At 45.4% G+C, this 144,179-nt stretch overlaps 4 protein-coding genes and 1 pseudogene across 4 annotated transcripts; 2 read left to right on the top strand and 3 right to left on the bottom strand.

Moving 5' to 3' along the window:
• Window positions 1-16,028: 16,028 nt before the first annotated feature.
• Window positions 16,029-17,240, bottom strand: LOC146197689 (uncharacterized; annotated as a pseudogene).
• A 13,881-nt stretch (window positions 17,241-31,121) lies between these two features.
• On the top strand, window positions 31,122-33,852 carry LOC146197688 (ras-like protein family member 10B). The gene is made up of 2 exons (XM_084596507.1): window positions 31,122-31,319; window positions 32,354-33,852. Exons 1-2 carry the CDS (start codon window positions 31,155-31,157, stop codon window positions 32,774-32,776), a joined length of 588 nt encoding a protein of 195 aa, XP_084452633.1. The 5' UTR covers window positions 31,122-31,154; the 3' UTR covers window positions 32,777-33,852.
• A 19,843-nt stretch (window positions 33,853-53,695) lies between these two features.
• Window positions 53,696-56,062, bottom strand: LOC146197687 (solute carrier family 35 member G1-like). The gene is made up of 2 exons (XM_084597228.1): window positions 54,677-56,062; window positions 53,696-53,845 (listed from the first exon to the last, which is right to left on the bottom strand). Exons 1-2 carry the CDS (start codon window positions 56,060-56,062, stop codon window positions 53,696-53,698), a joined length of 1,536 nt encoding a protein of 511 aa, XP_084453354.1.
• A 9,146-nt stretch (window positions 56,063-65,208) lies between these two features.
• On the top strand, window positions 65,209-89,941 carry LOC146197686 (scoloptoxin SSD14-like). The gene is made up of 12 exons (XM_084596505.1): window positions 65,209-65,319; window positions 67,808-68,146; window positions 70,317-70,439; window positions 73,085-73,182; window positions 73,871-74,060; window positions 75,289-75,452; window positions 78,133-78,337; window positions 79,514-79,589; window positions 82,811-83,004; window positions 84,435-84,672; window positions 88,409-88,522; window positions 89,289-89,941. Exons 1-12 carry the CDS (start codon window positions 65,291-65,293, stop codon window positions 89,433-89,435), a joined length of 1,917 nt encoding a protein of 638 aa, XP_084452631.1. The 5' UTR covers window positions 65,209-65,290; the 3' UTR covers window positions 89,436-89,941.
• A 3,121-nt stretch (window positions 89,942-93,062) lies between these two features.
• Window positions 93,063-128,916, bottom strand: LOC146197685 (uncharacterized). Its single transcript, XM_084597227.1, has 7 exons — window positions 128,687-128,916; window positions 127,467-127,638; window positions 110,063-110,202; window positions 108,174-108,312; window positions 104,586-104,741; window positions 93,794-93,925; window positions 93,063-93,354 (listed from the first exon to the last, which is right to left on the bottom strand). The coding sequence occupies exons 1-7, from the start codon at window positions 128,896-128,898 to the stop codon at window positions 93,157-93,159; spliced, it is 1,149 nt and encodes a 382-aa protein (XP_084453353.1). The 5' UTR covers window positions 128,899-128,916; the 3' UTR covers window positions 93,063-93,156.
• Window positions 128,917-144,179: the final 15,263 nt, after the last annotated feature.

The raw sequence follows: 144,179 nt of genomic DNA, 5'->3' as shown, positions 1-144,179 counted from the left end.
TCGCGCCACAGCCGGGCACATTTTCTTCCTTGCGTGCCTCTAAGAAAAGCACCCACGAAAATAATAATCAGTAATCAGATATATTTGAACGAGCAATGAATTTATGTCGAAAAATTGACGCGTCTAGCTTGCTCTCAGCAATCCCCACGAGCCTTGTATGAACGGTAAAGAGCAAAGCAATGGCTTAACACGGCGAAAATATAGAGAATCACTTGCGCAGAATAATTTCTCGCTGATTCGCGTTAATTATACTGCTTCAAAGCTAATCTGATGCCTAAAGTGATGCTAAAGGACAAGCGGATATATTTGGACGTCCTGTTCTCTTCTTCCACAGAACAAGCGGCAACGCACTTCTGTGCGGAGATTTTAACTATTCAGAAGTTAGCCTGTGAAAATGCCAGTTAAAGTATGCACTCCGGGCAGTAACAAAAAAAAAAGAAAAAAAAGAAAAGGAGCATATGCGTCTACTCAGACTAAGCAACACTTTTTGGAACTCTATAGGCACCCTGCATGCACCCGCTAGGCTCCGCCACCGTAGAGTTTACTTTCAGCGTCCCACGCTGCCAGTTCCTCGTCCTTGTCATGAATGCTACCTCTGCGTCTTCTCAGGGACGTTGTCTGCTAGCGGTGTGCGGCTGATTGTAGAGGCGGGATTTGGGGCTGTTGGGTTGAACATTTATTTCGAGGCGCAAACATCAAGAAAACACGAAGCATTTTGAAGCAGGCCATGTACACGACGTGAAAGAAATAATTTCGTGTGATGAGGTCCAAGTAACAGCCTGGTGCGTTGCGCAGACAAGCATCAGTGCGCGATTGCAAATTGTCTAATTAAATATGAGAAATATCTTTATCTGCTGGCTTTAAGCATGCTGACTGTTTCACTGCTAGCTTTATGCAATGTACCAACCGGCCCGAATTACCGCTACAATTTTACAACTTAAAGTGATTCCTGTGATAGCGTCCGGAAGAATCACTTGCACTTGCGCTTTTGAAGGCTGCGATGAAAATACTTGGGTCGTAGGACGGGGGCCCTTCTCCGTTCTCTTTTGTATTTTCCATGAAATTGCTGCTGCACATCTTGGATTTCGCCGAAGGTACCCAATCCGTGCCATCTTCGCTGCAGAGGTAAACATAGAAACAAATAAGCAGCATAATCTGCTACGAGCATGCAATGAACGATCTACGGCGCCTTCATCCAACGTCAGGTACGTGGAGCATGCACGGCAGGTGCCAAGAAACGTCTCTTTACATCATTTTCAGACTTCAACATGTGCCTACTCTTACAGCACGATCCGTGTAAAAGCACGGGCTTAAACTTACCTTTTGTTGCGATTAAGGCAGATCCAACGCCGCCGTTGTTCCGTCTCCCGTTGCTGCATTGGGAAGCCGTAAAATTTTGTTCCAGCAGGCGAATTCATGTATTGCTGCATCCTACAACACAGCAGTATTTCAGGCAGTTTTTATGCGGCATTTCTGATCGAGAGAGAGGCGCAGAGCTAGTTCGTGACGACGCGCACAGCACGGCACAGCGCTGCAGGCGCCGTCGTCTGCTTTAGCCTTCATGACAGGGAGTTGTGCGCATGTCGCTCCGGAGTTAGATGCGTAGGTTGCCTATAGGCCGTCTTTTAAAGGTTGCAAGCTTATTCGCCCCCCCCCCCCCCTCCCCCTCCTTGAAAAGCGGAAAAGTGTGAAACTTGCGCCTAACCACTGACATGTGGCAGGCTATTGAGCAGGATAGATTTTAGTGCTTTTGTGTAGGCTTTGAAATGTTTTTTTTTCTGTACTGGATGCCAGAATACAGCATCTGATATTGGCGGTGGAGGGAATTTCTTACGGCTAGGACATAGGTTTCTAGTCGTATATGTGGACGGGAGGGCCGGGCGTGATGTGAGACTGTGAAGGATCCGCCCACTGATTAAACGCTAGAGCTAGGTTTTATATAGGGTGATTTAAAAAAAAAGCATTTACAGATAAAAAAAAAGAAGCGCTGATAGTGTCGTGAATGCCACCTTCACAGAATGTATATTCGGCTCGGCGGACACAAGGTAAGAACATAGCGGTCAAAGTTTTTTAATTACTTTGCTTTATGCTACATATTGCAATTGCAATTTTAAAGCCTGAAGATTCAAAGCTAATACAATTTTCAGCATATCTCTAAGTGCAGCAGATATTGAGGTATTCGCGATTGAATTTTCAGCCTTTTCGGATCCGTTTCGAAAACAACGCTCATAGTGCGCCGGAAATCCCGCCCACGATACTACGTAAGAGATTGAGAAAGTGATGACACCGACGGCACCAAGGCTATAGCCGCGACTGCGGCAGGCAGGCGCTCGAGAAGAGCGCATAGTCGCACGCGCTTTTTTAAAATTAATATTATTGGCATTTAACTTGGTGGCACGTTTCCTGCCGTCAGCCGCTTCGAAAGAGCAGTACGGTGATAACTCGCAAAGCTTCCCTTTCAGCACTGGCTCGGGCACGAAAAGACTGGTTCACCACCCGCGCAGAATGCAACGCACTCTCACATCGCATGTCGTCGTGTGTATCAATTTCTATCTGCGTTCAAAAGCTTTTGCACGTCCTACTCGCTTTAACTACGTTAAGACCCTGTCACTTTTCTGTCCCGCAAACAAGGCGACAAGTTAGAAGGATATCCTGCTACCTCTTTTTCTCGGGCAAATTTATTTCCGTATAAGCTGCTTAGATCACACAGGATCTTCCCCTGATCTCCTCTCAAGCCGATGATTCCACTGTTTGTCCATCTTGTCATCGCCACATACACCACAGAGCTATAGGGCTCCTTGTCGGTGTCTATGCAATTTCTATGGCGGACTGAAATTGATCGACCGGGCGCAAAGGCAAACGTTGTCGAAGCCGGCTGCGCGTTTTTCCACTCGTGTACGCGTGTTTGCTCGGCGCCGACCTGCCTCTCTTAAGCGACAGCCATTCCCTCTTCTTCTCATCCGGAGGCTTTGCATACGGAGTTAGCTGGGACAAGAACGGCGGCACGAACTTGCTCGCAACGCGTGGTACAAAAGGAGACGGGATCGATATACATGCATATTTGCGTCTGGCAGGCTCTGCGGCGCCCATGCTCGGTCGAATTCGCCCGCACAGACAAGTTCATCTGTCATATTGTTCGGGGCTGCAGCTCTCCGCTTGGCTGATTGGTTTTGCTTGTTGACCGCTAAATCTGCACAAAATATTATTAAACCGTAACACCATTGAGTCTAGTGCCTTGAGTGAAAAGTGAAACGATGACAACGACCCAGTAAAACAAAAATATAAAAGAGGTGCAGGTGATCACAAGATATGCTGCGAAAAATTTACGTTACCAGTTTTGCTTGTATGCATTTCGCTTTTGGAAATATTGACCGCCTTTTCGTTGCACCTTTACATTTGATTCCACCTTCTGGTTTTGGTGCTTGTTGGGCTTCTCATGACGGTTGGAAGTCGGTGCAGGTGAAACTATTTTTCCGTTAAAGGAGTGTGCTTTGTAGGGGTCGCCTGCTAGACCCCGAGAATGCCCAGATTGTGCTCCGATTTGCGCACGCATGCACGCTAGCGAAGACGTAAAGACCACCTCTTTTTCGCCGAAAGAGAAATAGACGCGGGATGTAAGTGCTCGATGTATGAAGTTTTTCCTTACGATATAAGGCTGCGAACTATTTATCTGGAAAGTGAGCTTCACAGAAGTTGAAACTTGACCACGGTTGCCTTTCTGGTAATGATGGCGGTTCACAGTTAGCACAGCTGATCATAAGAATCCTCATTATAATCTACCCAACCACTTCCGTTGCGGAACACAGGCTCACCGCACTGATTTCCAGTGAACAACGGGACAGTGTGATTGGAGAACATCCGAAACACTATTCACATCACGCGTCACGATCGAACAGGAGACCTAATGTGCTTTACGCAAACTGAGGGCATGCTGTCGTTCACTGAAGGAAGAAAGCGATCGACTGTATAGTTTTTTTCTGTTTTGCTGACATGCGAGCAAAACTGACATTATTTTACGCGCCCCCTTCACACGATCCCGACAAAAGGTGTCAGCGTTGACGCGGTTTAGATTGACAATCTGTGTAGCACCCATTTTCTCGCAGCTTGGTGCGGCCCTTTGTGCGAGCTCCTTTTATCCATCGTGGCCCGTCTATTGGACGCGCCGTCCGAGACGGGTACAAAAGCGGAATTGGTTTTCTTTCTTCGGCTGCCTTTGAGCGTCGCTGCTGGCGCATGTTTTGTTGAGATTCGGTGCGCGCCAACAAAAATGCAGTTTGACGTTCCATTCAATGCTATTTGCGCGGCGTTGGGGCTGTGGTTCAGTCAGAAGAAGCACCAGATCGAATCGTATTCCTGCAAGTGGAGATAACTGGAAACGTTTGCTTTGAAATTCTTTTTTTATTGACTTAGAGCGGTTCAAGGATAAGGCGATGTGTTCCATGTTTTCAGTAAAGCTCAGTGCAACGTTTACCCCTTTGCGCATGCAAGGTTTCACGAACAAGTTTCCTGCGACATGCAGATGATCCTTTTTTTTTTTTATCGAATTTCGTGCTTATACCCCCAGTTAATATATGACACATATATATAACACTTGGAGGCGCTCCGAACAAGAGTCAGAATGCAGAGTATAAAGGATAGGAACACACAATCGCAGGCGGCAACTTGTTATTCCCACCGTTTCATTAATTTCGTCGTCTACCCCTAACCATCCGTTTTATTACGACGCTTTTTCTCTTCCACCTCTTTTCCTTCCCACATTCTCTCCCACACAATGCCGCACAAGTAAAAATCTCGGACACCGTAAAGTGGCACAGCTGGCCCCCTGCGTCGTCCGCCGAGTCCCTCCACTCTCGGAGAGTGCTTTTCAATTAAGGAATGACGGCTATTTGAGGAGACGAATCGATCCTTCAAGATGGCGCCGAGTGAAGCTTCTCTGACTACCGCCGCCGCCTGCACCCAATAGTCCTGCTGCTTCAGCCTTCACACACTGCTGCTGTCTAGATCGCTTGGTGATTTCATTTACTTGTTTCCTTACTTCATTGATTTATTTCGGTCTCCTTTTGATTCTTGTTCTCCTTCGTCCTTTTTAGCGTGGTTTCTTTTCTGTTCGCTCGTTGCCGCTTAGACAAATGTATGCGTTTATGCTTTTTTTCACTGCGGGGTAAGAAATGCTGGATACTGCGTACGGTGAGGCAAATAATAAGTTCCTTGAGCGATAGCTTATACAGCTCGTTTGCCCGAAAAGTCATTGCCGTAGTAAGTAGTAGTATAGGCACTGTGGGTCAAAAAAATCGGGGGTTGTGTAAAAGAAAAATCATATTATGGTAATCTTTTGTTCTAGTGATTGGTGATTGATAGATGTGGGATAGGTGATGAGGATTTAATGAAATCATTGTTATTAATTGATGAAATAAAGAAATGAAAAAATAAAAAGGTAGCAGAAAGGGGGTTCTAAGGGGTCAAAACACTCATAATGAAAAGCTGATGTTCATGAGGCTGATTGCAGGGTGAAGGCTTCATCCATATTCCTCTAATTAACCCAGTCCTATGCTAGCTGCATCCACTTGACCCCTGCGAACTTCACCTCATCCGCCCACCTAACTTTCTGCCGCCCCCTGCTACGCTTTCCTTTCTTGGAATTCAGTTTGCTACCCTAAGCGACCATCGGTTATCCTCTCTTCGTACTACATGTCCTGCCCATGTCCATTTCTTCTTCGTGACTTCCACTAGAATGTCAGTAACTTGAGTTAATAATTCGAAAGCATTACTTCGCTATGTTCACAGATTTCTGATCGCAGACCGCGTCCGCAGAACGCGTCCGCAAAATCGTGTCCACAGCAGTTGTGAGTAATTAAGAAGTGGTAAGGTTAATAAGTGATGTCAATCGATAGCGGGCGACGTAATGTTGTTTCAAAAATAATTAGACCAATAAGTTAATTAGGTAATTAATTCGAGCAAAGCACGCAAAATCGTGTCCGCAGCAGTTGTAATTGAGAAGCGGTAGAGGTTAATGAGTGGTGTCAATCGATAGAGAGTGACGTAATGTTGTGTACAAAAATAATTAGGCCATTTAAGTAATTAATTAGAGGACAAAATGTAAATGTAAAGGCGAAAATGGTCTCATTAGCCAATGGCTTGGCGCCCCATTTGAATGTATCAACTAGTAAAATAGTTAATTAAATCAGTAAATTAAGAAGACGTCAATGACGTGACGTCATGCAGCCTAAAGTTGAGCCAAAAAAGGGCATAGGAAGGGATTGGCGCACAATTTGAAAGTACCAAAGACTAAAGTAGTTAATTAAGGCAGTCAATTAGGGTGATGTGACGTCTCGCAACCGGAAGTAGAGCCGAAAAAGGGCATAGGAAGGAATTGGCGTGCAATTTAAAAGTACCAAAGACTAAAATGGGTAAACAAAAAGTGAAGTAAGCAACTAAAAGCAACCAGAAGCAACCAACAGCAGCGTCCATGATTTCGCATTACTTTAGTGCAGATTCTGCAGTGGTCTTTAATTTTTCTCTGACCCACTCTGCAGGTTTCCTATCTCTTAATGTTACCCCTACCATTTTTTGTTCCATAGCCCTCTGCGTTGTTCTTTTTTGAGTTTGAATTCAGTGGTGCAAAAATCCATAGATACAGTTGTGCCTGCACCAAATGGACATTTTTCTGCCGCCAAAATAAAAGGATTGTAAGAAGAATCAATTATTACTGAGAGCAAAAAGTCAGATGGCATTGCAGTTAGTCTTCCATTAATAAATTCTAAATGGCTGGAGTTAATCTGTGGATAATTACTGCATCGAACTGATCGCGAGTTGTAGTTCATCGGATAGTTAGACGCAATTTATGTCGTCTTACACACTCATTATCCCATCTTCAATGCATTTACCTTATTGTGTGTCGGCAACAATGTTTCGGTCTTCTAAGATGGCATGGCTTTTCCTTGGTCTAATAACGCAATAAAGCAATATATATATATATATATATATATATATATATATATATATATATATATATATATATATATATATATATATATATATATATATATATATATATATATTGATACTAGGCAGATGTAAGGGCAGTAATGATGAAGTTCACGCTGATAAGTGCAGACATGCGTTCTCGCCTGGCTTGGTTAATTTTGAGCGAGTATTTTACATAAATACTTCCAGTTCGCGCTTCTTGCAGCCATGAATGAATGCCCACCTACTTGTCCACTTTCTGCTCTTCTGTGCCATACGACGGATGGCTCACAGACAAATCAATGAGGAGCACCGCTTCCGGGGAAAACAGCTGCAGTTTTCGAGGTTACAGCGTCCAGCCCACCCTCTTGCACTTTAAAACAGAAAAAAAGGACACAGAAAATCATAGGCCAGACTGTTTGTGGTACGAGCAGACATGTCTGCTCTGTTGACTTTATTGTCGGCTTGGGGAAGTCCAGAGGTAGCGGGATGCTTGAGCAAACCCTATTTTCACTAATTACGCTTTGGGTGCCCGCCTCTTGACTTGCGTAGGCGTAATTATGACGTGTGGAGATGGATCTGCCACGGAAAACGTGCGCATATGCCTGTCGCGACGGGTCATATTTGTCTTTGGACTTTCATCTATCTCAGCGCTCCTGTTTCGCATATTTTTTCTTCTGCGCAAAAATAAGGGTACCTACAGTTAGCAAAATGCGAGCGTTTTAAAGAAATAACGCGTGCACCGAAAAGACAAATAATGTATATGCGATTTTGTAGGCTGGAGTTTAACTGGGCAGACTGGAGCGTTTAGGCATTCAGCCGCAGTAATTATTAGGTACCTTAAAAGCTTGTTGAGAGAAGAAATAGAAGATGGACTGGAAGGTGGTCAAGGAGAGGAGGAGCAGGAAAAAACTTTATTAAATAAATGTAAACACTCCCAGGAGGACCTCTTAGTCCAGGAGCCCTCTGGCTGTTCCTTCTAGCTTAGCCCGCTCGACCAGCAGTAACTGATCTGCAGGTTGCGTGGCTAGAAGGGTAGCCTCCCAGGAGGAGGGGATGGGGTGTTTGACGGGAGGAACGCGGATGGGATGTGGACATTCCCATAAGTAATGGTAGAGGGTGGGTGGGGTGGCGTTGCATGTGGTGCAGTATGGTGGGAAGTCCGTGGGGTGAAATATGTGGGCAAATTGAGGAGATGGAAACGAATGTGTTTGGAGTTGTCGCCAGTACGTGCTGTCGATGTGAGAAAGCATGTGATGTGGTGGCGGGTACGTGGCACGGCAACGACGCTAGTAGTGAACAATTGTAGTGTAGTCAAGAGGTTCGATGGTGGTGTATAATGAAGGTTTGGGGAGGACATCCACCGGCGCCCGGAAGCTTAGTTCTCGGGCAAATGCATGAGTGCGCTCATTTCCGAGGATGTCCTCATGCCCAGGAACCCATGTGATGGTGATGGTATCGGGAGGGGTAGGTAGAGTAGATAATATTTTAGCAGATGAATGTGGGAGGGTTCCTCGCAGTAGATATCTGTATGCTGTTTGGGAGTCTGTGCATATTGTGGTGTGCTGAGTCTGCAACTGACTGATGTGTGCAATTGCCAGTGTAATAGCCAGGCATTCGGCCTCAGCGATGCTAGTGCAGTGGATGGAGGCGGCATTGAAAGTTGAGCGGCGAAAGTCCGTGAATACAGCAGTGCAGATGTGAGGAATGTCCGGATTGTGTGAAGCATCCGTGTAGATGATGTCTTGGCGTGTAGAGTACTGTTTGGAAAAATATGAGGCACGGGCTGCGCGACGACCTTTGTGGTGTTCGGGATCCATATTTCGTGGGAGGGGTTTGAGCACGAGGAGGCTCCGCAGATGCGGAGGGATGGCTATATGAGTATGAGGTGAGGGATCAGGGGTATTGTAGCCCATTGAGCGCAAGAGATGAGTGCCTGTAGATGTTGTGCGGAGTCGACGTTGTTGGCTGGAGAGGTGCGCCTCTATGATCTCCTCAACATTGTTATGAATGCCTAATTGAAGGAGCCGAATCGTACTGGTATGACGAGGTAAATGGAGGGCAGCTTTAACGGCTGAGCGGTGTAGGACGTTAAGTTTATTGAGTTGGGTTTTGGTGATGTGATAGTAGGGGAGGTGGTAAGCTAAGCGACTAACGATAAGGGCGTCTACGAGTCTTAAAGTGTCTTTTTCCTTGAGGCCATGATTACGGCTTGAAATGCGACGAATGAGATGTGTTATCTGGTTGATTTGGCGCTGCAGGAGGTGTATGGTGTAGGTGGCTCTAGTGTTCTGTTGAATGTGGAGACCCAGCAGTCGGAGGCGTGGTACTTTGGGAATCGGAGCGTTGTCAAGGAGTACGGTGATGGTTGGGGCACGTGGGGAAGGCTTGATGACTAGGAGCTCAGATTTCTGCGGTGCACATGCAAGACCTATAGCCTATGTATATGTGTGGATGGCATCTGTAGCGAATTGCAAAGTTTGTTCAACTTGGCCAGGGCAACCCTTAGTAGTTCATAGTGTGATGTCGTCTGTATATATTGCGTGCTGAAGGTCAGGTATAGTTTCGAGTATCCGGGCTAAGGGAGTTAGGGCGATGTTAAAGAGGATGGGTGAGAGGACTGAGCCCTGCGGTGTGCCTCGGTTGGGTAAATAGATGGTCGGGGAGGTGTAGGACCCTAGTGTGATATGAGCCGTGCGTTTGGTTACGAATGCCTCAACGTAGCGCCAGATGCGTAGCCCGCAGTTAGTTGTGGCAAGGGTAGACAGAATGTGGTCATGGCTCACGTTGTCAAATGCCTTTTGTATATCAAGTGCAAGTATGGCCCGTGTGGCATGTTTATGGAGGGTACTGTTTAGGATGGTCTCTTTCAAGTGCAGTAGAATGTCGTGGGTGCAGAGATGTGGGCGGAAGCCGAATTGAGAGTGAGCAAAAAAACCGGTAGATTCGAGTTCAGGTTGAAGCCGTCTAAGGATTACGTGTTCATAGAGTTTGCCAAGACAACTTGTGAGAGAAATGGGGCGTAGGTTGTCTAAGGAAAGGGGTTTTCCGGGCTTAGGAATGAAGTTAATTGCAGCGTGTTTCCAAGAGGCTGGTAAAGTACCCTCCCTCCAATGTTGGTTGTAGTAAGCTGTGAGTTGAGAAAGAGATGTATCATCAAGGTTTCGAAGGAGTTTGTATGTAATTTGGTCGGGCCCGGGTGCGGTGCTACGAGTGATGTGGGCGAGGGTGGACCGTACCTCCGCAGTGGTTATGTCCTCATCTAGCCTTGGGTTAGGTGGGGGAGAGGATGGGGGCGTGGAAGAAGGTGCGAGGGGGGGGGGCGAAATGTATCGCTGTGTGAGGTATTGAAGGATGTCTGTGCCTTCTTGTGCTGTATGTGAATGAGGCGGTGCGTGTTGATAGCTGTCTGTTTGGTGGCTGTGGGGTCGAGCAAGGTTCGGAGATTATTCGAAGTTTTTCGCGTGCCTAAAGTACCCTGAAGGCAATTGCAGAGGTTTCGCCAGTTAGAGTTTGCCAGATTGGCTGCATACTCTATGGCCTCAGTGGTAATATTGTTACGATACGGCAAGCCGATGAAAACAGGAGAACAGAGGAGAGAGAGATGGTCGATGACAGTGAGATGACGTTAAATGAAAATGTTGCCGGGCCTAGCGCGAGCGCTCCTGTCCGCGCCACTGCCCACTTTTTCTTCCTTGATGTTGTCCGTAACAATATGTGCGATTCGGAGGCGGAGTTTTCTGTTGTGTCGTTGTCTTTTCCATCTCCTAACGAGGCTTCGCCTTGCCTCCCAGAGATGCAGAAGATGAGGATCGATTTGAGGTGCTTGCGGAGTGATTTTGATGTCTTTAGTGGTGCGTTTGAGTGCAGACTGGAGCTTATCTACCCAGGCGTCCAGTGGGAGATTGCTGTCCTCGGAAGTCACTACCGCTAATTGCTCACGAAATTCTTTCGAATTAGTGAGATGCTGGCTCTTGGATGTGAACTGTTTTGCGTCATATTGCACTTGAGTTTGGACAATATAATGGTCGCTGCCCAGTGTGTCTGGTAGTACGTTGTAGAAAATGGGAGAGCGAATGTTGGTCAGAGTAATGTCTGGGGTGGTGTCTCTGGCGGTGCTAGTGCCGATTCGGGTAGGGGCGTTGGGGTCCGTGATGAGGATGAGAGAGTGTTGCATAAACGCGTTGTACAGACGTGTGCCCTTGGGAGTGTTTAAGGTATCCCCAGGCTGTGTGTTCAGCGTTGAAATCACCTACTATCAGTGTATGTAAACCAGATATGCGTTTGATGTCGGCCAGAAATGTGAGGAAGCCGTGTCCTTTGGCTCGGGGTGGGTCGTAAACGTTCGTTATGAAAAGGCTGGGGGCATCTGGTGAAGGCGGCAGTATTTCAGTGAGCGTATGCTCAATTACTTGATTACTGAGTGTATGGTCTATGGCCGTGAGAGTGGTTTTGACGAGAATTGCAGTGCGTGCAGATAGGGAGGTGGTATTGTATCCGGTCAAAGTGGGCGAGCAGCCTGTTTCCTGAATGGCTATGACATCCGGAGTAGTTGCGTGGTTCTGAATGTAGAGTTGTAGGGATGCCCTTTTTCGTCTGAAGCTACGGCAGTTCCATTGCCAAACTGTGATGCCCGAGGCTGCAGACCGACGCGTCTTCTTATTGTGTGCCATTTTCGCTGTGCGTGTTCCGTGCATGGCCCATACTTAGTTCGCGCGCGGATCTTGTCCGAGAGTTCATTGAAAATAGAGCATGACACGTGTCCCGCATGGTGATTTGATGGGCGACCGGCGGCAGCACAAGGGGCACACTTAACGTTGGGATCCCGGATGGAACTCGGGCAAGCTGCCACCAAGGCATGCGGCCCCGCACAACGGGTGCAACGCGCCTTCGAAGGGTCATTCCTTAGCTTACACTTTTTCAAAGCGTGCCCATACTGTGCACAAAATGTCACAGAGGTACATGCAGGTCCTCGCACACCTCGACGGAAGTCCACCCTATGATTACTCGACGTGCCTTGCAGAGACGGGCAAAAGCGAAGGGGGGGGGGGGGGGGGGTCTGTTTCAATGACGTGAACGAACTCTCCGGAGCGTTTTAGAAAAGATAGCCTGACCTTGCAGGAAGAGGGGTCCAGATGAAGAGTCGGGTTGCGATAGTTGAGTGCAGAGATAAGCTTCTCCGGCCTGATATCGGGGTCAACCCCAGTCAGTCGAACGTGCGGGTTCCGCTGCTTGGAGATCTGACGTTGACGGAGGTCCGCGTGGCCTCGATCCGCGAGATGGCAGACTTGAGGCGATTGAGATAGGCGCCGAGGGGACGCGGTATCACAATGCGCTCTGATCTCGCACAACCAACAGGGACTTTCCCGTTTAGCATAGCAATAGAAATTTGGCCGTTGCAGGCGGATTTCGATTCCACGACCTCATAATGAGCCGCGAAACGACGTAACTACGGAGTGAGACCTTCGACTGCTCCTCACTGACTCAATCGTCGACAAGATTCAGAAACTCGCTACTGACGCCGGTGGTGCCTCATGACGACATGCAGGCTTTACAGGGAGCTGGATTTTATCCGGAAAAGGAGTGAATAATCAACGGCCGGCAACTGGCTCTGAATGCTGGAGACGGCTCTTGAAATCGAGAGTGGCAGCTTTTCTTTTGATATGCGGCTGCTGCCAGCACCGCTCGAGCGCCTTTTACGAATAATCTCTTGGGGCTTAGTGGCTTCCCTATATGACTTCATTCAATAATACATTTGTGAAAAAGAGTTTGTTTTAATTTGGCGAGTGCTTTTTTTTTCGTGTTTTGGCGTCGGGACCCAATGGAAAAAGACGGCGGAAAATTTGTGCAGCTCTGTCGAACAGGGCAGCCTGCAAGGTAATGAACCTGGATCCTACAAGCAACAATTATTGCAAAAAAAAAGCAGACCATGAAGATCAAGCAGATCACGCATTTTGATACGGCGCGTCTGCAGCGGGTGTGGTGCACTAAATGAAAATGATTCTTTTCCTATCGTCCAGGCCGTAAAATTGAGGAGAATAATATACCAAGCCCCGTATTGTAACTCTCTACGGGTCGACATGGAGCGCTTCAACGTTCTCTTACCTACAGCTGTGAAGGCGGCTCATCTTCTGTCTTCAGTTCAGTTCAGTTTATTGCCTTAAGGACCCCCGTGGGGGTATTACATAAGGGGTGGATTATACAAAAATAAAATAAGTACAATGGTTGCCATGTGGGTTCAACATACAATATGATCTGTTAGTGCTTTGGAAAAGTTGGATGGGCAGGTGATAGCGGCGATGCTGTGGGAAAGGCCGTTCCAATGTAATGCTGCTCGGGGGAAGAAGGAGGCAGCGAACGTGGTCGTATGGGTCCGAGGCCAGGCAACTTGAAGAATGTGACCAGTGCGATGCGATATGCGAGCTGGTGATGTGATATAGCCTGCGTAACCGTGGGTGCTGTAAAAAAACTTATGAAACAGGTTTAGGCTGGCAATGCGGCGACGAATAACAAGGGTTGATACGGCGGATTCTGCTTTTAAAGACGACACGCTGACTTGGTATGAATAGGTATTGTGGATGAATCTAGTGGCACGGTTCTGGACGGATTCGAGGGCATTTATGAGGTATATTTGATGTGGATTCCATATGGGGGATGCATATTTTAGTTTCGGTCTGATTAGCGACTGGTAAGCCAGGAGTTTAACTTGTTTGTTGGGGAGCGTGACGTAAGTGGCGTAAGTGGCACACACACGAAGAAGTGTGTGTGCGCCAAGATAAATCATGAGATAGCGTGACTCCTAAGTACTTAATTGAGTTAACTGCTTCTATTGGGATTTGCGCTATATTGTACGAAAAAATAAATGGTTTAGTGCGACGGGTGAAGGATACAATCTTGCATTTCTGAGGGTTAAGTGTCATCATCCACAGGTCGCTCCATTTCTGAACGTTAGTTAGGTCAGTCTGGAGGGCTTCTTGGTGGGAAGAGTTATTAATAGTACGATAAATGACGCAATCATCTGCGAACATACGAATGTGACATGATAAGTGAAGGGGCAAGTCATTAATGTATATTAAGAATAATAACGGTCCGAGCACTGATCCTTGGGGGACGCCTGAGGTTGCTGGAATGTAATCAGAAAATTCGTTATTAACTATGACTAATTGGATTCGATTTGTTAAAAATTCCTTAATCCAGTTTAGAATGCTAGGGTGAATATTTAGGTAAGAGAGCTTAAGTAGTAATCTCTGGTGTGGTACTTTGTCAAAGGCTTTTGCGTAATCTAAAAAAATAGCATCAATCTGTTGGTTGCAGTCAAGGTTGGCATGTAAGTCATGAACAAATGTAGCCAGTTGTGTCTCACAGGAAAGGTTTTTACGGAAGCCATGTTGTGATGAATGAAAGAAATTGTTGGAATCGAGAAAGTTCATGACTTGAGAATAAATTACATGCTCCATGATTTTACAAGGAATGCTTGTTAGGGAAATGGGTCGATAATTTAAGGGCGAGTTTTTGTTACCGGACTTGAAGATTGGGATGACCTTTCCCACTTTCCAGTCATGCGGTATGTTACCTGAAGAGGGAGACTGAGAGTACAATAGTGATAAGTGGGCCGCGGAAATGTGCTTAGTATTTTTCAGAAATTTCGAGTTAATTTCATCGATCCCGGCTGATGACGTTAGCTTGATGTTTTCGATACGAGATGATATACCATCTGCGAAGAAAGAAACTGGATCCATGGTTGACGCTGTGAAGGAACTTATGAAGGCGTTAGCAGGTAAATCACACTCTTTCGCAAAAACAGTTGAAAAGGCTCTATTGAAAATGTCAGCACATTCACAATCGCTGATGGTTTGACCCATATCGTTAGTAAGAATAATTGTACATGTATCCTTCGGGTTTACTACGTGCCATAATTTTTTAGGGTTGTGTATTAGCATTTTTGGCAAGTCAGAGTGGAAAAAGGTGTGTTTTGCGTTGCGGATAGCAGCAAGGTAATCAGCTTCGGCAGTGTAGTACTTTTCCCATGATGCTTGGCTTGGGTTCCGCTTTGCTGCCCGATAGTGACGCTTTTTCTTGTTTTCCAGGCGTTTCAGGGCCGTAGTAAACCACAGTTTTTGCTGGTTAGCACGGAAACTAGCTACCGGAATGTACTTGTTTGTTAGTTCGTGAACTTTGTCCCTGAAAATCGTCCAATTTTCGTTAAGAGACTTTGTGTGGAAATCGGTTTCATAAGTTGTAAAAAAAGCAGTTAGTTCTTCATTTATTGCTTGAGAATCACCTCTTTCATAAAGACGAATTGTTTTCCTGGAAACTTGACGAAGCATGGGTGTAAAACTGAAGGTAGCATGAATGACTTTATGATCACTTATTTCCCTTAGGTATGTAATACTTGTTGCGCTATCAGGGCTGTTGGTTAATATCAGATCTAGAGTGTTGGCGGAATTCTGCGCAATGCGCGTTGGCTCTAATATTAGCTGGGTAAGGTTGAAGTTAAGACAGACCGCGACAAAATTTTTTGCTTCTGAAGAATTTGTCATGGAGGTGTAGTTACGCCAGTCAATAGTGGGAAAATTGAAATCACCAAAAAGAACAATATCTGCGTTAGGATAAGACGATGTCAGTTCACTCAGCACATTGTTTAGTTTGTAGGAAAAGTCCGGATCATTTTGCGGTGGCCTGTAACAGATTCCTACCAGCACAGTTCAGGGGGCAGCGTGGCAGAGCAGCCATAGCAGTTCTAAGTTAGAATCTACATTGATTAAGGATGCTGAAAACTGCTGATGTACGGCTATGAGCACGCCACCGCCACGGGCTATTTCCCGGTCTTTACGGTAAACTTTAAAGTTGGGCAGCGCAGCTAAAATTTCGGTATCACTGATATTGTCTGTTAACCACGTTTCTGTAAGAATGAGAAGGGTGCTGTTGGTTGATAAGACAAGACTAGATACGATTTCCCGTTTCGGTAAAAAGCTTCGTATGTTAGTAAATACTGCAGATAAGGTAAGATTAGTTCGGGGGGTGTGCTGTCGGGGAGTTGCTTTAGAGCGAGCAGAGTGTGATTGCTATGGCACTTCTTTTACCGTTTCCGTCAAGTCGTCGAATATATACTGCTTGGGGCCTATGTACAGTGATTTAAAGCGCAGTGCGTACTTATCAGAAGTTTCTTTCGCGAAACGTAGTAAATGTTTGCGTGCCTCACGGAATGTGAAAAGTCTTCTCCTATGCTGTAGTCGGTGTCTTTTAGTTTCCGGGCGTTTTTTAGGATGGATTCTTTTGTCTTATGGAAAGTGAATTTAACGATAATGGGTCGACATCGTTCACTTGAGTGACGGCCAAGACGATGTGCTCTTTCTATTTCTTTTGGGTCTATGGTGATGTCCAAATTTTCACTGCAAAGGCGGGTGACCAGTTCTTCAGACTCAGAGGACGTTTCCTTTGAGCTAGTATCAGGTAAGCCATAAAATAGCAGGTTGTTACGGCGCGACCGGTTTTCGGCATCGTCTACTCTGGATTTGAGGTTACTGATTTGGCTCGCCGACGTGGCGGCATCAGTCTTAATGGATTCAACTTCTGTTTTAAGTGATGCGAGGTCCTGATAGTGGGTTTCTAATTCGGTAATGCGCTTACTTAATTCGGTGATCGATTTGTCTGTCGCTACTAACCTGCTGCTGAGGTCTTTTACTTCGCTGATTAACGTGCTTTGGCCCGATGTTAGTTTCTGTAGTTCTGCAAGTATGGCGGCAGTGTCAGGACCAGGGTTAGTTTCTATGTCACCGGATTGCATAAGCAACAAATGGACAACAGCAAAGCATTCAACGACAATACAAGTACAACACTGCGGGCTCGGCAGCTGAATTAAGAAGTAGTTGCTCGATTTCTTTGCAAAAAGAGAGTATGATTTTCTAACCTGCATGGCGAAGACAAGAGGGTTACTCGTCCGCGCAGTGGCACAGCTGCCGAGCCCACAAGGCGCCGCGGTCCACGGGCGATCTTTTATAGGTGGCGAAAAACATGATGTCTGCGGCGATTGTATTTCCCACGACGAACGGATGGTCCCAGAGCCAGGTGGTGGCGAAATCCAGGTAAACGTGACGTCAGCCGCTGTTACGGAATTGGTATCAGTTCATGACTGCCGTAGTGATGACGATAACGTGGCCGCACGTCAACGCAGGCAGCAGCCAGAACAGGCAACAGCACATGTGTGAACACAGGAAGGAGCACCTGCATGGCGAAGACAAGAGGGTTACTCGTCCGCGCAGTGGCACAGCTGCCGAGCCCACAAGGCGCCGCGGTCCACGAGCGATCTTTTATAGGTGGCAAAAAACATGATGTCTGCGGCGATTGTATTTCCCACGACGAACGGATGGTCCCAGAGCCAGGTGGTGGCGAAATCCAGGTAAACGTGACGTCAGCCGCTGTTACGGAATTGGTATCAGCTTCATGACTGCCTTAGTGATGACGCTAACGTGGCCGCACGTCAACGCAGGCAGCAGCCAGAACAGGCAACAGCACATGTGTGAACACAGGAAGGAGCACCTGCATGGCGAAGACAAGAGGGTTACTCGTCCGCGCAGTGGCACAGCTGCCGAGCCCGCACATTTACCCGAAGGCAACTGCAGCAATGTGAACGCAATTCGATGGAGCCACTGATCGAAGCACAGAATGTTTCACATGCGGCCGTTACCCGGCCATTGTGAACGGAAGAGAAATAGGCAAAAATAAAATCGGCGTTGAATGGCTGTGAACTCGAGCAGGGCGCAAGGGACCAGCACTGCAATCGCGATACAACAGCTGCTCCACAAGTACGTCTGACCGTTTTGCCTCCTTCGAAACGCAGCCGCCGGCGGTCGGGTTCGAGCGCGGGTACTACCAAGGGCATAGAAGAGAAATGCGAGCTTCATGTGCTGCGGTGTAAAAGACGAGTTCGTGCTAGTGTGTGGAAGAGGAAGTTTGCGTTCCTTTGATTGCATTACTGTTGGTAGTGTGTGCCTGTGTTGTGTTTTTTCTATTCGTATAGTCTTCGTTGTGCGGCTGTTCCGTGTATCATGCACCAACTAGCTCCACAAGCTGTTATTCTGTAACTTATATTCTTGTTAGGTAAAGCACCATACGACGTAATTCCGTCAAACCAGAGAGGAGCCTCATGCTGAGTGAGGCGGTCTCTCATGCGTAATTGGTCTGATTGAGCCAAAGTATTAGACACACAAGTCTCGTGTCACAGACGCGTTACTCAAATTCTACAAAATAGTCAACAAATGCCCCTATTTATGCTTTAAGTATAAATATGCATGATAACTAAATATTAGGAAGTTAATTATTGTGTATATCCAAATACTGATGACAATTTTTGCGTACGTGTGGCCGCGCATATCCTGCGTACAAAAACAACTTCGTGTAGGGCTTTGTATTTGTTCTAAAATTACGAGTGCCATATATTGATCACACTTTATATATTTTCCCAGCAGTTGGCGGCTGGAGGTAATGGATGAGATTAGGACGTTTGCGGGGATGAAGTAGAAGAAAACGGCATAGGACTAGGTTAAATGGACGTGTATTTAGAGACTTTTTCAGTGCTGTGGGTACAGTCTGACTGATGCCAATTTGACCAGCGCCCCTCCCTTCACTGTAACTCTCCTCAGCAGTGATGTGTCGTTCCTTTTCCGAGATGCCTGCAGATACGCGCAATGGGCCGCCGCCAGGATAGCTGGAGCGGGAGGAACGCTCTTCCATTCCAGAAGGACGAACCGCGGAGAAAGCAAAACCAACACAGGGGGCAACAACCAAAACAACAGGCCGGGAATGCGCCTCTTGTTGCCTCCCAGCCGCTCTTTCTTGTCGTCGTCCCTCTTCGTCACGCCTTATGGCTCGTTTGTCTGCCCTAGATATACTTACTTCCTGTTCGTTGTGTCATATATTTTGTCTTCTACTTTGCCACGCTTGTTTTTCCACGGGGACTGACGCTGCCGCCAGACTTCGCCCACCGCCCGGCGATCAATCGCTCGTATACCGTAACGGGAGCACATTTTTCGCGTTCTCTCACGACGACGGTCGCCGTTATGAACCCCGCCTCGCCCCCCCCCCCCCCCCCCCCCTTTCGAACTCCGGCGGGGACTCTTCCCACGTGCGCGCTTACTACAACGCTCGATGCAAGCAAGAAGCTGCCTGAGTGGAAGGAAGACATTCTTCGCGAGTCTGGGCTCGCATGCGTGGCCCCTTGGCGCGGCGGCAGCGGTGGCGGCGACGAGTGTAGGATTTATGGAAACGGAAGCCATTCCAGCTTCCGCCCGAGTCACTTCAGCGCATTAAAAAAAAAAAAAAAAAAAAACAAAAAAAAAAAAGAAAGGAGAGCAACAAATATCCTGCTCGAATTCATTCGGATAGAATTGCTCAAGTTCGCTTCACGTTGTGTGCTTGTGGAACATGCGATCACTCGCCTGTTTTTGTGCATTCTTTTTCTCTTTGTTATTCGAGCCAATATTCTGACGGGGAGGCTCTGACGAGGATAGGGGCGGTTGGGAACCGGTTGTCCGATCTCCGCCGTTGGCAGACTTCTGTAGCCACGACTGCCCCATTCCTAGAAACCGCTGTGTATACGGTGTTTCCATACAGCGAAGACCCTGCATGCAGGACAGTTCCAAGAATCGCGTAGGCTACGGGTTTCACTGACACGTTCGCCCTGTTCGAAAGAAAGAAGCGATTATTTTGCGGCTGAGAGTGACCTTCCATTCGCAAAGCGGTTGGCTCCTACACTACTACAGCCGCAGGGCTTAGATCGCGCGGGTGTGACTGAGAGACATCGGGAGAAATGGCGTGAATTAGCTGCGAAAAAGCGATAAAGGGGAAGTTTACTTGTCGCTCAAAATAGGCAATCTTAATGGGAAAAGTGGACGAGGGTTTTGGGAAAATTTTATGAGGAAGACATATTTAAGAGTATTGGGGCATGCTTGCTTGAAATCGTGCCGGTCCACATGATAGGCGTTTCGTATCTTCAGATCCTCTGCTGCACTAGTTGACGCCATTTAGGGATGGAGTGAGGTTGGCATCCCCGCGCCTAAAGGTGGGAGGTCCATTTGACTATATTCAGAAAGTTTTGTCGGTAATAAATGTCTGCTGCTTTTATTTGCTACAAATTTACTCTGCATTGCCTTACTAGCTCTCATCCTTCGCTACCACCTTTGTGTTCTCCAGTTATGGTGTCAGTGTATTTTAGTTTATCGGCTATTATGCATGCATGGCCTCAAACGTAGTCCGTGATACTACCATGCGCTTTTTCTTGTAATTTTCAGAAGCCCAAATTTAATCTAAAATCAACAATCGCTTCCTTTTTTTTTTTTTCATATGTTCGCATCATGTGTCTGTTACAATTTAGAATATCTGCTGGCAGTTTGTTTGTATGTTTATTTATTATCAACATTCGCTTGCTCACTCTCAGCACGACGTATCCAGTAAATAAGCATCAAAGTAAAAGGCGAACTCCATCCAAACAAGAGGCATCCGGCTAAGCACCACTATAAATTGATGTATGGTCATAATGTACGTGGGCAATGAGGCTAGGCATCAACCACTCTCATACAAACCAGGTAGGTATAAAAGCATGAATGATGCCGTGGGGAGGAAAAGACGCCATAAGTCGTAGAAACAACCAAGTGAACGATGGAGGCATTTGCCGCATTTCCCCTTATCTTAGCTAACAATGCTAATCAAATGATTTGTCGTGTGAGTGCAACTCCGTTCAATTCTTGCTTAGTAAAAATAAGTACTGCAGCTTTTCCTGGGATCGTGGTTACTTGTACGGCAACAAAATACACATTTTTTGTGAGGAAGGAGATTTACACCCCGCTTAACGCAGACCTCATTCTCGTGACGTCAAGACTAAGAAGAACTCCATGACCACTATTTTGAAGTTATGGTTTAGCCTGGCTTCTAAGATCTGCGTAAAAAAAAAAGGAAAAAATACGGTGATTTCGACGCGGCTCCATCCACTTACGAAATCACGCGGTCCGAGAGTCGTAATTCATTCTCTGGCCTTTTGTTCATTATGAACGCTATACATGTCCATTTAGAGTATAAAGTCAGTATCTTTTTAGTGTCGCCGCTTAATACTTTTATTTTTCTTAGCACACAAGCGGCTGCATTTACAAGGTCCGTTTTCAATAAATGCCGGGTTTTATTTATCCAAGGATCCTGGGTCCCCCTGTAGATTACCAGTGTAGGGGAAATAGTGTTGGCGTCTTTCGTAATCCTCATGATCCGGTTCAAGTGCGCGCGGACGAGCCGCTTAGTGTTATCGCCCGGCGGTTACGACGGCTGCGATCTTAGGTAATGCATGCATTGCCACAAGTGAACAGGCAAATCATATATCCAGCGGCAATTGCAGCACTGGACGCCAGGGTAGAAAGTAGTTCTGGAAAAATAGGCAAATAAAGAGGAGGGGGCATGAGTCGTGATTCGGCCTTGCGCAGAGCACCAGCAGCTTCACGACGTCGTAATCGTTGCCAAGAGCAGTAAAAGAAAGTGCCAGCCTTTTGCCGCAATTGATAGCCAGTGTGAGCAGAGATGAGGAGGGAAAGGAGATTAGAAGGCAAAAGGGGAGGCCGCGAACTCGGTGACACTCCAGTTGTTCGGGCCATTTTCTTTGTTCTCTTCGTTTTTTCTCTTTTTCCGCATCTTTCGTTCCCTTTATTTTCCTGTGTACTGTTAGGATATACGCCGGCGGGAAATTGGAGCTAAGGGTGGACCTCTTTGTTGAGATGGCCTCGTTCACTGCGGATTCGCACCGAAGAGTTGTTAAACGCACGTCGTCTCGAGTCAGAGGACTGCCGCTTCTTGAGAAGAAGGCAACAGAAGAGAAGAAACGTAGCTTGGAGGAAAATTGATGCAGCCCGCTGTCCGCAGCTAGAGGGAGAGAAGGAAAACAAGAAATAAACATGGTAAAATAACCCCCCCAAAAAAAGAGATTAAAGTCGCGTGCTCTTGCGACAGCTTTGCCTGTAAAATGGAGAGACTCGACGACCTCGGGAATGCAAGCCATTGGATCCAGCTCCGAGCAATTCTTAGCTTGAGTCTTTTGCAAGTGGTGCTCCGCACCAGTGTTTGTTATGTCAACAGTACTTTCAAAATTGTATCAGTATGTTGCTATCGATCATCATCATCATCATCATCATCATCATCATCATCATCATCATCATCTCAGCCTGATTATACCCACTGCAGGGCGAAGGCCTCTCCCATATTTCTCCACTTAACCCGGTTCTGTGCTAGCTGCATCCACTTGACCCCTGCGAACTTCTTAATCTTATCCGCCCACCTAACTTTCTGCCGCCCCCTGCTACGCTTTGCTTCCCTTGGAATCTAGTTTGTTACCCTCAGCGACCATCGGTTATCCTCTCTTCGCACTACATGTCCTGCCCATGTCCATTTCTTCTTCTTAATTTCTACTAGAATATCGGTAACTTGAGTTATTTCTCTGACCCACTCTGCACGCTTTTTATCTCTTAATGTTACCCCTACCATTTTTCGTTCCATAGCCCTCTGGGTTGTCCTCAACTTAAGTAGAACTCTCTTGGTTAGCCTCCACGTTTCAGCCCCATAGGTGAGTACACGCAAGATGCAACTGTTGTATACTTTCCTCTTGAGTGATACCGATAAGCTGCTAGTCATAATCTGCGAGTGCTATCGATCGTAATTGCATTTTATTTCTTCGACACATGTTGCCTGTGCTATAATGAAGAGGCCACTTGTTCCGAGAACTAGTAAGTAGCTCAGTCGATTGCGTCTGATGGGACGAAATGTGAATTGCAAGCCTGGTGGTAGGCGGCCATCATAACAAGGAATGTAAGCCATGCATCATTACGCATCTTTTATTCACGCACCATCCCTTCTTCGTAAAGCGAAGCTGTAAAAAAAAAAGATGTATTGCCGTTAAAATGTGCTATTTTAGGTGCTATCGGCATTACCATCGAATTTTGAAATAAAAAAAAAACGGAAAAAATATAAGGTATTTTGGCCATGACTATGGTCTGGGTCAATGAACGGAAACTCTAGTTCGCTCGTCGAGTGTAAAAATGACAGTTTCACCAAAATTGCTACAGATCGCAATTAACACATTATTGTATACCATAATGTATCTTCTCCTCGTTTCTTGGCTTATGCACATACCGGGCGACAAGGTACTATACGTCAAGCTTTAAGCGTAAGGGGGCTCACAAAATCAGCTACACCGGCTGATTTACTGTGACACGAGGTCACCAAAATGAGCTAGCTTGGCCATCGTGTGTTGGCGATGCTCATCAAAAGGGGGAACCCATGCGACAGCCGGCATCCTGGTTTCTATAGCGGCTCTAGGCAGGCATTGTACCCAAGCAACTGCAAATGCTGTATGCTGAGCAAAACTTCTGGGCTCCTCCGCTTAAAAAGAGAGTAAATGAGGGTAAGAACAAAAAAAAAATGAAAGAAACATAATTGTGCAAGAAGTTCTTTCTGGAACATACGGGCTGCTTGGGAACGTGTTTTGGTTTTACATTGCAGGTCATATTTCAGAAAAGCTTCATCTGCAGAAGACCTTAGAACAGCTAAAACGAAAGAAAACTCACGAAGAAGGAGCGCCTGTGCGAGGGCGACTAAGACAATATTGATAGGAAGAAGGAAATGATCGCTGCTGGAAAAAGTTAGGAGAAGCAAGTAGGAAGGTATACATGGGCAAAGTCTGCAAAGGAGATGGGCTTCATTGAGATAAGGAGTTATAACAGTTATAAGAGGGTTACCTAGAGCTCTCTTAATTGGTGAACATTTATATAGCGTAAACTCAGATTAAGAAGAGGAATCATTTTGAGAAGAAAACTGACCAAACATGTGATGGGGCTAGCGGTCACATTATGCATTAGCCGACCTGTCCAGCGGCAGAAGATATACCGGGCCCACCTCAAAGGAAAAGCCATGGGAGGGACCCTAGACTGAGAGCCCCTTTGGCGCTAATAAAGGTTTGCTTTTGTCATGATGCCTTTCCATTTATTTACTCTTTCATATTTTATCTGTTTCTTTATTCTTCTCTTAACGCTTTGGCATTAGACATCCCATCTTATAAGGACAGAACACTGGAATTTAGGTCTCAATTTTCTTTTTTTCAGCGAAATAGAAAGATTGATGTCTAAAATGTTCGATTCCATAACGGTTTTGGTAGAAACGCCGTAGAAAAGTTTTACCGATAATTTTTCGATCAGTGCATGCGCCCGTTTTTATGTAGCTGATGCACGAAACCATGATCAGCGACCGCGATGACGACTGGTGGTTCGCAAAAACGACGTACCGAAAACAAATATAAATTTCCCTCGCAAAACAGCAATTGGACATTTTTTGATTATTCGGGGATTCAGAAACGCTCCTAAAAGTCCTAACCTTCCACAAGGAGCCCTCCATGCTGCCTAAACGTATGGCGTCCCCAGAAGGCAAATGCGTATTCCAGAAGCTTCTTTTCGCGTTCCCTGCCAAAGGAGCGCCTCAGAAAAGGTGGCCGAGCCGAAAACAGTGCTGATTTCAAGATTATGTGCAAAAATTTCTAGCGCAAACTGCTAGCGTTGTTAATTTTATAGTTCTATCGATACATCTGGTCATAAATTCTATCTGTTTGGTTAAGCGTTTAAAAATGACAAAAATGTTGTATTTGCGGCCACATTGCCATCGTCGCCGCGCGTCGCCGCGCGTCGCTGCATTTTGTTGATTTCTTTCGTGATTTTTTTTTTTTTTTTACGCAAGCTTAGCATACGGCATATTGACATGCGGCAATCTTTGTCTTCCCTCTCATCAACATCTATTTGCCAGTATCCGGATTTCAAGTCCACGGAAGAGAAATATTTCGCGGAGCAGAGACGATCCAGAGCATCGTCGATGCGTGGTAGGGGATAGACGTCTTTCTTCCTAACTTTGTTTAGCCGGTGTTAATTCACACAAAACCTCAGCGTACCATCCTTTTTCTTCACAAGAACGACAGGTGCAGCTCATGGACTCCGAGAGAGCTGGATGACATCGTCGCGAGGCATCTCTTTCACTTGGCGGGTGATAGCGGCGCGTTCAGTCGGAGACATTCGGTAAGGTGGCTGTCTGAGAGGTGGCATGGTGTCATCCGTAATAATGCGATGCTTGGCGAGATCGGTTCTGCCAACACGTGAAGAGTTGGAGAAGGTCGCCTGACAGTGCTGGAGGAGCTCGTTCACTTGGCGATTCTGCAGTTGAGAAAGCGCAGGGTTAATATCGAAGTGTAAATCGGTGCTAGGCCTCTCTATCTCGATCAATGGCAGCGTCGCAAGTCCAGAGGCTTTTCGAACATGCGTGATACCACAAATATGGGCCAATACAGTTCCAGTGCTTAAATGCTGGTGCTCACCGCCAAAATTTATGAGTAGGACATCTGCTTTGCCGTCTTCGAAGCGAACGACTCTTCTGGCTACAAGACTGCGTTCGAAAAGCAATTAAGGTCTGCTAGCTCTCCACGACACCTGCAAAGTTTCGCAGTGTCTTCGCAGCCACAGGCGTCATCACACTGGAACGGGGCGGAATAGTGACGTGATCATCATTGATGTGCAGTGCTGTCGGTCGCTCTGAAGCACTGTGTATTGCGTTCCCAGTCGATAAGGTCACTGACTTAGTCTGCAGGTCGATAACGGCTCCATTCTCTGCTAGAAATCCATGCCAAGGATGACGTCGCGGGAACACTGGACAAGGACGGCGAAGGTTGCTAAGTACGTTTCTTCTTGCACTGTTACCCTAGAAGTGCAGGTACCGGTCGGCGTTATCAAGTGGCCTCCGGCAGTACGAATTTGTGAGCCTGTCCAGGGTGTAGTCACCTTTTTCAGAGTGGCGGCGAAGGGCCCACTCATCACAGAATAATCGGCGCCGGTATCTACGAGCGCTGTCACGTCGGTTCCATCCACTGAAATGTTCAGGTCGGCGGTTACGGCCTTGGTGTTGCCGGAACGTCGCGGGGTCCGGTCACGGCTGCGGTATGATACTAGCTGATTTCGTGTCGTTGGAGAACTGGAGCGCCGAGGCAGCGGATCATCGTGGGGTGCGTCGTGTCGTCGTGAAATGGAGTGACCATCCGGTTGCAGCGGTGGAGGAGCTTGAGAATTTCGTCGATGAGCAACCTTCCCTCCAAAGGTTGCCGCTTCTAGTTTTCCCGACGGGGGCTAGCGGAGCGGACCCGCGTCAGGCCGGCATTTGCACGTGTCGGCGAGGAGTATTGGCGCGGTGAAGGCGACCGCGAGTATTGATAGGACCTTCCGGATGCTTCAGCCAAGTACGCGTCAATGGCAGGGGGCCGTTCACCACGCTGCGGCTTCCGCGCGTCGGCGCTAAATCAAGTAGACCCATTTGTCGGTAATAGCAATCACGGAACAGGTGACCAGCTTAGCCACAGTGGAAGCACAGTGGGCGATTATCGCGAGTGCGTCAGACGTCGCTTTTGCGTGGACGCATCTGAGAAATTCGAGCGGGAGGTGCTTGACGAGTGTATGCAGGGGCTGCTTGGTGCTGACTGGGAGGTGGACAGGCACGACGAGTGACTGCGGCGTAGGTCATGGCCTATGGTGGCATTGTCGGGAGTGGCTCGGGTGGATTGAGTGCCTGGTTGACCTCTTCCCGAGCCATCTGAGAAAGGCAGAATACTTGAGGGGGTGCAGCCGTCGAAAATAGTTTTTGCAGCTCCTGGCGTACGACGGCCCGTCACAAATACACAAAGACGCATACGGGAAGCAAAAAATGCTGGCATTCTGTATCTTGTAGGGAAGGGTTGTGCGGTTATTGGAACATTTCATAAATGTGCTGAATGACGGACGAATGCTTGTTGATGAAGGAGCCCGGGTCATTGTTGCCTATGCCTACGTGACCTGGTGGCTTCCTTTGTCTTCAGTGGGATGGATGTTTGTTTTCGGCTAGCAACTGCCTCTTTCTGGGCTTTGCGGATGTCGTGCGGTTTGCGGCTCGTATAGCATTACCGATCCCAGAGGCGCCAGTGCCCAGCTCCCTTAAACCTTGTTCGAGTGACCTGGCTGTAACAGTTAGTTCCTTAAAGAGCTTGATGAGTTCCTCAGCGACTTCCTAAGCTGAAGCATCAAATTCTCGGAGGGGCCTCGTGGTTTCCTCAATGACTTTCTAGATCACGGTAGAGTACTGAACGATGGCGTCTTCGTTTATTTGTTAGTTTGTTCGAGCGTGGCGCAATGTTCAGCAAAATATTTTATTAGCAAAGACATATACAGACAAAATATACAGGAATATACGAGCAGAAGATAAGAAGTAGAACAGAAGCAAAATAAAGCAAGCATGGGAGCTAATGCTAACGCACTGTCATCGCATAATGATAGCAAGAGGCCCCGTATTATTTTCTTCCGCTTCTTCGGCTTGCCATTCTATTTGATTTTCTTCGTTCTCTTCGTCCTAATTTGTTTTTTAATCTAAAGGTTCGCTCTTCGCTTGGATGCCTTGACACGCGCATTTCTACCACAATAACGGGCTTCAGTTACACAACCCCTAGGGATGGGATCGCAGTAAAGGCTTTCGCACCTTAATAGGTACTAAAGCTGTCAGTGAAGTAAAACTTGTTGCTGGACTAGTTGGTTCATGATCGTGTGGGAGAAAAGTGCAAAGCAGACAAGCACCTGTCCTGTCTCCTGCCATGTGTTCATCTCCTTTGCGCTTACATTTTCCCCCTACAAAGCTGTCAGAGTTTGATAAGTAAAGGGGGAGCATATTTTGGCAGATTTTAAGAAGTCTCAAAAATGGAACTTGTGCTACAAGAACCACGAATAACAGGGAAGGGAGCAGCCATCTGATCTAAAAGGGCGAGCATGGAAAACGGCGTGATTCAAGAAACACGTCGAAAACGATAAGATGAAAAAGGCACGAGAATGCCTGGTGTCCACACGTATTGGAAGGGTCAAGACTGAAACTGAAACTAACTCCGGCTGCTGCAAGTGATAACCACATGGAATGTCACATTTCTTCAGCGGAAAAGCAGCAAATATCCATCGACGAGGAAGTCGCCTGAAGCACAAGAACAAAGACGACGCGAATAAGAGAGTGGGACTGTTGACAAAAAAAAAAAAAAAAGTAAAGCGGTAGAAACAAAGCTTCACCGCGACCTTCACCGCGGCATGGCTGCTGGTTAGTGCGGTTTCATTTCGCCGACGTCTCAGGGTATCTCATAGCCCACGTGGCTTCGGAGCATTAAAACCCCACAATCCAATTGGTCTCGGCTATCCATGGCCCGTCGCTGCAATGTTTGAGAAAACGGGCACCACCGGGTGGCGCGTAATGAATCAACGAGGGCGGCCCCGTTTCTTTCGCGCCTTCCTCTGTTTCGTCCCGACGACAGCAGAGAATTGCTGTCTCGCAATGAGATCAGGCTGGCCCCCGCAATCTTCTCGGCGACGCGAGCAGATTGCCAAGCGACCACGTGCGGATCGCTACAGATCTTTTTTTCCTTCTTCGTCTTTTTTTGCACCCATGTGAGAAAGGGAGTGGAAAGGGTGCATGAGCTATGAAAACTTTGAGAGCTGACGTTTGTCTCCTACTGAGCATGACTTTCGGCCTTGACCTTTATTACGGGGCCCATCAAGTGTGTGTCTTGAGTCCGGCCCGAGTTCCTCATTCGCTGACATTTGAAGCAATGAGCTGTCTTTTGCATTGGAGTGTTTTTTCTTATAACCCTTTTTTGTCCTGTTTTCTTCCTCGCGGGTTAGAAGGGCGCACTGTTGATAAAAGGCGCCAATCGTGGACGGGAGCGTTGATTGGTTGGCCTGAGCCTGTGTTCGTTACTTGCATTTACTGTACTATTTGCGAGACCTTGATTTCTTTCTGTGGCTTATTGCTACCACTGTGGCGTGTATGTTGTTTCATGCTAACACATTGCTATGCTGCTTTTGTGATGGTGTAATATGAGGACTTTCTTTCTTTCTTTCTTTCTTTCTTTCTTTCTTTCTTTCTTTCTTTCTTTCTTTCTTTCTTTCTTTCTTTCTTTCTTTCTTTCTTTCTTTCTTTCTTTCTTTCTTTCTTTCTTTCTTTCTTTCTTTCTTTCTTTCTTTCTTTCTTTCTTTCTTTCTTTCTTTCTTTCTTTCTTTCTTTCTTTCTTTCTTTCTTTCTTTAAGCACAGTGCGCTTTCCATGATGTTCTTTTGGCATATCACATGCTGTACCGAAGGGATCCTAATTCCTGTGACGCAAATTCCACTTGTATTCATCTGCGCAGTTGACGCGAGCGGACATGACAACAGGCTGAGATACGCGAGGCTCTTCAGGCGACGTAGGTGACGAATCTCAAGAACCATGACAAACGGTGAGCTGAACGAGGCCAGCAGTGTCTAGAGACCCAGTCGGATTACACTGCCTGCCTTTATCCGTGGCAATTCAGACCCGTTTGTCGCTAAATCCTCATATAACGCTATGACTGAGAGTACCGCCCTTGCCATGTTGTTTAGTGGAGCACTCTTTCTTCCTCCTTACGGAGACATTTTCTCTCTCCACTTGATATCCGACACATCAGACGGATAGATGAACAGATTTTAACGTGATAGCGTTAAAAGCCCCTGTTTACTGATAAACCCGGCGTCGACATTGTCAGCGACAAAATTAGTTCTGGTTTAGCTCTGGTTAAACCTGGATGGAAGCGGAAGCTCGTTTTGCCTACTACATTATTCCCCTATCACGACATATCATTGTAGGGCGCTAAATTATTGAGCACACTTCAGCTCAGCCTTTAAGGATATGACGCGAGACAGTAAGCGACCAGCCCACATATACAATACCTATTTAACCAAGCCGTGACGCTGAAGGCTTGATTTGGGGGCCACAATGAAGCTTCCGCTTCAAAATCACGAACGTGGCGCTGGCAGCTGACATGGTCTTTCTCAGGTCTTTCCTTTAATATGGGAGGGTATATCGAAATCAGCGTGCCAGGACCCTAGCGTCCTGGTCGCCCCTAGGCTATGCAGGCATGTTCATTCGGCTTCTTGATTAAAGCGGGACTTTATATGCGGGCTCTCGGCCTACGCTATCTTTTCATACCCGACGGAGGTAAGTGTCCCTCATACTTTTTAACGCGAGAGCAGTGAAGGCCCTGTTCTTCAGAAAATCCAGCCTCGTCATTGTGAGCGAAAAATCACGGGCATGACTCTAGCAGTTGGTAGCTGGCCGTGCAGTGAGGCGCTGCCAGCTCAGGTTCCGCCTTTGAGGTGAGAGGGTGCCGGGATAGGGACTCAGCCTTCTTACTTTGGATGCCGAGTGAGACACGCTACCCCTGGCCCATGCAGGCACGCTCGGGTAGGCGCAGCACTTATATACGTTGTACACTTGTAAAACAAGCACTTATATATGTCTTTCGTATAGCATAGTATCTTCGGATGTTACATGCCATTCATTATATGTGAGATAACAGAAGCACAAGCTATAAACATCACCGACTAAGGGAGTAGTGAACTGCATTTATGTTACGAGGTTCCGCAAAGAGAGCCTGCAGACTGAACTCCGAATGCATATTTTCACTGCAAAGAACACAGGACAATGAAAGGAGACAGACGCAGGATGAACGCTGAACTTCAACTGCTGAAAATATGCATTCGTTGTACCACGGCCATTTAGCCCGTCTTTCCACATTAACAAGCCTTCAACTCTGTCTCGCCGTAATTTCTCTGTCGAGTCGTCCCACTATGGGACCCGTAATGCTAATGCATAAAATAGCTTTTATTGCGATAACAATACTGCGCCAGGTTTCGAGCCGTACCGTGGTCCCGGTGGAGGCCCCGCTTGACCTTGAACAGCCGAGGAGGAGGAGGAGGAGCAGAAGAAGAAGGAGAAGAAGACTGGTAACTTACGCTCTCGCGTCATACTCTTAAAGGATGAGCTGAAGTGTCCCCAATAATGTAGCCCTTTACACTGATAGGGCGTGACAAGGGAATAATGTAGCAGGTAAAAGAAGCTTCCGCCGCTGCTATCGCAATTCAACTAGGGTTAACCAGAGATAAACCACAATTAATTTTTAATATTTAGCCATGCTAGGTTCCCGCATCCAGAGCTTATTTGTTCGACTGATTCCTTCATAACGAGATAGGCACATCTTAATAAGAGGTGACTGTGGCACCTTATGGTGTGCACAGCAGCAGCCGAGGCGTGCGGCCCCCACTGCAGTAGCGTGGTTGCCGGATGAGCCTGGTGAAGGTGGTGGTGCTGGGTGCGCCGGCGGTGGGCAAGACGTCTATCATCCACCAGTTTGTGTGGAGCGAGTTCAGCGAGACATACGTGCCCACGGAGACCCGCCGCACCTACCACCCCTCGGTGGTGGTCAACGGACGCCTGTACGACCTGCAGGTATACACCCATCACCCTAATGGCTGCTACATGTTCTGTTCGCTCTCTTTTGTCGTGTTTCGATCCCAGTTTATGTTGCGATACTCTTGCATATATTGCTCTCTGGCGTTCTCGCCTAATTGTGTTTTTATAGTCTTTTATATTTCTCATGCTGTGGCCTGCTTCTGCCATACAATACGCGCGGGCTTCGACAGGCCGCACATTTGAATAATTTTCTTTTATATTGCAATAAATCTATTATCGTTATTACTATCTGCAGCAACTTTATATTTTCAAGATTATCTTATCACTGTATCTACCACGTAAATGCTCTTGCATAACTCTGCATTTTTAGGAGACATAGAGGTGTTTAGCCAAAAGAAAAAAAAAAATGATCTACTAGGCCTAAAAAATGCGAAAAGGCTTCGCGCATGCAGACGCTGGGGATCTAACCCTTTGGATAATAATGAAGTGGGAAGTCGTTAGAAAATGGACTGTGCGATACGAAATAAGATAATAGAGTGCAGACGAGCCAGACGATGTAACTTGTGCGTTGAGACTGCCTAGGGCGGCAATGCAATAGGCTATGGGTACCTTAATATTCACGTTATTCATGAGCTTCCACATTGTGTTACATGTCGGTTTTTTGCATTTACTTGCTTCATTTGCGCTTCCATAAGTTTTATTGGATTAAATCTTTTCAGTCTCTTCCAGAAAGGCAGAGCTGGTTTGTTATTCCTGAACAGACTACAGTCCTAAAGAACGAGGGAGCTAACCCACGCTAAAGTATTGCATAAAATATTACAAATGTTGTTTACGGCTCGCGTGTAAAGCTAAAGGCACTTAATGTTTAAAACCACCGAATCAAGCAAGGCCTGCTGTGCTTGCCCGAAAGAACCGTTCTGCAGCGGCATTAATTGCGATTAAATATGACGCCTGCCCTGTGTTTAATTTGCTGCTATGGTTTCATCTCCGCTAATGATTCATGTTCCTCAAGACAAACGACCTTGGTTATTTACTAGCACTCTCCGCCATTTCACTCTTCCGCATCGCAGGTGACCGACCTGCCTGTGGTGCCATACTTCCCAGCCAACTCCTTCTACGAGTGGAGCGACTTCCGTTACTGCGGGCTGCGCAGCGCATCGGCTTACGTGCTCGTCTTCGACTTAAACGCTCCGGAGACATTCCAGTACGTTAAGAACATGCGAGAGCAGATTTTCGAGTCCCGCAACATGCAGGGCGTGCCCGTCTTCGTAGTGGGCAACAAGCACGACCTGGGCGAGCCCCGCGAGCACCGTGAGGTGGCGGGACTCGTCAAAAAGCACTGGCGCTGCGGCTACGTCGAGTGCTCGGCCAAGTACAACTGGCACGTGGGCATGCTGTTCAGGGACATCGTGCGGGCCCTAGACGACGGGGGTGGGCTTGGGGCTCGGGGAGTCGGCGACCAGGGCCGCAGGGACCGCTGCCGGATTCTCTGACGCCGGCGGTCGGCGTCGATCTGAAGAAGAAAAAGAGATGCCGCTGACCGGCTGCTCTTAGATGCGGAGAATCCGTACACATCGCACAGAATGAAGTGCAAACGACGCTTTGTGTTTACTTAGTTTTTTACCAATCAAAACAAAAGAGTCTACGCACTTTCTCGACTACTTTGTCAATAGGAGTGGAATAATCCTTTTTTTTTTGGTTGTTGCCATCTTCCTGTGGGTGCAATAAGGGATGCCCTTTTTAAATAACAGCTTTGAACCTGCCAGGTCTAAGGAGGATTATTAAAAACAAAACGTGTACACAGTAGTGGTAAGAAGCAGCACTGATGTCTCCACCTTGAGCACGAATGAAGTCGGTTTGTGTTTGAAGAACGCAGTCCGGATATATCTGTCTGCTGCAAACCTTGGAGCGTCTACCTAGGAAGGATGGTGGAAGAAAGCATGGTGAAGGAAGTGAGGACCGGAAAAGTCGCCGATGCAGAGGTTATGAGTGATGCTGGCACTTCTTTACCAAGACTCTGTGACGCGGTGCCGACTCCTGCTGCCCTATGTGCACATGACGCTCTAAACGCCAGTTTCTTTTTTCAGGGCATCCTATGATTGGGCTCGTAATAATGTTTGTTCCAGACAACTTTGTTGGCCGACTGTTTTACAAAGGAGACCAGAGTGAGTGACATAGATAGCTTCACAGAAAGAGCTGACTGTTTGATTGACTTACGCCGTGACGTTCGCATGTAGTGCATCAGGTTGTGTGCCACAGTGTCGACGAAACATTGCAGGAGGAAATTTCACATTTTCAGACACAAACCAAAATTCGTCAGAGCTTTCTATATGTTTTTTTTTTATAAGTTTAACGTGAAAGAAATTATTCAAGCATATAGTAGCAAGATTTTTGATGGCAAAGTTTGAGGAATAACAACTTATATACATTGTCAAGCTTCAACGTAAAGGCGGTCTTTCAGATCAAGTAGGGCTATTTTAGCCCTACTTTTTAGCCAAGGTGGATGCCCAAGGAGGCTAATGGGCGCTAAGAGCAGCAATATGGTGTAATTTCTTGCTCCTGCTGTACTATGTAGGGATTCTCCAATCGAAAGGTTGTAATCATTATTGACAGCTTGTTTGGAGCTGGCGTTTTGAATAACAGTGACGCTGTGCAAGCCTTACCTACCTTAGACAAATACTTCCTCGGTATGATCCCAATAGGAGTAAGCGTTAGCTGGAGAAGCTGGCGCAGGCAGTCGTTGTAAGAACTCCGCTAGCCTTAACTCCTGTATCGGAAATTGAATGCTACTAGTTCGCGTTAGCTCTGTCCGATGCAACAGGCACAAACTTGCTCTCCTGAAAATAGTGGAGGCTGCAAGCAGCCTTAATAGTGCAACAACGTGCTGTATGCCGCAGTTTCTGGAATACAGGCCACGTCCTGGACATAGTCCACAATCAGCAACTCTGGCTGAAAAAAGCTTAGTGGACTGTCTTTATCCGGTATGTATAGTTGGCGCCCGGCACACAGAATCGCGTTGGATATTTGTGGTATATTGGGCGATAACAAAAAAAGTAATATGCCTATGTGCGCGCACAGAAATAATACGGGAACTTAAAACGCCGAACATTTGCACAGGCCTGCGCACTGTGGGCCGGATTCTACTACATATTTTTTAAAGGCAAATCAATGCTTGCTTTAATTCTGACACGATAATTCGTCTTTGGGGACAAGCTTAAATAGAACAACAGTTGCCGGCAAATTGTCCTTTCTTAAGACTTTTCAGAGTAGCGTGATGCAAAGTCTCAACAAGAAAAAAAAAAAAGAACAACAGCACAATATGTGGAATTATTACCGGGGCAAATAGTAACACCTGACACATGTTTGTAATGTGCCCGTATGTATAATCATCTTTTTTCCATTTCTTTTGCGTGTGCCCTACCTAAATGTTTGCCTGTTTGAGAGCAGCGCTGTAATAAATGAAAGCTCGAGTACACATGGGACACGTCACAGGGGAGCACTCTATTATTTACAAGCCGTTTGTTGCGTGCCAAGTTTGTTTCCTTGCATTGCTGAACAAGAAAGTTCATGCTTTTATTCTCAGTCTGGCGCTAATCAGTTCAGTATAGTGCGGTTTAAATCCTCGTCAAACCCATAAGCAATTGATGCGGAGCACATTTCAGCCCTATTTCGCGGAAAATATTTAACATGCAAGTTGTGTCTTCTTTGCTAGCCGTCGAGGCATTCTTTTTTTATGGAGTGCAAGCCTATGCCGGGTGAGTGGTGTGAATGCTCCGAAATATGGCGATGTCACATTCATTGTATAACACATAATTTTCTAGCACAGACCGCGTCATCGATTGTCGTAGTGCCTCGTGACAACTTGCTGGCAGTTAGCTCGTTTGTTATAGCCATGCGCGGATTGTTTCCCACGCCTGTTTACTAACCTCATGCGACTGCTCTGCCTTTAGCAGAGCGTATATATGAGCGCCAGATTCAGAGATGCGAAATGCAAACACGTTCGCAGGTTGATTCCATCTACGAACGAGGGCTGCGTTAGAGAGTTTTTCCTTCGATAGGCTCAATGTTAATGCTTAGCATGTAGTTGTCATAAGTTGTCCTTACAGAACGTCACTGATGCTCAAGGTGCTGTAATAACGTGTAACGAAGTTTGTCTAATTTTATTCCTGTCAGGGCGTCTGTACGTCCTACAGTAGATAGGCGCTCAGGAGACTACGTGAGTGATTGGTGGAATACATAGGAAGCATGTTAAGTTAAGCAGACTCACTGACCATTGTCTCGAGCAACCGAGATTAAAAAAGAAATACCATTGAGCGCTTTTTGTGATTGTTTAGTGAAATATTAAAGTATCGGGATAGCTAAAGTGCGTTTCGGGCATGATCAACTAGGATAACGGTTTGTCTAGAATTTGTAGCGAAGGCTGTCGCCGTGGTAGTCAAAATACGTGGTGGCTCCGTGCCATGGAAGCGACTCGACAAAGCACCAAATGAATAGTTCTTTCGCAAAACTGCGCTCGGTAATGTCGTCAGAGGAGCAGTATTTGCAAAGATGACCATGAAAAAATGTATATACAGGTATGCAACATTACTTGAAACCTTACCATGCGTCACGCCGTGAAGGGAGTGAGGTGTTGATGACTTAGGCCGGTGCTAAATAAAGATTTGATTTTTATCGCAATATCTCCAGAAGCCCCAATCACGGATTTTGTCGATGTCAGCTTGTCTGAAGCCGTTGCCAAGTTCGGCATCAATTTTGAGACCAGAATGGAATCCACGGGGAACCTCGGATCCCGGATCCGACGCGCTACTCCTAGACCATGCATGCACATGCGTACGCCTTGGTCAAAGAGGGACTTTATATCTGTGCTAGGAGGCCTTTCGTATATTGCTCTAGATAACTACTGTATGCCAATAAGTATGCGAGACCCGAAACCGAGGTGAAAACAAAAGTGTTAGTGCGCTTAATTCGCATGTGGCCTAAATACACTAACTTGATTGTCATTTTTAACCTGCTGATCTGGTTGGTTATCGCGACGTCGCGCTTTGCTTCTCTTTTCACCACTAGCTAAAACCGAGCTACGGCTGTATGGGGCGTACTTTTAGCTAGACAAAAAGATCGAATAAAATATAAAATAAAGCAGAATTGATTTATGTCGGTCCAACGCCTTACGAAATTTTAGTTTTCCTGTATTAAGATCCCAACATAACAGACAGATGACGCTCAATTTAATCATTCTAGAGTAAGGGGCGTGCAGGTGTCTTCGGGCAAAACGACCACACCAAGATTCTAGTGTAGTTATGAGCACGAAGCAGACCTAGCTGAGAGTCTATGGAATACTGCGTTCAAGCGTTAAAAATTGCGACGACAGCATCATAGTTCGACGCGGCTTGACGTCCTGATAGATACGTCGTCAGCGTTGAAGCATGCTCATGGTCCTGTCTTGGAGAAATAAGGCAATGGTGCGCTCTTTAGCAGCCACTGTTCTTTTAACCTATTTGGTTTTGCGAAGATGAGTCCGAGTTCTTACCCTTCGCACTGCCTAATGCTCTAACACATAAAGGGCAGTGTTACGACTAACTCCTTCGTTTATGTACGTATACTGTTCGTGCTTCGCAAGTTCTGTGGTGTGTCCCGTTTTTAGGTCATCGTTTAGTGACAATCCCGACTGATGAAACTGCCACGAATGTTTTACCTGAGGAGAGGTAATCGAAACCCGAAGCCATTCTAGAAGATAAACATTAATCTTGCATCGACTACTATGGGTAGTGAAATCCCTGGTCTTATGATAAAGCTTACAGGAAAGTAGCCGTTGGGCTAACAAATATGGGAAGCTCCATGCAAGCAAAATACAGACATACAAAGACGGTTTCCTCGTTCGTCTAGATTTTACTTTTGTTAGCCAGCTGAACTGAGCTTTTCTATCTGAGTAGAATTACACTGATGAAACGGAGCCCTCATGATAACACACACAAACGTGCGCATGGACACATGGACGCGCACAAAGAAATCATAAGTTCTGTTTTTAACACACATGCCATGGCACTGATTCCTATATAGAGTAAAGTTTTGGTCCCATATTTCTGCAGCGCATCCCAACTGTTCGTAGTAGTGACAATATTTTTATATATTGAGATAACAGAATGGTTCCTACATGGTTCTTTTTCTTCCTACAACGACAAGCCATGATACCTGAATGAGATCGCTTGAAGGAAATAAACAGTTGTTGAAAACGCTTTCAACGAGTGCCGCTCTCTGCTTGATGTGCCGTACATATGTGACCGCTGAACTATTTGTTCTAAGCGATGAAGGCTTAGTTGCGGCGCATCAACTCGTATTGCTGTGGGTTTAGGTACTTGCTGCTTGAACTAGCAGTAGGAGTGACGGTGCGAACTAAGCGATTCTTATGATAACGTGATAATATAATAGGATGACTTATAGGCTGAGAAATCAACATCCACATCTCGCCTTTGCGCGTTTCTTTATATACCGTCCTTTTCCTGCATGCCAAATTCACCACGAATCTTTTGCTGATCTGGATCGTTTCCTGTTCTCATTCCCCGCTGCTATTCAATCCCCTCATTAACCATACTCCGCTGCCCCAGTTCACGTAACGGGCGTGGCTAGCTTCGGACCACTGCAGCCGACAGTTAGCGCTGGTCTCCAGCGTCGAGGATATCCTTAACTTTGAAGCTTCACTACTTGAGGTCTCGGGCTCTCTTCGGCCTGAGCTGCTCATGACCTTCAAGGCTCATCCAAGGTCAACCCTTTAGTTTATAAGTTTGAACAACCACAGGATGGCCTAGAGGTTTATGCGGGCCGAATCGCCGCAGCACGCCGGTCAAGCTTTCGCACATGTGTCTAAAAACGACCGTAAGACTTTTGAATCATCGGCTGGGGTAGGGGGGTGCAACTTCGGCGGCGGACATTTGCACACACCGTGAATATGGCGGCCGGGATCTCCCGTGCGCGCCGCATTCTTCGGACAAAGCCATACCACGGCGTTTGCCGCGGGGGGCGGCGAGAGCGTGCGGTATTTACCGGTCGCATCGCTGTTGGGAACCAGAAGACGGGCGGTCGTGCACGACGGTTCCTCCCGTATGCGCTGCGTACTCCGTACCCGCTATCCCCCGGCGTTTGTCGGGAGAGGCGGCGGAAGACGACTGCTCTCGTTGCCGGCTGGATCCAGAAGCTCTCTCTCGGGTTCTCGTGGGAACCCGCGTAGACGTCTTGGTAGCGCACCCATCGCTGATTCTCCTTCCCCCAAGGGGTGGTATTTACCTCCTCTCCCAGCCGACGCTGCCACGAAGCTCGTTGGGGTGGTGGTGATCGGTCGCGGCGAAGGGGGAGGCAACTGGTTTTCCACACAATCGAGAAAAATATGATGGACTGTTTCTGGCTTCCGACAAAGGAGACAGTTCATTGTCCAAGGAACAAAAATTTCTCTATGCTGGAGCCAAGTTTGGCGGAGAGCGTGTCACTATGAAGTTGGAAAAAGAATGATTTGACAGAGGGTTAAACAGGCATCATTTTAACTCACTTCGAAACTTTATTAGCAGCGCACACACAGTATCTCGAGCTATAGATACGCATTGGCAACATGCTATCAACAAGATCCCTGTAGATCTTTCTGGTTACTGCACACAGATAATCCCATGAAAAGCGCGCCCTTACTACATCGAAAGCGTTCGCCACTTCACAGAGGTAACCCCTTAGTATCGTCCTTTTAACGGTGTACGATGACGCGACAAAATTAGGTAGGAATGTGCACAGCCTCACTTGTTGCACAGTGCTCAAGAAAACATAATTATGGTTTCTAAAAAAAAAAACGCGATACAATCTGCCTCAAACCAAATGAACGAGGCCGAGACCGCCAGCCTTTAGCTGCCGAAACATGCTTGTGCGGCTTGTTCGCTACCATGTTGACATCCACACAAGGATAGCAAATATCCTGTGTAATTTTTGCACATCCATTCTAGCCATGCATAGTGCCTGAAGTACGTACCACTCTTTGCCCACGAGAAAAATATTAAAAAATGTCGCACGAGCAAACATGGAGAAATTTTTGCCACCCCATTTTAATGCTTTCTCACGGACTCGTTCTACCTCTTCATACCAGTAGTCTGCAGGGTTCTCGTAATGCAGAAGCGGAACACCCAGGTAATTTGTCGGTGTAAGTGACCACTGTACGTTTTCAAAACAAACTGACGTATTGGCCTAGATGTCGTCTCAAAAGCCTATACACTTCTCCCAATTTGTGGCACTGCCAGTCATTTTACAATAAAGCCTCGCAACTTGCACAGCTTCGCTGACGCTTTCTTTGTTTCGGCAGAATATGGGTATATCAGCTTAGTAAGATAGTACTTCTACTTCACTGTAAAGTAAACTGAAGCCATCAATCTTTCGTTTTCATTAACTTTTAAACAGAAGGGCTCCAGATATATGGCAAAAAGAAGAGGGGAAAGTGGTTATTCTTGTCGGACAGAACAGTTAATCAAAATTGTTCGGGCGAGCTTTTTCTTTATTATAATCTGAGCACCGCAGTCTCTAATGGCTAGCTCTATTCCATCCAAAATGACAGTGCCCACATTGGTGTGTTGCAAGATACTAAAAAGAATGCTCTGCACAACACGATCGAATGCCATTTCTAGGCCTAATTGCACCAAGGCTACCGAACCCCTGAAATCATCAGAGCATTCAAAAATATTTCTTGCAAAGGGGATATTTGTGGTAATCGTTCGCCGGGTCCGACTAAACATTTTATAACAGATTAAATTCTTTCAGCTAAAACTTTCATAAATAGATTATAATAGACATCTGTAAGAGTTGTGGGGCGATAAGCACGAACGATAAGCACGATAAGCAAAGAGGCAAAGGGCAAATTGCGGTCTTTAACTGTGCTCCTGTGCATTTTGACAATATTTCTGATATCTGTTGCTAGGTGACGTTGCTCAGAAGTCCCTACCGTACGTTGAGAGTGTAGTGCTAGCTGCCTATGGCGGAACATGAGATCCGGGTTGCGCGGTGATCCGGGAGCCGCCGACCTCTCCACAATTTTTCCTGCTCATGTCACCTTTTGTCCGAAAACCGGATGTGAAGAAGCGTCACTGAACGACACGCTGGAATACGGGGACGATGTGCTAATGACACGGACGTTGTTGCGAGGATGGCGAGGGTTCTGAGAACAGGAAGAAAGGACTCGAGGGGACAAGGGAAGCCACAGAAGGACGGCGGGGCAGAGAGGAACGAGAGACGCGCTAGAGGAGGTCGACCCAGTCTCGCCTCCCGAGGGAAGACTGCCTGAAAATACGAAGACGGCACGCTGGTTCTGCCGGCGCGTATGTTGAGCTCGCTGTGTAAACCGTCATTATCAGCGCTGCCTACAGCTATGGTCATCATCCCCCACTTCAAGCACCGGATAACGGCAGTGGCGTCCAGACGCAGCCTTAAGACCGTCGAGTGAGCGGGGGCATCCATCTCTGATTAAATCTGTTACTGGCCCTCTTTCTTGTGTGATTCCTGCTTCACCCCGAAAAGAGCGCTATAACCGGGATATCACAAGAGAACGGAATCATGCCGCAGCGACTCCCTGTTGCCCGTGTGAATATGCCAGTACGTTGCGAAAGACATGCTGCCCTCTGACCCCATCGCTCAGTACCCAAAGTGGGGGCACTCAAACGTCTGAGAAATTACTTTCTACTTATGTTTTAAGTACGTTCCGTTAGTGTCCTCGGTTATGCGGTAAAATATAAGGTTAAAACGCTTCAAGGTTAATCAATATAAGAAGCTTGCTGTCCTGCAGAATCTTGCCAAGAACGAAGCACGTTGACAATATCTTGTAGCCTCACTTTCTTCCTTTAAGTTCAGACATGTGGCGATCAGCATGTGACAACTTAGCTGGGATATCCATAACCATGCGCCTTGCTTTTCTGTTGGTTGTGTTCTCGTTTATGGTTGTTTAAAGATAGCGTCTGAGATTTACATATATGTCTAGGAAAATGTTATCTCTTGAAGTCAAAACTGTGTACCTGACGTGAGCTGCACTTCACTAGACGGCTTACAAACTTAATCGTTTCGTTGGTTTCGTCTACATGGTTTAGCGTCCCAAAAGGACTCAGATTGAGCAAGTGCAAGCAATGGTGCCGTCTTTTGTATTTTGTCAACGTACAGACACAGACACACAACGTATATTTTGAGCAGCAAGTCCTTTCTCCCTTGATTCTTGTTAGAACGTCCGAATGTGCTGAAGAAACGCACAAACAGAAAAAAACGCACACGTGGCACACCCGTCACCCCTAGTACGGTGTGGGAGCTGATTTGGGCGAACATGTTGGAAAACATTACCTAGCCATGTACGATTCTTATCTGAACTATCCAGAGGCTGAGGTGCGGTACGGGGCCATTAAAAAACTGCCTTGAATATTTTCACGTCACAGAATCTTTTACATGTGGATGTCCCTAAATCACAGGCATGCAAATTAAAGTTTTTGCAGTGATTTGTTGATATTGTCTCCAGTTGCTATAATGAAAATTTCAGTAGACTTGTGGACAAGGCGCAGAAATCAAGAAGTTGCTCAAGAAGGCAGTCTCATCCAAACATGAGTTTTGGCTCAGCTGCATCCACTACAGTACGCCTCCGTTTCAAGATGGGGTCCCATCAGTGGTCACAATAGCAGAACGTTACTCTCGAACCCTCGCTCAGATTGAGTTTAGCGGCTATCAAAAACTTCGAAAATGCACACAAAGTATGTGCAAGCACAAATTTGAGGGATATATATATACAGAGAGAGAAGAAAGAAAGAAACTGAAAGGAAAAGTGGAAAGGTAGGTCGACTGCGCCACGAAATAGAGCATGGCTTGTGGCTAGTTGGTTCTAGCTGAAATTGAATTGCCATTATATGACTCTGTTTCGAAATTGTGCAGTTGACAGGATCTCCAAAAGCTCCAGCCTGGAGACAGCGCTTTGGTTATGTCTAGTAACAAGTGGGACTCAGAAGCTAGCTTTTGATCTTGCGGCCCCCAGGTCGCAGAGAATACGAACGACCAACGAGAATATGAATCGGCTTTAAAAGAAACTGTCAGCACCTATGGAAGATGAAGGGATTTAGATCGACTCCACCACAGCCGCAACCGCCTGGAAGTAGCATCGGAGATGTGAAAAGGCGCTCAGCGCTGCAGGGAGCGGCATAGGCTCATACGGCCTTCGGGATAGAGTTTAAAATTCTGTTAGCAATTGCAAGATCAGTAGTCCCGGCAAGTGAGCTGTGTGGATTATCTAGAGAACTGGGGCTTCCTACACTCTCCTTGTCAGTAGTGGGTGTAAGGGGTGCCGCGTAATGTCTTTTTTCATCCCTACTATCCCAACTGGACAAGAATGCTGAATTGGGCGAGTTGGTGCATTTGCATTTTAGGAAACGTAGCGCAAACAAGTTCAGTTCAGTTCAGTTCAGTCGTTCAGTCGTGTCCGACTCTTCGTGACCCTATGGACCATTTCACGCCACGCTTTCCGGTCTCTCACTATCTTCCTAACATCACATAACTTCATCTGCAGTGCCTCGAGGATGCCATCTAACCATCGCGTTCGCTGCCTACCCCTTCTCCGGCGACCGTCAACCTTTCCCAACATCAAATCTTTCTCCAGCAACTCCTCTCTTCTCATCAGATGACCAAAGTAGCTGAGTTTTAACTTTAGAATTTGACCCTCCAATGAGCAGTCAGGGTTTATGGTCGACAATATCGACTGATTTGATCTTCTGGCAGTCCAAGGAACTCTCAAGAGTCTTCGCCAGCACCACAATTCAAACGCGTCAATTCTTCGGCGGTCAGCCTTTTTCACAGTCCAACTCTCGCATCCATAGCGCAAACAAGACAAGGACAAAATTAGGAATACACACACGAGCGCTTTTTTTTAAAACTCAGAACTGACAATGCGATTGACACGACGGGAGTGTCCTGCAGATTGCCTCAATGTCCCACACATGGTATAGAATTCTGGGAGAGCCAGGCCTTGTTTTGAGTACCATGATGCAGTCCTTGCCTTAACCACACAAATGGCAATTAATGAAGCCAACGAGGCTGGATTTGAAAAATGTGGATTAGAACGTGGAAAAGAGCCCGCTTTACAAGAAAGGAGCTGCACAAGAATGCTGAATTGGGCGAGTTGGTGCATTTGCATTTTAGGAAACGTAGCACAAAGAAGACAATGACAAAATGAGGGATACACAAACGAGTGCTCATGTGTGTATCCCTCATTTTGTCCTTGTCTTTTTTGTGCTACGTTTCCTAAAATATCCCAGCTGAAGCGTTTCGTATACCTGAGCCAAGGGTGTCGCCCAAGCAACAAGATGGGCTGTGCCAGCTTCAGCAGGAGAAGCTAACACTGCGGCAGAGCATCGCTATTCTACGTTCTGTTCATCGACTGCATGTGGCTAGTGCAGAAAAACTTGACGCGAAATTTCCTAGGCTGCATATCCCCTACCTAGCAAGCCAGCTCTCATCCCTTCCCGCCGACTGGACTTATAGAATTGAGACGTCCCATTCCGCATGCAACTCCCTGCCACTTGTGAATGACCTACTGTATTGTCAGGTTCTTAATGTTGGTAACCTCTAAAACTGTGCGATGCATACCAGCCAGTCTGACAATGCCAGGTCCACAGGCAATCAACACAAGTTTTTCCGTGGCCCCTGTGCGCGTCGGTCTCGTTTCATACAATTGTTAAACTATTTCCTGTGGTAGCGTCAACAAATGTATTTGGAACACAACGGCAGAAGTGAAGAAACAAAGCTTGCAACTCTGCTGCCATTATGGTATTGACTGGACTGTTGTAGAAGGAAGCCGCAGGTGGGTATTACCAAATTTAGCTTTCGCTTAAACGGCTGGGCCTTCATTCTGATTTGCGAGAGACATAAAATTTGGCGAAACTTTTAGGCTTGCTTGTCCGATAAAGTCCAGTCCTCTTGGACACCAGTTTTAATTGTGAGATGCTGTTACACAAATCGTGATGAGAATGGTTAAATCTTCGAAAGCTTTGAGAAGTGCTGGTTTTTAAAGTTTGTTTTTCCATCCTATCGAGTTTTCATCGCTCAAGGTGAATTTTACGTTTTGCGTGAAAATTACGTTCGTAAACAACTTCGCGTTGAAAACTACGCTTGCAACAGCGTCGAAGCGGTTGTGCTCTAGAACGTGGGGCAGGAGTTCTTCCTAAGTAACGCCCCGCCCTCTGGTGGTCCTGCTCAGCGAGAGCCTAATGCTGTGGTGAAGTGATTCATTGATAGGTGTCCCCAGTAGGCCACGATATGGCAACCTTTGATCTTGCCGTCTACTGCCTCGCCCTTACTCTCTATATTGTTCTTCTTTCACATCTGTTATTTACCGACTTTTCTTAAGTAATGATCCACGTGACGTGTCTGAGGTTAGGAATGTTTTTTATTTTGCACCTAAAACTTCGGCGCAAGCGCGATACTAGGCGTCACTTCGTCGCCGATTGCGTGCATGATTGCTCGAGCGGTTACTTCTAAACTGAAATGCGTTTTACTTCTAAACCTGATTTTATTGGCTGCAGAAAAATCGACAAGCATTGCGCCTTCTAAACCTCTTGAGAGAGAGAGAGAGTACTTTCATTTTGCCAAATGAATTTGTAGTAGCTGGCTTGTCGGTGGCACCAGCTTTGACCCTTGATGCGTTGTTTGGGGCGAGGAGTTCGTAGGTCGTAAAGGTTTGGTTTGGTTTGGTTTGTGGGGTTTAACGTCCCAAAGCGACTCAGGCTATGAGAGACGCCGCAGTGGAGGACTCCGGAAATTTCGACCATCTGGAGTTCTTTAACATGCACTGACATCGCACAGCACACGGGCGCCTTGCCTTTCGCCTCCATTGAAAAGCGGCTGCCCAGGCCGGGATTCGATCCCGCATTCTTGGGAACAGTAGTCGAGCGCCGTAACCACTGCGCCACCCCGGCGGGGCAGGTCGTAAAGGGTTTGGGGTTTCGAAGTTTTTTTTCTTCAGCACTAAAAGAGACTGTCACTGGATCAGAATTTGGAGGGACCTTGGCGCCGATCAGAACATTGGCGTCCTTCATCGCAGCAGTTTGCTTTTCATACGCGAAGCAATCAGTAATGCACGAACTCTAATTGGTGTAAACAGGGAAGATCTCTGTAGGCATTATATTGTCACGGACAATATAACGGGGGCCTCGCCCCCGGAGGTCGCTGTCTTTAGTTTTCCCGGTGGGGACTTGGCGACCGTCGCTTCGCCATCCAGGATGGCCTGGGCTGCGGCGATGGTCGGCGTGGTGACGTGGATCGTGACTGCCGCTGAGAAGTTGGCGTCATGCGCTGCTGCGCTAAGTAGTCTTCAATCTCTCGGTGTCTTTGGCCTATTGGAGGGCGACGCATGTCGATGGGAAATCCGTGAAGTCCAAAGTGTCAGTAGGGGCACTGGCGATAGAGATGACCTGGTTCCCCGCAATGGAAGCACAGGCGCTGGCGATGGGGGGCGCGCCACAGGTCCGCCTTCCGCTGGGGTGGTCGCCGGTTGTCGACGAACGGCTCAGTGTGTGCGGAATACAGTGAGCCTTGATCGGGTGGCGGTAATGGCGCCGAAGCAGGGGCAGGGCGTAGCGCCATATCTGCATAAGTTGGACGCAGGTACTCCGTGGGGAGAGGTTGTGGATCAGCGGACGCTACCGAAGGCTTCAACGCTTGAAGCTCTTCGCGGACAATGCTAGCTACAGAGCCGACCATCGGCTGTGGAGCACCGAAAAGCGTCTGGAGCTCTTCACGTACAACTGAGCGGATGATGTCGCGTAGGTTCGGGGTAGCCCCGAAGGCCGAAAACGGCTCCACAAACCAAGCGGCGACCACCGGCCCGTCGTAAGTGGTAGACCGCTGCTGGAGCATCCTCTCTAATGTGACAGCCTCCGAAAGAAACTCGGCAACCTTCCTTGGTGGATTACGCACGAGGCCAGCGAACAGTTGCTCTTTAATACCGTGCATAAGGTGGCGCACCTTTTTGTCTTCGGTCATGGCCGGGTCAGAACGTCGGAACAGCCAGGTCATGTCCTCCACATACATGGTCACAATCTCATTTGGCATCTGTATACGAGACTGCAGAGCCCTTTCTGCACGTTCTCGCCGATCCGCGCTGGTATAGGTCTCACGAATGCGTCGGCAGAACTCACGCCATGATGTTAGGGCGTCTTCTCGGTTCTCGTACCAAGTACGAGCGCTATCTTCCAGGCGGAAGAAGACGTTTCGAAGCTTGGCGGCGTCGTCCCACTGATTAAACGAGGCAACCCGTTAAAATTGGATAAGCCAGTCTTTGACGTCTACGCTCTGACTGCCGTGGAAGGGCTGAGGCAGTCGTGGATTTTGCAGGGTGTAGTAAGTTGGAGCTTGCATAGCCGGTCGAGGGGCGGCTGCGGTGTTCAACTCCTACGGCCCGTGCTCAGGGGGCAGGCCTTGATTCCTTCGGCTAGTACGGTGCACAGGGATGTCGACTGGCACAGGAGTTGAGTCCTGGGCATGCGGTGGCGTACGGGACATGTACTGGGATCGAAACCTAGCGCCGACACCGAAATATATCACGGACAACAGGGCTAGACGTGACTAAAACGACGGGACGAAGCTGAACCAGCAGGCAAAGTTCCGCGCACAGCACGCGAGCCAACTTCGGCATTCTTTTCTTCCAGGCGCCACCTAAGAAAATCAGGGACACCAGGTGGCAATATTAGATATACATGGCCCAAGGTACACATTTCAGTGACTTCAGTTTATTTTGCGCACTCAGCAAATGAATGCTGAAATAGATTTCATAGTCACTGAGAAAATAAGTTGGCTTTGCCTTTGAATTATTTTTTAGAGCGAAAACCGCTATTGGATCATGACTCCCCAGCGTATCTGTGCGTGCGTTAGCAGCGAGAGTTCGCAAGAGGTGTCCCACGTCCCGAGATTCCGCAAGATACTGCGCGATTCCACTTGGCAATCATCATGACGTTATCAGAAAAATAAATTCTGAAGAATCATGTTGCCATCAGGAATCGCGCCTCCATCCCTTGGATTCTCAGCAGAGCGCTTCAAACAACTGCGCCATACCCGAGATCATGAAACACACACCATAATTCTCCTTGTCTACCGTGAGGATGATAGCGGCGGGATTCGGCGAGTGAGAGATACTGCGCCCTTCCTCTCCCGTGAACCAATTATAGAACGCCGGTGAACATTGATGCGTTCCACGGAACGCCTGTTGTGTTCGACAAGAGGCGCACGATGTACCGTGTGTAGCAGCAACGCTCAGGCTTTCGCATTTCTCCGCTACAGATCCTGTAGTACTCTCGAAATTCTTCTTAGCGGTCTTGTCACTACTTCCCGGCTTTTAAAAACAATCGGATTCTGTCAGACTGGCGTTCAGAGTTTTATCTGCTATGCTCGGGTATAGAGCTGGAAGTGACGCAATTAAGTCCGCACATAAATAGTTGAACTGCTTCTTCTTGTTCAAGCCCCTGGAGCACGACCTTATGGCTGTCGCGTGAGAAAGGAACACATTTATTTGCGGTGTTAGCAGCTAAGTAGTTTTTATGGCATTCAAGATAAAACCTGCTTATCTCGAAAGTTTGTCGTCACCTTCAATTAAACCCAGCGTGGCCGAAAGCGTACAAAATTGTGACGATCACCCCTAAGTACACTTGCTGCAATCGCTACCGCCACATTTCTTTCTTTTTTGTGTGTGAGCGCAAGTTCATTTATTAAGCATTTCGAATTTAAGGCGTATTTATTTGTCTTTAACGTCTGACTCCAAGCAGACATCGCAACTATGTGATATTATTTCTTCACCAAACGGTCTATATCATTAAAAAAATGCAATTACCTTTAGAGTATAGAATGGCATTTCTATTCTAAGGCGCTTCCACACAGGGGGACATATCGGTGCTTTGCGCGCCTCACATCGTTTTCGAGCCATTCTTTCCCGTCGCGATTCTGTGGCAGTGCACTGGGGAACGCTATGCACAGGCTGAAAAACTGAGACTGTAAGGGACAGTGACTATCAATTTTCAATAATTGTAAATAGTATACATTTTATTATAATTTGTGCAGATAACTGCGGATGATTATAAATATTGTGACAGGATAGCCTAAAGCGCAACGAACAAGGGATATGCTCGTTTTTAATGTTGCTATTAATTCAACTATTCGAGACCTGATCCTTCAAATAAATCTAATACCTGTTAGGAAATTATACCTTTAGAGATAAAGTTATGTAAGTTATATTGTTACAGACTGCCATTGCAGACATTAAAACTAGGTCTTTTACGCAACCTACCTAAGATGGAATAATAAACTATATCCTATGCTAAACGTCAGTGTGACACTGGAAGGTAGTCATTCTTCGTGCATTTTACTGCATAAAAAAACTGAGTTACATCATTTCAATCTCTTTAATTACCTTCATTACATAGAAAATTTAAGTTATATTACAGCTCTCAAACTACGTCACTGCATATATTGCAAATGTAAGAAAGTTTAATTTTTTTCCTCGTTCTTTCTCATTTCTTTCTTTGCCTGAACAAAATAGTTTTGAGTTGTGTTTTGAGAAAACCTCTCTAGTTCATGCATGTTTCTGTGTAGTCTTGCTTCTCTCTCGGTAGCCTCCAAGTAATTCATTTTGATCCAACTGTGCATTACTCAACAGCATTCTCAAGAACAAAATTGCGCTTTATTAGATTTATTTGACACCACACTAATAGAGATCACTTCTGAGGAAAATTGCAATTCATTTTACTATTTCCTAAATTATTACAATTACATGTTTGAGTAATATGTAAGTGGTTTTATGCCTTTCTTTTTCGTCAAAGCATGTTAAACCTGTGGGTGTGAATAATGTGACAAATCACAATATGAATCTTTTGCTGTCGCATAATAACGCGGATTTCATTCTTGTTATGCAGGATTGAAAACCGGCAGCGGCGGTGGCTTTTCGATGCAGGGGAAAAGCAAGGCGCCCGTGTTCTGTGCGATGTCGCTGCACGTTAAAGAACCCCAGTTGGTCGAAATTTCTGGAGCCCTCCGCTACTACGTCTCTCACAGCCTGAGTCGCTTTGGGACGCTATTCCTCATAAACCAAACCAAACTATTCTTAATTGGCATTATTCACTGCGCTATAAAGCCAATTGCTCGTGTTTTTGTTAGTGGGAAAAGTTAACTTCCATAAGCGAGTATACTGGCAAGACACACTTGTTACGTACTTTCGTCACACGCGGGTGACAGCGAAATCCAGTATACTACTTTCTTATTATATTTAATCCTCTCATTACCTGGCCTGATGAAATTAATTTGCTGAGAATGTTGTACTCCTTTTAAAGTTTTCAATGCCTATGTATAGTTCGTGACCCTTCTCTGCACGTGTGGCAGTGCAGGGTGTTGTACACGGGAGAGCACATTTATACCAGATGCATTTGAAGCGGCGTACTACTCAGCACCTGAAAGACGAAAATCAAAATTCGAATTCAAATTCAAATTTATTTTTCGTGTGCAAAATAAATTTGAAATCTTGATGCTAACCATGGCAATCGCATTGACGCATTCGTCGCAGTGCACGGCGTGGTGAAGGCTAAGCGGATACCTTACATGGGCGATGATGACCCTTAGAGAGACATGTTACACTAATCTCATCAAATCCATGAACTTAACGTTAAACTGATACAACGCGGTGTACGGACACGTGTCAAATGTGATTAGTTCGTTTGTGTGATCACGTCATCTGGCAAGCTGCCTACATATAGTTTTGTGTCTGGAAATGAACAAAATGAGTTCTGCGTTTGCCATAGAACCGGCTCCTTCATTCCGTCCGCCGCTACAGAAAACAACAACAAAAAAAAAAAAAAAACGCCCACTCCTCGCTATGTCTTCTTTTTCTGTACCCCTGCTTCGGCGTCTTCTTCAATGCAAATTTCCTAGTTTGCTATTTTTGCTCTGAGTTCTTAAAGATCGAATTGAATTTCATATTTCTCCTCTGAACATTTTGTTATGCATTTGAAGCATAGCGTGACTTGACCACACAAGGAACACGTTTTACATATCTGCACTTCTGGCCTCATACGACGTGGCAGATACCTACGGGGGATTCACCAGGGTTTGGTACAAACACATGCAGTGGTTTATTAAATCTGGCTGTGCCTAACACAAATTATGAATACGGAAAAATGTCTGTGAAGAACGGCTGGCAAGTATTTTTGAGGTGGTAGGGATAGCAATAAAGAAAATGATATTAGACAAATAAAATCAGTAATGAAAGCTCAATCAGGGCAGTGAAGCGTTAAGAAATCTTACAGTTTCAATATTATGCCTATGAAAAAACTCGCACATTGGCATTAGAGCATGCTCTTTGACAACTGTACCAAAGGAGGGAACGGGAATTGTTAAAGGGAGTCATACTCGTGCGACAGGAATTTCTCAGCATGCGTCTGGAGGAGAGAATGTTATCTATAGGTTCACTTCATTACGTGACGCAAAAGGATTCGACGGTGTTTACTCAGATTGACATAAATAAAGTTTGAGAAAAAGAACCCTGAAGCGCAAGAGTGGGAGGAAAGTATCATCCACACACACGTACAGTATTATACCATACAGGGTGACCAGGAATATCACGCATTATTTTGTTGAAACGTAATCGAGAGTGAACCGATATATCAGGCACATCTCTGTTATGGTAACAAGTTTCAGAGATAAAAGATCGTCTAGCACAAAAGAATTGCCTACTCTTTAAGAATTCCTGTGTCCATACTTGTTCAAGAGTATGGAGTCTTCTACACTGCCACGTGCTTTGTGAGGCGCGTGTGAATAATATATCTCCAATAGGTTTTACTAAATTTTATGCTAGAGAGATTGGCCGAAAATTGTCTAGATTGAAACCTTTCCTGGGATCTTCGAGGTGTAATTTTTTTGACTTTCCAGTCTTGAGGCAGCCAGACCTTTCTAGTGATACGTTTACAACATTTATTACCTCAGAGGTGTGGCCTTGCACTGTAGTTTTTAAGATACCAGCTGTGACACCATCGCGTCCGGAAAGTGCAGTTTTCAAGCTAAAAACTGTACGATGTGATTCATATGGGTCAACCGCGAGGAAGCCAGCGCATGACGTAAGTCGGAATAACGGGGCCATCATCAGCACTTGAAAGCGCACAGCTAGACCCATGCACTATTTGATTAAATTTATCTTTTGATTCTTGAGGCGTTAGCACCACAGACTCTGTTGAATGAGAGGTGGGTTGATTGTGGCTGTGTTCTAATAAATGCGCGCACAAAGCTTTCCGAATATTTGGCCTGAAACATAGGTGTTTATATTAGCAACACGCCTACTCCTCCTCAGCTTTACCCATAGTTCTTTCAAATGAAGCCAGAAATTCTCTTATTTATCCAATTTTGAGGACTTACGTTATGGCAGAGGCTTTTACCGGCAGCTTTTCTGCGACGGTATGCTTTTTAGCATACCATCAAGGCTGAAATTAGTTAAGAGCCAGTGATTGCACCCTAAACAAAGAAAGCTCAGAGGCATCTAATAAAGAAGGTAGTGAGTGATAAGCGTGCTCCAAATTCTAAAATCTTGCAATGGAGGCGAAAGAGGAATTCCCATGTTTTTAAAGAGTTTATGGTTGAAGACTTTCTGTTCAGAAATTGTCATCCTAAGAGAACAGGATGCTATATTGAACGTTACTGGGAAGTTGTCGCTGGACCTACCGCAATCCACTGTAATCTACGAGGAGACCCTACTCCAAAGGCCGCCAACGCCAAATCAGTGACTAACCAAGAATGGGCACGCACGCAGGTTATGCTTGGACTATTGCAGCAGCGCGTGTCAATTAAAGCCTTCCAGTTCTAAAGAAGCTGCTCACGAACACATCTGGACGAAACCACCAAAGAACGTGATGTAAGTAAAAATCGTCAGCAGTAAACAATCTGTTGTTAGATTGTAACGGATATAAAATCGGCCGTACGGAGAGCCGCGCGGAAGTACAAAAATATCAACAGCTAGAAACACGCAGTTTGGTCGTAAAACTTTGTGACACTTTTGCCCGATGAAATGTTTTTGAAGAAATTATCGTCAGCAAGCCGTTACCCTGGCCATTAATGAGATCGGCTCTCAATGCTAGGACATTCTTTAGAGAAAGTGACTTAGTTGGCGAAAACCAAGCTCATGAAGTAAAATTATGTCTGGGCTGAATTTTGAGATTAGATTCTGTAAATCGTGAAAAGAAGACTCAGTTGAACGGTATTTCCAATAGTTACAGTAAAATCAAAGGCTGCAACAGCCGCATCGGTCTTGAAGATGGCTGGAGGAATCGTTCTTGATTTTGCTATTTAATGGAGCAGACTTCGATGGGGAGGAAGAAGCGCGACGCTTTTGAAGGGGAAAAAGATTTAGCATTGTCATTTCTACACCCGAAGAGCAAACGTTAGCAAGACGGAAAGCAGATGCATGGACGTAGAGGGAGTATCAGACGACGCTTCTGGCTGACGAGCGCTCGAGATGAACAACGAGAAGCAACGATGTGCCATAGACGAGATGAGAAAAGGCAAACTGGTTTATTCCAGCTGCTGTGCGTCTCTGTGTTCGTTTATTCACCTCATAGCGCGCGGCACTAACGCGCTGCCCCCACAGGCGGTACAGAGTTACCAACTACTCAAGCTGCTGTCTGAAAAGATGAAAGCTGAGTAGAAGTGACTTCAGACAGAGCATCGCTAAAGACGGACAACATTCGCTCCACGATGTCTGCATGCGTGTTCTCGCCTGCTGACACAACATATTTCGTTAAAACTGCCACTGCATCAGAACCGGCTGCCAAGGCCTGCTATGACTGCCTCTTTCGATGAAATTATGCCTAGGCATCTGGTTTTGACCTCCTGTTGTGCTGGAGGATATGTCCAGGACGCTCTGTTGGTCAGAACGGTTTAGACAACTACCATAATCAGACGGGTGATCGCCACTAAAATGACAAGTAGCCGCATTAGAGGCGCAAAACACGCAAAGGTCTGAAGAATGTTTGTCCCCGAGAAGCTGGCAACATGTTGCCAATTTGGAAGCTTTGCTACTATGTACACATAGGGCCGGTAGTTTCCACACTGCTAAGGACAAGGATGGAGCGGATCAAAGCGGCACACAATTGGCTATACTTTAAACTCGGATGCCACGTTTATATCTGTATAAATGAAATTTTTTATCTCTGATAATACCTATGGCACACAACATTACATATAGGGGCTATCAGCACTGTTTCATAGCCATATTTAGCTGTTTGCCCTGGTCCACGTTTAATAGTTGTTTTGATGGCGTCGCAAGAGTTCCATGAAATTATTGAAATTGGATGTCGGAAACACAGTGGGACAATGAATAAAGCCACATGGTCCATGAAACAGAAAAGTTTATCTTAGAGCAAAAACCGTAGTCTGCGCTTAAGATTAGACTCTGGTGCTGCGGTCTCTGCAATCTTGCGCATGCCGATAATCAGTACCCCGCAGAGGACGAATGTGCCCCCGAACAGGCTGAACATGTCGGGTTGCACGTTCAGGAATATGGCCTGCATGAATATATTAAAAGAGCACTGAGTGAAGCATGAAGCAACTATGAAATTATAAGTAAGAACTTGTAATCATACACCTTGGAAAAATGAAAAGCTAGGACAAAGTTGGAGATGCAGTTATCAAACTAAACGAATCATGAAAAAAAAATACAAGTAGCCAAAACGTTTCTTTCTTTTTATTTTTTTTCTCACAGCTTGCTAATATTGAAAAACGCTAATAGTATTTGCTACAATACACAACTGAAGTTTGTAGTGTTTGAAAGACTGAGTGGAGAAAATAGAAATTCCAAGTTGCTTTTTTTTTCTATTTTTGGCACGTGTAAAAGCAATATGTTACTACTAGCTGTTAGCAGTAATCGCATTTTATTTGGAAAAAGGATACAATTGCTGCTGAGTCATGGCATTGGAGGTAAACGGAACAGCACAGGCACTTAAGTTAGGCTAATTGCTGCATAAAGAAAGTCATCGCGCATTTATTGAATTGTATATTTCGACGAAATATTGCACCATCACGTGTAATTATATACATTTTGAGAAATACGAATGTTTATATTTGCAATCTAAGCTACATGGTACAGCGCTAATGCTGCATGGACATGTTATAGTATGTCTCTTTTAACGCAGCTATATCTCTATGCCGTGCACAAACGTAAATTCTCGGAGAAGTTATGAAACCTTACAGGACACAGTAAATCAAGTCATCGAGGCTGGAAAAAATTTCCTTCTGGCGGATGCACTTTTTACGCGCGAAGGTTACCTTGAAACCGTAAGTTGGTTTAATGATTTAAGCGCGCATTTTCAGAAGCTGACATTTTCAGAGTTGATTACCTGCATAATGAATCCGAATATGACATCTGACGATGTCTTGACGATGGTCACGACCGAGGCACTTTCCACTTGAAGCGCTTTACTGAGAAACATCTGCAGGGCGAATGTGAGGTGGGAGATGAGGAGGAGGTAGCCGATCTGCGAGCCGTCGTAAAATATCTTCAAGCGGCCCATGGCGATGGAGACGATGGAAACCAGCAGCATCGATAAGCATCCGTAGTGGAACACCACTACGCTTCGTGACACTCCTCTCGTTGCTCGGATGCAGACGGTGGTGACGCCATTGAGAATGGTGTGGCTGAGACCATAGGCGATGCCGATGTACTGCTCTTGCGTAAAAGAGATCCCCCCGGTGGCAAGAAACGGTGGCTTCACCACGATTGCTACGCCCAGGATGGATAGGCCCATGGCTGCTCCCTGCGTCCAATGGCAGGGCTCGGCGAGGAATAGACTCGCTGTGATGGCGACCATGAGGGGGGTGAGGCTGGCGATGATCGAGGAGTCTGCGATGGTCAGGTATGAAAGACTGGACAGTCTTAATGCGCCCGACACTAACGATAGGACGGTTCTCACAAATAGCAGTGGCTGAGCGCGTTTTGGACCGAAGGGCTGCACCTCTTCGGTAGCGGCGGGCAGGATACCAATAAAGACACCGAATGACATAAACGTGAGGAATTCTAGAGAGCTCACGGTCTCCAGACGCTTGATGATGACGTTAACCAGGGACAGGGCTGCACTGGTGCCGCCTGCGAGGAGGATACCGAGGATGAGGGAATGGTAGCCAGCACCCCTCTGGACTGTGCTGCTCTCGCTGCTGCTTGTGTCGAGAGCCTTCACGGAGACATTGCTGTGTGAGTGGACTTTCTTGAGAACACTTGCGGCAGGCGCGAGTGAATGGTACAGCGACGCCAAAGCCGGAAGGAGACGGAGCGAGTCGCGTTCCTTGGTGTCGCTACTTGGAGTTCCCTGCTCGTCCGGTGCCTTCTTGGAACCATGGAAGTCTTCCAAGGAACTGGCAGAAGCTGGGCTGGGGGCGGCAAATGGCGGTCTCAAATACTTGGTACCAGTGGATGTGGATGCTGTCGACCGGTCAGCCCGATGTCCTACCACCAGTGTCGGCAAGCTCGAGTTTACATGAGTCGCCATACCTTGCTGACCGACACTGGCGCCAGCCGTGACCTTGGGTTCTCCCACAGCTTCATCGTCCAGCAGCTGAGGAGTCGGTGCGTCGTCCTCTAATGAAAGTCCATAGTGGGCTTCGACTTCCTCTGGTACGGTCTCCATTGAATGAAAAGCTGTTGCCTTCGGGTATTCTGGAAACAGTATTACAAAATCCTTTAACGATGTAGTGCTAGCCACTGTGAAGCGCCGGACGTATCGACGCATGAGAAACGTCGTCGCCTTCTATTATCATCTGTGAAGGTCCTGTGATATCTAACAGGATAAAATTAGGACCTTGGCCAGACTAATAAAAGAAGGCTGAGTCGGAGTATCATTCCCATTTTTGACAGGCTTTAGAGCTTAACGCTAACTGGTTAAATAGAATGAGGTTCTTTGTCTTCATTGGGAGCAAATGAAAATTATCCGCGGGAGATCAAATTTTGGTTGCTTCATAGGAATAAGCATTCATTGCATGGAAGAAGAAGACACGTAAAGACGTTCAGTGCACATACAATTCGCTTTTCATCGCCATGCCCACGGCCGCTCGCATTCCGGGTCACTGCAACAAATGTTTCCAAAGTGTCTGTGCCAGAGTTGGCAACTGTAATCTAAACAAAAATTGACAGTGCATTAGCTCTGGTATGGCAGGGGCCCTATTTGTGAGACACATGGCCGCCGTGTGGTGCCATGTTTCTCTGATTGGTTGTCAGAAAAGTCACGTGTTTCAAATTTGTGGCGCGAAATTGCGGTCTGTCGAAACGGCTTTTTGCGACAACGTAAAAATGACGTCAACGTGAAAACTTATTTTTAGCAGCGCTATTCATGCTGTCTGGATGTATTTATAAGTAATTGTGGAGGGAAAACAGAGGTATATATGTAGAGAGAGAAGCACTTATGCCTGTATCACGAATGGGCTGAAATGAACTGGCCACTGTCAAGAGCCGACTCCTGAAATCTGATTTGCTGACGTTGTGTGGCGGGAAATACGTCATGTAAAAAACCTTTATTGATGACGTTAAAATGACGTTTCATTACGTAAAGGATGTTCTGCCATTGCTGTAAATGATCAAAGTTGGGCGCCGCATTTCGAACCCCTTGAGGCGGCCGCGTAAAAAACATGGCAAATTCGACGTGCAGTGTAGGCGGCTGTTAGGTCACCGCAGTTAGGTAGACAGTTTGGTGGGTGGGGAAGTGGGCTGACAAATCTTGTTGTTATTGCAGAAAGCCCTGAAACGACGTCATAAGGGAACTTTTCCGCTGCGTCATCTTTCAAAGGATTAATAATGATGACGCCCGCACGAGGGTCGTAGCTACCCTCCCGTTGCAAATGCTTTGCTCTCATAGAGAAACCATCGATCCATGCCATCGTTTCCAAGCGCAGCAATGCGACCAGCTAACTTAAGCGGTTGATCTGCTTGAGAAGAGGCATTTCAGAGAGCAACAGAAAGGAAAGTTGGGCGAGTTGCAGGTTGTTCATGATGGTTTCTTGGGCGCTCTTTAACACATAGATAAAGAAAAGAAGATAAATAAAGGCGCCAGTCCTGTGTTTTCTTATCTTTGTCTCTGTGTTATACAGCGGTCATCAAACCATCATGAATTTCAGAGAGCACCGTGATGCTTTCTGATTATCTGTCTGGTCGGTTCGTGAGTACAACCTGAGGGATCATATGGTGCGATAGCTGTGCAGGAGCTTCGCGCAAGAGGCAGCGAGGATCACCAAAGACTGTCCTAAACGTCGGCCCTAAATACTTCCTTTTTTTGCCTTGAACTATGCACTCACAGCAATGTTAATGAATTGAACAGCCTTTTCGCGTATTGTAGCTCACGCTACAAAACCAGCCCTTCGACCACAGACCCTGGCTGTATTACAGCTGGCATGTTAAAATCTTCTCGAGAGCACTGCAGAATCTGCACTGGAGGCAAAATTCTAATTGGATACGAAGTGAGCGAATCAGACTTTTTCCTCCAGTGCAGATTCTGCACTGCTTTTGGAAAGTTATTAACATACAAGCTTTTTTGCATACAGATATGAAGGTCGTTGCCCTTTTGATTTAGTTATGCACGTAGCCTCCATTGTATATGGTGCTCCCAAATGGCCGGGCATCACTGTGATATGGATGCATGGCCTGCACACATGTACTTTCGTGAAATTATTCACTAGTTTATTGAGAGATTGAAATCTCAAAGATGTGCACCGAATTGGTTACCAAGGTTAGAGCCCTTGGTTGCGCTTAGAGAGCTTTAGTGTGACAGAGCCATGCTCGTAGGAAGTTGGCTGCTTTTACTTTTTGTGCAATTGATTTTGATATCTGTCAAAGTCTGGCAATAAATTAAAAAAACAACAACAGAATCTGCAGTGGAAAAATGCGTAAGCCTGAGCGTTGCTGCTGCACATGACATATCGCATGCCCCTTGTAGGGATTTCAGGCTTCGAAAATTTTGATAGCAGCTCCGTCGTTGACATTTTTGACAAGCTGAGCATGTTATTTTATTTTTTAAGGCGTAAGCCTTTCTAGGCTTATGATAAAAAGCTCGCGTCGGCGAGATTTGTCTGCGAGATGTGTCAGCGAGATTCCGTGAGTGACAGATACTGCGCCTTTGCTTTCTTGTAAACCAATTAAAAACCAGTAACTTTGATGCGTTCAATGGAACGCTGGTTGCGTTCTACAAGGGGTGTGCGATTAATGTGTGAAGAAGGAAGGCTCAGGCTTTCGCATTTTTCCACTGCAGATTCTGCAGTGTTCTCGGAGCTTTTTTCTTCAATTAAGCGCACATAACACACTTTCTGATTCCTTTCACTCGCTTATTCAGCTCATTCATATTGAAATACACCCACTTAAGGTTTTGTGACGTCGCACACTGATGTCATACCATGACGTCACATCCAGACGTCAACATAACTACGTCACTTTTTTATGTGCTCATAAGTCACGTGACCGGAAGTAATGTACCACGTGACCGGAACATAGGTATCACATGATCACTTTGGACATCACCATCACTCTAATTGGCTATTTCTACAGTCGATTGAGTAAATTGGCTCTAATTAGCAATCTAATGACCTCACCTGCCCCAAAGCGTTTTTTTTTCCTGGCGACATTTTGTCATCATCTATCAACTACATGAGATATGCGGATGATACCACTTTAAAGGCAGAAAGTGAAGTGGAACTCAAGAGACTTCTGATGCGCGTACAAGAAGAGAGTGAGAAATTTGGGCTTAAACTGAACATCAAAAAGACAAAGATCATGGCGTCTTGCCCTATCAAGTCCTGGAGCATCAATGGACAAGAAGTGGAAGCTGTGACAGATTTTCTCTTCTTGGGCTCCAAGATTACCTCGGAAGGAGACTGCAGCCATGAAATTAGGAGACGCCTGCTTCTGGGAAAGAGAGCAATGGTTAGCCTTGACCGCCTAGTAAAGAGCAGAGACATTAGTCTGCCAACCAAGATCCGTATAACTCGTGCTATGGTCTTTCCAGTTGTGATGTATGGATGCGAGAGTTGGACTGTGAAAAAGGCTGACCGCCGAAGAATTGACGCGTTTGAATTGTGGTGCTGGCGAAGACTCTTGAGAGTTCCTTGGACTGCCAGAAGATCAAATCAGTCGATATTGTCGACCATAAACCCTGACTGCTCATTGGAGGGTCAAATTCTAAAGTTAAAACTCAGCTACTTCGGTCATCTGATGAGAAGAGAGGAGTCGCTGGAGAAAGATTTGATGTTGGGAAAGGTTGACGGTCGCCGGAGAAGGGGTAGGCAGCGAACGCGATGGTTAGATGGCATCCTCGAGGCACTGCAGATGAAGTTATGTGATGTTAGGAAGATCGTGAGAGACCGGAAAGCGTGGCGTGAAATGGTCCATAGGGTCACGAAGAGTCGGACACGACTGAACGACTGAACTGAACTGAACTGATCAACTACAACCATTCGCTTTTTCTTATCACCCCTCACTTCGACGTAATCCTGGCGACAATGTTCTGGTGACAAACTCATCAAACAGGCACTTAATGCTTATGCATTAAAATCCTCTTCCACCTTTCTTTACAGGAATTGAATATAATTAACTCTTCACTAAAGTAATCCTGGACACCTCTCTCCTGGATGCTTGCCAAAGTTGTTCTATCAGAAAGAATCAAAGCTTTGGCTACGTCATAGACAAGCAGGCCGATCTGTTTAACTTCTATTCTGGTGTAAAAACAACAGAGCACATAATTTATGCGCACCTATCTCGGTTTGCTTCACAAAACAAATTCTTTCTCCAAGACAGATTGGCTTGCGTCCTGAGGTTCTGTAGGATCTGAGTACATTGACCCAGAGAGCGGAATTCGTTTGGCTAGTCGGTCTCTTGAAGTTTTCGCTCTAGTTCGGTAATTTTAAAACTGTATGGGTTGTTTATCACAGTCTTCTGATCTATCATTTGATAAACTGTCAAGTTGGAAACTGCATCTTCACTTGGATTCAGGAATTTCTTCCAGGTAGTGGTTTTATTACTATCAAGGTGGTCTTTTACATCGCAGATATACACAATCTAAAGGTGTCCTCAAGGTTCGGTCCTATCTCATTTATTATTCCATATATTCCTTTCTTCAATGCCTACGCGAAACGATGTTCACCTCTACCTGTACGCAGACGACATTGTCGTCTTCTCGTCAACAGATATCCATACTTTATATCATATATTGCAGAATTAACTAACCTTTCTTGAATCCTGGCTAGATGCACTTTCCTTAACATTAAATGTCAGTAAATGTATCATTCTAGTTTTCTGGTCAACTATTTTGTGTATATTTTTCTCTCACATTATCAAGGGCATTAAGTTCGGATTACAAGTATCTGGGCGTTTCCGATGATCCTTCAATGAGTTGGCGACCTCATATTGAGCATATATAAAGCGGATGTGTGACGTGACGCCCAGTTCTCTTGCGTGTGTTTCCTTCATTACTGTGTTTCTGAGTATTTTCATCACTTTGTTCGTCGCGCAGTTGCCCCTCTTAGATGCATGCTTCTCATTCTGCATTATCACTGGTGTCGTGTTATTTTCTTCATTTTTATGTATTTTATCACTGGCGTTCCCAGCAAGATAACTTGTCATCTCCCCCCCCCCCCCCCCCCCCCCTGCAATAATGCCTTCGGGCGCTGCAGGAACCTGTAATAAATAAATAAATAAAAAAAGGGGAGCGCGCATTGGATCTGCTGTGTCGTATGAGTCACAGGATGTGGGAACGAGATATCTGCTCTTATATGATATACAAACTTTATGTGAGCCTTATTTTAGAATTCCGTTTACTATCTGCGCTGCCCACAAGGTTCGATTTTTTCGCTTGATCGAACGGCAAGCATCTCGGCATTGGCTTGACCTACCTAGTTTTGTAACTGTAAATGTTCTGTACTAGGAGGCTCGGGTGCTTCCTTTGGATTCCCGGTTTCAGCAACTTGCGGTGCAGGCCACTCTAATATTTTGTGAATATTTTCTTTTATGCTTACAAACAGTTTTCATTACTTCAGCTAATTTATTGTTTTCGTATTTATAAGCCTCCCTATGAAAGGTCACAGGTCGTATATGCTCAGTCCCTTTTATCTCCGTTGTTAATATATGTGTGTCGTCTTTCATAGGCAAGTACTTGCATATCTTAATTTAATTTGGTTTACAATGAGATGCCATGCCAATTTTTTTACCTGCGTCTACCTTAGTTTCTATTTTGGATGCTGAAATGGAGCATTTTTTATCATGTACTGTAACTGCCGCTGATGCTGCACAGCGTGGGAAAAAAGCAGGAGTTGGAAGTTTTGTTACTCAACTTGACTGGGATTTCTCACTCCGCCTGCTGATTACACTCCCCGTTTTACTTCGGAACATTTAGCTAATGTATTAGCCACCCGGAGAGTTTGTTTACAGCACTGCAGCGTGACTGTGGTTACGGACGCTTTTCAGGTTGTACTGCCTTGACTACTTCCATTGCATCTACTTTTCGCCGACAGTTGAATGATCTCGTGGCATCTCAAATGCATGAAATCAGGATTGTGTGGGTTCCGGGCTGTTGCGGCATTTCAATGAATGAGTTTGTGGACGTCCTTGATTGGGCGTATCCTTCCATTGCTCCCCTACTTTCCCTTATGGATGGGCGCACGATTTAAAAACGTTGTTTTGGATGAAGTGCTCCAAATTGCCCTTCCTATCTTTTGACGACTTCTGGCATTTCATTGTAAATGGAATCCGGGTGAGTGCTTTCACGTCAGTCCGAGCTGTCTCTGAAAATTTTCAGGCGTAGGATTCCTTCCGTTAAGTTCAGTCTTCACAGATTTGGCTGTTCTACCTCAGCCATGTGTTCATACCGCAATGAACCCGATGCGCTGTATCAATTTTCCCGCCCTGTCACCGTTCTGCACAAACCGAACACCATCCATTGCTGGGCATGCTGTGTGTTTACTCAGGGGGAGACGTGAGTACGAGAGAAATCGTACATGTTCAGCAAACATTTGCATGCGTCGGCTCTCGAACTTAATGAAAGTAGAGCTAGCTCACCCTACAGAATAAAAAAAAAAGCTGGAGGATAAAACATTACAAAGCAAAGTTTCTATTTGTGCTTGTGTGCGACAAGAGAGCGCAATCCAGTTCGCATTCGATACTGCATCTATGCCAAGTCAAACAGCAATGGGGAAGCGAAGCTATGACTATGATGCGTTGCAAACCATATTTTGATTTATTTTATAGCTCTGACAGGTTAGTGTTGATCTTTGTCCGTGTTTTTAGCTAGCTGTAAAAATGACAGGTCATATCTGTTGTTCAGCGGAAGCTACACACGCTGCTGTTGGTCCCAGCGTGTGTGCAGATCATTAATTCATCAATTAAAATTTCCTCCTTCATCTTATCTGCAGACAAAAGTTTGTCTGCTCAAACGCTAAGGCGAAGTTGAGTAGCTCTTTCTACTGGTTTGTTGTGAGGTGTGGATTCTCAGCGGGTATGCAGTTCATTAAACCTGCCTCTTACGATGTGCACCTGATGTTGCTGCAGGAGCAAGTAGGGCCAAGTGCGTCGCGAAGTGTTTTTTCTCCAACCTCGAGGCAGCCTGGCCGCAAGCGCATGGTGCTAGTAGTGTGCCTGTGTATATGCACCCGCACTTCGGGAGTATATACAGAAACACTGAGTGCCTTGATATGACAGCAGTGCAGTGCAGCCCCGCAACCACTCCGCTCCCCTGAGAAATTATTAATTTATCTCTCCAGCCGATAGTAAGTCAGTGAAACGATTTAAAAGAACAGGTAGGAAATATAACAAACACATATGCAGATATTGCGAAGACAACTCGAAGAAATGCTGGTATGGAGGAGAAAATTGTACGAGGCGAATAACTAAACATTCGAACAGCAACTACGAGCTGTTGATGGGTTATCCCCTGACACCAATGTTGAACAATGAAAAGTTGTTTAAAAAATGTTCGAGCTACGCGAGGCTGCTGTACAGTCGCGGGCCTTATTATGTTCTCACTCTCTCAGCGAGATCGAGATTAGTAATGGCTTTATGACGACTTATGGGTCATATTTCAAAGAAAGCTACGAGTCTACAATATGTAGGAATGCAATGCGTATTCAGGATTGAAGAACAATGTTATGCAACGTATTTGGCAAGTTATTTAAACGGTAGGATTCAGAAGAGAATTTTACGGAGTATGTTTTATAGCCAGGCTAATTGAAGCATCTGTTTTCGTGTAACTTCCAGGGGATACCTTCGCTCTTTCAAGAGCCTCCTTTCACTCTCATCTTGCGTAAAATTCCGCGCAATGAAAAGCGTTAAGTAATCTTTACCGCCGTGCTGTGTTTATTTTCAGATAAGAAAATGGCTAAGCATGGGCACTGAAGCAGAGGGGTGCACTTGGTTTTTACTCTGTGCCATAAAAAATATAAAACTGGCTGTAACCACCAGACTTATCTTGGAATACGCTTTTCTTATGTCACAAAAAACAAAACCATGTGCTACCCGCTGGAAGAATTCCAACTGGTGCTGTATAACCCGGGGAAAAGGCCTATCCGCGCTTCTTAACTAAATTGGCCCCAGGGGACAACATCCGAACAATGTGGAATGCTTTTCGTTCGAAAAAAACTCGGCACGGAGAACTCAATCCAAGAAAGGAACCCTGGGGCTCCGAGTTTGTCTTCTTTGTTTCTCTGGAAGATAACGTTACTGCCTGGAATGGACAGAATAAGTTTGACACATGCGCACATTGAAATATGCAAATGGTGCGTGCATGGCGCTTTTTACGGTGCACTGCTTAATACAAACTGCATTGAAATTTTAGTAAAGCCTTATATATCGAAGAAGGGCCTTGTATGAAGAGATCTCAGTGCACGTTAATGAACCGGTGCTTATCGATGCACATCCTCAGTCCGCCAAAGTCTAGTCCCTCGTGGCCGAGGACAATGCATCGGCGCGCACAGATGCGGTAATCAAACTTTTCGTCACAATAACTGTGTCATTTGTAAGACATCTCTAACCATGACACATGCACTTGTAAGCCGTTACGCAACTATATAATGTGGTCGCTGCGCTGGTTTGCACAACTTTGATAGCGTTAGCGCGCAGTAAACTTGGTTGCAAATTTCTTACGCGTAATGTTCGCTTCACGAAATAAGTTAGTGTTATTGAAGAAAAGTATTTCTTATTTATTGCTTCCTGTACAGTCCTGTCAGTGTTTTGTTGAGGTATTAAAGCTCTCGCACCACTTCAAATGTTCACAGCACATGTAAAAAACCAGCCCTGCCTTTAAGCTACCTTGGCTGGCTCCTTGACAAAAAAAGAAAAAGAGCAACAGCAGCAACAAAATGAATATGTGAGACATATGTAATCGAAATCTGTGTAACTGAACCCTTGACAACAGTTAACAAGAAGCTTAACAAACTCAAGATTACCGATAACTATGCAACGCGAGGTGCCTAATGAGGCATATTTACATACAATACAGTGTCCTTAACTTTAATAAGGACGAAATTAGCCGTGCCTAGCAGCCACTTTTGCTTCGTTTCCGAATAGGCACGGCCATGCTGGCATTATACAGCGTTATGCCAAAGCGCTGAGCAATAATCTGGACCAGGATGTAGTGTGAGCCGGGCATCGTCGAGGCCGTTCGTGTGGCGGGCGAATAGCAGTGAATGACCAAAGTGTGAATGCGCTTCTGTCTGCGTATGCGACACAAAGTAAACAAGTCAGCCCTGCGCATGGTCGGACAGAGACCTGTTACCGTAATCTCCCAAACGGAACAGTCCATGACACGCAGAAGGCGTTTATCTCAAAGGCTGTTAGATTATATTTGTTTGCGTGTCTCGCGCACAAAGTCATTTGCACTGCGTTTGGATCGGCATCACTCCATATGCGGCGTCTTGACGCCACGGAACACAGGCCAGTCGCTTGCTGCCGAACCTCTCTAGAGGCCGTGGAAAGAGTAGAACGTGCGAAGAGGATGGCTTTGCTAAGGAGGAGAAGTAACAGGTGGGTATCTTGCTCCCCTTCTCTAATTCTATCTCTGGAGAATGTGACTTTGTTTCATCGTGCACCTTTTAATATCGTGGGCAGAGGCGAGAGCAAAGTTGAACCCTACATAGAAAATGCAAAGAAGAGACTTGAATATGTTGAACATTAGAGCCGCTGGTTTACAGTTAGCAGTGAGGGAGGTTGAACAGGCTGTTTCTTCATGATCGGTGAGGGGGAGAAAGGAAACAGAGAAAAAATAGAAACGAAGCAGATCACTAACGAGGCTCTAATCCACGAGGAGTTAACTATCAAAATCTTGGCCAACGTTTCTTCTTATTAGACTTTAATTATGTTCATTAGGTTCCGTGCAGCACTCATGCTTTAAAAAGTTTTCTAGTGAGTTTTCACATTTTGCTAGAACGAACGTTTTCTCCTACGAATTCACGAGTGATAGGTATTCAGTGATGTGAAATGATTTATGAAGGAGATCGGGCCTTTTTGCAAGATCAGTATTCAATAGTAGCGTCTTTGGTTGTTCATGAAAAAAAAAAAGCTTCAGTAGCAGCAAAAGAAAATAAGAGGACGAAAATCTTGTTGGGCGACAATTCACTGCGACCAGGTTTGTAGATGCGCAATGAAAAACAGATAATTCCTATATAAGAAAAATTTACAAGAACATTAGGTGCAGAAACATTTGACTCAATTCATGCTGCGTTCCGTTAAAATGGAAATATTGAGTTTGTTTTGCATATAGGCCACTCATCGTTGCCGCCAAAGTTTTTCAAAATATTTCGTTTAATTCTCCATTCCATATTTGTGTTCTTTATTGGCAGTTCCAATAGCCTGCCAATAAGATGTCTTAAACCTTGCCAATAAGATGTCTTGCCAATAAGATGTCTTCTGGCAACAAATTAAGAGGTTAAGTAAAGATGAACTGCTGCTTTTGGCAGCTGAACTTGGTTTAAAGGTAAGCCAAGGTTGGATAAAGACTGAAATTCGCCTGGCTATTGAAGTGGTTGGCTTTGAAGAGGACGAGCTAGTTGATGCTTGGGAAAAGATATGCCGAATTGAAAAAGAGAAAGCTGATGAGCGAGAGAAGCAGAATAAGAAGGAAAGGATGGAGGCTGAGTTGGAAACTAAGAGAGAGCAAAAGGATCGAGCTCGAGATCGAAAAGACGAGGCTCCAGCGGGCAAGGATAGAACGCGGTGGAGTTACACCTTATATGGCGGACCATAACGATGGCGACCTTGCTTCAATAATAGAGTCGAACGTTGAGCTATTTGGTCACACATCTCTTGGAAGAAGGCACCAGAGCAGGTAACAACACAAATCATAAGAAACACACGCAGGGTTGTCCTTGTGTTTGTGTGTGCTTCTTATGCTTTGTGTTGTTACCTGTTCTGGTGCCTTCATCCAAGAGAACTTGCTTCAACCGTTCAAAGTTGGCGATGACATTGCTTTCTATTTTATACATTTTGAGAGGATGTGCGAGAGATGCTCAATGAGCCGCGACTTGTAGCCGGAAGAGTTGATGGCATTGCTCCCCGGAGAACCTTCACAGGCCGTAGCACGCTTGAGTGCTAGCGAAGCGGGTGACTATGATCTGGTGAGGTCGAGCCTGCTTGCGAAGTAAAGGATATTAACAGAAGAGTTCCGGAGGAGAATTCGCACGTTTAGAAAAAAAAAAAAGGAAGCTTTTTAGAATTCGCCTGCACATTAAGTGAAAACTTAACGCAGTAGGTGAAATACTCAACGGCGGAAGATTTTAAAAAGCTAAAGGATTTGATCCTGCCTTAACAATTTTATGAGACTTTGCCTGAAAATATTCGTTTGTGAGTCAGGGACATGCAAGAGGGGCTGTCCTTAGAGAAAGCAGTGCAGCTTGCAGATGAATACGTGGAAAGCCGCAGCATTAGGCGGGCTAAGGCATGACAAGATTTGAGAAACGAGTATCAGAGGCAGAAACTCAACCCTCGAGAGCAGCAGAAGCCTCGTGTAGAACTCCGCTTCAAAGACCATGGTTTATTGCGTCCCGATACTTCACACAGAGCCGATGAGTCAAGGAGTATTTTTTTTCTTGTGCTGCGCATATTTTCGCCTTCAACATGTAGTCTTGAGAGCTCAAAAAAAAAAAAGATGTCTCTTCTTGTTGTCTTACTCAACACAGCAGTAAGAAGACGATGTATAATAGAAAATGTGCTTTATCCAACTGGTTATATGGGCTACGGCGACCTGTATTCGCAACTAACAGGTACTACTTTCGCTTTTAGTGCTTTTATTTTTTTAAGGACATATGGTTAATTGACTCATACACCCGATAGGCAGTTGTCGCACTTGGAATAGTGACATCGATTATGTCAGTTGGATGTATTCGAATTTGTACCATTGTGTATCATATGGGTGTTTCTTTTCTGAACTATTATTGGGCAACACGCGCCCACCTTATAACGACACTAAAGTAATACTTTGTGCCGTAATTTTCTCCTTGCTGTTCACGTTATACAGACACGGTTACCTAACAGCACTGGGAGTCCTTTCTCTCATGTGGTTGTGCGTAACTGCACAAAGCACTACTGGTGTACCTGAAGAAACCGCAACTGAAAGTCATGATGATGCTACCGCTTCCGAAGTCTCAGCACTGGAGGAGAACATTGCTTCAGCAACAGCGGCTACCGCCACGGGCACGGACTCGCTTGTCACCTCACTGGCTGACATGGAGGACCTAACGACTGGTGAAGAATGCGCCACATCAACGGTCAACCCCACTGCTTTTGAGTCTAAACTGGGTAACTTCAGCAAGTGGGCGGTCTCTATGGACGCAGCGCCATGCGCCAATGTCACAAGGTAAGCATGGCCAATTGCGGACCGCATCATTAACATTGGTACTGCTGAATCGCTACATTCTGCTGAAGACACACTTCCTGCTCTTATCTCCAGACTACTTTTACCTTTTCGCTGTCTTATTGCCTGTCGCAAAGACCAAGTAATGCGCCAAGGCTAACCACTGCTGTGCCGTCCATATTTTTGTGTGGATAAGGAAGAAGAAACCAGAGACCCGTAAACAGTGGTTCGTTATGACTACAGAAAATGTCGTCGGTAACTTCAAACAATCTAAAATCAAGCTAAACGTTTAGATCTGGTCTAATGAATAAGTTTGGATTGGTTGCGGGGTTTAACATCCCAAAGCGACTCCAGCCGTTGTGGAGAGCTCCGGAAATTTCGATCACGTGGGATTCTTTAACGTACAGTGACATCGCACAGCACGCGGGTGTCTTGGTTTTCGCCTTCAAAGAAAAGCGGTCGCCGAGGCCAGGATTCGTTCCCGCATTCTTGGGAACAGTAGTCGAGCGCCCTAACCACTGCACCACCACGGATTGGTGGTCTAATGAATTAAAGCTCTCAGTAGTCGCTGCGTATCGTTCACTATTGTTGAGACTGAAATTGGAATATAGTTCGGCCTGTTTAGTAATTTCATTTCATTTTTGTTATGCGTCCTTATGCAGCGTAGAGAATTATGGTTATCGCTATGTAAAGGACACATACCGTTGCTTACTTTTAGAGCGGAATAAGAAGTAAAAGAAGATAGATAGTAAAGTAAGAAGTAAGATAGTAAAGTAAGAAGATAGGAAGCGTGAAGAGTGGGTCAGAGAAATAACTCAAGTTACCGACATTCTAGTGGAAATTAAGAAGAAGAAATTGACATGGGCAGGACATGTAGTGCGAAGAGGGGATAACCGATGGTCGCTTAGGGTAACAAACTGGATTCCAAGGGAAGGAAAGCGTAGCAGTGGCGGCAGAAAGTTAGGTGGGCGGATGAGGTTAAGAAGTTCGCAGGGGTCAAGTGGATGCAGCTAGCACAGAACCGGGTTAAGTGGAGAAATATGGGAGAGGCCTTCGCCCTGCAGTGGGTATAATCAGGCTGATGATGATGATGATGATGATGATGATGATGATGATGATGATGATGATGAAGAAGTAAAAGATCGTTGGTCACTATACTCCCGGACAACTTTTTGTGGCTACGCAGCCAAGGCTACTGGGGTGGAGCTTCCGTCACGGTGTTACCGCACCATGTAGTTCTGGCATATCTGGCCTCAGTTACGGTTTCGGTTTCAGCTAAACCTTTGCTTGAAATTATACTTTTGGTGTCGTCAACACGCAAAAATCACTTTGTTCAGAACTGAAAGCCTACGAGAGCGTAAATTCGCTTTTAATGAATGTCAATTACTGCTTAAGTGGCCAGAACAAATGCATTGGGAACGCGCACAGAAACCGGCGGGTAGACGCAGCAGAAGCAGCCGACGTACTCTCGTACTCTTCGGGAGATTTCTGACAGATGGCGCAGCCTTCCCGTTTGCTCTAAAGCCCGTTTGCTCTGTTTGCTCGGCGTACTGTACTGGTTTGAAAATTCCCAACACTAATGATGCACAGGCTTGTGTTGAAGTACAATCGTGATGTAATAATACCGGGAATATTACCGCAGTGGCACAATATTCTCGACTATGATCGGCGAAATATATGAAGGGGCTATATTCCGTAACGCAGGAAGCTGATGCGTTTCGGCTCTTTAGCTTTGGCTGTTGGCTGCACAGGCAGAACAAATTGTCCGTGAATGTCAGTTTGTTCTAGATAAAATTGCAAATTCAACGCCCTCTACAAGAGATAGACCTCTCGTATAAATTTGAAGCTTTTACTTTCTGTTGTTGTATATGACCGATTTCTTGAATTATTCTGGTTTCTGAGTGGCACGATGCGTTATTTGTATAAACCAAATGCAAAGTTGCCGATGTGTTTGCGCTTAGTCTTGCGGTCATAGTTTTGCGTTCAAAGGCTGCTATTGCCTGCCGCAGCTTCAGCGATACGTTTATCTCCGAATTAAAACCCTAACCTCTATGATCGTTATTCAAAAAGCACTTGTTCCAACCCGAGTTGTGAAGACGGTGCAATAATAGCTGCTATTTATCTTTCAATAAATAAACTGCGCTGATCTATATTTCTTTCCTTTTTTTTTCAGAAATATTCTTCAAAAAGGCGGCAACCTTGCCGATGCAGCCGTGGCTACCATGCTGTGCATGGGAGTGGTTCTCCCGCATGCTACGGGAATCGGCGGTGGCTTCGTGGCCACTATCTACCAGAGGTGAAAACAGTATTTTTCGCGTGTTTTTTAAAGAGTCGCAGTTTGCTGGCTCTCAGTTATATCCCAATACGCGAAACATGACGGGAAGTAGGTCAGAATAGCGACGGCGGTTATAGCGCATAAATTTTTTTAACGCGTAACTTCACTAAGCTGTATCAGCCTGCACACAAAACTAAAAAACAAGAGTTGCAAAAGAAACGGTTTCGCACCCATGACTGACTTGCCTTTAAACAATTAGCCCAAGGATCCAAACGACGGTTCTTGTACATGTTGGTCACTATGTCGCGGACGAAGCTTGGCTGATCTGAAATAGAATCTGATACGAAAGAAAAGTTATGTATGTATGTATGTATGTATGTATGTATGTATGTATGTATGTATGTATGTATGTATGTATGTATGTATGTATGTATGTATGTATGTATGTATGTATGTATGTGTGTATGTATGTATGTATGTATGTATGTATGTATGTATGTATGTATGTATGTATGTATGTATGTATGTATGTATGTATGTATGTATGTATGTATGTATGTATGTATGTATGTATGTATGTATGTGTGTATGTATGTATGTGTGTATGTATGTGTGTGTGTGTGTATGTATGTATGTATGTATGTATGTATGTATGTATGTATGTATGTATGTATGTATGTATGTATGTATGTATGTATGTATGTATGTATGTATGTATGTATGTATGTATGTATGTATGTATGTATGTATGTATGTATGTATGTATGTATGTATGTATGTATGTATGTATGTATGCATGTATGTATGTATGTATGTATGTATGTATGTATGTATGTATGTATGTATGTATGTATGTATGTATGTATGTATGTATGTATGTATGTATGTATGTATGTATGTATGTATGTATATATGCATGTATGTATGTATGTATGTATGTATGTATGTATGTATGTATGTATGTATGTATGTATGTATGTATGTATGTATGTATGTATGTATGTATGTATGTATGTATGTATGTATGTATGTATGTATGTATGCATGCATGCATGCATGTATGCATGTATGTATTAAAGTTGTGTAGCACGAACAGCCGCAAAAACAAGCGGTGGACTAAATAAGCTGGGATATATTTACCATCTCGGCAGAGCAGAAGAAGCACGATAATATTTGCTGCGGAAGAGATTACAGGAAGATTTACCTCAGCACGTTGGGGTTTGAAATGATGCTGGGGCGAATTGGTATGCCATTTTGAAGAAGACCGCAGTGACGTAGGCAAGGACAGAAGGGTGACACACAAGAGCAGCGCTTGTCCGTGTGTCTCTTCCTTTTATCTTTGCCAAAGCCGCGCTGCTCTTCTTCAAACCACGCTAGGGTCATAGCGCGAGTCTTTTATTTTGGCCCCACGCTTTTGTCTGTTAGCCCTTCTAAATAACTAACTCATAAGACCGTATCTCCTCGTCCGAATGCTCTTTAGGACTTGTTTTTGATCCCAGGGCCGACTATATCTCTGCTTCAACTTCTACGCTTTTCTTTCCTACAGAATACAAGGGGGTCTGAGCAGAAAGACGGAAATGCTGCCATAACTTACAGCTGGTAGAAATACACCTTAGGTACAGAAAACAAGTGACTGTTGCTTGCTCATAAAATAATGCAAGTTGTAATGACAGCTCGGATCATGCCAAATATGATTCCAGAGCGTTAGAAGCTTCCTAAGGGGAAGAATAAGCAGGCAGGCCGTCACCCTCCTCAGGGAAGCGACAAAACTAAAAAAACAAGCAGAATGTTGTATGGGCACCTGTGGATGAAGGAGTGGAGGGAAACCTTAAAGTCGACGCGAAGTTCGAGGTTACACAAACCGAGCGGGCGACGATAAGGGGGAAGCCAACACTACTCCGAACAGCCACGGAGAGCTCACCATATTTTGAAAGTTAGGACGCCATAAATACCCGCTTCCCCCCTCACAACACATCAAGCAACTACCTGGAGACGGCTACAAACAAACTCATACTCAAGTCGCTACATACACAATAAGATTTGGCTTACGCAATACACTCCAGAATGCATGTGGTGCGGAGAGATAGCCACCCTATACCACTTCACATGGGGCTGTCGGGCGTGCCCGATAGAGCCCAAAATAACAAACCCGTCAGTCGAGCAGTGGGAGGGGCTTCTGTCCAGCTCCGACCCGCAAGATCAGCTAGCGCTGGTCGAGTGGGCCGAAGAGGCAGCAAGAACCAATGGGATCCTGTACTTAGGAGCCCCACCTGCAGCTCAAGACCCCAACCCCTGAAGCCCTTCCCATTTTGCGGAATAAAGTTTTATACTACTACTACTAATAATAGTTCTGGATACAGATACTGTTTGATGGAAGATGCATTCATTTTCTAGTAAGTCACTGAAAGTAGGCCACTCAGTGTGGAGCTTTGTCATGGCGCTTACTTGCCGCCACGCCACTCAAAGAATCAATGTGGCTTATTTCCTCGATGTCATGTGCGACGTCCAACCATTTTTACACTACGACGCTTTGCTGCAGGTGAGGAACACCCCAGAAGCAGGAAAGGTGGCTGTGATAGCTGTCATTGTGATATAGTTTGCTACAGTTGTCGTGAGCGTTTTGCGTGCAGTTGGGCAGTTTCAACAGCGCCCTTTAATTGATGCAGGTGTCCGAGGCAGGCAAAGACACTAGTGGCCAGGGAACTAGCCCCAGGTGCTGCGTCGAGAGACATGTTTGTTGGAAACAAGACGCTGGCTAGGAGAGGTAAGAAACACAACCGGCTTCCAGGAGTTGCCTGAAAGGAGAATCCGCAATGTCGTCGTGTCCTACTGCCTTTGAACACCAAATGATCTTTTTTTTTTGCTATTTTGATGCTCCCTGTTTGGATATAGTGCGAATTAGCTTACTGTCTTTCCATTCACAGGACAAACTAGCTTCTACGTACCACTGCAATGATGCAGAGGAACAAAAACTGACTAGCTCAAATTGGAATGAATGCGAAATCAACTAGGACACCGGTATGTACATGAGAAATAGATATTGGACTACAAATGTTGTTGGATGAATTCTATTGATTATTTGTTGAGAATGTGCTGATGTGACGTTACATTTTGACGAGCACGGTTTCGCACCCCTGATGGACAGCACCAAGGCTATAGCAATTTCTAAGCTGCGATATAGTTGTTCGTTGCTCTGCAGTCTCGCAAGGAGCGTCCTTCTTGGTAGGTCACCGAGCACATGGTGCAAAGGACCAGTGATTGAGGGGGTTTTACAAACAGACTTCATCTTCGGAAAACTAATTAGGCTTAATGCGTCACTTACAACTGTTGCTTGCAACGACGTGAAAGAAGCACTTTGAGTCTACCTTGATTGCTGTTTCAGGAGGAAGGATGTATTCGTACCTTGAAACGTTTAGATAGAGTTGCAGGAATGTAGAGAGCGCAATGCACAGGTGGCCTGTCTGTGGCTGTTCCCGGTGAGCTGCGTGGCTACCACGCCTTGCTGCGTGAGCTCCACGGCACTCTCATGTGGCGGGAGCACTTCGAGGATGCTATCCAGCTGGCCAGGCACGGATTTCCTGTCGGACAGCAGCTGGCGGCTGTCCTCCAGCAGCACAAGGACGACCTCTCGGACAGCCTCAAGTAGGCAGTCTATAAGCCGCAGCGGACTCGTTAGAGCGGTGTGATTCAAGGAACTGCTAGTAGTTATTGGATAGCGAAGAATGTGCATTACAGCTGACAGCATGCGTGTGAGTGGTAATGGAATTTGGGTGATGCTAACGAGGCATTTTCAGATGATTTTTAATAATGCTGCTTTAAAGAACTGCGACCACGTTGCCCCAGCAAATTTTCTTTTTTCATCTCTCCCTTTACTTCTCTTCAGATAAGTTTTCGTTCATGTGAACTTCACCCCGTTATCTTGCGAGGTCAACAAATTTGCTTTCTCCACAGCACTCTCCTTGCCAAAACGATCATTTCCATGCATTAAACGCTGCGATCTGCCTGCTCTAAAGAAAAAAAAAATCCACATTTGAGGTTGCCAATGCGATAACATTAGAAACTGACGTTTATTCGTTTACACCTAGCTTTGAGCCACTGTTTCATAGTTGTGTTTGTGAAACCCTACACGTCTCTCTCCACACAACCAGATATCAATTTAATCATGTCATCTAGCTGACGGTTAGGTGTTTCCCTGAAGGTGTTCCACACGAACGCAATTAGGATGCCTAGAAACGCATAGTGGTCACTGCCGGTCTGGTGGCGTCACTTTTCTTCAGCAGGTGTGGCATTTCAGGGCCGATGCCCATTTTATCCTGATGAGGCTTTTGCTATCACATTGAAAAAGCTATCATTATAATTTTTATCGCTATAGTTGTCTGCACTGTTCTCATTATAATTTTAATAATGCCTTGCGTTCTCTCCAATTTTAAAACGTAACACTTAATGAATTATTGTCACCATCAAGAAAACTTTACGCCCCCAGAACGTTCTGGTTTTTTAATTTTGAATTATTGTGCCGATTTCATGCTTATCCGGCGTTCCTGTTGCATGTTATTAGAGTGCGAAATATTTATTGAAATGACGCATGACCAGCCTCACTTTCTGAACAGGTGTGAAGGAGAATCTCAATTTGTACCTTTTATTGCACTCAGAATATAAAAAGACAGTTGTAGACGAAGCTTTGTTATTAAAAATACGGACAATTTTGAGGCCATTTTTGAAAGATGAGGATAATGCACATGTAATGCATGTAATGAGGATAATGCACGGTATACACCACAGTGATTAGTTCATCTCTACAGAGTGAGCACACTCCAAATTTTGCGCTGTGGTGTCCACCACTCTGAAGCACAATTGTCCCTCACCTTAGGAAAGTTTTCTGGAACGAGGCGACCAACGACACTTATGCGGAAGGGGAGCTATTGCTTCAGCCAGACCTTGCGGAGACCCTGGAAGCAATAGCCGACAAGGGAGCTGACTACTTCTACAAGGGTGACTTCGCTGAGCAGATGGTAAACGAGATCCGAGAAAACGGTAAGATGGCTGCAATGAAGAAGAAAAAAATCATTGGGGTTGGAAGGAGGAGGGTTCTGTAAGATATGAGAGCTGCAGTATTCAGTAGTGTTTTACTATGCTACGTGGCTGTAAAAATACTGTCGCGGCAGCAGTCAGAAACACGCGCATCAGGAATCGCACATCTTATTTAGATTGACTGAATAAGTAGGCTTTCCTCATTTGTGATAAGTTTGCAAGTCAGACCTCATCAAATGAAGACGAAAGAGACGGTAAGATGCTAGGTGATTTGATCTTTCTGTTGAAAAAGCGTTAATATGAGGCTTTCTGCAACTTTTTCTCTTGAAGACGTCGTTACGCTACTGTACTACTCTCCTTCCTGTGCTCTGCACACTGCCTAGAGGGGATTAACCAACAAATTCCTTCGGATGAACTAGACTTCAATGTACCAAGTCTAATCCAAACAGACTGGCGTCTCTTACGAGCGTTTCAGCCGTGAAGAAGCCGACCACATATGAGGAAGACTTAGACATCTCGAGACAGTCATTCGAACCCAGCAGATATTTGCACGCCAGGAAGAACGTGTAAAAATAGGATGTAGATGCGGAGCTGACACAATGGGGACGCGTTTACGTAAACGCATGTGGAGACGGTGATTTATATGACAGGATGCTTAGTGCTTGCGTCTGCGATACGATGGTCAAGTGCGGATTATCCCTAACGCCTATGCATAAAAGGGTCCACTCATCTCCGTTGTAAAACAGGTCGGTATTGCTGAGCTATACCAAAAAAACAACAGAACTTTAGTAGAGTGGAGAGGTACGTACCAGCATAGATGTATACTGGATTAGCTGATGCTGGATGCGCAAACGCCCTGACCCCGTGGGGTAGAGCCGCTGCCACTGTAAGCACGCATGAGGTAATCCGGTACATACCGGTTGATGTTTGTGCGCTAGCACTACATGTTAGAGTCTGAAATTTGGTAGTTTTTATTTGTCCGAAGCCTCTTTTTGAGTTTGAAACAAATTAAGGCACTTTTTTTCCTTGTAACTGGCCGAAACCTAACCCTCCTGACTGAAATTCAGCGTTCTACCTGTCGTAATTGGCATTTTGCCTAATTTTTCGAATCGTCCGCAATATTGTTTACTGGTTAAGACGTTTATTTTAAAAACTATGAGAGGTACCTCAAAGCATTTTCTGCAGGATAGTAGGTTGTAAGGCGGGAATTATGTACGCTGTAGGGTTCAGTGATGAGATGATTAATTAAATAAATTTTGTGAATAAACTTATTTTTTGTTTTAATGACTATATTATTATTTGCGAAATCGAAGGCCATCATTATAAAAGGTGAACCTTCTTTTTAGATTCATTACATCGGCATTGTTGTTCGAAGTATCATGCGGCGAGAATATGCATTAAGATCTCTTCGCGGTTTTGTTTTGTAACGATATTTATTGCTTCAGAGCACCGCTGGGGTATGGGATGAAGAATGAAGAAATAAATAAATGAATAGAAACAGGTTAACTGATTTTATGAAATCCAGGAGGGAGCGATGATGTGGTCCCTGTGTACAGGCGATATACGAGTCAGGATTGCTTGCTGATAGGCCAGCTATTGCCAGGTTTTGGATTCGTGTCGGTTTCAGTGCTGGGCAGTCCCACTGCAAGTGGTGCAATCTTTTAGGTGAGTTTTCGCGTATTGCACACTGACAAAATGATGCCGCTGTGCGTTCTGTTGTTCCTGAAATCATTGCAATTTCTTCGATATCATCAAATACCAAAGCAGGGTCTGTATTTGGTGCATAACAAATGCAAAAGACGTGATTTTATAAAGCCCAAATGCATGAAAGATTCCTCAGCGGGATTTCATATGCGTATTTCCGATGTTGGATATTTTGAGCCATATCGGCGATTGAAAAATTTTAAAAGTAACCAATGCTACCCTTTAAAATAAGAAAGAAAAAAGAAGTTTGTTAAAAACATTCATTTAATAAATCACACAATCAATAACCTCTAAGTTTCATAATGTCACCCTAGCTGAAAAACCTCCCTGCGCAGACCATATTGATGTATTACTCATGTTTTTAAAATATAAATCTTTAAACAGCAAAAAAATCTACCAGTACGTCTATCTTAATAAATTCGCTGTGCTATCTCCCTATTACCGCCTCCAGACATCGGACAGTTCGGCATCCTGCCGTGACGGCAAATACAGTTTGTTTTATCTAATACTTATATTGGGTAGCGCACAGCTTAGCTGATGAGACAAGTGAAAAAGGGGCGAACAACATCTTGACTGAGGTTTTTGGTGGCGCGTGAAGCGGCAGCAATTCCGGCAACATAGAATAAAATATTTTGGGGCAGTGACTTATTTTTGAATTATGCACCCCAGTGCGTACATCAAAAGCGATAACATAGTGGGATGAAGTGCTACATGACCGATTGTAGGGACAATGCACCTCTGACCGAGCAGATAAACAGTCAAAGGTATAGAGGTATCTCTCTTACAATTGAAGGCCGCGGAATCAACTTGAAATGACAGAAGCTTTGCCGTGTTGCACTGCTCGGGTGACTACTGAATGACAGAGTGCACCTAAATTTATTATCTTCATCACTTCGATCAAGTTAACATGGGCCCGGCACAGAGACAGTTGATAGATCGGGTAAGCCTCAGTCATAACTTTCGTCTACCCAATGTGCAGGTGGAGTGATGACGAAGAGCGACCTCAAACGCTACGCCGTGTCGTGGGAAGCTGCCGTACAGGCCACCTTCCAAGACGACCTGACCCTATACTCAGTGCCGGCGCCCGCCAGCGGCGCTGTGCTCGCGCACATTCTCGGAGTGATGGACGCATTTCGGACGTCGCCAGACGACATGCTGCCCGACGATGCGCTTACTCTACACAGGTGCACTGGCTGGTAGCCGCTTTCTGCAAACAGAGCCTAGTGTTCTGTAAAAGCGTAACGCAGGCAGGAGGGACTGTAAGACTACCCAAGGGCAGTTGCACTCGCCAGTGGCGAATGAAGCGACCGAGACTACCCAAGGGCAGTTGCGCTCGCCAGTGGCGAATGAAGCGACCGCGCTGTGGTCGGGCATTCTTGAACACGTTGATATGGCTTTCCTCAGTTCACCTGCAGGTATAATTGTTAACTCAATTTGTACCGCGTTTTTCGTGCACAAAACATATAAACATGTATTTTCTGTTGCACAGCCAGTTTGCCACAGCGCTTTAGGCGAAAAAATGCCGCAACTTGAATGCCGTGTTAATCGACTCGTTTATGGTGGCGTTGTGATTGGATCGTCACGAAAGCGGGCCATAATGGCGGCGCCGCTGAAGATATGCGGAGTCCTTCGTCCACTACGCTGTCTATTTTTGTTCATTGTAGCTCTGTACAACAGGAACAAATGGACGTGTATGTGCAGTTTCTAGCTTTGGCAGAAGTATATCGAGGATGCTATTTGCTTCCATGAATGCACCCTGTTCCCGCGAAGCCCTGATGAATAGGCACCGTTGAATAATGAAGGACGATTGTGAGGATGTATAGAGCTTCTCATGCGCTGCATTCATTTTCGGAAACGAACAGTGCGATGATTGTGCGACTAATTGGACGGAGGTTGGTGCCATGTGAGGCGAGTAAATGGATGCATCGACATCACTATGAGATAATGCTGCGGGGGTTAGAACAGAACTCGTTGTTTCAGTCAGATTGCTTCATAAGGAGCTGGCTTAAGAAGCATTTCTGAGTAGAATAAATACGGCTGGGGATGTTAAGGACACAAAAAAAGAAAACATATGCCAAATAACAACGGAGATCAAGCTTACTTGTCAGTCCGTGCACATTTCGTATTTACGAGAAATGCATTAAGGGCGTGTAGGTACGTAATGTGAATTTGTACATCCTGGGTTCACCAAAAGTGTTAAAGATCTGTCTATTTGATAAGTTTTGTCATAACTTCCATAAATTCAAAGTAGAACGATAGCCTGTATGCGTTCTTGACTACCTGCCTTGTTCAGCGAAAGCACGCGATGTCTGCGTTTTAAACCTTGCAGTACGTACTACTTCGCACTTTCTTTATTCCAGATTCGTGGAAACATGCAAGTTCGCTTATGCGAAAAGGGCTCTCCTTGGAGACCGGAGATTCGTGCGAGTTGAAGAGGTGGGTGCGGTAATTTGAGGCATGGACAAAAGAGTAGAAGGAAAATATCACCTAACTTTTTATTTCGATAGTGGGCCCTGTGGCACAAAATGATTATTAAGAGATGTAAATACAAGCAGGATTCCCGCAAAAGTTTATATTTTTGAACCAAAGAATCTGGTTTCTTGAAGACAGCTAAACTACTGGGAGAAATTTAAGCCTAACCATTCTGTAGTTGGTATGTGCCCCGATTAACCCCTTTGCGGGGGCCAGTCGGTGAAGCATCATGGAGAGGTGCAGGGCAAAGTAAACAAGGACAAGACGCAAAAAAAAAAAAGAAACACAGGACAAGCGCAGACTACCAACAAATTTTTTAATGAAAAACAGGTCGCGTTTTATACTCCAATATCGAAAAGGACCAGTAATCAGGGAACACAAAGCGCAGTCACTGGAAAAACGACAATCATTTTATCAAACCAGAAAGACCAGAGGCAATCTAGAGGCTTAGATGCCTAAGAGGGAAAAACCGGACAAAACGATTAGAGAACCACCGGCATATCCGTTATTTACCATCATACAAATGCGGAGTCAGTACATTGTAGGAAAAGCACAGTCAAAACAAAATCACTAGAGTCAAAAAAACGACACCAATAACAACAAAAGGTCCAAACGTGAGACATAGATGTCACATTTTTATTTTATTTATTTCCTCAGGTACCTACAGCGCCCTAACAAGGGCATTAATGTAGGGGGGAAACAGTGCAAAGTCGTACAGGTGGCAAACTTCAGTACAAGAACACATAACATACGTCGTTATTAAAACTAAGACATTGAAAACCTTTTCTCACCAAAAGTGGTTATACAGAAACCGGTAATAGAGAACAGTACATGAAAAAGTGGATACATATGACATCTAATTAAACAAAAACTCAGCAAGAGCATCGTCAAACGAAGAGGGCAACGCACATAACGACGTCAAGGCAATGTCAGGGGTAAATGAAGTTTCTCTTAAGATATATAGCATCACAAGAAAAGCGTTGGCAGAGACCCCTAAGAAGAAAACGACTCATTTGATTGAGCCATTCAAAATAGCAATTTCTCGTTTCGACATGCAAATGGACGACGTGCTAACGCGCCAGTCTCCATCATTATATACATCAGCCATCCTTCAACCCCCTCAATTTCCCGTTGTTTCGAGTTGTTTCACGTTGGTGTTTTGCACGTGCACTTAACCCAGATTCTTCATACAGTGGCTCACATTTGAAACCGCACACTGGTCCACGATCATAGTCACAGCCACATTTGGTTTTGTTTCTCTTAGTGGTCAGAAAGATGACACACTGCCTATGCTCTTATTCTTTCATTTATATATCGGCCAGTCTGTCCGATATAGGAAGTAGCGCATAACAACGGGATGCCAAACAGCAATCGAGCTACACAAGTTCTGGCTTTCAATGCAAGTTTTGTTTTGTGCATTCTTCACGCCTTTTCTTTGCTAGAATATTGCATATGCTAGACAGTTGCCACGACGCAGAGGAAAGCAGGGTTACATTGCAGCGCTTTGCCACTTATTTCAGATTTCGCGAGAGCTTGTGGTGGTATGGATTACGTGCGTGGGCTGCCTTTCTTCGTCACATTGGCGCGGATTTTCCGGTTCAGTTTTTGTAGAAGGCTCTCTGAAATATTTGAAATTACATTTACCAGACAGCTTGCTCCCTCTAGTCGCTTACCTTGCTCCTTGAAGCTGCCTTTTTGACAATGCTCACAGCTTTTCGTTAAAGCTGCGCGAAGGCTGTTGAAAACTACGTCTCCTTTTGCAAGCTTATAATGGGTGTTGTTAAATGGTTTGTGTTTCTGCTTTGTGGGGTTTAACGTCCCAAAGTGACTGAGGCTATAAGAGACGCCGCAGTGGAGGAATCCCGATATTTAAGCCACCTGGGGTTCTTCAACGTGCACTGACATCGCACAGCACACGGGCGCCTTGGTTTTCGCTTTTATCGAAATGCGGCCGTCGAGGCCGGGATTCTATCCCGCATCCTTGGACATAGTAATCGAGCGCCGTTACCACTGCGCCGACCCGGTGTTGTGCAGTTAAATGAAAGTGGCACTTTGTGTGAACGTGGGTTCTAAAACCTGCATAGGCGACTTCCAAGAAACAAATAAGCTTTACTCTAACTAATGACTACTGCCTTTCTCAGGCGCTTCCCAAGTGAATGTAGGATCACCTGACAATGCACTGAAAAGATGCAAGATTGCCGGATGTCCGGTGATCCATCTACAATTGCAAGAATGTCATCCTCGTACCTGAACACCTTTCGCACATTTGTCCGGTGACGTTGTCCCGCTATGCGTTTGTCTATTATACCTTCAGGCATATGTTGCCCATGACTGGTGCAATGAATGATCCGATGCATATCTAAGCCCTTTGGGTGTAATTCTGGGCGATGCGCTCATCGGACTAAAGTATCACTTACACGTGCTTCAGATATGAGTCTCCATGCAAGCACACATTTATGAAAATGAAACTTCAGCTGAGTCAGTGCACGGGGCTGGGAACAGAATGTTTTCGGGGTTTGTTGGCGGTAACAGACAGGAAGCTTATAACTACGTAACTCAATGGCAAGAACTGTTCCTATATAGGGCTAACGGGTTTCTGGCGCGTCATCCGTATACATAGTGTAAGCTTTTTCGGGATAAAATTTAAAAATATAAAGCTTTGCGATTGTTCAGCTTAACAAAGCCTTCTCGGGAATAAGATAAAGAACTCTAGGGCAGTTTTACGACGACACTTTAAAGCGAAACAACGCCCCAGTGGAAATACATAATGAGTTGAGTTAGGTATTAATCAATCATGTTTCCGTATCAAATATGTTCAGCTTTCTTCTTGTTTACAAAAAATTACTAGCAACAACAAAAGGTAACAGCCTTAACTCCAAGAGCCATTTTGTTCGCTAACGCTGGACGAATTCAATTACGCAGTTTGCCAATGCAAAATCGCTGCTTGAAGTTTTATCCTTGTCTCTATGCTTTCTCGCAATGCCATATTCAATTTATCTTAAAACCAGCCAAAAGACGCAACAAAAGAGAAAAGAAAAGCTTCAGACCAAGCCAAGACAAGACAAACATTTGTGCTGTGCTCTTATCTTCTAGAGGTTTTCCGTCTTTTCGCTGATTTTAAGATTAATCAGTACCATGACATTCAGAAACCAACCTACTCAAAATAATATGTCTCTGTGTCGCAGCTTCAGTATAACTTGACTTCGGCCGAGTTCGCGATGAGTGTAAGGAGCATGATCAACGACTCGTGCACATTCGAAGATCCCGCTCACTACGGATTCGTCAACGAGTCACTGCCTAAGGACGGCGGGACTGCGCATGCAACCTTCTGGAGTGACATCGGGGACGTGATAGCCATCACCTCCACCATCAACTCCCAGTGCGTATAGACAGAATAGTCTCCAGACGGTCTTTTTTCCCATCTGGCAGCAGATTTCTAAGTGATGCAAAACCTATTACAAAGTCGTGAATCAATTTCTGTTAGATATTTACATCTCTCAGACACTGTCATGGACTGTTCCTCTTAACGTTTTTTTTTTTTAATTGTGACGCGGTCGACTATGTCCCTGAATGTGTAGATATGGCAAGATTACCTTATACACGCAGTGCCTGATCGTGTACCGTCACATATTGTGTGAAGTGCGCCGACTACTTGCTTTAGTGCAGCTTTGTTGGCTCTGATGGCTTCGGCATTCTGCAGTTTGGGTAGCATTTCAAGAGTTACGAGTGTTACGCTTACACTACACGAATGAACACATATATGTACAGTTAGAGACAAAAGTTTGCGGAATGACAATTTGTGAAAAGAAAAAAAAAACATTTTTTTCGTTGCCTCGCTAGTTTTTCCTGTGATATTTTTGTCTGAATGGAGCGTGAACGTCCCCTTGTGATTCAACACATTACATTCACTATGTTTGAGACACAGAAATGAATATTGTTCCAGCAACTCACGTTCAGCAAACGTTTGTTCCTGACTGTACTTTAAGGGCAAAAGTCTCCGGACCACACGTCTGGCGATTTTGGACTAGAAGCAGGATGTAAACAAATCATCTCCTTATTTTTCTAACACACATGGAACAATTCCAACTTTCACATGGGCAAGTAAGGTTCGAGACTACTGACCGATCCGAAAGCTACGCGCTTTGATTGTATTTTGTGTGGCCCAGAGGCTTCTGTCTCTGACGGTACATGGTCCAAAAGAGATGGTAAATCCTCGGAACTCTGGCTAGGTGACCCTTGTTCATTTGGAGCCGTATTATCTGTCAATCATTCCACCTGCCAACCTTCTTTCTACGCGCATAAGCAAGACATATATGAGCGTATTTGGCTATTGCTATCGCTTTTTAAATTACATTTGAGAACCTGTTTTGCGTTGCCCTCCTGTGGGAAAATCTGGCTATGATGAACTTACAAAGAGACCGAGAAACAAGAAAAACGGGACAAGTTTCGAGCTGAAACAAGGTCTTAGCCAGTCTATGTGAACTACTGACATGTTTCCCTGTGTTAGGAAGGGTTCTGGAACAATGACATTAATATACTGATATACAAGGAAGTGTTAAAATTTATTTTGAAATTTAAAAGAAAATGCAGGTAGACAATTGGACAGAATAAGTAGTAAGGATGGCTACAAAAAGGTAATAAAATTTCGCAGTAAGTTCAATTACCTGCATATAGCCAAATAATCATTTGTTAGTGTCAGGAAAACTTGTTGTGCTATGTAATGAAAGTCATCTCAGCACGAGGCGTAACCTCTTTCACACTGCTTTAAAACCTGCAGCAAGCGTGTGGTTTCTATTTACATTTCTTCAGCTTCGGCAGTCACTTGCGCACGTCATCAGGCGTGATCCTAAACAACCAGATGGACGACTTCTCGACGCCTGGGATGAGCAACTCGTACGAGATCAGTCCTTCGCAGCCCAACTACATCGAACCTCGCAAGAGGCCCGTCTCCTCGATGGCGCCTTCGGTTGTGGTCGACAGCGACGGCGACGTTGTGCTTGCGCTGGGAGGTTCGGGCGGCTCCAAAATCACTTCTAGTGTGGCGCTGGTAAGACAATCCTTTGGAAAGGCCGACTAGCTCCTGTGTCGTGTGCTTCACAGTCGGCCAATGGTATTATTGGTATTTGCTACGGTTACTCCGGGCCACAAGTGGTGCAACTCATGAGGAGAGCTGGTCTGGCTGGCGCTTGCCGAACAGCATGCACTTCATGGTAACGAAAGCGGAGAGTGCAAAGGATCAGAAATATAGTTTTCCAGAGAACACAGTGCTGTGCCTGTGAAAATCGTTTTTATCCCCCATTTCTGTTGTCCGAGCTAGCTATGCCATGTAGGAGCTATTCAGCAAATGACTTCGACTGATTCTCGGTTGGGAGAGGTTCCCAAGTGACTTCGGCTGGGATCAGTCTAAGTCTACCCGCTACCGTACGGTGCAGGGGGTAGGAAGCCGAGATTTCGGCACGACGGAACGGTACAGTAAGAGATGAGTTTCGTAAGAGGAATGTAAACGTACTCGTCGAGGTAAAGAAGGAAATAAAAAAAATCAATTCATGTTTTTCCGATGCTTTCATCATAAATTTTAATTTAAAGACGTTGCATTGACCCAAGGACTATCGAAAAAAGTAACTGCTGTCTAACAGTCGTTTCCTTATTATTTTTTTTTTTTGTAGAGGCGCTTATATATAACGCGAGTGCGGCTTAAGCAAGACTCCAAGAACCGCAGTTTCCTGAGGTTAGCGAATATTGACTGGGTTCTTTTATCCTCTAGTCCAGCTTTCTTAGACTTCAATTTGAGACAACAGTGGGACAGTGGTACATTGAACCGTATTATTATGGATGTATTGAAGGGAATGCTCGATTCATCCGATGCGCAGCGACACCTTTTATTACACGTTGTCCATCATCCGCATTGCATAGTTAAGAATGCCATAGAAAACCAATCAGTAACATTTTGGACTATGCGGAAAACATTAATAGCAAAAATAAGATTCTACAGGTTCAACTATTCTTGAACCAAGTGTCACGAGTGTTAGCCATGGGCCGCGGCCGCAGTTGCTGCTGCTACACAGATCTTATTTCGCTTCCGCACTTGGTAAGCGTCTCAGCGACAGGCTAGTCTGGCTTCTCGTTGTTAGATGGTCTCGTTAGCCTGTTGTACAGACTGCGGCCTCTGTCTTGCGATATAGCGTATATGTATGGCGCATTTACGTAGGTTAAATGAAGGACTGGCGCTCACTGCACAGCGCTGGACTGTTTTGAAGTTGGGGCTTGCTGAAGACGACGTTGTACGTTGCACAGCGCGAGCGTGCGTTGTGCAGTTTCACACGAGGTGCGATCGGTTGCGGTGATAGCATAGTGCCCTCGTGCCTCAGTACGACGAAGGCGATGTTTTCTGCACAGCGCGAGAGGAAGCAACACGCGGTGATGATGATGATGTATTGGTGGCCGATCCCTTTACAACGGGTGGGCAAAAACAATGTGCCGTGGCCTGAATAAATAAATATTACAAAAAGAAAAAGTAAGAAACACGAGAGGAAAGACAACAAAATGTTGAACGAAAGTAAAAAAAAAAAAAACATAATCGAATATTGTATCACTGTTTCGCTGCCTAGCGAACAGTGCTGTGCGCACAGTGGTCACAGTGGTCTGCTTGGTAGCAGCCACAGTGTTGATCTGTTGGTGGATTCGACCACATACCCGGGCACTGTGGTTTTTGCTATCCTCCCCATCGTTGTTACGGAAGCCGAGCGCCTCAGGATGCATTGCACCCTTCACCGGAGCAGTGCGGAGGCCGGCGCAGATGAGCAAAAGAAGTTCTGGCGTCTCACTTTCCGCTCTGCATATTCTGCTCAAGGTGGAGGTCACGGAGTAGTCGAAGCGGCAACGATATACGAGGGTACTCAACGCCCCAGCCCTCGTCTCAAATAAAAGGCTGCTGCCTAGGTTCTCGTAGAAGTGGTGCACCAGCCCATAGCGCTATCTGTAGAAAGATTGAGTAACTAGGTGCAGGAATAATGCGAAACTACATTTTTCCCGGGCGCATGGCCCCCACAATGCGAAAGGGTGGCCCCTTCCATAATGCCCACCCACTGCTGTCAAGAGAGGGAGCTGCTCGTCTCGAGGGTACCTCAGCAGACGACAGCCACGGCTGCGCGGGCTGCACCGGCTGCGTGTGTGTTCAGAACTTCTTGTTAGGCTAGTTGGTGCATGGCTTTGTTGCTAAGAACGAGATGCGCGCACATAAAATACAAACACAGGAAGAGAACAATAGATCAGGAAATAACGCAAAGCTCTTTGCTCTTTCCTGCTCTATTGTTTTCCTCCCGTGTTTGCCGTTTATGTGCGCGAAACTCGTTGTGAACCTGTCTTCATCGCATTTGACGTGCGCTGGTTTGCATGTGCTCGGAGTGAGATTATTTTGTGACTTTGGTACACACTTATGTGCGCAACTGCATAGGCAGTGAAGTTCCGGAAATTCTTTCGGAAGTTCGCAAGGGAAAAGCGCTGCAGTATGAACCAGTACAAGAAGGAGGCGTGAGTTTCTTGCCGCTCTATCGGTGTAGTTGCAAATCTACCAAATATCGAGCGTGCCTCGTTGACAGCGCCAAGAGGCTGTGCCACTCGCGGAGGGAAAAGAAAAATTAGGATCTATCACTCAGTCGTCAGTTGTGGTGCGAAAAATACCTTGAAGACCGCCGAATCGAGCACTCGTTTAAGTGAGCGCACTACTTGGAACATAAAAAATGCGAAATAAATGCATTTATTTATTGTTACTGTTGAAGCTCTATTGAGGGGAGTTACAAGAGGCGAACAAATATAGTTAAAATACAAATCACATTACAAAAAAAGAAATTCGAGCAAATAGAACTATTATGCTATTATAGTGGAAATGTCTGTTCATCATATTGAAAAAAATATTGCACGACAGTCTGCTTTATTGCCAATAAAGCAGTGGCTTCTAAAATCGGGATAACCCGAGAAATGACGAGATGGCAGATATGCGGACGCCAGCTGTCGTTTCACATAGCAGTCGTTGCTGTTTACTTATATACAACACGATGAGTATTGAAAAAAAAAAAAGAATGAATATGTGATGTTTCAAGTGTAGCGGCGTCTGGTTTGCTCATCGGTTCAGTCGGGTCACATGGCCGATCGGTTTTTCGTTGTGTCGTGTTGTCATGTGGGTGGCGTCTCAGGTCAGTCTCTCCTTCGTTGTGTCTTATGGTCGGGGCGGGGGACTGGACAGAGGAACGGCAAAGTCTTTATGGGTCCGGCAGGCTAGGGTCCAGCCATGCGATACCTCCTAACCTTCTGCCGACAGCGCAAGAAGACACAGAGCACCGAACCTCCGGGCCAGGATGAGGGGGGATGATGAAGTACCCAGCACCACCACCAAATGTTACGGGGCGGCAAGCCGGCGAACACAGGAGAAAGGGAACTGAGAGATGATGTTCGATGACAGTGAGATGACGTTTAATGAATCGCGGCCGGCCTAGCACGAGCGCTGCAGCCCGCGCCACTGCACACTTCTTCCTATTCCGTAACAATACGTACTTACACCTTCCTTCACTTAAAAGAATACTCTATACAGAATTTTGGGCCAACACAAAAGAAAATGGCACTGAAGAACGTGTTTTTGTTCAGCAGCCAGGGTCCGGTTAACGCTTTGCTTATTCCTTTATGTGAGTGACACAAAAATTAGAACAGGAGAAATTTATAAAATTTGGTGCGTTTTACTTATTGACGTATTCGTGATCGTAATTATCTTGCTTACATTTTTGATGCAGGTGGCGATGAGAACTCTTTGGCAAGGCAACAACATCAAGGAAGCCATAGACTTCCCTCGAGTTCACCACCAGCTCATACCCGACGAAGTTGTAGTGGAGTCGGAGTTGCCGGAGGTGAGAGTCAACTTCTGACAGATTGTCCAATCTCGACTGTAGTGACACGAATACAAGATTCAGAGGTTTATTTTTATCAGACGCCTGCGACTAGAGGTATGCGCTTGCATCATCACGCACTCCCTGCCGAATGATCTCTGTAGTTTTGCAGTGGCAAATGAAGGGAGTGTTTTCGAGGTTTAAACACCACCAAGCAAGGTAAGATTTTGGAGCTAAAAACTGTTTCTTTCGAGTGCTCGTTGATTCAAAACTAGCAACCCGTAACCAGTCACATAAAATGGGTCAGTACAAACGAGTTTTTCTGAGGTGGCTTGATTCCATTGTGTTAGTTTCTAACACCATTGATGTCGCCATGAGTGCATTTACCTTAAAACAACAAAAATTGCTAGTCAAGTGCTCGTTGGAAAACGAACCGCCAGAATTTATTGCAATGAAATACATAATTCAAATGAAAACCCATGAAAATTCGCATCGCTGCTACTTATCGTTGCTTGAGCGAATGAGCTGCAGGCTGAGAAATCATTTGCCTTCAGCTTGACATTGAAGACCGTGATGTTGCTTACTTTTCGCATTAGATCGCTGTAATTCCTGCGCTCAAACTTCACACAAAATGTTGACGCTGTGAAAAGGAGAGCGCTACATTTATACGCTGCTGCACACGCGCCAAAGGTCTCCACTGAAATCCCCATGCCTACGAGCTCTTTTCATAATCTGTGTCCATTACCTGGTGTTTAGAACTGAGCCTTTCTATTTCTCTGGGTTTCAGGACTACATTTGCGAGCTGGAAAATAAAGGGCACTTGGTGACAACGACAAAAAAGAAGACATCTGCTGTCAATGCCATTAGGCGGGACGGTGACCGGTTGTACGCCAACAATGATTACCGCAGGGACGGCGCTGTTGATGGCGTGTAACTTGGACAAGTCAAAATACGGCACATGCGTATTTACTGAACAAGCGTTGTATGTTGGAACGAAAACTACAGAGAAAGCAGTGTGTTGAAAATGGACGTGGTTAGAATTTATGAGGAAACTGCGCGATCACAATTCTGTTCTTGTCGTTAGATTTTCATCTGTGGCAAGACGGGACCGGCAATTATTTAAACTGTCCTTAAAGAAGAACTTCGCTTTACGCTCTAGGCCCTACAGAAAATGTCAATTGTAAGAGGCTAGAAAATTTTCGTGTCCCAGCAACCACACCGTAAACGAGCGGCGGGTGAAGGGAGAGTTGAAATAGACATCACAAACGACAAAGCACACTGATTGGCTTAAATTTTCAACTTCGGCAGATAGCACGAATCACGAAAACACTGTGTCAACACAATGCATTTTATAATTTTAGCGTCTAAATAATATTTATACCATAAACAAATGTCACTATGAAAGCATATCCGCGATGTAACAATGTCAGAAATAAAAGTTTTGCTTGGAAGTCTCACCTGTGCAATCCTGTAGCCCCACAGAAATACGAGAAAGAACTGACGTCATATTTAAATACATCTAAAGCTTTACACGAAGAATTTTCGCGTGACCTAAAAACTATATCCAAATTTAAATGAAGGTTTCCTTTCATGTAAACGACGACAACGTCCTTTTAGAGCAGAATGCCTTCGGAGAAAAAAAATACGCGGTTAACCACTGTACGTATGAGATGAAATTAATACTGAAAGACCGTTCAATGAATAAAATCTTCTTAGGCACAACGAGGTGATACGTAATGTGTGTTCCCCATTCAAGACAACGGTTTTACGTTTCGGATAGAAAAAGCCCAAGCAGCAAAGGCGACGTACACGAGACAATAAACAGACGCGAAGTGACAGTTGCTGTGTGGCGACGGCGCACTGCTACTTGGCTAGGACAATATGCCTCCTGAAGAAAATGCCTGCAGCGTCAGGGTTTTTTCTGCCTGCCGGAGAGCGCGCGTCCGCCGTGTGGCAGCACTGTCAGATGACCCTCTAGCAAACGACACGCTGGTGGTGCAGAATGTTCTTGTGACTGTCATTGCAGTGAAATGTAAGCCTTGTGGCGCGCTGTTGTTTCGGTATTATTTGTATGTTATGTTTAGCGTAATCATTGGCGGACCGATGAGTGCACTTGCTGGAACCAATACCGACCGAATAAAAAGCATGGCTGCGCTGTTGCATTCCGTGTCGGATGTGCGGTGAGCGAAGAAGCCCGCGGCGCTTCATTTCGTGAAGTTCCTTAAAGCTTAGACCTCTGGAAAAGGTGGCTGAAGAAATTGCGAAGAAGTAACTGGCAGTCAAACACTACATCAAGTTTTTCTGTAGCTTGCAGCTTCCATTTCCAGCGAAATGACTTTAGTAAGGCCGATGTGTAAAAGATATCTCGTGCCAATCATTTTTAATCAGTGCCCGTCATACCGAAGGACGGCACCACTAAAATCTCTTTACGACAGCAGCATAAAGAAGAGAAAACGTGAAGATGATTTGGCGGTGGGCGCCGTATATTCCTCAACCTGGCGGACGCGGGCGAGAGGCCCTAGACCTTTGCGTGGGTGGCTTGAATCAAGTACATGAAGCAGCCGACCATGCAAAATCATATGTATCCGTCCATCGAACCATGTCTGCCTTACTCTCGTGCGGCAGACAAAATAAGATCGTCAGCAGCTTTCCTTGGCCAAAAATGTGGTGTGATGAACTACGCGCTTTGAACTCACGAATATGAATTCAGGCTGTAGCGCACCTACGCGTACAATACAAAAAACAACAAAAGAATAGAAAGAGAGAGAGAGAGCTGCAACCTACACCTTAAATTGTGGCCCACTCCAGGCCCAATTAGGTCAGGAACATCACAAGTTGCTCGTCCTGTTTGTTACTTATCAAAGCGCTTGTTTGTTGCAAGGTTCTTAATTCTTAAGCGGAAAAACTAGATCAATATGCCTGGTGTACCCTAACGTCGTTTAACAAGTGTGCGTCTCGCAGGGACCTCGTGGGCTGGGTTTATAGCGAAACTAATAGAACACAGCAAATGGCTTTATTTTAAGTATGTAAACGTTCTATTTATTGTAGAGGTCCCTTCCGGCGAAATCTCACCAGAAAAAGGACCTGTACGCCACAGGCTAGCTGCTCTCCAAGATCTGCTTCCCCCGTTAGAAACATCTCTCACAATGCTCCGCCGCTTGGTTACAATACACATACACCAGTTTCGCGAACTTATAAGAACATGATGTGCACGCTGCGGCATGACCGTGCACGTCAGCTTACCTGTCACTGCGTCCCAGACTTCCATCGATTGCGTGCCGTGCAGCTCTTCTTTTCCACGGGTCACCTAGCTGAACTTTAGAGTTCAGGTAATTCCGGATTATAGCATAGATTTTTCGAATTTTATATCATGTCATGGATTATTTTCCTTCTTTAACTGCTTCTCCGTATTAACTGATTTCTAGTAATTGGCAAAATTACAGCTCATCCATATGCACCATGCATGCAGTTTAGATACTCATTTTGAGGCATTTCTAGCCTTTTAAAGCACTTGCTACAGTATTAGAAGTTTCTTATATGTCCCCTTCGTAAAATGCCCTAACGATTCTCTTCAGGCCGCAGGCAAAAGGTGCCAACGACATTGTCACACCAGTCGAACCTCCGAAACTCCGAAAATGAAATTGATGACCATTTTTATCACGATTTGAAAGCCCATGCTACACACTGCGATATTCAAAACAAGTTTTCCGTAATCAAAAACAAGAAATTTGAGCCTCAAAATCCTCAAAAAGGGATAAAATGGCAGGACTGCTGTTTTATAGTCTTCATTCATAGCCTTCCAGCCATTACAACCGAAACCGAAGGTCAGCTTTGAGCGCCGCGTAGCGGTCAACCCGTGCAACGTCAGGCATGTTCTTTTGGATGCATTGGCTAGGACAAGGTATTAAATTCAGGCACTGCTGCGACGTCGGCATTTCTAAAGGAGCTGAATGATGAAACACCGATGAACTGAGATTTAGGTGCACTTTAGGATAAGGCATGCGGTCGAAGTCAGTCCGGAAGCACACGCAGTTAATGAAATAACATGCGGGGCATGTCAGTAACCACGCATATCGTTGTTGGTAAAATTAGTGTACAACTGTGACTTATAGGAGCAGTTCATAGAGACAGGGAATTACACAGCACCAGATGAACATGCTGTACTCTATTGAGTGAAACTTCAATGGACCAAACACAAAGCGCGCACGATATATACGCCGGCAGCTATGTTGAAATAATCTTGAACACGCAAAGTGACTAAGTGCGTTGTGTTACTTATACAAAGACAGAGAACAAATAACAGAATAGCTAAGCTTGTATCACTGGTCGATATTTGCTACAGAAAGGTATAGTGTAAGCGCAATCGCTCAGTAACAAACGCGATGCGTAGTGCACTGAACACGCGCGTGCACACACACAATAGTGGTAAAGCTCGAAGAGTCGCCGACTTCAAAGATTGTCACTAGCGTTCAGTTCAATACAAATACGTTCGCCATAACCGCAAAGAACAAAGTCACTGTCGGACGTAAAAGGCTCCGTTCATATCTTTCTGTTGCTGAATTCGAATCTCATTTTAACCATACAAATAAAACGGAGAAAAAATGAAGGTATTAGCGCTTGCAGCGCGGTAAGTCTGGAACTATAAGACGACCTGGTCACGGGCAGCTGAGATGAGCAATGAGGTATTGGTAGGTCAGGTTGTGGGCGTAGGGCGTGGTTTCCCGAAGCCTTTCAGTGCCCCTGAGGCCAATTTCTCTAAGGCTCGTGCATTTTCCTGCCCAGTCTTCGCACTCAAGGTCGAAGAAAGCGATGCTGATCTCCAGTTCCTTGTAGCGGCGTTTAATCAGGCACAGCTGAAGGGGCAGCAAATGTATCAGATCATGGTCGTTGCGTAGTTTCGTATGAATAATAATAATGGGCTAGATATGACAAACGTGAACGCTTTAAATAACATGAGAATAAGAACCACGGTTAAAGTCTCTGCAACTGGAAATGGGACGCAGCTCAAGTGACTACAATTTGTTCTAAAAGAAAGTGCGCACCAAACAACCAGCTGCTCCTTTCGCAATGGGGCGAAACTGCCACTTGTAATGGCAGTCGCACTCTATAAAAACTTAAGCTGTAGTTAATTCGTTATATCATGCCATTAAGCCCACTATTTCACATCACAAACCAGGGACCTGTATATAGTTAAAATAAAGAATTCACAACCCTTACAACACAGTATATTTATCCGAGCACGCAAGGTAGTCGCCATTGTCACAAAACTGAGAGAAAATAGTGCAGCCTTACCTTCTTCCTGAAGTGCAGTGCGAGATGGTAGGTGACCAGCTCCCTAAAGCGGTTGACAATGTGCGGAGAAAAGTGTTCGAAAGGCTTTCCTATGGGATTTGAGATGTCTTGGTATACGCTAAGGTCACATGCCTGAAACGAAATACACAAACATCGCTGAATTAATTACGATTTTTCTGTATTTAACCATATATATAAAGGCGAGAATCAACCAACGACGATAGGCGCAAAAATAGGAGACCAGTAAACAGCACCAGTGTTGATTTATAGGGCACAGCTGGTAGAAAGCGTCGTACACGGTGTCATGTTCTGCCGCGGGGCCGTTTACTGAGTTGTATAACTTGGTTGATGCCTTGAATTCCTTTCAAGGGATTTGGGGCTTTCGGCTCGCTTATTCATGGTGATACCTTAACACTTCCGGTGACCGTGAACTTGTATGTGTGCATTTGGGTCCACCCCAGCGCAGCCATACGGCTACAAAGGAAAGCTATACAGATACTTCGTACTTAAAAAAAAAAATTCCTCCTTGCCCGGAGATTGCACCCGGGACCACCGCCTTTCCGGGGCAGTCGCTCTACCAACTGACCTAACCAGGATGGTCAGCAGAACAGATGATAGGGCGAGAGCGAATGAACCAAAAACTCGAAATGGGAATGGTGTTCGCCAAATATTTAGGGGAATCCCCAAGGTGCAGTAGATTTGTAATAAGGGAGTAATTACTCCCTTATTAATAAGCTAATTCTACGTCGGGCCAGGGCCGAGCTCGGGCTCAGAATTTCGACCCGTACAATTCTAGCTTTGGCGGCTAAGTCCATTTCTGTGCAATTTAGCCCGTCAATTTTTATGCGCAAAGGAATGACAGTGAAGTTTCAAAAGGACATTTTTGAAATGAAAGTCGAAAGATGTGCAGTTGAATGTCACGAACATCCAATGGCACCTTTTTATGCAGCTTATATTGATATTTTGAGTAATGATTTCATGGAAGTCAATAACCTGGGTGTGACGCTACAAAATTTTAAGGTAAACTTAATAATACATATAAATAAAACGGATAGACCAATCAAGCCGAATGATTGGCGACCTCAATAATAGAATGCGCTGAAATGACCTACTTTTAAGACATTCCTTAGAAGCCATCAAAAACATGAAAAGATACGGAAGAATGTGTTATTGAATTTGTGTTCGAGCTGGTGAAATAGAACATGCACGCAGAGTAGGGGAGAAAAAAATTAACAGGGTTTCTTAGATGTCTCTCAAAAGGAAAATGGCGAAAGCCTACATTTCCTCTCCTATCATTTTCCTCTCATCGTTTGCCTCTTATCGCTAATCATTTTATCTGTTTCCATTCTTTGCGGTCATTCAAGCCGTTGTTTGACATATTGTTTGTTTTGTAGTCATGATAAGTCATATGCCTAGTCATTATAGTCATTACCACTCATAGCAAAGAATTTTTACTCATTTTCAATCAGTTGCTCTCATTTCAAGTCGTTATTTGGCATATTGGTCTTTTGGTACTCATGAGCAGTCATGATGAGTCATGCCTAGTCACTTTACTCATTTCCAATCAGTTGCTATCATTTCCAGTCGTTTGATATATTGGTAGTTTAGTAGTCATGATGAGCCATGCCTAATAATTGTAGTCATTACCACTCATAGCTAAGCATTTCAAGTCATCTTTTGGCTATTGGTCGTTTCATAGTCATGATGAGCAAGCCTAGTCATTGTAGTCATTACGAAGCATTTTCACTCATTTCCAATCAGTTGCAGTCATGCAAGTAGTATAGTTTGACATATTGTTCATTACAGGTCATTTTTAGTCATAAACTATCATCATTATTAGTCATTATATTATTCATCAACTCTATCGATGCCTATTTATAACTTTTATTCATTACCTATCACCATCAATCGTTTTCATTCTTAATCTCCCTCCTTCCACGTGCGTTATTTGCGACTAACCCATCAGCTCACAGATACGGCGCAAAAAGATTAACGATCCATGAGCTTTAAAAATTGCTGGTGGTTTAGCTATAGTTAAACCTAGTGTGTACGCGACAGATTCAGTCACAGGGTTACACACGGTAAAACTCTTTATTGTGCTTGGAGGCTTTTCTTGGCTGTCCCTAGCGAAAAAAACAGTATGAGTCACAATAACCTCATACAGATTTCTCATACTAAACTCATACAAGTCTCATACAATCATATATTTCTCATACGTTGAACGATATCTTTAGAAGAATATGTGAGATTTATACGAGTTTTGTATGAGTTTAGTATGAGAAATCGGTATGAGGTTATTGTGACTCACAGGGTTTTTTCGCTAGGGGTGGCTATCAAGAGGCTGCTATGATCTGTGTAGGATGTCTTTGTCTTGGTTTCAGCTTAGCACATCTGCACTGAGGACAGCCCGGCGCGTCTGTCTCCCCGGGCTCAATGTTGCAGCACTGGCCTGACGCACTGCGCGTTCTTCTGTATATACTCAGTCATAATGTGATGCCAGTTATTACGTGACACCGAACCATATGCCGACGTTCTAGTCACATGGCTTTGACCTTGACTTTTGACCAGGCGTTCTCATGGGATGCGACACCATAGTGAAACAAGTGTTTCGTGGTTTGACCTTTGGCTCACCTGAAAGTCATATTCCTGTGCACAGAGACCTTAGATTTTCATCGCGTGGCGAAGCTATCCCTTCAAAAATCTGACTATGATTGTCCCATTGTTAAATTACAAAATTTTGAGGATAAAAATTCCTAGAGTGCACTTAACTCTGCTTAGTTGCAGTAATGCGAAAGCATTGCGAGTTATGTCACGCCGCCTGGCGTATTCGCCTGACATTACGCTGCGGGCCTTTGCCTGGCTCGGTTCAGACGGTGTGTCTGGTGCCTTTACCGAGGTTAAACGAAACATCAGTGCAGACGACGATGTTCACTGCATATCAGTTTTACAGCCGCGACAGGCTGCGATGATATATAGTATAGTGTTCCCGGGCCTGCGCTGAGGAAACTGATTTTGTACAGACAGGCTGTGATGACAGGATCTGTACACTCCACTCATGGGCCGAGAAATGCTTTCGTATTAAAGGTAAATCTAAGCTAAATGACTGAATCGTTCTATGTGTGAATTTAAGAGGACTTAATTCTCACCCAAAATGCAACATGTTAGGGTGAATCTGAGAGACTTTTCTCGGGCTAATTGATAGCCTGAACAAAGGTGCAAGTTCCTCCTAATGTACACTACACGATGTACTATTTTAAGAGCGTTACAAGCGAGCTAGCAGCTCTTCCTAAGCGCACTAAGCTTCTCGACGAATAGCGATTAAGCGTCCACATCACTAACATTTGTATATTTCAGCATGAAGGTTTCGCAGTTTGTTTGAAAAGAGGATGATGAAAAACATTTATTATTTTTTTATATACAGGAAGGGTACGGGAGCGGTCCTTAAGGGGCCGCCCCTTACAATTACTGGGTGGTCTCCCTCTTACGAGAGCCCATTGGCGTCGGCCGCGGCCCGAGCCCGCTCGACCAAGGCTCGTTGCGCCGTCAGGTCAGAGCAGCCATGCAGGGCCGCCTCCCAGTCCTCCCGGGTAGTGTTGGGTAGGGGGGGGGGGGGGGGGGGGATTGACTGGGGTTTTTTGACATGCCAACGCCATGTGGAAAATGTCCGAGAAAGTCAAAATATTTCAATACTGCCGGGCACAGTAAAGTTTTGGTGTAAAGGCGAAGAATGCGCTCATCCGCCTTTGTGAGGCCATTGCAGGGCTTAGGATAGATTGCATGTAGAATTGAAATATTTCTTTGAAAGTATAGGCGGGATTGGATTCGGAGTCCGGTGCCGGATTTCCCGGGTTCAAACCCGACCTCGGCGGCTGCGTTTCGATGGAGGCGAAACGAAGAGGCGTCGTGTGCTGTGCGATGTCAGCGCACGTTAAAGATCCCCAGGTGGTCGAAATTACTCCGTAGCCCTCCACTACGGCTCCTCTTTCTCTCTTTCCACTTTCATTCCCACCTTCCTCCCTTCCCTTACGGTGCGGTTCGGGTGTCCACAGAGCAAGTGTGACAGTTACCGCGCCTTTCCCTTCCTGTGAACCAATTTAACTTTAACTTTAACGATGGGGGACGAGGTTGGTGCCCGGAAAGTGAGTGCGCGGGCGGCGGCATCGGCCGTTTCGTTTCACTCAAGACCAGTGTGAGCCGAAGTCCAGATAACCGTTCGATGCGCGGGGGCATCGAGATAATCACTGTTTCATAAAATTTTGCTGGCGATGTACGATATGTACCCCTGCTCGATATTGCGGCGAGCATTCCTTGAGTCGGTCATGATGACCCGTGAGTCCTGATCTGCTCCGGCTAGCGCGATGGCAACTTCTTCCGCGTGTGTTGTGTTGTGTGTACGGAACGTGAGTCCGTTTATTACAGTATTTTGATGAAAGACTGCGGAGGCCAGAGGCGTCCTACATGGCCGGAGGCGTTCATGTAGAAGATTCCATGTTTGTGTCTGTAGTGGCGAGCCAAGGCTTCCGCCCGCGCGAGACGTCTGCCACAATGGTCCCCTCGTGTCATGTTGGTCGGAAGAGGGCGCACGTGCAAAGCATATATCCACTCTGTTGGGATATGTACGGGCTCTTCCGAATCTATTGAGTGGTGGATGTGTAGTCGGGCAAAGCGACGGGGACCCAACAGCGTTTTAGACACTCTTGTGTATTGGTTCATCAAGTAGCTGGATCAACTGTTCTAGATACACGACCTGAAGGCGGCCCTAGAAAAAATGAAGCGAGGAACGGCACCAGGACGCGATCAAATCACAGTCAAAGTACTTTCCAATCTGCCTGATTCAGCATACGCCACATTTCTCGCTTACATCAACTCCATCTGGTTCGAGAAACACCACTCCAAATTGATTGGAAGACGGCGCTGGTCCCCTGCATTCCCAAAGCTAGGTCATATTGTTAGCAAGGATGGTGGTCGCCCTGACCCTGAGAAAACGGCTGCGATCGCGCAGTGTCCACCGCCCGCCGACAGGAAATCTGTGCGCAGGTTCCTTGGGCTGTGCGCTTATTATCGACGATTTGTCAGGGACTTTTCGCGCATCGCTGAGCCGTTGACGCAGCTTACAAAGGCTGACGTACCGTCTGTTGCAGAAGTTTACAGCCCAACGCGCCGGGCGGAGGTGCAGTATCGCTCCCGAGAGGCGGCGCTGCGCCCGCCAGCTCTGCCTGGTGACGCAGCTATAAAGAGTGAGGAGGCTTATACTCTTTCCCTCATCCCGCGGCTGAGAGCAAAGATGTGCGATATCAACCGCGGGATGAGGGGAAGAGAGCAAGCCTCCTCACTCTTTATACTACGTCACCAGGCAGCGCCGGCAGGCGCAGCGCCGCCTCTCGGGAGCGATACGGCTCCTCCGCCCCACGCGTTGGGCTGCAAACTTCTGCAGCAGACGGTACCTTCTAAATGGGAAGCGCCACGAGAAGAAGCCTTCGACGAACTTATGCGCCGCCTGCAGTGACCTCCGGTACTTATCCACTTTGATGAAAACACCGAGACCGAAATTCATACTGACGCGAGCAGTGTGGGCCTAGGAGCCGTTCTCGTCCAGAAGAGTGTCGGACAGGAGAAAGTAATCGCCTACGCTAGCAGGTCTCTCACAAAAGCCGAAGTCAATTACTCAACGACCGATGAGGAGTGCCTCGCGATCATCTGGGCTACTTCTAAGCTTCGTTCATACTCATACGATCGACCATTCAAGGTGTAAGCGACTACCACGCGCTCTGCTGGCTGGCTAATTTGAAAGACCCCTCCGGCCGTCTTGCCCGATGGAGCCTAAGAATTTGACTTGACTGTAGTCTATAAGTCGGGCCGCAAGCATACCGACGCAGACTGCTTGTCCCGCGCTCTCATCGACGCTCCCCCGAAGGACGATGACGACTACGCCTTTCTGGGGCCAGTAAGCGCCAGGAGTATTGCAAAACAGTGATGAGATCCTCAGCTGAAAGACCTAGCCGATTACTTGGAAGGTTAGACCGCTTCCCTTCATGCTGTGTTTAGGCGTCAGTTATCGTCGTTCGCTTTAAGCAATGACGTCCTCGTAAAGAAGAACTTCGCTCCCAACAAGACCGCGCAGCTTCTTGTCGTGCCTAAAAGCCTCAGTCAGGAAATTCTTCATGCGTTACACGACGAGCAAACAGCAGGACATCTCGGGTTTGCGCGCACGTTGCATCGAATCCAGGAGAAGTACTACTGGCCACGACTGCCTGCCGACGTTGCCCATCACGTGAAAACGTGCCGTGAGTGCCAGCAACGCAAGACGCCACCGATCAGACCAGCTGGGCTACTGAACCTGATACCGCCCCCAACCTTGCCCTCTCAACGAATTGGGATGGATCTCCTCGGCCCCTTTCCATCTTCATCTGCGGGTAACAAGTGCGGGTAAGTGGCCACCGACTACCTTACGCGCTACGCCGAAGCAAAAATACTGCCCAATGGTACTGCGGCAGAAGTCGCTAAGTTTTTTGTTGAACAATTTTTTTTTCGACACGGCGCCCCCGCAGTACTCATCATGGACAGGGGAACGGCATTTACGGCAGAGCTGACGCAAGCCATTCTGGAATACAGTCATAGAAGGCATCGACGAACTACTGCGTACCATCCACAGACAAATGGACTTACAAAACTATTGCGGATATGATTGCAATGTACATCGACGGCGAACACAAGACATGGGGCGCCATTCTACCCTACGTCATCTTAATACCGCTGTTCAGGAGACAACCAGGTCGACCCCGTTCAGCCTTGTGTACAGCAGGGAGCCCACGACGACGCTTGACGCAATGCTGCCCCACAACCGATGAGGAGAATCTGGACGTCGCCGCCTACCTTCAACGTGCACAGGAAGCCCAAAGACTCGCCCAAATGCGCATTAAAGATCAGCAACGAACCGACGCCCGACGTTACAACTTACGACGACGCGATGCTGAGTACAAGCCCGGAGATCAAGTCTGGGTTTAGAAGCCGAATCGCCGCCGCAGACTGAGCGAAAAGTTATACACTCTGAAGGGCTAGTAGGTTCGTAATAACTGAACGGGTAAAACTGCGCGAAAAAGATGGGACGAAAGAAACACACAGGCACAAACAAGCCTTGTTTGTGCCTGTGTGTTTCTTTCGTCCCGTCTTTTTCGCGCAGTTTTACCCGTTCAATGGGCGAAAGGCTTTTACGCCGATACTTCGGCCCGTACAAGGTGCTTCGCCGACTAGAACAATTTAACAACGAGGTCGTTCCGGACGGCGCGGCAGCATCACAGCGGCATCCAGCATACATGTCGCTGGATGCCGCTGCATGCATAATATGGCATCCTGAATGCCATATTATGCATGCTAAAGGCTATTCATGTTTGCTTTCCAATGTTTATGTTAATTAATGTCTGTCTATTTTGAAACATCCAGAGGATGTTTTTTTTTAAGGGTGGAGTAATGCCGCGAACTGTTTAAATCTATTTATTTTTGTTCTACAGCCGCTGGCATGCATGCTGCTTTATCATTGTTATTCTGGCGCACTTACCAATTTTGTATCCCGTGTTTGTTCATGCTCGTTGTCGCGATACGACGCGTTATCATTTTCTTTGTCGCGAACGATGCGCCGAGATCTGTCTCGAAGATTCTGATCACTCGCGTATGTGTCTGCAATGTTCCGGGTTGTGCTAGTGGCAGTTTGTGACGTTATCTAGATTGTTCTGTGCAGCCTTTAAATTGAGCGTTGCCGAGTGTGACGAGCATTCTTTGTTCGACGATCGATGAGCACGTTTGTTTCTATCGCCGCCGCCGAGTTTCTTAGTTCTTTTGCGGGCGCAAGTCAGCCCAAATAAAGAGGTTCTTTAGTGCAATCATCGACCCTTCAATTGTGTCGTCGACCTCGTCACCACTATGTGACAATATTACGCACACGCTTTCAAGAGACTATGCAGATTTTCGTCGTTCGAGTTTTTGTCGTTCAGCATGGCTCTTTGCGAGGTCAGTCTTGAAAAACGCAGCTCTTAGAGTTAATTGCTAATCTTCGTCATGCCATTCACTCTTCGTTGCATACAGACGCGATATTTTCAGTCCCTCAGGAAGGCTTTTTATATTGTTTCACACCTTCGCCTCATTATGAAGCTTACAGGTGTAAACGTAAATGCGAAGGTTGTTTCGCGAAAATATAGTTTTGTATCAAATCGCACCCAGCCATTTTTCGGTACTAACTATTCATCGCCATTTGCCCACGGGAAATCTAGAGTGCCATATCATTCTGTACTCGTGTCTATACGTTTTCTTTTTAATTTACTCATGCATGAGTGACATCAGTGATAACCTGTACTTTAGAGTCACGGTATTTTCAGAGGATTGCGTGGTGTATGGAAAAATTAACTGCCCTACGGATGGAAACTGTTTACAGAGGGACCAAATATATCTTGGCAATTGGTTCAGATCTGAAATGGCGAATGGAGATTAACGTGTGTAAAAGAAAACCACAGGGTTATGCTGCATTAGTCTGCTCCAAACTCGAATACGCATCGCTTATATGTGTTCTAAATCAGTCTTTTTAATAAATACGTATTAATACCTTAATAGCAACGCTACCCGATTCGGATAAGTTAATGTACTACTTATGCACAGGAAACGTATCTGGGTTAAAAGGTCCCTTAGCTGAACACTTTTCCAGAAACGCAGATTGCTCGCCCTTCTTGCCCTTCTTTGACAAGCTTTATCAACATAATTAACCTTTTCATGCGTTATACATCGCACACGCTAATCAAGTATTTCCGCAACTGGATCGCCGGTGCAATATACAGGCTATTTTTAACAGCATGCACCATAGGGCGAGTTGAGTTCGTCTTTAAAACGAGCGCAAAAGAAACAACGGGCCAACGGAGAGAGAAGACGAGAGGGGCGCTAACAATGTTTATCGGTAAAACACAGGAAACATATAAAGTGAATACGCGCGAAACTAAATAAAAACAAAACAAACAGAGAAAAACATCAAGGATTAGATTCCACGGGAAAGGCACTTGTCGAGGAACGCTATCTCGTTTGCCTTTAAAACAACGGACGGTTTTGCCGCATCCGAGTGCGGGTTCTTAGCAATGCAGTGAACTTCGAAAATGTCCCTGCCTTTCTCATTAATGCTGTTGCATTCAATAGCCGTACCTTTTCCGTATTGTATTCAATCGTCGTATTAAGAAAGTCTTGCCGGCAAAGGATACCTTCGTCCTTGATGTTTTTCTGAGTTTGGTTTTAGTTTCATGTCTTTCCCATTATATATTTCCTGTGTTTTTCCAATGAACATTCAGTTGTTAGACAGTTACCGCATTGTCTTCTCTTTTGTTGGTCATTTTTCTCCTTTGCACTGGTCTTGAAGCCTTTTTTATCCGTACAAACCTTTTCTTTCACTCATTAAACAAGCGGGTCTTCCTGCCATTCGTTACTGAAATAAGTTGAAACATGGCGTATATCATTGACCACTACTCATTAGTTGACAGCCTGACGCGACAATATAAGAGCAGCACAGTTTTACCCGATAACGTGTAAGTTCCGAATTAACTGAAAGTTTTCTGTGTTGCGTATGTTTTGTGTGCTAAAACCTCTACTGTGCCCTCCCCCCCTCTTCCTCACTCTGTAATGTCCGCTCTGGTCGTCAGGGCAACTGATAACTAATGCTGTCTCCGAAAAAATATGAGTAAAGAGCGCAATTCATTCAGTAATCTTCAAAAAGCTTGACAAATTGAGGATTTCTGAGAAGTTTGTTGCAGACCTGTTACTTTGTAAATTATTAGTTCCTCTTTACTCTATCCTATTTAACAAACCATTGTAGGAAGAAATATGGCAGTTAAATTTATTTCCAAAACATTTATGTTTTTATGTTGAGAAAAGTGGATGTATTTTTATTATGGAGAGCTTCATGCCAATGTAGGCGCATTACTGTTTTCGTATGTCCTGAATTCGCCGTGGTTGTCCATGTATATTCGGAATTCAGTCTCTCAAGCAAAGAACGCGGAATCGAATCGCTCTGCAGAGGTTGCATTTCGGTGGAGATGAAATGAAAAAACAAAAACAAAAACATAAATATTTAACATGAATAATGCGCAGGTGAATGGGCTACCATTTGAGTCCCGATTACGTGATCAATTTCTGTTTAACTGAATTCGCTTGCACCAATGATAACTATAGGTTCAGTTGTGAAATGTTTCTTGTTTTCTGGCTGCCTAATTATTTTTCATTATTGTTGACATTTTTCAGTCAGGTAAAATCAGGTCTTCAGGAGTGAACAAATTTTCCTTTTCCTTATTGCACCTCCGACATCATACAGCGTTGCAACGACTGATGCCATGGCAATAGTGGCAAGCGGAAAAAAAATTATCTGGGCGCGCCATTTCTAAGAAAAAAAAAAGTTGCATGATGCAAAGATCTCATACACGACACAACGTCACTCAAATGGCGTGCATATATAATACAATGTCATATATCACCATAAAGAATGGAAGATTGCATTATATAACTGTTTCGATAGGGATATGAAAGAAAACAAAATTATCTGTGGTTTTAACAAGCTCGAGTTTACTGTTTTGTTTATTTTCTTGGTCATATTACGTGAAATATATTCTGTATTTAGCACGGCTGGGAATCAGTCTAGGCTGCCGTTGGCCGCGTGAAACTCTGTTTTGAAAATAATATTGATGCTTCCAATACATAGAAGCCAAACGCTCTGAGAAATATCCTTGCAGAGTGCGTCAAGCAACACCGTACGCCCGTCACATGGGCTCACCTTAGCAGACGTGAACGTCTCGACACCTTGGCAAGGCTGGTCGATCTCCACCTCACCGCTTGCGTTATAGACGCGCGTACACAAAGAGAACGAGACGGAGAGCGAAGGCAGCTTATTCCACTGGCTGCTGCTGTTCACCCAGTCCATCACCTGGTACTGAGCACGTTGGCAGGTATGAAAGCAAGAAGTACGATACGATGATAGATCAGATAGTGAGAACGTCAAAAAGTATAGAGGGCACAATAGTTTGATGCAACACAATGCGGCTCAGCAGCACTATCGATAATCAGTGGAACAGATATAAGGCAGGGCATTGAGACACACGAGAAAGAATTGATGACTATTTTGGTTTACTGAAATATTTATGGAGATGATAACAGAAAATATAAAAACAATATTCACTTTGGGTGCAGATTATATGAACCTAAATAGAAACTTCGGGAGTGCCATAAAAAGTGTGAGGGTATCTTCATTCTAGTCTTTTCTGCATTTACACTCTAATCCTTTTCAGGTTGTTGCAGGGGCGGAGTAGTGATGCGCAGAGTCAAAGAACGATTTTGAAAATTTAAAATTAAGAAAAATAAAAGCTATAAAGAAAAGGAATGCGGAACAAATAAAGGTTCCAGAAGAAAATAAAACTAAACATTAGGCTTAGTCGGCACAAACATGGCCGAGCATAATAGCAAGCAATTAGGTGTACTGTTATAAGAAAACGTTCGCGGCTGCAATCATTAAGTGAAATTATATTCACAGTTGAGTTATGCGGCAGGCTACACTACTAAAAAGGCGCGTGACGGAGGCCTAACGCTGTTTTGCAGAAGTTTGAGAGGATACCAAACAGCTGAAGTGTATGTTGATATGCAACGCGCGCGCACGCACGCACGCACGCACACGCACACGCGCACACACACACACACACACACACACACACACACACACACACACACACACACACACACACACACACACACACACACACACACACACACACACACACACACACACACACACACACACACACACACACACACACACACACACACACACACACACACACACACACACACACACACACACACACACACACACACACACACACACACACACACACACACACACACACACACACACACACACACACACACACACACACACACACACACACACACACACACACACACGCACGCAATCTCTAGCCGTTCCTGGACTAGGCACTGGAAAATTCTGTTGCAGACGTCGCAAGTTTCAAGACATGTTTGTTTTTAATACATTGCATTACCCCAAAAAATGACACGTATTGACTGAGAGCGTTATAAACTTTTACCATTAATATAGGAGAACTTTTCTGTGACTTTACGCGAGTATAGACTATTGTCGTGTCGTTAATGTTTTCAACAAATAACTGTACATCAAGTTGAGATTCGCGAAAGCCACTTGGGCTATGACGCCATGATAGAGAGCAACTTTGTGGTAATTTGACAGAAATAGCAAGTAGAGTGGCGCAGAACAAAAAAGAAAGAAAGAGTCGAATGACTAAAGGCTCTGCCTGAACGGAAGGGAGGCTTTCTTTAGCTCTTTTGGGATGAAGGAATTAGGAGAGATGGGCGTGTATCTGCGGCATTACAAAAAGCTGCTGAAATTACAGCCAATGTGAAAATTTCACTGTGCTATGCAAGCGTGCTTGTAGTGAACTTGTCATCAGAAAAATTCTTCTTTAGTGCTTGTAGCGCTCAGCGCACGTGCGAGAATCGTCAGCCACACGAGCACTTTGTTACTCACGGATGAAGAACCGCTGCGCCGTTAACATCACCTGATTACTTTAGTCATGACAAAGCCCTTTAAACATTGGCTAACAAAGAATGCTGTCACCCGAGAGATACAGGGCGCTGTTATCGCAGAATGAAACGGATGCCGGATCACCATCACTTCTTGGCTGTTACCAAACTTATTTTAATATTGCGTGCCCTTGGTTATTTTGTGGTCACGTGAAGACCGCATTGAGCTCTCCCTGCTTGCTATAAGAAGCGACTGATCATCATGTTCGTGCGGCTTCGCCATTGAAAGAAATAAATATGGAATAAAATCTAGGCCAAGGCAAGCAGAAGTTTCTGGCGCAATCGTATATATAGAATGCGCGAGTCACAATGCCCAAGACTCCAATATTATAGCGCTGGAAAGCAAAATTTTGAATTGTTAAGTCGAATGGGCTTCCATATCAAAGCTTTTCTGGGAAGCCAGGTTTTTGCGACACCAAGATGATCGTGCAAAGGTGCTAAAGTGATCTAATATGAAGCTACCGCAAAACCTTGGTTTCGTATTTGTACAGCTTGGGGTCGCTTCTCTTCACTACTTGAGTGAAACTGGTTTGGTTTATACGGTTTAACGTCTCAAAGGGACTCAGACTATGAGGAACGCCGTTGTCGAGGGCTCCTGAAATTTCGGCAGCTGGGGTTCTTTAACCTGCACTGGCGTTGCACAGCACACAGGTGCCTTGCTTTTGGCTTTGGCCGCCGTGGCCGGAATTCGATCCCGCATACTTGTGTACAGCAGTCTAGCTCCCTAACCATTCCGCCATCGCTGCGTGGCCTTGAATACAACTCTGTTAGGGGTTGACTACTGCTAGAGGGAAGCTGCGACAGCAGCATGCTTTCTACCAGCCGTCTTTAACTTTTCCACATCATTAAAGAATAACTCTCCGGTGCCTGGTTTGACTTCATTTATAATTTCTTTTTTTCGCACGAACAACAACGTAATATGGGGTTTCGCCACTCATGACCATTCCAAGTGGTACGCCACAACTAGAGCTGTTGCTTCTAACTGCGAAACTGTGGAAGAAAGGTTTTTCTGCAGGGCATATGATTTTCCATCATTGTTTGCTTCAGCTATGACCGAAAGGGGTTGTGCGAAAAAAATGACAGCGCATTTTAGCAGCTTATCCTAGGCTTAATGCGGCAGCTTGTGTGCAAATTAACTGAATGAATTTATCACTCGTCGCATAGAGACAAAATTAAACGCATGTTTGAAAAATAGACTAAGCCGTATATTAACAGACGAGGATATAATCCTTAAGTTCTGGTTGATCAGAATGATTTGCATTTGCAATAATGTCATTTCACATTCGCAGCACTGCGTTTAAGTCGTTCTGCGGGCTGCTGTTTGGTAGCAAAAAATGGCCGATAGCCAACCTTGCTATTGAGAATTTCTCTTCTCGTTTCTCCAGCGTAGCGCGCTTCGTAGTGCCCGCAGTGGCTTAAATGTAGAGTCAACTTGACATACCATACGCCACCTGAGAGCGGCGTGCAGTATACAGAGCTTCATAAGGTCGGCTACAAAAATTAGTAATGTCATCCGGACTATTTTGCCTGCGGTGTGATGCTTATGTTGCTACGTTTGTTATTGTGAAGTATTCCTATCAATGCTGTAATTATGAGCTAATTTGTACTACGTTTTGAAGCAACTCCGCAGTTGGTTTTTACGAATTAATAGCTTTCTCATATTTTAGTCATTGCTGGTTCACTTCATGACCCCTGCTGCTAAGGAAGCATGAGCTAAGTGCCACAAAAAAGAAAAAAAAAAAACAGAGCTTACCGCGCCCAAAATGTTGGTGTTGTTTGCCCTGCTTAGGTCAAGCGGCGACGCTCCCGTAATCCAACATGCGGGATATCCCGCGGTGACCTCGTTCTCCGAGAAGTGGGTCCACGGCACGAAGCCGTCCACCGGAAAATCCCTGCAGCGCCAGCACAAAATGGACAAAACTAAGTGCACTAAGTGCATGCTTCATCGCCACAATACGCGCATCGACCGTTACAGCTGTGAACAACCAGGCGAGCATAATTTCTGTAAAGCTTGCACTGAACTGAAAACACGTAGTTTGGTATTGTTCGGCATACGTTTAATTTCATTTGAAGGTTGCGATACGCAACCGGTATTTTAGCGATATCGCCTTTTAAGGGATAGCGTTTTCAGAGCTCGAACTAACAAATTGGGGTTGAATAGCAAAATAATTGTGATATAAACTCACCGTGTTCGACAAAATACACGAAAAAATACAGAAATAATTAACGTGTGCCATCTGTGCATGCTGATAGGTGATAGCAAAGTGTAAAAGTAAAAAAAAAAACAAAGCTTGTGGTGCGTTATTCTCTTCTTTCGTCTTCGTGTTTTGCGCTGTTATATTTTTAAATAAAAAGAAGAGTCTACTAGAAATACAGCTTTGCTGCACGCATGGGTATGCAGCTTTCTATTCAACCCAGTAAAGACCGCAAGGGCGCGTTCAGCATTACACATAACCGCGTACTTTGGGCGTAGGAGGATATGTAAAGGCTGACGTGGTGGGGAGCTTTGGCATTCAGTCCTTCGCAACAAACCTGTAAAAAGTCAGCGACTCTGCAATGCGGCCTTAATTATTCTTCATTATGTTTTCTTATAGCTTTGTTTTGCGAGGCATAGGCGGTATTCATATGTTTACCTCTTTTTTTCTTACTCTTCACATGCATGAGCGTATGACAGCAACAAAAACCAGGAGGAAAATGGAAGTCGAAATGGATTGGCAAGCACGTGGACGTGATCTGCAATGAAGGTCACTTTGTTTTCAGGTTTTATGGCAAGTTTTATTCGGACAAAATGATTATTAATTTCTGAACTTGATTTACAACGTATGTTTTCAGCCTTAGCCGTAAACTAATACTACAGCCGCATTACAAAATAAAGCCTCGTGGTGAACGACTTTATAATTCGACTTTTAGACGAGAAAATTTAATAGAAAATAAAAGCACCCTCTACCTAATAAAGCCGTGTAATCAAACAGTATAACCGAATTCGAAACACAACTCGAGTTTGATTACATATCTATAGTCCCGAAAGTCTGTCCTTAAGTTAACAACGGGACAATGAACGAAGGTAATACGAAGGTAATACATATGAGATATTTTAGCTGCGCCTTTACGAGTATGAGGCGGTAAAGTTAATGGCCCCGGTCTGCAGTCTGCGGGTCCCTTTGCGGTTCTTCATTCATGCATATGTAGTTTTTACTCGGCTAATTACCAATTACTTGTGCCTGTCATATGTCGCACATTCTTGTTAGCATGATTATAAGGTACGCGATCCACCACTGCGGTTTGTAGGCGACCTCCCGACATAAATATACAGCCCCAGTCCAACTAAGCCTTACGAATGGGCCTGCATGGCCCAGAGGTAGCGTGCCTGTCTCGACATGTAGTAGGCCTGGGAGGTTGATTTTTATTTCACCCTCCAACCTCAATGGCGGAACATACGTTGGCAGCCAAGGGGAATCGTATTACTCCCACAATCCATCGACGAATCAGTGCTTAGCCATGTGAAGCTGGCACCTGCTAGAGCCATGGCAGATATTTTTTAGTGCCGACAGTGCGGATGCCGGATTTTCTGCAGGACGGGGAATTTGACGCTGACGCGTTAAGACGAAACCACTTTCTGTGACTATAAAAACCAGTGCTCACTGTAATTCCGAGCTCACTGCAGGAAGAAACATGTCTTTGTTGGCTGGCCATATCCGGATGCCCAGGATCACGAAACCGAACTCGGGTGCACGAGGATGAGGGTGGTCTTGCTTCAGCTCCTCCTGCCTAATACGCAACTTCTGCGGCCACCAGCAGGTACATAGATAGAATGAGGAAGAGATGGCCGGTGGTTGGAAAGGGAAACAAAACATTAGTAGAGGTTTAGCATAGGTAAACATTGTATTAAGCGAAAGCTTCACAGCATGGTTACGCTTGATACAACTCTTTATTCAGATATGGTTTCAACTTGTAGTTTTCCTTGGTCCTGGCTTGAACTAACATTCTGGCTAGGCGCAATGTGCACAGCTCTGTGGTAAGAGCCATGGTTTCAACTTGCTTAACGATAAATTTAGACTCTAGTATTTATTTGGTGAAGACTAGAGATCCACCGTTGGGTGGTTGAGCTAGGTTGTTTGGCACTCAAGTCTAAATAATTTTTTTTTTGTTTTGTTTGGTTTGGTTTGCAGGGCTTAGCGTTCCAAAGCGACACAGGCTATGAGAGACGCCGTAGTGAAGGACTCCGGACATTTTGACCAACTGAGGTTCTTTAACGTGCACTGATATCGCACTGCACACGGGCGCCTTGCTTTTCGCCTCCGTCTAAAAGTGTCCGCCGAGGCCGGGATTCGATCCCTCATTTTTGGAACAGTAGTCGAGCGTCATAATCACTGCGCCACCCCGGCAGGGTAAATCAAATCTTTCGTTCAGGCCTTCGACGAAGGTTCCAACCCTTCGTTGAGATTTGCAAAGTATGGCTCCACCCCCTTCAATTCTCTCCTCAGCTCCAAGTTTGAAATGTGAAATGTCAAAGGTCAAAGGGCTAAGGTCATGATCTTCTGGTGCGACATCAAGGTGGTCCACAGGATTACACTGAAGGACTGAGCTGTGGTGTGAGTTCTGGCCATGCATGACCTCTAGCTCAATAAAGCTCAAATTTAGTGCCACGCGAAGACCAGCTCTACCTAGTGTAGTGAAGCTTTCGCTTAAAAAATGACAGCACATCGATCGAGAAAACAAGAGCCATAATAACAATAGCAGGAATATATGCTGTGGGCAAAATTGTGCTGTATGTCGTCCGTTGTGTCATACACTCTAAGAAAAAAGGGTGTGCGAAAGGGGTAAAAAGGGCATAGCATGGTCCTTTACCCCCTTTAGAAGGCCTTGGGGGTAACTTTGCACCTGCTGGAAGCAGGTCCCTATTCACTTACCCCCTCTTAGAAAACTTGCACCCTACTGCAACCCTACTTACCCTCTCTACCAGCGTTTGTGTGTTTGTGTGTGTGTTCGTGCCCCTTAGACAGCGGTGTGCATAGTTTGGGCACATGTCACGATGGGGCGCTCGTGCAGCATTCTGTCCCATCATGTCTCGTTCCTGCACCGTCGCTTTCAGAGAGGGGACGCCTTTTGTGCCACCTTCGCCACTGTTTTTCTCTCGCAGCGTTTGGGTCCCTCTCCATGTTTACTCTCCCCAGTCAGGAACTGCAAGCTGCAGGTGTGTCCTGGTTTCTATGGGGGGACGTAATGACTGCTAAACTGCTTCTAAATTGTAATGAAACAGCAGATACTTTTGTTTTGCTTGTGGGAGTAATGCTCTGGCAGTGCACAGCCTGTTTCAGGCTTATAGTGGAGCCACTCCGACTGCATAGCGAACTGTCACGGGCCGTTCTGCAAACGTATTTCCTAAGCTGCTTAAAGGAAAGAAAAGGCACAGTATCTGTCACACTAACTGGTAGAATCCTGAACCACACCGTAAGGGGAAGCTTGAGAAGCTTCGAAGGAAGGTGGATTAAAAGAAGAGAGAGAAAGAGGTGCTGGTTGTGTTCAGCAACAAAATTATGCACATATTTGATTTTACCTGAAGCGCATACAGCTCGTTCGGCCGACAAGGCATCGCCATTGCCATGGTCGTCGCCGAAACTCGCAACTCGTGGAAAAATATATGCTCTGTTTTATATTAAAATCTTGATAAAATCGATTCCTTATACAACTTTCAGGGTGGTGTCATACCCTTTTCGCGTCACATTTAGCATCCATCTGCTAGTCATGTTGAAGGTTAGTTTGCGACAGAGATTGGAACCAACGACCTATGTACAGCTGCCGAAATCTTAACTGACGTTCGTGACGGCAGTACTTTCTGTAATCCTGAGTGTTACAGAGCAGCTAACCTGCGAAAAGTCAAGTATAACAAATGGCTCACCAAGATTTTGCGTAATCTTGATCATCTGGCAAGTATTGTCCTTATTAAGGCGCAGGAGCATAGAAAAGGAGGTCGTCATGCGCACGCCAGTTAAAGATTTGGCCGGCTCTACCTCCGTTTTTATGCCTTTCATTTTAAAGTTCGCCGTTCACCGAGAAGTGAGGCAGATAGAGCACCTTCCGTTCCTCCAAACAAAGCAAACCAAAGGCGTTAATCACATTGCCAAACTCTGCGTCTCTTAACGGCAAGAATTCGCGGAATGAAAACGCCGTGTTAAAGGCGCTATCGCGTCTACAGCTTTGGTGTCATGCTGGCTTGAAATTATTTAATTTTAAAGCGTTAACTAGAGGCAGGCTGGTGGGCAGCTGAAAGCTGTGACACTCGAGGACAAACTTCATCAAAAGTTGAGTCTTTCTACTAGTTTTTTGTTGAATGCGACCAGCTAGACTGAAAATAAGGATTTCTTCACCCTCATTTACTGTACCGCGGAAAGTATGTCAGTCGGACATTCTTAGTTTACAAATGGACACACACACACGTATGTATAATATATATATATATATATATATATATATATATATATATATATATATATATATATATGCTTAAATTGACCATTAAAAAGACAAAAATCATGGCGTCTGCCCCTATCAAGTCCTGGAGCATCAAGGGACAAGAAGTGGAAGCTGTGACAGATTTTCTCTTCTTGGGCTCCAAGATTACCCCGGAAAGAGACTGCAGCCATGAAATTGGGAGACGCCTGCTTCTGGGCAAGAGAGCCATGGCTAGCCTTGACCGCCTAGTAAAGAGCAGAGACATTACACTGCCAACCAAGATCCGTATAACTCGTGCTATGGTCTTTCCAGTTGTGATGTATGGATGCGAGAGTTGGACTGTGAAGAAGGCTGACCGCCGAAGAACTGACGCGTTTGAATTGTGGTGCTGGCGGAGACTCTTGAGAGTTCCTTGGACGGCCAGAAGATCAAATCAGTCGATATTGTCGACCATAAACCCTGACTGCTCATTGGAGGGTCAAATTCTAAAGTTAAAGCTCAGCTACTTTGGTCATCTGATGAGAAGAGAGGAGTCGCTGGAGAAAGATCTGATGTTGGGAAAGTTTGAGGGTCACCGGAGAAGGGATAGGCAGCGAACGCGATGGTTGGATGGCATCCTCGAGGCGCTGCAGATGAAGTTATGTGATGTTAGGAAGATAGTAGGAGACCGGAAAGCGTGGCGTAATATGGTCCATTATATATATATATATATATATATATATATATATATATATATAGCCGGAAAGCGTGGCGTAATATGGTCCATATATATATATATATATATATATATATATATATATATATATATATATATATATATATATATAGCTCAAAAATTCGGGCAGAAATGGCATTTTGTCGATGGTATGGTTCTTGCCTGATTCGATCAGAAGTTGGATGTTCCCATTGTATGCGACGGCAATGCCGGTGCTATCGCTGAGGCAGTGGCTTGTCTTGCATCGCAGCAGCCGCATATTATGGGAACATTCGACTTCTGATCGAATCAGGCAAGTACGCCAAACAACTTTATTATTAAAAATACCAACGGCAAAATTCCATTTCTGTGCGAAATTTTAGCTGCGAGGATTTTGCGGTTTAGTTTGGAGGAGCATTCTACAGCGCGCTGGTAATTGTGCAACGCCCTGTATATTCCTGGGTCTCCTCTTTTAGAAAGTTTTTATGTTTCTGCAAACGACCTACCTGCCTGTCTGTCCTATAAATGCACTTTTCCACGGGCCGTCGGAATGCGGTAAATAACTCGTCTTGCCTCGACCAAGGTTTTCATTTGCTTGATCTTACTGTTCTACACACATGCTCTCTTCTTCATTCCTTTTTTTTTTTAATTTTCAAAAATAGGCTAATCAGTTTGGAAAGTGAAGAAAACAGAATGCGTACACCGTGTCGTATTGCTCTGTATTAATATTGCAGGAGACGTTATTTTTGCATGTCATCATTCATAATTGTTTCATTCGTTCCGATTTCAGCAGGTTCTTTTAATTTTAAGGTGTACAAACTGCCCCAAGAGCTAGCTCTATTGTTCTTAGTTTACCAGGGCTCCTTTTTTTCGCAGTGCTTCGGCGTGTTTCGTACTTGCTGCACCAGGCTGTCGGGTGGTTCCAATCGCCACTTCTCCGGCGCTTTTGTGATGAAACACGACGCATGCATGTTTTCCGCCACGCTGCACACCAGGCACTTCGCGTTTTTCAATGCAGCACACACGTGTTTGCAGCAGCATTGTGCGACACGATGCCTTCGAGCATAAGTTGAATGGAAAACTTACAAAAGACCAGCTAGCTGGCTGCGGAGCCACGTACAACCTATTGCACGTGGTCACTTCTCCTTTCTAGTTTTGAGAATTCAGGAAACTGGGCATTGATTCCTTCGCTCGCCGTATGACACAGCGCAAAGCTGACGCACGCTCTTTTGTCCTGATAAGCTTGCCCCTTCAGTGAACATCAGAATTTTGGACACTGAATCTCAAGCGCCAATGATGGAGGGGGGTAAGGAACAATCAGAAGAACCTGCTGCTCCCCGGAACTCTTTTCTTCACAGCATGAAGTCATTTTTCGCCGGACTTTCGGAAACCAGTTTGGCTGTAGCTTCCACAGTGCCTAGGCGGGGTACACAATACTTCATTGTGAACAATATGACAGGTCCCAGGGAGCCCAAAATGCGTGCCTCTTTTCGACGGTGAGCACATGGTGGCTCTGAACACATACTCTTCTCAAGACTCCGTGGGGTCACAAGTCATTCCAGCAAAAGCGATGTCCTGTTCGGACGCGGAAGCATCGAGTGGTCTCAGTCTTATGCCTATGGGCTGCACTGCCCTTGAGTTGTAAATATTTGTATCATACTCAACATACAAATAGATATGTGCGAGCAAAGTCCTTCGTTGTCACTGCAGGGAACTACCCCCTGTAAAGAGGTAATCTTAAATTAACTGACGCGGCAGAATTCTGTTAAGGGCACAGTTCACGACGACTCTGCAATCAGCGACGACGTGGAGCTTGGATAAAGCAAGAGGTACGCATCTTCTAGTGCTGCAAAAGTCTTGGGCTGCCCAAAAGCAGCAGCGGCGGAGAGATCACGTTAGCAGATTCGCTGGGCCAGCGTTGAGAACAACTATGGACTTGAAAGGTTGCTGCTGCTGCTGTGGCGCCATGTACCAGCTTCGGACTCCATTACGCATGTCAATGATGGGCGACAGCAGCAGGTGCGGCGGCAGCGGTCAACGTAAACCGGCGCATGGTGCTTGTAAGTTCCATTTTTCAAACTTTTTGCTGCCCTTATTGTGGGTTTAAGCCGGTACTCGTTTAATCAGCATGCGTCGCAATAGTGAGCACAGTGTTAAATTCGAGGTTCGAGTGGTCCCAATCTCTATGATCTATATCTCTATATACTGCTTGGAAAACAGGCCGGCACCACTACTGCGAAAGAATTTGTGCAGAAAAAATAGGAGCGATCTTCGGTAACCCGCCCCGTCAGATGTTCCTCGCTTGGCGGCCACAAGAAGGGTGCGGTGCTGGAAAAATGTTCTCCATGCAAGAGAAAGCGCTTGCTGTATCTGCAGCCGCGATGCGGTTCCAACACGCTTCCATTTTTTTTTTTTTTTTTTGCCGCGCCGCCGCAGTTTAGTCGCCGAGGTGTTTCCATCGCTTGCATGTGTATACATTGTGAATGTGTCTATTCCCTCCACATCTCATTTTTCTCTCGTTTTTCTCTCACACAGGTTCCCTCGGAGTATGGATTCAACCACGACGATGACAAAAGACTGCTCGGTTATCCTGCCATTTTCAAACGCAATAAAAAGTAAACCCTGCCTTCCGTTCTCATGTAATAATATCGGTGTGCAAACTGCACCCTGAATGGCTACATGGCCCGTCACAAATATGTCGCTCTAGCACGAAGAAACCAACATTGCGGAAGCGAGGGCGTCTGTGACCGGCTGACGAAGACACCATACATATTTTCACCAAACGTTTTTGTTCTGTATAGGGCGTATGTTAAGGCTGTCTAATGTTGCAGCGGAGGCAGCATTACCACAAACATGCCAAACGGAGTCGCTTGCGTTGCAAATAAAGAAAATGTATGTCTCGTATCGCTTCGATAGCGGCGATGTCTTGTGACTGAGTGCACAATCAGTCGAAGTGTGGTTGTTTTCAAATTACTAGCGTACCAGTGTGCGCCTAGACTATATTTAGAAGGGCGCAAACATACCCTTCGAAGGAAAAGAACATTATCTTAAATGGGTGTAAAAAACACTATAATATGAATTTATTTTATTCCTCTGGGTGGTAATATTACCCTTCCAAACAAAGCATAAATATGAACGTAAAAGTGCAAAGTTACGCCCATTCATAGGGTGCAAACATGCACTTACGGGGTGCTGTAGTAAGCTCATTACGCTGGCATAAATGCAGACCCTGTGAGGGTAAGTTTACGCCTTATGATTAAGCATAAGCTTATTCCAGCTGGGAGCAAACATGCACTCGATTTTAGAGGATATTTTTGCACTTTCATGGCCTAACCTTTAGTCCTTCTGAGAAAGGGTAACGTTACTCCCCAGTAGCATATACTTGCACTTCACCATATGGCATAACGTTAGCCTCGTTGTAGCGTAAACTTTACACCAGACACACTTAAGCCCCCGTCAAGGGTGTAACTTTGCACCCAAAGGGGCTCCCCAGTGCGTCAGTGGACTTACCCCCCTAAAGGGGTAAGATCACACCTTTTTTTCTTAGAGTGTACTATATCGAACAGATCACAAAACTGTATACAACGCAGTTTTTGGTATGGGGTGTATGACACCCAGTGAAATGAATAGTTTTTTTTTAATTATTTATTTCCAATACCTCAAATACCCCAGGAGTACGGGGTTTTACATGCATCACTTAGTTATTCATTGTTCCCCTGTATAGAGCTCCGTGCACTCCGTGTATTTCGGCGGAACAAACAGCTTCAGTTAAAATTAACTCACGCACAACAAGCTCTGAAGCCCATACGGGACGCTTGCACTTTTGCGCTCATAGAAAGACAGCCAGGATAGCGGATACCGAAGCAGTGACTTTGTACTAAGCAACGATGGACAAAGGCTGCATAACTAGAAGAAACTCGATAAACATGCCTTCAACATTATCCACGCATAGTATATGTAAAGCACGCTAAGGACTAGAGCTTCGCCAGAGTTTTATTATATAGAGGAAACCAGTTTGTTCCCTGAAACATATGTAATTAAGACTAGCCAAATGATGTAGCAGAAAAAAATTGCATTAAGGAAACAAACGCGTGTTCGTGGAAAACTTTGTTAACATGAATACACTTGTCATTACCCCCCATAAGCGCAGCAAAAGATTCACGGAAGTGGTAGAGTGATCGAAAATTACATTTACAGCCAGACGTGATACGGAACGCCTAAGCACGAAAGGCTACAGCTCTAGCCCGGCAGCAACTATCAAAAACCAGCATTCGATATGGAAGAAAATATTCTTGAGTCAAATGTTATTGCAGCTTTATATTAGTCGCTTGGTTAAGCAAAGTGTGCGACATCGGTGCTAGATTTTTGTTTTGCTTTGGTCCATAACTACAGCACAAAAAAGAGGATACAGATGAAGGAGCCACACCACACAGCGCTGGCTCACAACTGTGGGTCGTGAGTTGTGAACTGTGAGTTGTGAGTCAGCGCTGCATGGTGTCCCTCCTTCATCTTTGTCCTGTCTTTTGGGCTGTAGTTATGGATCATCGAAAACACCACCTCGCCCAACAGCTGATTTTGTTTTGCTTTGGTGTTTTTTTAATGTACACCTGCCCACAGACTTAACAAGAATGACGGAACGCGTTGCCTGGACTGCAATCAGCGCCGCGAAGCTATAGGGACCGGACAGCTGAATGGGTGGCGCCGCCTCTCGGCGTATCGCTCAATCGCTGGCATGCGCCGGCCCCAGCCGGCGCATTGCCAGCGCATTGGAGCGTGCTGTTTGTAGTTGGTTTGCGTGGAAATTTGAATCCTAAGGTTTAGATGATGTGCGTGAATATATCCTCAAGAGAGCAGAAAGTTGGGCTAGTTGTGTGAATATGTCCAGTGAAACAAAGTCTGGCCAAACAAGGCTGGCGAGACGTGGTGCGTTGTTGGCTGCACTGGCTGCTACGCAAACTCGTCGGAAGCTTTTAAGTCGATTCATTTCTACGGGTTTCCACACAAGCATGAGTGGCGGGTGACCTAAGCATGGTTCTTTGAAAGACAGAGGCACGAATCTACGTATTTGGTTACTGTGTGGTTATGGAAAGTGCCGAATTTTTAAAATTCCGGTTGCTCCGGATGCTTTGTGCCTTCTGCTCCCCAGGAGTGACGGCACGAGAGTCTCGGAGTAGAAGCAGCACTCCTTCATCTGTAGTCACTTTATTGACAATTGGAAATCGAAGTAAGCCAACAGGGTAAGTTACAACGCTAGCATTTCCCCGCATGTAACAGCTCCACCATCGTCGTCCGGGCTGCGTTACGATCTTCAGCGATGGGCAGAGACAATGTTTGTGCAGCTACTTTCGCTGACATAGTCATAGATAATTCACTTTTTTCTCTTAACAGAAAGAGCAGATAGCAGACATGAACAATTCCTATTACCATGATCTTGTCCTTTTTCCTCTCTTCGCTTGTCAACCAATGAAAATGGGCTGAAAGCTCTGCGTTGATACTCTTAGAATTTGTTAACTTTTGTTTGTAGCATGTCCATTTCGCCTAATAAAATCACTCATTTCACAGCTCAATCAATACTGCATGGTCACAAAATCTGCTATCGGCTTCATATAAAAAGTCGAACAAGAAAAAAATACCATTTAATTTGGGGAAACGAGCATAAACGTAGCATTTTTTTGGCTGTGTGGCTGTGTAGCAAATTCTTTTTGTTTTTCGCAATCACGTTCTACCTGACACGAATTCACGTATTTTCTCAGCAGCGCCCATTTCCTGGCCCGCCTAAATACATGTGTTTCTCATTGGCGTTTTAGTGAATGTGAGATTTTCTGATTGTGGCGTAGTAAGAGAAGACCATTTTACCTCTCTCAGAAATTGTTTCTATGGCCAATGTAAACAGATTTAGCGGCAGTACGGCAAGCTGCAGTGACAAAGTTGTAAAAGGAATGGCTTTCAGTTATCCGTATTCCTTTACGTGCAAATAGAAAACTACCTCCATGGTCGTGTCCCCTCACACTCACGGTCAAGTATCGGCCCCGCAAATTCGTGGTACGCTGAGAAAGTAGACCACCTTAGCGAATCATTCATTTAGGGATTCATTTAACAATAGAACGCTCTCTTAGTTATCGGTGGCTTATCTTGCAACACATCACACTATGTGTTTTTTTTTCGATTGTATTTACAGTTTGACAGTATTGGACTATTGTCTTCAAATGTTCAAGGCAACTGCGGTCAATCGCATTGAACTTCCTGCGCTGAGAGAACGCCTAAATAAGTAAAAGCCAAATACTACCAAGATCTCTCTATCACAGCAGGCGTCCGAGAAAATAGGGCCGCTGATAGCAGGAAATTTAATTTTTTTCTCTTCACAACCTCCGCAGCATGTCGAGAGAAAGGTATTTTCTAAGTCAATTATATGTAATAGCTCCGACGTGTTCAACAAGAGCATTGTCATATATGTAAAAATGATGCTGAGGTGGTATTACTCATTTGGCTTATATTATGATTAAGTTTGATAGTCTCAAGGCCGGGTTCAGTGAGTTATTGTAGCGTAATTGTGCAGGAAGTCCTAGAAGTATATGTGTGTTAGCTTTTCCGACCATAAATAGGATCCTACTTTTGCCTTGCTTGTTTTTCTCCTTTTCCAGCTCTCGTTGCAAGGTTGAAACTGGAATGTCATTTGCTATTATTCTACTCTGAATCGTTTGAGCCTAGCTATTACTAAAAAAGACAGGTGCAGCATATTTTTATTTTACATGAACGCTGACCATTACAACTACAACTACTACGGCGCCACGGCTACACGGCTCGGCGGTATTGGATCATCAGGCGGGTTTTGACTAGACCTAATATAAGATGAACGCGCAGTGCAGGCGCAATTCCCGTCTTCGAAGTCGTCTTTACAAGCGACTAGCGAAGGTGTTCCTAGCGCATGGTGAAATCACGCGCGCGGTATTTTTGAGTATATAACAGAAATACCATGCGCCGGGCGGTTTCAAAAAAACAAAAACAATCAAAAACAAGCACGCCCTGTCGAGGACGGCCCTTTCCTTTTTCAAGATTTCCCGGTAGAAAAATGCTTCTTGCGATTACTCAAAACAGCTCAAAGCTCTCAAAGTCACATCGCAAAACGACGGGTAGGGACATGCCCAAAAACGACTCGCAGAACAGAAACGACTGCGTCGCTCAGCTGCCTCGGCACTCCGCTGCTTCGGCACTCCGCCGCGGGCAGCGCTGTTCCGCCGAAGCGACGGTGGCGCCATACAACGGGCGCCCGGTCCCTATAGTCATCAGGTTCGAGATAATGCCCTCGGTACGCTTATAGAGGTTGACGATAGCTGGTGCACCGATCGCTTCGAGTGCTTTTATTGCGATTGCAATACTGCGCCAGGTTTCTAGTAGTTCAGTAGTTCAGTCGTTCAGTCGTGTCCGACTCTTCGTGACCCTATTGACCATGTCACGCCACGCTTAATGGTATTGTGACTGGCCATAGGGTTTTCTTGGCATGAAATACTGGAGTGGGTTGCCATTACCTTCTCCAGTGAATCACATTTTGTCAGAACTCTCTGCCGTGACCTGTCTATCTTGGGTGGCCCTACACAGCAGAGCTCACGACTTCATCGAGTTTCGCAAGCCCCTCCGCCACGACAAGGCAGTGATAGCCGTCGTGTATCCCCGGCAGACGCCATGCTTGACCTTGAACAGCCGAGCCGAGCAACCGCTTCAGCCGAGCTCCGCCAGATGACGGAACCGTCGGCACGCCGCGCTAAAGCCCCGCGCGCTGCAGTGACGCCGTTGCCGCGCCGAGCAGATGGTTCGCCGTGGCCTCGGCCTCGCCGTGACTGCTTTGCTATGCAGGCTGCTAAAGAGAGGTGTCAACGACAAGCTGCGGCAAGGAAGCGACAACGTGCACAGGAGACAGTGGAAGAACGTGTAGAACGTCGTGCTAAGCGTTGTGCACAAGATGAAGCTCGGCGACCACGTTCTAGCTCTGCGAGTGCTTCCACCTCGTCGCCTACAGATGAACACATGACTGTGCAGGAACGCCGCAATGCCACCAAGCGAAGACAGCGCGCTGAAGAATCGTCGGAAGAACAGTCGTAACCATTGTGTGTCACGTGTTAGGCCTCATTCTCACAGCCGGTGCTCCTCTCCGTCGCGGCGGCATCGGCGGGGGACACCGCACGACGGATGGAGCGGCGCAATGTTCAAACAGAAAGGGGCGCCGCACGCCGTCAAACTTGTTTGGGCGGGGCCTCGCCGCTCACACGCGACTCCACGTCAGAACGGTTTTTTTTTTTTCTCCCGCGAAAAAAAAAAAGAAATGCGGAGGGCGGCTGCCTTCCCTGCAGCGGTGGAAGTCGTGTGCTCCGCGTCTGTACGAAAAAAAAAGAAGAAAAAGAAAAAAAAAAAAAAAAAAAGACGCGTGCTGTCTCACGTGCTCTAACAGCAGTTTGGAGCTAGAACGCGTTTTCATCTCAGCTTCGGTAACGGTACAAACACCACGCGTACTGCGCCAAAGCAAATGAGTATAATTATAGCAACCATGTATTAAACCGCAGAAAATTATGCTCACTCCAATAACATTATTCTTCACAATCAGTGAAATTATTCTTCTCAATCAGAATCAGCACAATCACAGAAAGCATAATGAACTATTCTATCAATAAAAGAATTGTTCGCGACAGCATGGCAATATGGTTTTGATACAAGCATTAAAAATCAAGTTAGAATGGCACCGACTGAATTAATATTTCACGCAAATCTGTCGGAAGTCGAGGTTAGCTGTGCCGTCCTGCATATTGCAAAATTAAATAAAATCGTCATTTTTTGTTAGCCTCTTGGGCTTTGGGGCTGGAAGGCATTGCCATCTTAGCTTCTGTAGCTGTACGCAACTCCACAGTTTACTGCAAAGCGCCGCGCGTACAGCACGGAAGCAAATGGGTACGAATATGAGCAGCGAGTACTAAAACGTAGTGTAAATGCACACTCTAGTTATATTACTCTTGATAAGCAGTTTCGTCACAACTTTCATAAAAGGGGTTCTCTGTCTGGCAGGTAGGCTGCGGCCTTTTCTTGTTTTTTTCCCCATTGGTATGGTTTTTCTTTATTTCTTTCCTTAGGCCTCCTCCCATTCATGATGTTTTCTTGTCGTGCCATTCACCCAATGTTTGCTTTTTTTTTCTTTTTTTTTCTCTTTTCTTTGTTCCGTTTTCTCCTTTGCTCCTTTCCTCACCTCACCCATTACCTCTTTCTTTTCCTTCACCTGTGCGGCAGTCATTTTGACTTCTTCGCCTGCCTAGCCAATAGATTTTCCGCCCGTCCGAATCTTTACTGTCCCGAACCTTGTTTGCTACGCCGTACTTGTTTTTGTTTCTGGTTGTGTCTATATAATGGATCTTAGTTCAAATTATGAGCCACATGCTTTATATGATTTAAACTTGCCAAGCACCTATTCTGCGTTTGGATCGGCTTAGGTTTGCGAGAAAAACTACCCGCTTAACTGTTTGCAACGAGGTATCGTTTGCGTAGCTCCGGAATGGAAGGGAGTGAAATTCCAAATCTACTACTTGAGAATGGTACTGTTACTTCAGCACCCCTGATAAAAAAAAAAAAAAAAACGTCTCTTATATTCCACATTTAGCGTCGCGACTTCTCGCAGCAGTTCGGAGCTGGAACGCCTTCTTATCTCAGCCTCAGTACAAACACCGCGCGTACTACGAAACAACAAATGGGTACGAATATATATCAAGGCAGTAAGTATGCATGCTCAGCATAGATGCGCACTCCTATAATATTTATAATATTATTCATGGCAGTCAGCGAAATCGAAGACGTCTATAGGAACATATATAATAACTCTGTCATCAATAAAGGAATGGGTCGTCAGAACTTGCAAGATTTCTTTTGATAAACCCATTCAAATATACAACTGAAACATCGTAAGGTTTTGCAGGAGGTCATGTTTAGCTGCGACACCCGGTGCATTGAGAAATGAAAAAAAAAAGGAACAGCATTTGTTGTCTCTTGTCAGCGCGCGCTTCGCGAGGCACCAGAGAAGAGGGCAACCCCCGCTTTTTTTTTTTTTTTTTTATCTGTGCTCGCGCACGGCCGTCTGCATGCGAGCCCGCGATGGCCGCGCGGCCGCTCCGCCGGCGCTCGCTTGGTCGCGACACGCAAGGCGTGACGTAGAGTCACGTGAGAGAAGCAAGCGCGCTCACTGGTCCGTCTTTTGTGGGGCGGAGTCCGCCGCTCGCCGGACCGGCGGCGCCTTGGAGCCAAACCCCACGGCGCCAATCACCCGATTTCGGGGAGTACTGGCACCATTCCCTCCTCTTTTCGGGCGAGCGCCGGCGCGACGGAGGCGACGGAGGAGAGAAAAACCGGCTGTGAGAATGAGGCCTTACTCTATAGTCAAACTATCGAACCACACAAGCTACGCCCCAAGCGAACACACAAGCGTAGCCATGCGGCCATTGCTAACACAATTTACCAGGCTTAACCAGAGCTAATCCACTGCCAATTTTTTTTCACTTGTGCTTGATCGCCGCATGGACGGAGTACTCGTCAAGGGGTGTCTTTCTGCGATTTTTGCTCGCCGATGCATCCTGCCACGCCGGGCAACGCTCTTTGCAGTTTTCTTATCGCGATAACTAGAAAATGAGCGCTAAGTCCGCGCTTCACCCCCCCGCGAGTTTCGTCCGAATCCCGCGGACGTAACAACGTTTATGTCGTAAGTGCGATTCGCTTCCAACTTATTTCTATATCAGGTGACTGGTATGACATCCTGTCGTACCAATGACGTCAAAAACAAGCAGCAGAGCAAGAACTAGTTAGTGCAGGCAGTAAGGTTTGGCAGAAAATAAATCTGCCGCACGATTTTGTGTCAGTTATTCCTTTTCTCCCCTCACTTTCATACTTCATGTCGGTTTAATTTTGCAGACCAATATACCTCGGTGACCTGCTTTTTTTATTCCGCTCTGGAGATCATACATTCAGGCGAGGCGTCTGAATGTATGAAAAGAGTCGCGCGTTTCCCTGAGCATGAAATCATAAACATATAGATACAATTAATTTCCAGTAGTAATGTGATGCCATAATAGCGAAAAGCGTTTGCTTCAGACCGGAGAAATATATAGGCATACTGTTTAAGCTAACTAGGAACACATTTGCTATCAGTGAAAAGCATCTAGGATAAATTCTGAAGGAGTCTACTGCCCTATGCTAGCGGCTACTGCACTTTGGAATATGCTGTTTAGATTTTCACTGCCACCACATCATCGTTCGCAAGCAATCTTTAAATCAACTTTGGAAAATGACTGGCATGTGTGCCTTAATGTTTACGCATGGATCTTTATGAATGGTATATGGGCTGTAAAGTCCCATGTAAAAGTCTATTGGTGGCGTCGTAGTACAGAGGTCCTGATTGATCTGGGCTACCCGGGTTTATTGACGTGAGCTGCATTCGCGCAGCGCACGGGCGAGACGGGAAAACGTATTGTAACGATGGTGCATGCGCATGGAATTCGTCGCGGGAGAAAACCAAAGGTTCGAATCCGCAGCATCTTGCATTAAACAACCTTGGCACTGAGGGTGAGGGGCGTGAAGCGATCATAAAGCACGAGAACTTTCGCGCTCTTTCTAAAACTAACAAAAAGAACCAGCGTAGCAGTGCAAGCTATAAAGGCCCGTTCACACTTGCGACTCGCGGAAGTCGCGCGACCATTTTGGTCGAAAAGCGACTGTCACAAATGGTCGTATCGGTCGAAAAGCGACAGTCGCGGGCCATTAGGGCACTGCTCATTTTTCTAGCCGCGCGACTGCTGGTTGCAAACCGTTAGACCAATCAGCAGCTCAGATGACATGAACGTAAGTTAGCTTTACTCTATGTGGTGAACAGTCAAGGTAGACAGGATGTGGAAAGCAACCCGCAGGTAGCATTCGCAAGTGTGAACATCGGTCGCGCTGCGCTGCTCTCTGGTCGCATGCGACAGCCGGTCGCGCGTCCTTCATGACTCGCAAGTGTGAATAGACCTTAACACTGCTATAGGTAGGGTGACAGCCAATGAAAACAGTGTTAGCGGATGATGCCTGACCTTAAGTATAGTGTGAAACTATGTGTTTCAGGATCCTTTTCTTAAAATACCTTGAAGGGTGCCCACATATGAATGTGTTGCCATAGTGCATACGGCTCAGGCGATGAGCCAAAGTGAAATACCCCCAAGATTGGCGCGGTCCATTTCTACTGTCAACCGCATTATTCAGGCTATGGGGACGACAGGAGATTGAAAAACGTTCCGCGTGGAGGTCTGGAGCTCGCAACAACTCTCGAAGATCTTCTGATTGTCAATGCTTTGGTTTCTGATCCATTCCTCACGACGCGAAAAATCTGCGACGAGCTCGGCTTACACATCAGTGTGGAAATATACTCAGAAGACTACATTATTCTGGAATTCAAAAGCCGAGAAGCCTCGATGAAGCCGTGACTTCACCCACCGCAACGGCTGGAGTTAGTGGAAGTCCAAGAAGAATGGATGCCAGAAGACTGGTACTACGTCGTGTTCAGCGATAAATCAACATTCTGCACACGATGGGACAAGAGCGAGAAAGTTTGGCACCCTGAAATCTACCGGTATGTTTTTGATGCGTCGTTTTATACTAGCTGAGTGGGAAAAAATGTTCGTTTTCATATTTTCTATTACGAGGAACGGTATATCTTTGACGTCAAGCGGGCGCAAAGCAAAGAACGTTTGTGGCGGTGTGAGCTACCAGGTCTTGGGACCCGTCCACAAGATTCAAGGCAAAATGACAGGGAATCATACATCGAGATCCTGGAGAATGCTTTGATGCCATATGTGCTGGATACGGGCCGTTTCCTGAAGGCTTCTTCTGGCTTCAACACGATCGAGCTTCAATAAAAACGGCTAGAGGGGCACAGGCCTTTCTAGACAACAATGCCGTAATGCAGGTGCATTGGCCAAGCCGCAGTCGCGACCTCAACATCATCGAAATTTTTTTGGGCATGATGGAAGCAAGGCTCTCCAGACATTAAGGCTCAAGTTCCACCATTATGATCTGCTCTGGGTTGCCATTCAAGAGGAGTGGCAGCTTTTGCAGGCGGACATAGAGCTAGTGGACGCGCTTTATCAAGTACTGCCGGATAACATGGAGTCAGGGAAGAGGAGCCACTCGCTTCTAGATAGTTATAAAGTGCTTGTTACTTTTTTGTCTTGTTTTCTTCTTCACCTAGCTAGTGATAAATGTTCCTACCCTTTTGAGTCCCATGCTGAAATGCCATACTATTTTCTTTTTGGGAGAACAAGCGAGCGTTCGTGCGTGCATGTAAACGTGTAAATAATTCGTAAAGAAAGGGTAAAAACATGATGGAAACAAAATTATTTCCTCAAATAAGAAATTAATTTTGTTCTAAAGCGTAACAGACGTTTTTTGAATAAGATCTCTCGTTTTAACTATTCTTCGAAGTTTCGGCATATAAGGGCTTTGCTTAAAAGTGCACCACGAAGCCGAAAACATTTTTTTACCTCAGCCGCATTAGAATCAAACTCGCCAAAGGCACGAGCTGCGGCAGCTTAGCGCGCAATTTTCGGTTCAAAACTACAAAGAGCGTTGTAGGGGCCGTAAAAGCTTCATTGGTGAACAAATAGCGCAGAAATGCCCCCGTGACGAGCACGTTGTCCACGAATGGTCAAGCAAACGGAAAAAAGCAGTCAAAGCGAGCTGCGCACCAGCTATCCTCCGCAGCCGTAAACATACCGAGAGCATAATCTCGCACCGATGACTATCGCTTCGTGGCGCTGACGGCAGTCAAGGCCACGCGTTCCGTCATTCATGTTAAGTCTGTGGGCCGCTGTACACACGAACTAAGCCTGAAATGGCGTGGCTCACCTTAAGAAAATTAAACACCAGCGTAACTTCATCCTGGATGTTTAGGTTAGACCACGGCTTGATCTCCAGGTCGAGGACGGCGTAGTGATATATCCTCCTAGAGGTCCAATAGTCGAGAATTTTGGCCTTCCCTGCCGCCTCGTCCATGTCTCTCGTAGCGATGGAAGTGTTTCTACATGTACAGCGAATTGGAGACAGCACAAGTAACGCAAAAGGGGAGGGACCCTCGGAACGCCATGCTTTAGTGCACTGAACGTTCGGCGTGAGCAATAGAGAACTCCATTTTAAACAGTAACTTAAGACGTAGCGTTAGTTCTTTGTAAACATGCTGCTAGACGTAATACCTTGTTTCAGGTAGGTAAATCTATATTTATGCGTGTCATCAGCATAATATAGCATAAATCGATTCATAATGTGTTAGGTTTTAAATAGACCTTATTCGCACCACTTTTCCAATGTTGCTTCCTATTTATTGCTATATTTATGCGTATCGTCAGCATAATATAGCATTAATTAGGAAGAAATATTGGCAAAGCGTTGCGAATAAGGCTTATTTAAAACCTAATACAGTACGAAACGATTTTAGACACTATTATTGGCTACCTTTGCTAATATATGTTCTAAACGAGTATTGATGGATACAGCGAAAAGCTAGCGTGACTTCAAGAAGTGAAATTAAAGCTGAGCTGTTTAATGACTGTATATATATGACACAAAATCCATATATTAGCTTTACAATTGTTATGACGTATACGCATAAAAAAGTTCGTTTTGCTACTTATGGGGACAGCGTAAAAAAGAAGCGTTACATGATATGGTGCGAGAGGGTGGTAGGTTTGAGCCATGACACCACCGGCAGCATTTAGTAAACTGTCTGAACTCTGTAGCGGCGCTCAGCTATGAAGGCCGTATATTATAAGGGCAATATGAACGTCGCCACAAGAATGGACGGCGCTGTGGAACAGTCCTTTCAGCACAGATGGAAATAGCGCGAAACCAGCCAGACGAAAAAAGAAAAAATGAGACACGCACATGCGACTTGTCTCGACGGAGCTTTCTTCGCGCGTTGTGATTTTGCGCTGATTCCATGCCCCTGTTAGATAACGATTTACGGATGACGACCAACTGCTGTGTGTATTCGTCACCACAAGTTAGATTTGATTCGCTCTGCCTTTTCGGGGCGAACGGTTGCTTCCGGTTGCTCACAAGCGTCGGCTTACCTATGCGGGACGTTGATCACGTACGACGTATTGGCCGAATTCGCTGCCTTCGATATAAGCTTCTGCGCTATTGGGTGACTGTCGTCCAGGAAATTGTCACGTCCTCGAGTGTAGAACCGAATGAAGCCAAAGTCGCAGAATGGCTCGAGGTTAATTCTGTCGTAGTCGTTTTCAAAGGTGCCAAAAACGCACCACACCAAGTTCCTGCCCATGGGCCGTGGTCCGCGCGTGGCTATGGACGGAAACAAGGAGAGTATAGCGCTTCACTAGCACACGTCACCGAGGGCGCATATATAAGGACTGTGAAAAATACTGATGGTCCCGTAAAGCTACATATCTAGCCTACTTGGTATCGTGCGAATGTATGTTTGGTCCGTACATTCTTGCATCACTATTCAGCAAGTTGGCTGACTCGAATCAGAAATCTGTCGAGACACCCTAGGGGCGCATAGCGCAGTGGTTAAACGAGCGAGCACGTGCGTATGCGTATGATGCTAACAACATAGCCACCTGCCTGCTCTAGGCCTTCTGTCCTTGCGCCCTCAGCACCTCAACTCCTGCCATTGTTGGCATTCATCACTGTCTAGAGATTAAAAAGGAGCGTGAGTCTGGATAGCACGCCAATGTTCTGCGCAGCGCGCTTTCGCCAGTGGGCTGTCGATATGAATACTTTTGTGAGAAATGCACCAGCAGCGACAGGTAGTGCTTGCTACTCTAGGCGCAACAAGGCGCTGAAACAGCGGCATTCTGTGTACGTACGATATAATTTAAAAATATTCCCGTTTGAACAGGTGCGGGCTGAAGAAAAAGAAACACGTTATGGCTGTGCATCCGAGTTTGCGCGTGACCAAATGGGTAACGAGAAATGGTAAGCAGGGTTACTGGTTCTTGTTATCAAGAATCGATTCTATCATGTTGAGCACTTATTGTAATTAACCAACTAGTCCACACCTTACCCTAGCAGCTCAGAAATGCATAATTTGGCTGCAATAAGCGGAGAAAACTTGGTTCGTACGAGGCGTAAAAACAAGGATATCCCAGCGCTCACAGTTATGCTTAACCTCTGCCGGAAAACTGGTAATCCTACACTAACTCCAAATGCTTCAGTCGGTACGGGGTCAGTATTATGTCAGTTTAAGGGTCTCGAATATGCATGTGGACTACGAGATATGACGTTGAGCGGAGTGCTTCGCTTTAATCTTCCCTATCTGGAAAGATAACGTGCTGTGACTTCGCACCCCGCAGAGACATTTTGGACGCGGCATCCACCGAAATGCGGCATCCATGATCACAAATCGGTCCTGCGACCTTTCGTTCAGCCACCGAGTGTCACAGTGTCTGAGCCTAAGCGCGATGGGCAAAGTCCCGTGGTTAGTAAATCAAGATCTACTAGACATGGAGTGAAAATTACTTTTAAAAGCTCGAAACCATCGGCTTGGAACAAGCAGCACAAGAGAGGAAATCATCTGCGCTAGTGTACCGTATGCTTCAGTGTCCAGCTTTAACCTCTCGTATAGGCCTAGTAGATTCCATCTTATTTAAATGTGTGAATTCATGTGAATGGAGCCGTGAGTGCACTCCCTTTTCAAGAATGAACGATAAAGCAACTTCACAAAATGCTGCAGTATGTCTCAGACTACGCGTGGTCTTGAGCAGCCGGTACACTAATTACACACTATACCGTTGGGCTGGTGAGTATTGTGTACATGTCTATCTATGCATGCCAAGGTATAGGACGGCTCTTCTCTTCTGTAGTGGTGCTTATCTCGTAAACTGTTTCCTGTGGGTAACGGCTGTTGCACATGGTTACCGTGTGTTGCGTAGTAATGATTGTCCCGATGTAGTTTTTGCTTACTGTTATTTGATATAAAACGTTCTGAACAACTTCAAGCATATTTTCTCCACACCTAAAAAGTAATTGAATCACCGATTCCATAAAGCGTCCAATGAGCTTGCTAAATTGCCTACGGCATACAGCTGTAAAAAGGTGTCATAAGAAAACTAGTTTTTGTAGCGAGAGCTACACTGGCCAGTCTCGCCATTTCGCCGCGCCTGTCCGTGCCTGTCCAAAGAGCGAGGAAATAATAATAATAATAATAATAATAATAATAATAATAATAATAATAATAATAATAATAATAATAATAATAATAATAATAATAATAATAATAATAATAATAATAATAATAATAATAATAATAATAATAATAATAATAAGAAGAAGAAGAAGAAGAAGAAGAAGAAGAAAAAGAAGAGGAAGAAGAACTGCTTCCCATTTGCAGGGATAAACGTACATGTTGTGGTGCTACTTGTAGTAGTAGTAGTGGTGGTGGTGGTTGTGGTCGTAGTGGTTGTGGTTGTTGTAGTCGTAGTTGTGGTAGTTGTGGTGGTTGTTGTGGTGGTAGTTGTGGTGGTAGTTGTGGTGGTAGTCGTGGTGGTAGTTGTGGTGGTAGTCGTGGTCGTGGTTGTGGTAGTTGTGGTGGTAGATGTGGTGGTAGTTGTGGTGGTAGTTGTGCTAGTTGTGGTGGTAGTCGTGGTGGTAGTCGTGGTTGTGGTAGTTGTGGTAGTTGTGGTGGTAGATGTGGTGGATATGACTGCAGCTTCGGTAGACGTTGGAGAGGACTGTGGCACAATCGGTGGACCTGCATGCAAATGTAAAGAATAAAAAGCCAGAATCAACAAAGGATGCATTTTTTGGCATGTCAGATCACAGATTAATGAAGCAATGAAGACCACTCCAAGGAAAACAATTACAACTTAAAATACAGTTCATTTAGTCACTCAGAGACAACTATATCATCAGAACGAATCTTTTGGACACGACGATCTTGAGAAAAGTACGTAATTGCTGCTGATAGCTTTACTATCGCTGCCACCACAGTTACTACTCGTTTTTTTGTACAAGGGCAGTATGATTTCCCGAAACTGTTTTAATTTTTCTGCGTGTTCCCCTTCTAATTCGTTTGGTTTTGGAAAAAAAGCAACATCAACTCAAATAAATTTCCGTCTAACTCAATTGTCAGGTGTCTAGGCAGCACAGTTATCCTCCGTTGTAGAGATCATCATGATATACATGTTTGTATTCGTATTTAACGACCGTACAATATTAGAGAGCTGTAGTATAGCGCTAGCGTGATAGCGGAGATAAGAGAAACTGCGTTAGCGTGGCACAAGCGAATCATCTCCGATGAGAGACTTAGTACACTGTTTCGAAACCTTTACACCTGGTCTATTTTGCACAATAAGGGAGTAATTACTGACTGATATCCACAAAAGCGCAGCATACGGCTCCAAAGGAAATCTTTGTAGCTGCATGGCTGCGCTTGCTTGGAGGAAGTAACGTAATCGTCGGCGAATTTTTCTTTCTTCTATATTTTTCCTTCTTTCCGCACGAGGTAGCGCAGATGGCTCAGGTTGGGTAGGCTTGGGTTAGGTTAGGTTAGGTTGCTTTAGGTTTAGGTTTAGGATAGGCTGGGTTGGATTAGGTTAGGTTGGGTGTGTAATTACTCTCTTAATACAAATCTACTCCACCATGAGGGATTCCCCTAAATATTTGACCAACATCATTCCCACTTCGAGTTATAAATCAATTCGCTCTCGCCCTACCATCAGATCTGCTGACCATCCTGGTTAGCTCAGTTGATAGAGCGACAGCCCCGAAAAGGCGGTAGTCCCCGGTTCGATCCCTGGACCAGGACGAATTTTTATCTACGAAGTTTATGAGAAAGCTGTAAAGCTTTTCTTTGTAGCCGTATTGCTGCGCTTGGGTGGATGACTACGAGTAATTACTCCCTTATTACACATCTGCTCCACCTTGGGGGATTTCCTTAAATATTCGACCAACGTCTATTCTGCATGGGGGCGAAAGGCCATTTATCAGTGATTTCTAGCGTTGCCGAGTTGCAACAGTACTATACGTCTGATTATTTCAGAACCCATTAATACAACAACACTCATTTCTGCCATCAAATGTGCAAGCAACGCGTGGGCAATTAAAACTGTGTGCATTAACAAACGTAAACCTAGTGGTGCCATCTAGCTCAAGGAAAACAATGTCAAAACCGCTGGAAAAAGTACACCTTCCTTCAGATGACATGGAATGTGGGAAATTCTTTTTTTAGATTATTCTAGATTGCTCATTCAAATCTTTAGATATATAATACATTTCCACAAAGTTCCAACCTATATTTATTAAGCCCCACCGGGTTGTGCACCGTTCAGAGCAGTTGTAGATATTAGTGTAGCAGATGGTGGCTGATTAGATTTTGGGAGGCCAGAATCAAGTTTAATACTGCAAAATTGGGCTCAACTAGGGCCTTAGCTTGGTCGACGAAGCAAGGTCCGTCATAACGAAAAGCCGCAAAACCAGTGGATTTTGATAAAATTGTCATACAACACAGCAACATATTATTCAGCTCGAGCAAGCGGCTGTCATTGGAAGGACGCCGCCATGTTTCCCCGCTGAGTACGCGAAAGCCTTACCGATATAACTTCTGAAGATTGCGTGCATATGCTAGCGCTATTTCTAGAGTAGCGTTGTGCGCATGTGCGCTTTGCACCTATTATTACGCTAAGCAAGCAATCACGGAAGGTGCTCTGTACAAAATATCTCAATTATGTCACTATGAGTACAGTGCAAAGCTAAAGGTACCCCTGTTGGCCCGAAATGTATACCCAGTGCACGCGCATAGCGAAGGCAGACGTAGGGACAGAACCAGATCCCTAGCTACAGTATAGGTTTTAGGATAGGCAGGCCGAATTTCATATTGTCACCAACACGCCGCTGAATAGAAAATCGCAAGAGCTACGCCGCGGTAGTTTGGCGGGGGAGTGGCGGACCGGTGTCATGCTGCAGCACCGGACATAGAAATGCAACCGAGGCACAGGAGGTCGCCATTGCGCTGGCCACGACACAACATCTGCTTAAGATCATTATTAGTGTTTGTAAATCGACATTCAGAAAGGACAATACGGGTAGCATATCCGTGGTAGGAGGAAAAGTCTCGAACTCGGCCAAGCTCCGGCATAGCAGGTCGCGTTGGTTTGGGCACCGGTGCACCAAGGGTTACGAGGCAACGAGAACGCCCACCCACTGGCTCGCCGTCTTCATTTACCGGATACCAGCGGTGTCTTGCGCGAGGAGCCTGTGGAGTTCGGTGAATAGCTTAACACGTATCCGGAGACTCCCTAATTATTACAGGTTTGAACGTTAGTCGTACCCAAGTGCACACAAGAAGCTCTCTGAGAAAAGAGGTAGCGTGGAGGAAAGTGCAAGCGGTAGTCTTTCATATCCGCACTTCTTAAGCAAATGACACTCCGAGGTGGTGAGCCCTCGGTGTGAGAAAATCGTTAAAATTGCGGACTTGGTCCACACTGTGTGAACTTGCCCTAGCTCTGGAAAGTCGAAAAGAAATATGATTCCTGGGATACACTGCTGCTCGACCGGGAAGAATAATATCAGCGTCAAGTCATCGGCTTCGCCATATGGATGTTGCAGCGATCCAAGATATTCCGGCCGACGCCTAGGGGGCAATGATGGGGAGTTCGGGACCTGACTCCCAATCAAATTCTCTGACGGGTGCCAATAAGGTTATTTCTCTATGTCCTTATATGCTATGGGCGGACGAACGAATGGACACTGGGAAAGAAAGGAAGGCGGAGGTGAAAGCAGGAAAGAAGAAGTGTCAGAGTGGGGGGCTGCGGAATAATTTCAAGCAGGTGGAGGTCGTTAATGTGCACTGACGTCGCATAGCGCTGGGGCACCTTTTATGTTTCGTCCTTTATTGAAACGCGGCAGACATTCACTCGTTAAGCCTCTGCGAGAGATCTCTAGCCTGGACGAAAGAGTAGCCTCAAAGGCAAAGGAAGCATCCAGTGTTTTCTTCTTTATATCAGTTGCTCTGAATATCGCAGTACGACGCGCACCTACGATTCGATGTTCCATCCTTGTCACCTTTCGAGCAGCCACATGCATAACGGTCCGGGTTAGCTCTACTTATCAGGTACGCGTCACAAATGATCCTATTATACGCTTTCAGCTTGGTCCTGCACGCGCGTCTTCTACTTCTGGTAGTGCTGGGCGACCCCATCCGTTGCATGCTACCAGGAGCTATGGCCTCTGCTCTTGGCGGACCACGTGCATCATATCTGCTGGGATATCATCAGCCAGCTACGAACACAAGCCTTAATTCAAGCATGGCTCGTTATAACATTTGACAAAGATATAGAGAGAATGTTCCCTCTATCTTTGCTATGCATAGGTTCAATGTAAATTGGAATGGACTATACGGACCCTTTAACCTCCACAAAACTCTATAAACCTAAATTACCTGCGAATGATTTCACTAGAACACAGCCAATTAAAGTCCAAATTATTGAATATTGTAACCAAGGATGTTATCATGAATATTTGTAGATTAATATTATTGGGCTCTTGTTTACAATTTTAGAGCTCTAGAAAATTAAAACAGGGTATAAATTTCAGCCAGAGCAGTCATTAATGGCTCATTGTGCGTTGCTTGGGAGATCGCCTTTGCACAGTCGTCCCCTGAAGAGTCGGATGTTATGGGCAGCCAGAGGCAGTGCAACGACTTCGTAAATATCTGGAATTGCGTGCCCGTGAAGCGGAGCAAGAATGTCAGCTGAGAAGAAACACTGTTGTGCGAGCTGTCGACGCTGGAAGGAGAGATATTCATGCTGAGCGGACGCTACGGCTTCTCTCCCTCTAAGGCTCGCTCCGCCTTACGGGCGAGCCTGGCTACAGCGCACACCAGTTCAATCAGGGATGCAACCGCTATCCGAGAAAAGACCTCAAAAAGTCATCTTCCTAACACCATGCACAGAGCTAGGGCCCAGAAAAAATTTCATCTTGCAAGAAGTAATCCGCATGCTCCACTTCTCCACAGCACGCAAAACAAAGGACACGTACACACAGGAACAGCACAAAGTGCTCACTTCAGATATTTAATTAATGCGTGGTGTGTCTAAATTAACAGATATCACCGTGTAAGCGTAGGAATGAAAGAAAACGCAAATATAAAGGTGATATGACACATCTCTTCTCGATAGAGGTGGCCTATCTTGCGTCAAACAAAACTATCTCACAATCAAAACAATTACTGGCATCAAAGGAACTGAGCAGATCGAGGGTATCAAAACTTGATAAAAACGTGGTTGTGGTGACACGCGAATTTCTGTTGTTTTGCTTCTCTCATCTATTTCTACTCCCTTGTGCGAGCAGCTGAAGGTATAGTGCGCTGTTCCATCCAACTAATACTGCTGCCATCTCTTAGCATAAATGTAGATTACATTTTGATGCAGACTGCAATATGCCATTACCAGCAGTACCAGAACCACTTATTGAAAATACCGATGCCGTCAACGTGACGCCCCGCGGAATAAAATCTTCATCCACCAGATGTGTCATTCACCTCCCTACTCGAGCTTCAGCAACCCAAGCCCACCATGCTGTTAAACGAAAACGTGTCAGCAAAACGAAATCAGCTAAAACAGACGCTCGGGCAAGTTGGTAATTCATGGAGGGTAGACAGCGCAAAAAAGACGAGAACATAAGAAGTACACAAACGAGCGCTGACTTTCAACTTATGTTTTATTGCTTGTCCCGCGAAAATATATACTGGGAACAACAATGAAATGGGCGCCTCAAAGAACATCACTACAATGTGTAAGATGTAGTGAAAGGGCACCTCGGCATTCACTGCAGGGACAGTGATAATTGCACGCCACAATTTGAACAAACGAGAGTGATAAAGAAACACCGTAATCAGCTAACCCGCGAAATTTTGTAAGCCGTTGAAATCGCGAGGGTAGATGATGATTGTGTTAGTAGTGCTTCGGTGGGCCTAATAGCGAAGGAATTGATGTTTTTGAATACAAGGCAATGACGCCGATGTTGTCATATGCAGCTGGAGGTATTATGTACCTATGTATACCAGTGTGATTACGTTTTTTTTTTGTTGCTTGTTCCCAGTATATATTTTCGTGGGACAAGCAATAAAACATCAGTTGAAAGTCCTTGTGTACTTCTTATGTCCTCGTTCTTTTCGCGCTGTCTACCCTAAAAACGAAATCAGATATGCTGTGAGAAGCCAAGTGCACTCCACTACCATCACCACTACCTGCCACCATCCACCCTAGCCCCTATAGTTAGGGGGCTGGCCACCCTCCCACTTGAACTTACGAGTCACCTCCCGACCGCGCACGGTATAAGGATATGTTACGAGGTTGAACCACTCCTGTTCCTCTACTCTCGGTTATCTTGTTCACAAAGCAGGCTGACAGCGATCTACAAGGGCATGAAGCTGATTAAGTTTGGCTTACTGGACAAGATGTTGAATACAATGTAGCAGAGTGCGGCCAGGAGGAGGAGAAGAAAGCATACGAGGAAGACCAGAACGCTTCTAATGGCCCTGCGAGAACGAAGAGATAGTTGCTATTTTGAGCACGCTCAGCACTCCAAGATTATTGCCATCGCTAGATAAACAAATTAACCAACAGATTTTTGAAGAAATGAATGAATGTTTCAAGAATTATTTTGTGAGCTTCTTCTATGTTATGCGCTGACAGTATGTCATCTATTCTTGCTTAAATAATTATTTTGTGAGGGTTTACTGAGGATGTTTCACGTTTAGAGTATAGCTTGTATATTGCAGTTTAGCCACTCCGCTATAGGTTTAGTGAGCCATCAGATCTATTGAAAATATGGCTACCTAAAAATGTTATGCCATGTTGAAATTTTTTACGCGTGCCATGTTAGAATCTTTGCTATAGACGAAGAGCGTAACAGGTTTCTTGTACTTAAGTTTACTTTTAAATATGTAGTTTACTTGACGTGTAATAAGGAACTTTCGGCAAGTAGGAAAGATTTCAGAGTAATTTAACGACTCAGAATACGCTCTTGTTGCCTAAGGCCTACAGCGCATGCGTTAAGCATGCGTGAATTCTTTCCCCCTATTTGGTGCATGGCCCAAGCGTCGAATTAGTATTCCAGACAAAGGCATTAAGAGCTTAGTGTAGATTCAGAATCCGAGTGGAGACCAAAATAGGATAAAGCGCAATGAAGGCGGGCACAGAAACTTTAAGGTACCTTCTTTTTTTTTTTTGTCCGGAAAAAGTTTGCCAGGTGTTGGGATGATATAACAATGAGTATTGTTCTTACTAAGGTGGTACTGGCACGACAGAGGACGAAGATAGGGGGGTGGGGGGAGGGGGGGGGGTGTAACGAGAGATGGCAGGGTTACTGGTTCTTGTCATCAAGAATCAATTCTACCATGTTGTACACTCACCAACTATTACAGACATTGCTCTAACCTCCCACAATTACGTCATTTGGTTACGATAAGATGCACAAACGTACTTCGCACCAGCCTTCAAAATAAAGAAAAATGAAATATGACAAGAGATTTCGGCCTTAGTTTTTCAATAGTAAATATTGTATTCAGCACATGCCAGAGTGATGTGCTATTAGTGGTGATTTTGCAAGTCAGATGCCTTAACGTGCCAGTGTGTCACTGTACTAACACTGCGCTACATCGTCATGAAGTGTGTCCTCCCGTCGCTATTTGCAAAAACGTTTACGCAGCCAAAGCTTGAAGCAAAATGCCTGCTACAAGCAGCATTAGGCTTTGGTGTGAAATTAAAATTCATAATCAACCCAGGAACGTTAGTCATCGCGTTTCAAATTCATATATACGATGATTACTTTAGCACCTGTTTTTTTTTCGCGTTCAAACTTAGGAGAAAAGAAGAGAGTGAAGCATTCCGGCAAAACGTACCAGCTTTCGCCCGCTGCTGAAAGAGAATCTGGTTGGTAGGTCAGGGCTGGGCTGCAATAGAAACGGCAATTGTTTCTTGTAGTTATGCATACTTAATCTGAGGTCGTAGTCAATAGTAAGAGCCTAGTGCAGCAAGACGACCACGTGTAAACAATGACATTCAAGGTTGGTCTTATGTGTAACAAATGGTGAGGCTTGCTATGTAGAGGCCGCGCACAGGCTGTGAATGTTTGTCATTATTATATATTGACTGTGCAATAAGAGCCTGCTCACTGACTGGAAGGTAGGTAACTGCATGAGCATAGAAGCGCAATTATTTTTGTCAATTCCCATGATCGAAGGTCAAGAGAAAATGTTAGAACAGTCTGTCAAGGAACCGGGTTCATAGTATTAAAGGCTGAAATTGATGACTGCTCCGGAAAGGCGATAGTCCGGGGATCGATCCCCGGACCAGGGCGAATTTTACTTTTGTGCACTTTTTTACTTTAATGAACTTTATAGCTTTCCATTCCAGCCATATGGCTGCGCTTGGGTGGATGTAAATACGTATAGTTACTCCCTTATATCGAAATATATGTACCAAACCAAAAAGCCATAGGGAAAATGTAACAGTGCTTCAAATCGCACTGCTGCTAAATATGATGGGCTTAGTATCTTCAAAGATTGCTCCTTTGCCAACAAAGAGTTCAAATTCGGATTAAATTCTTTGTCTTCGAGTACCAGATTTTACGCGCATTATTGATTGGGTTAATGGCGTGGATATATAAACCCAATAGCAACGGTGCGTATAGCCATTCATTTTTGCTGGATACAAGGACTGAGAGGACAGCGCTGTTCTGAACCACGATTCATGAAGAATACTTACAGTGTGGCTGCAGGATAGAGAGAAAAAAGAGCAAAACTTACCTATAATGCAATATGGTTCAAATTTATTTTTATCTTTTTATTCAGGTGTACTCCGCGGAGCCCGCCCCCTCCCTCCACCCCCCCCCCCCCCCTCTTCAGTACTGCCCCCCGTATTTACACATACTCCCCGTATTTACAGCATGGAAAATTAGAGGCCTTTGCAATTGCAGCACACTTGGTTTATATACAAAATATGCAACTCCGTTACACTTTTCGCACAAAAAGAAGTATTATAAAGACCCGTGTTGTCTTTTAAGGTTACAATCAATTCATGTAGATATACAAGCGTTTGTTTAGAACAAGTCTCTTTGTTAAATCCTTTCTTGTTGTTATATATATATATATATATATATATATAAGCAGATCAATTAAGGGGAAATGAGGGTGCTCGTTATAATACATGAAGGAAAGAAGCCAACAGTCGGCGAGGCCAAGGAAAGCGTTGGGGATGGTACTTTGTCTTTTTTTTTTAATGTTTACTTGGATAATCACAGAAATTAGTAATGTAATCTGTTTAGGGGAAAGATAATTAAACACAAAGTAGAAGAAAAAACAACGTGCCGATGGTGGGAACCGAACCCACGACCTCCGAATATCGCGTCCGGTGCTCTACCAACTGAGCTACATCGGCCGCTGTCCCCCCCTGCTACTTGCTTGGGTATTTATGTTGTCTGTATACGAACCTTGAGAGTGTTCACCAGCGCCACCCTCAGCCAAAGCGGCGGACGTGGAACGTCCTTTGTTACCGCCAGCGTCACGTAGAACGTGATCAAGAGCGAGGGCGAAAGCTGTGCTAGAACCCTCTTACGCTACCTATGGCTTCAAGACTGCCAGAGCACCGGACGCGATATTCGGAGGTCGTGCGTTCGGTTCCCACCATCGGCACGTTGTTTTTTCTTCTACTTTGTGTTTAATTATCTTTCCCCTAAACAGATTACATTACTAATTTCTGTGATTATCCAAGTAAACATTAAAAAAAAAGACAAAGTACCATCCCCAACGCTTTCCTTGGCCTCGCCGACTGTTGGCTTCTTTCCTTCATATATATATATATATATATATATATATATATATATATATATATATATATATATATATATATATATATATATATATATATACATATATATGAAATAACTGCAGGCACAGAGTTCTTCAGCGAGCATTGAGGCGAGAGGAGAGGAGTCTTGTCTGACATTTATAGTCGAGACAAGGCTAATGAAATTTAGTTGACATAGAAAACTGGTGTCAGTCATCGTAAGGAACTTTGATACCCTCATAGTGTTTCAGTGAGTCCAAACTTCACGGATCGTCTGATTAGCATCGTCTGCATTAACTGTGTAGCTTAGCTTTCCCCTCTCTCCGAGTGTTATGCAGGGCTGTCCCCTATCACCTAGTCTATTCGTCCTTACGATAGATTCATTGTTGCAACGTTTACAGGTATCAAAGGGAATGTGCAAGTTGCCGCTGTCTGACACCGCAAGTGTCAAAATCGTTGTATAGGCTGACGATGTTACCCAGCTGCTTCGTGATGCAGTTTTGTAGCATTTTCGGGTGAGTGCGCCCTCTCTAGTGGCATAATAGACACATGTAGAAACCGAGCGCTCTCTTTTTAGGTCGTCCAGTTGACTCACTGCCCGGCGGTCTCGCTCCCGTTGACCGCGTCACCATTCTCGGCGTGACGTTCTCACCGGGCGGCGTCCCTCCGTACACGTGGCAACGAATTGTGAGCACCATATGAAATCAAGTAGCCGCGGTATCTTCATTGCCACGTCGCTAAAGGAGAGGGAGCATTTTGTAAAAAATGTGCTCTATTCGAAACTTTAGTACGTAGTAGCGTGTAGCACTCCCCCAACTCCGGTCGCACGAGAGCTTAACACCTTGCTTTACGGCTTGCTTTGGGAAGACAGAACGGAGCTCGTCGCGCACCCGCCTTCGCCTCACTCGCGAACGTGGAGGCTGTAGCATGCTGATTCTTGTAACATTTTGCTGTCTTTGTGCACTAAATGGGTATCTGAGTTAGTGGACCACATAGATTACTGAGTGGCTTTAAGTTTATACAGACTTGGAAGTAGGAAGCGGATCTTTGTGCCGTGTGGTCTGGGGAACAACGCACAGACAACCCTATCGCTCCTCCTGCCTTTAATGCCGCTTCGGCGCGCATGTTCGTACAGTTAGAAATGTTCGCGGAGCATGGAGAGCAACGGTCTTGTATAGGCTCTGCAAGGCACTCTGCTATTCTGGGTTCCCCTGGACATGCGCCAGAGGTACTCGCCGAATCCAATGTGTGCGGTACCCCGCTGTTACAATCTTCTCCTGCATTAATACTGTTTCTTGGGCTAGTTGGTTCATATTTGTACTGTGAAAAACTGCGCCGAACTAAACACACCACAAGAAAGAAGAAGACAAGGTTGAATGAGACGAAGATTCTGGGAAAGAGTAAGGATAAAACAGCACGTGTTAGTTTGGAGGCTTTCTACATTAAGAAGTTTGACAACAGGTGTATCAGCATCCCCTCATTATTTCTTTTGGCCTCCGAAATTAGGTTTTTAGATTCTGTTATCCATTAACCGAGTTTTATCCTTGCGTTCTCGATAGTCGTTTGATGATTTCCCCTTTCTCCCCATTCTTCTTTCCCTTTGGAAACTTCGCCTATATAAGATCACTCGTGGGTTTCAATAAATTCAGTTGTGAGTAGCGCCTTTCTTGTGGTGTGTTTAGTTCGGCGCAGTTTTTCCCAGTACAATCTCCTGAATGCTGGGACGGATTTTTGGTGGCGCACTGAGTTTGGTGTCCGCCCCACCAGACTGGCTTTACAGCTGGGGGCATAGTTCGTGATACGCGCTATATAAACTGTGATCAGGTTGAGTCTTACACCTGTGTCGTTGAGGACTGCGTCATAGCACCTAAAAGTCCGCCGCCTAGCCTGGGGGAGTTTTTTCATTCCGGTGTCGCAAGGAGGAAGGCCATGCGGAGCGTTCTAACAGCTTTTGGTGAAATCCGTGGCCTTGATCATTTGGCAAAATAGGAACCTGCCTTATATTTGTGACCACCCCGTCGTCTCATGTTCCCCATGCTAGTGCGTCTCTAAGTACTAATATATAGAGTTTCCTGATAGCCAGCATATGCTGTTGGGGAGCATATCTTCCTACAGAGATGGTCGACGCTGCACATTCACCTCAGAAAGAGCCCTTTGATACTAAGTACATCATTTCGACATCTTGAAATTCGAGCGCCTGCAGCTCGCCTACGCATCTGAGTGAAGCCACAGAAGCACTGACTGCTTGGCAATAAATATGCTAAGTGGTCAGAGCTCCGGAGGGAGCCTGTTGCACGTGCAATATTAATAAACAATGCGTGGCCAGATACCCACTGCGTCATATTTCTTGCCACTGTCTTATATGTTTCGTATTGTGTACTGTTTTGCTCCCACATTGTTTCGTCTTTTCATGTTATTGAATACATTTTCTTCAATCAAACTATGCAAAGATCGTCTGAAACACTTTTTTAGATGGAAGGGACTTAGCTGGGCAAGCTTTCCAGACGCGAGACGGCTGCGTGTGCGTGAAGAGGGTACCTACTAAGGCAGTGGAAAACTTGTTTTTCGTGGGGGAGGCATAGAGGATAATGACAGTGCAGCATTTGTCGCACTAGTTTCCAGGGTCCCACGCTCCCAGGCACCGTCTGAGGGGGCACTGCCCTAGTACGCAGTGATTGCAACGGTGATTGCAACCACTGGTAGGATTCCTAAACAAAATGAATATTAGGCGGTTTCCGACTGTCTTCCTCTTACGAGATATCCAATTCGGCCGTCCTGCTTTCACAATGTACTAAATCTCTGCAGCAGGCTAACTCAAGCTAAAAGGACGGTTATTTCAAGGAAAAAGTGCAGTTTAATAGCGGGTTCTACAACAAAACGGCAAGAAAGCGCGTCTCATGACTGACCATCTAGCTAGCCAAGTGATGAAATGCTACCCAATATAAAAGGAGGAAATATCATACTAGCTGGCCATTCAATCAGGAAACTATTACGTTTCGTCGAATACTGTGTGGACACTCAGATATTGCGTGCCACATTGCTTGACGAAAGAGTGGTGTGTCGTGAACGCTTCAGCTATGCATAGCGAAAGACAAGGCGAATTTTTATTTTCACTCAAGTTGAATCCATCGATGTACTTGAAATCTTCAACGGATGACGCCCCTAATAAATCTTGTGGTCTGAGGAGCAGCGGTTAGGTCCTAAAACATGATGCACGACAGGCTTATCGCACTCATCGTAGTGTTCTTGCATCGTAAAAAACACTGCGACGATGACCAGCTGACAAATATCAAAGTACAAGCGAGACTTAATCCTAATTACCTAAGAGCAAGCGAGGCTTAGTCCACAAAAGGTTTATAACATTTTGCAGCGAGGCACCGCATTATTAAGGCATTATATGGTCCTCACGAAAGCGAGGAATGACAGCATAAATAAATACATACTGTGAAGAAAACATGAAATGTCTGCTATTGATAGCTTCGAATATCTATTTCGACTATCGAGTTATAGGACTATTTTCTCAAAAAAGCCAAGTTATAAGCAAACCAAGATTTTCAGTGAATATTTCACTTCCTGAACCAGCGCGGCGAGATTATTTATCTTTTAACCGTCTCCAGATACTCCTCAATGGGCTCATTCCCTTTGCGCAAGTCCAATATTGTTTTTTCGCCTCATACGGTGGCCATTTTTGCACTTTCGTCCCACTTCGCTCACAAGCACATGCTGCAAGTTACCAGAACATATCATTTTCAAG

This window comes from Amblyomma maculatum, chromosome 3, assembly GCF_055883805.1.
Source record: "Amblyomma maculatum isolate TAMU_Amacu chromosome 3, ASM5588380v1, whole genome shotgun sequence".
NCBI classification, from domain to species: Eukaryota; Metazoa; Arthropoda; class Arachnida; order Ixodida; family Ixodidae; genus Amblyomma; species Amblyomma maculatum.
Note: the sequence above shows the minus strand (reverse complement) of the source record. Positions and strands in the feature narration are given on the sequence as shown.

What these genes read in the sequence shown, in the direction of transcription:
- LOC146197688 (XM_084596507.1), top strand. Translation starts at nt 31,155, where the DNA reads ATGAGCCTGGTGAAGGTGGTGGTGCTGGGTGCGCCGGCGGTGGGCAAG. An exon ending in GACGCCTGTACGACCTGCAG is followed by an intron (nt 31,320 to 32,353) that starts GTATACACCCAT and finishes TCCGCATCGCAG; the next exon opens with GTGACCGACCTGCCTGTGGT.
- LOC146197687 (XM_084597228.1), bottom strand. Translation starts at nt 56,062, where the DNA reads ATGCGTCGATACGTCCGGCGCTTCACAGTGGCTAGCACTACATCGTTA. An exon ending in TATTCGGATTCATTATGCAG is followed by an intron (nt 53,846 to 54,676) that starts GTAATCAACTCT and finishes ATATTCATGCAG; the next exon opens with GCCATATTCCTGAACGTGCA.
- LOC146197686 (XM_084596505.1), top strand. Translation starts at nt 65,291, where the DNA reads ATGGCTTTGCTAAGGAGGAGAAGTAACAG. An exon ending in AAACGAGATCCGAGAAAACG is followed by an intron (nt 75,453 to 78,132) that starts GTAAGATGGCTG and finishes CCCAATGTGCAG; the next exon opens with GTGGAGTGATGACGAAGAGC. An exon ending in ACCTCCACCATCAACTCCCA is followed by an intron (nt 83,005 to 84,434) that starts GTGCGTATAGAC and finishes ACATTTCTTCAG; the next exon opens with CTTCGGCAGTCACTTGCGCA.
- LOC146197685 (XM_084597227.1), bottom strand. Translation starts at nt 128,898, where the DNA reads ATGGGCAGGAACTTGGTGTGGTGCGTTTTTGGCACCTTTGAAAACGAC. An exon ending in GTGATCAACGTCCCGCATAG is followed by an intron (nt 127,639 to 128,686) that starts GTAAGCCGACGC and finishes CTGTACATGTAG; the next exon opens with AAACACTTCCATCGCTACGA. An exon ending in CACTGCACTTCAGGAAGAAG is followed by an intron (nt 93,355 to 93,793) that starts GTAAGGCTGCAC and finishes CTGCCCCTTCAG; the next exon opens with CTGTGCCTGATTAAACGCCG.